The sequence below is a fragment of the Cricetulus griseus genome, chromosome 7 (genome assembly GCF_003668045.3).
Source record: "Cricetulus griseus strain 17A/GY chromosome 7, alternate assembly CriGri-PICRH-1.0, whole genome shotgun sequence".
NCBI classification, from domain to species: domain Eukaryota; kingdom Metazoa; phylum Chordata; class Mammalia; order Rodentia; family Cricetidae; genus Cricetulus; species Cricetulus griseus.
Genome location: NC_048600.1, coordinates 109,096,334 through 109,237,045, shown reverse-complemented (window position 1 = coordinate 109,237,045; position 140,712 = coordinate 109,096,334). Strand labels below are relative to the sequence as shown.

The following is a 140,712-nucleotide window of genomic DNA, read 5'->3' as shown; positions in this document are numbered from 1 at the left end:
TTATTTCTTTCACTTGTTGGGTGCATTTCCTAAAGGTCAGGCATGGGATCCCGCTCCAGGAGCGGTGCTTTTTTGCTTTTTTCAGTTCGGACTGCTGGGATACATGCAGACAGAACACTGTACGCATAATAAATAAATCTTCAAAAAAAAACCAAAACAAAAAGACTTAAAGAAAACTACTGATCGAGCCACATGGTTGCAAAGGGTAAGGGATTGGGAGCTGGAGCAGAACACCCAGTAGAAGAAAATGTCAGCAGACAATGGAAGAGGGGGAGAACTTCAGTTTTGACTAAGAATCACTTTAGTAATAGAATTTAAGAACAGAATTTGAAGCCAGGGGTGGTAGTACAAACTTACAATTTTACTTGGGTGGTATCAAAGGAAGATCAGGAGTTCAAGGTCAGTCTCATCTAAGCAGCAAATTCAATACTTCATTTGAGTGGCCAGTGGGTAAAGGTGCTACCTGCCAGATAGTGAGTTCAAGCCCCTCGACTTACATGGTGGAAGGAATGAGCTGGCTTTGGCAAAGCCCTTTCCTTTCCTTTTTTCCTCTTTTAATTTTTCACATTTTCTTAAAAATTATTTTTATTTCATGGGCATTGGTATTTTGCCTGCATTTTTATGTCTCTTGAGAGTCTCAGATCCCCTGGAGCGGGAGTTACAGACAGGTGTGAATTGCTATGTGGAAGCTGGGAATTGAAACCAGGCCTCTGGAAGAGCAGCCAGTGCTCTTAACTGCAGAGCCATCTCTCCAGCTCCTGGCAAGTTATTTTCTAAATTCAACAAGTGTACTGGGCCACACATGTGCCCACACACATATATACATAGATGAGACAGGGGGTGGGGGCAAGGTTTTTTAAAAACTTTTGAGGCCTAGAGAGATGGTCCAGCTGTTAAGAACATGCCTTGGGGTTTCTATTGCTGTGAAGAAACACCATGACCACAGCAACTCTTATAAAGAAAACATTTAGCCGGGCAGTGGTGGCACTCGCCTTTAATCCCAGCATTTGGGATGCAGAGGCAGGCAGAGCTCTGTGAGTTCAAGACCAGCCTGGTCTACAAGAGCTAGTTCCAGGACAGCCTCCAAAGCCACAGAGAAACCTTGTCTCGAAAAAAAAAAAATAAGAAAGAAAACATTTGATTGTGGTGTCTCACAGTTTCGGGGGTTCAGTCCATTGTCATTGTGGCAGGGACAGGGCAGTGTGCAGGCAGACATGGTGCTGGAGAAATAGCTGAGAGTGCTGCTTCTTGCAGGCAACAGGAAGTTGACTGAAAGTCACAATGAGAGGAGTTTGAGCAAGAAAGACCTCAAAGAGCACACCCACAGTGAAACACTTCCCTCAACAAGGCCACACCTCCTAGCAGTGCCACCCCCCTCTGGGGACCATTTTCTTTCAAACCGCCACAGAGTATTTGTATGCAACCCTGAAAAGCAGAGTTCAGATCCCAGCCACCCACATAACCAACCAGACAGTCTGCACTTGCCTGTGATTCCAACTCGGAAGGAGGCGGGGGGGGGGGGGGGGGGCGGATCACTGGGATTTTCTGGCTCCGGCCAATTAAACATAAGCCCAGGTTCAGAGAGAAAACCTGCCTCAAAGGGATAGATGGAGAGTGATAGAGTGAAAGGGGCCTCAGAGTCAGCACAGAACACACCCAGACACCAAATTCTCAGCACATGGATAGAGATTTATATTACAGTTTGGTTATACAGTCCAAACGAACCTATAAAGTTGACAGATGCTTTTTATGTGCTCTAACATAGAACAGAAAATCATCTTTAGCTGGCTTGTGCACACCACACATTCCATACTTGGGTTAATCCAGATATATATGTTGCCTTTAAAAGTTTGTGTGTTTTCAGAAAAAAAAAGGTCCAGACACCAATAGAGACATGTAGCCCAACTGATCCAGCCTCAAAATAACTCTGCTGCAGTTTTGTCAAAATTCTACAACCAGAACAACTTTCAAAGCTGCTACTGAGATAGTCCAGCCTCACAGACTACTCCAGCCAGGACTTCAGATAAGACCTGAAGTTTCCCATCACACAGAGAGACAAATGACACAGCTAGCTCTCCCAGGACTTGCCCATTATCTCAATTTTCTCAGGGTCCCCTAAAGATGCCTTCACTCTCAGACAACAGGAAACAGTCTAGAGAACACAACACTCAAACTCCCAAGAGGTGAGGTGGGTGGTTTTTGCTCATTTGTTGGGTTATGGATGTTTGTTATCATTTAGGGGTTGTTTGCAAGTTGTTAGAAAAAGATAGATAAAATAGAAAAAAGAAGCTAAACAAAGGATATTAAATTCAGGAATCTCTTTCTAAAGGGAAGATACAGTATAGAAATGGTAGAATAAAAGGGAAGATTATTGAATCTACTTTCAAACCAAAAAAAAAAAAAAAACTACTAGTCTCAAATATTTTACATTGTATTTTTGTATATTGATACAAATTTAAAGTAATTTTTGTTATGCTATGAATATGTTCCCATTCTTACTTAAGATATTTTTGTATATTAATACAAATTTAAGGTTATTTTTGTTATGATGCATATATGTTTCTTCCTTGTTTAAGGTATTGTACCTATGCATCACATTTAAAAAAATGTAAAGTTCTAGTCCTTGAAAGTTATTTAGGATAATTAGGAAATACAGATTAGTAGTTTGTAATTTATAGTAATCCAACTTGTATTCATGTTAAATATATTTTCAAGGTCAAACGTATATATTTTAAATAGATGGTCTTCAGACTCTTCAACAACCTACAGAATATCCCATTTAAAAACTTTAATAACATAGGCTTTTCATGACAGTGAGTGAGACACATCTGCTCCTGGCAGCACCAATTTACTTCAAAATAGAATGATGGGCATTGAAGAACCTCCATATGGAGTTTGTTTTCTATGTGTCAAAGCTAGCCACTGGGCAAGAAACTGCCCTTGCCTTGACTGTTGACAGTATGCTGTCCAAATTGGACAAGCAGGACAGAAAAGAAAGTTACTATCAAACTTTGCCAAGGCAAGGTAGGCCAGTCCTTCAAAACTCCTGCTTCACATTAAAGTCTGTCAGATATTTTGGGCTGGTAGGCAAAGACCGATGCTCCAGCATTGCAGAGGAACCTTGGGTGATTATCCAGGCATCCAGGTATTTCTGTCATTTCTATAGTTTTGGAAGTTGCTTGTTCTGCACTTCCTGTTTACTCAGGTAATATTGTATCTTTCTCAGGTCTCTGATGGGGTTGAAGACCAGACAGTTGTTACAGTTATAGTTTTTCTTGTTACCAAATTCAAAACAGAAACTTGTGGTGATTCCTCTGAAGGCTTTACAGCAGGCAGGGGAAAACAAAAAAAATCCACAAAGAGACAAGTATAAAACTCAACTCAGCCTGATTTTATTGTAACCAGTACTGGACCAGGACTTCTAGAGTTTGGCCCAGATCATTTTCCTTTAGTCAGATTTAAGCACAGCACAATTTTTTGAAAAAGGTATTCAGATAACAATTAACTCAGTCTCAAGTACACAACAATTTAAGAGAAGCTTACACTGAGGTTCCTTGCAAAGGACATCTGGCTTCTTTCACAAGAATGGGTACTGTTAACTCAGGGATTTAGAATCTAGGGAGTTTGATTCAGGTAAACATAATGCCTGTGGGAGGTGGGATTAGCCTGGCCCTAAGATAACACAGAAGTCACTTAGGCTGTTGTAAAGCATAAATGATCTCACTCCCAAGAATGGGTTTCATGGTCTAAAAGCCATGCTCATGATTTAGGGGGGAAAGTTCTTAGATAAGTAAAAATACAAATCCTGGGAGATAATGCAGAGCCTGTCTCATCAGACAGCAGAGGATCACCAGGTTGTGAAATGACATCATTCCTGACATTCCAGGGAGAGCAGTTACTCACCTCATTCCACGGAAGAGGTGAACTGTGTGTTTAACTTTCCCGGCTTCTCCAGAGCTTATCTGTGTACACAAGAGTTTTTGCTCTCTACAGCATCTTACATAAGAGATGTAAAGTTTGTAGGGTTGAGAGACATAAGAGCTTAAGTTGCCTATCAAGACAATTTTAGGTCTAAAAAGATATTTTTAGGATGGCAATACAAGTTATGATAGAAAATGGTTTAGGTATAAAGCTTTGGACTCAGTAAGCTAGGATAGATAATACAGTATCTTCTCTGAATAGGCCAAATACAAATGGACTGGACATTGTGAATGTAATTATTTCCTGATTGTTGTTCTTATTATATATAGTTTTACTATGTTAGAACTAAAACCTTGCCTTTTTATTTAGACAAAAGGGGAGAAATGCTGTGGGATATTTGTAAATTATGTGAAGATACATTGCTGTGATTGGTTTAATAAAGAGCTAACTGGTCAATAGCTAAGGAGGAAGTATAGGCAGGACTTCCGGGCAGAGAGAGGAAGCAGGAGGAGATAATGAAGGCGCAGGAGAGATGCCAACGAGGCATGCAGAAAGTTGGACACACAGAGTGAAAGAAAGGCAAAAATCCACATGGTAAAGCATACATAAACAGAAACAGGTTAATTTTAGCATACAAGAGCTGGTGGGACAAGCCTAAGCTATAGGCCAAGCTTTTATAATTAATATTAAATCTCTATGTCATTATTTGTGAACTAGCAGCCCAAAGAAAAATCTGTCTACAAAACAGATATATTTTAGATAGATAGGTGGTCTTCAAAGATTTCAGAGATCAACAGAATATGGCATTTAAGATGTTTTAATAACATAAGACTTTTCATGACAGTGAGACACATCTGCTCCTGGCAGCACCAATCTACTTCAGAGAAGATTATGGGCACCAAAGAACCTCCATATGGGGTTTGCTTTTATTGTGGCAAAACTAACCACTGGGCAAGAAACTGCCCTTGCCTCGACTGCTGACAGTATGATGTCCAAACCGGGCAAGCAGGGCATAAAGTGGAATGCTGAACTTTGCGAGGACGTTCTTCAAAATGTCCTGCTTCACAGGAAAGTCTGTGGGACATTCTGGGCCTGTATGCCAAAGGTGCTCCAGTGTTGCAGAGGAACCTTGGGTAACTGTCTGGGCAGCCAGCTGTCTCTGTCATTTCTACAGTTTTGGAAAGATATTTTTAGGTTAGTAATACGAGTTATGATAGAAAATGATTTACAGCCGGGCGTTGGTGGTGCACACCTTTAATCCCAACACTCGGGAGGCAGAGGCAGGCAGATCTCTGTGAGTTTGAGGCCAGCCTGGTCTCCAGAGTGAGTGCCAGGACAGGCTCCAAAGTACACAGAGAAACCCTGTCTCGAAAAACCAAAAAAAAAAAAAAAAAAAAAGAAGAAGAAGAAGAAAGAAAGAAAGAAAGAAAGTGATTTGCATACAAAACTTTGGACTCATCAAGATAGCATAGATATAGAGCACTCTCTCCAAAGTTGTTAATACAAATAGACTGGACATTGTAAATGTAATTCTTACCTAATAATTGTTCTTATTGTATATAGTTTATTGATGTTAGAGAAAGAGCCTTTTATTGTGCTAAAAGAGGGAGATGATGAAATAACTTATAACTTAAATACCCATTACTAGTCATCTATGTGTTGCCACATGACTCATGGCTTTAACCTCTCCTCCTGCATGTCTTGCGCCCTCTCATCTGGCTGGAGACTCTACTTTTCTTCTTCCCAGAGCTCCCTCTGTCCAGCAGTCCTTGCTATACCTCCTGCCTACCTATTGGCCATTTAGCTTTCTTTCTTTCTTTCTTTCTTTCTTTCTTTCTTTCTTTCTTTTGGAGCAAAGACTTTTTGAATTTTTTTAAGATTTATTTATTTAAGATTTATTTATTTATTATGTATACTGTGTTCTGTCTGCATGCTTTGCCTACAGAGCAGAAGAGGGCACCAGATCTCATTACAGATGGTTGTGAGCCATCATGTGGTTTCTGGGAATTGAACTCAGGACCTCTGGAAGAACAGTCACTGCTCTTAACCACTGAGCCATCTCTCCAGCCCCGGAGCAAAGACTTTTTAATGAATATATTTTACAAACACACTGAAGAATCATGTAATGCTGCCTGCCTGCATTGGATGCAATCCTGGGCCACAAGTGTGCATGTTCCTTTGCAACTGGACCTGTGACAGCAGAGCCTTTCATCTTGCCTTTATTGTTTACTATGACCCCTGCATTGTCTTCAAAATAGAGAAATACCCCATCTTTTCTTTGATACAACTTTCATTGTCGAAATACCACTGCTGGATGGACCTTTGTCCTTAGTTCGGGGTTGCCTTTCTTAACTGTGGCCATCACCATGTCGTCCACGCCAGCAGCAGGAAGTCTGTTCAGTCGTCCCTTGATGCCCTTCACAGAGATGATATACAAATTTTTGGCACCTGTATTGTCAGCACAGTTGATCACAGCTCCTACCAGAAGACCCAGGAAAATCCTGAATTTCGCTCCAGAGGACCCACCACGTCCTTGCTTAGAAGTCTTAGACAACTGGAAAGCTTTTTATTAAACCAATCATAGTGATGCATCTTTACATGGTGTAATGTGTAATCAAATATCTCACAACACTGTTTAACCTTGAAAAATACCTAACATGACTACAAGTTTGATTGTTGTAGGTGACTAACCTGTATTTCTTAATTATCCTAAATAGTTTGTAAAGTAGCTTTTAAGGACTAGAACTTTTCATTTTAAAATGAGTAGCATATTCATGCCCACCCAGGGACATTGTGTGGCTTTAGCCGGGCGTTGGTGGCGCTCACCTTTAGTCCCAGCACTCGGGAGGCAGAGGCAGGTGGATCTCTGTGAGTTCGAGACCAGCCTGGTCTACAAGAGCTAGTTCCAGGACAGCCTCCAAAGCCACAGAGAAACCCTGTCTCGAAAAACAAAAAACAAAAACAAACAAATAAAATGAGTAGCATAGGTATAATACCTTATTTAATTTTTTTTCCAAGACAGGGTTTCTCTGTGTATCTCTGGATGTCGTGGAACTCACTCTGTAGACCAGGAGGGCCTTGAACTCAGAGATCTGCCTGCCTTTGCCTCCGGAGTGCTGGGATTAAAGGCATGCGCCACCACTGCCCTGCCTATGGAGCCACTTTTTAAAAGATTTATTATGTATGCAGTGTCCTGTCTGCATGTATGCTGGCACCACAGAAGGGACACTAGATCTCATTACAGATGGTTGTAGTCACCACATGGTTGCTGGGAATTGAACTCATAACCTCTGGAAGAGCAGTCAGTGCTCCTAACCTCCGAGCCATCTCTCCAGTCCAGTACAATACCTTAAACAAGAGAAGAAACATATATACAGTATGTTGTAACAAAAATAACCTTAAATTTATATCAATATACAAAAGTTGATACCAGAGTAAAATATTTGAGAGTAGTAGTTGCTTTTTAGTTTAAAAGTAGATTCGATAATCTGCCCTTTAACCTATCATTCCTATACCCCCATTTTTTTTCTTTTTGTGCCTTATCCTCCTTTCTTCCCCCAACACTAGATAGGAGAGAAAGAAGAATAGAGGGAAAAAAATGAAAGAGATGCCTGAATCTAACTTCGTTTGTTTCATTTCCTCCCCGACCATGACCAATAACAACTTGCAACCAACCACCACAAATGACAACCAATATCCATAACTTCCCCCACATAATAGCCAAGATCCACCACCCCACCTCTCAGGAATGTGGACATCATATGTTTAAAATTGCTTCCTGTTGTCTGGTGGTGATGGCATCTTTAGAGGACCTTGAGAAAATTGGGATAGTGGGAGAGTACTGGGAGAATTAGCTGTATCGTTGTTGGTCCAGGCTCTGCGTGATGGGGAAGGGCAGAGCTTATCTAAAATCCTGCCAGAGTAGTTTGTGAGGCTGGGCCATCTTAACTAGCCACTTTGAAGTTTTCCTGGATGAAGATTTTTGAGGAAATGACAACGGAGGCATTCTGAGAGGCTGCTTATCTTGTCTTCATTAATGTCTGATCCTTTTTTCCTGAAAAGATGCAAGCTTTTAAAGCTAACATATATATCTGTATTAGCACAGTATGGAATGTGTGGTATGCACAAGTCAGCTAAAGATAATTTTCTGTTCTATGTTTGAGCAGGTAAAAGGCACTTCTAAGTCTGTCATGAGGACAGTCTCAGAGCTGTTCCCACATAGAGAGATCAGCATATACGTTACCTGTCTTGGTTTCTTTCATTTCTCTCTCTCTCTCTCTCTTTTTTTTGTTTTGTTTTTTGTTGTTGTTGTTGTTGTTGTTTTGTTTTGTTTTTCAAGACAAGCATTCTCTGTATAACAGTCCTGGCTGACACGGAACTCTGTCTGTAGGCACATCTCTGTGAGTTGTAGGCCAGCCAGAACCTGTCTCAAAAACAAACAGGGGCTGGAGAGATGGCTCAGTGGTTAAGAACATTGGCTGCTCTTCTAGAGGACCCAGGTTCAATTCCCAGCACCCACATGGCAGCTCACAGCTCTCTGTAACTCCAGTTCCCAGGGACCTGACTCCCTCACACATAATATTTATAAGCAAAATACCAATGCACATTAATAAACAAATAAATCTTTAAACAAACAAAATTTGAGGGCTGGGAAGATGGTTCAGCAATTAACAGTATTGGCTACTCTTCCAGGTTCAATTTCCAGCACCTCTGGAATTGGAATTACAGTTGTTTACTGTCTGCTAGTACAAACCCATGCACATAAGATAAAAATAAATATTATTGTGGCTGGAGAGATGGCTCTGTGGTTAAGAACACCAGCTGCTCTTATAGAGAGTAAGGTTCAATTCCCAGCACCAACATAGTAGCATGCAACCATCCCTAACTCCAATTCTAACTCCAATTCTAGGGGACCAGGGGAATCCTTTTTTTTTTTTTTTTTTTTTTGGTTTTTCAAGACAAGGTTTCTCTGTGTAGCCAGGTTAGCCTCAAACTCATAGATTTGCCTGCCTCTGCCTCCCAAGTGCTAGGATTAAAGGTATGTGCCACCACTGCCCAGCATATAAATAAATATTTTTTTTTCAAAAATAAATATTGCTTTTTAAATGTTTCTTAAATAACTGTTAATATTAAATACTGTTCTAGTTTGCTTTCTTTTCAATTTGTTTTTTTTATTGTATGTGTATTGGTGCTTTCCCTACAGGTGCATCTGTGTGAGGATGTCATATTATCTGGAACTAGAGATACAGACAGGTGTGAGCTGGTATGTGGGTGCTGGGAATTGAACTCCGGTCCTCCAGAAGAACAGCCAGGGCTCCTAACCACTGAGCCATCTCTCCAGTCCCTCTTGTCTGTTTTCTACAGCTATGATAAACAATATAACCAAAAGTAACTTGGAAGGAAAGGGCTTATTTCATCTTACAGTCTACAACCCATCATGAAGGGAAGCCAGGACTTGAAGCAGAGGCCATGTAGGAACACTGCTTACATTGCTTTTCCCCACTGTGGTAGTTTGAATATAATTGGCCCCATAATCTCATAGGGAGTGGCACTATTAGGAAATATGGCCTTGTGGAGGAAATCTGTCACTGTGTGGGAGGGCTTTGAGGTTTTCTATGCTCAGGATACTGCCCAGTGTTTCAGTGGACTGTAACGATAACTCTTTCCGCCAGCCACCCGAGCCCCGATGCCACGATAGGGCCCCCAAATAACACACAGAGTCTTATATTAATTACAATGCTTGTGGCCAAATGACAAGGATTTCTTATATGCTAGCACTGTCCTAAGTATCAACCATAACCATTTTTTTAAAGATTTTTATTTATTTATTATGTATACAACATTCTGCTTCCATGTCTATCTGCACACCAGAAGAGGGCACCAGATCTCATAAGGGATAGTTGTGAGCCACCATGTAGTTACTGGGAATTGAACTCAGGACCTTTGGAAGAGCAGTCAGTGCTCTTAACCTCTGAGCCATCTCTCCAGCCCCATAACCATTAATCTATATATTTTATAAAGACTTATCTTACCGAGGAAGCCGGTATCATGAGTCCTCTTTTGCTGGGATCACCTGACGACTCCTCTCTACTATATTTTCCAGAATCCTCCTTCTCTCCTAGTCCTGCCTAACTCACTTCCCTATTGGCCAACAGTGCTGTATTTATCAACCAATAAGACAAACATATACACAGAAAGACCTCCCCCATCAGTGGACTTCCTGTTGCTTGCAAGATGTAGGACTCTCAGCTACTCCTCCAGCACCACCGTGCCATTTTGCTCCCCACCATGATGACAATGGCCTGAACTTCCGAAACTGTAAGCTGCCTCAATTAAATGTTTTCCTTTAAAAGAGTTGTCAAGGTCATGGTATCTCTTCACAGCAACAGAAATGATAACTAAGACACCCCCAGTCTATTTGCTAATGTCTTACATATTCCAGGACCACCTGCTCAGGGATGCCACTGTCCACAGTGATCTCCGCCTCCCACATCAATCATCCATCAATCAAGATGTCCCCATAGGGGCTGGAGAGATGGCTCAGAGGTTAAGAGCACTGACTGCTCTTCCAGAGGTCCTGAGTTCAATTCCCAGCAACCACATGGTGGCTCACAACCATCCATTATGAGATCTGGTGCTCTCTTCTGGTGTGCAGATATACATGGAAGCAGAATGTTGTATACATAATGAATAAAATAAAATTTAAAAAAAAAGATGTCCCCATAGACTGGCCCATAGGCCAAACTGATAGAGGTGCTTCTTCAGCTGAAGGTCCCTCTTTCCAACTAATGCAAGCTTGTGTCATGTTGATAAAAAAACATACTCTAGCTGGACAGTGCTGGCGCAAGCTTTTAATCCTAGCACTAGTGAGGCAGAGGCAGGCGGATCTCTGTGAGTTTGAGGCCTGCCTAGTCTACAGAGTGAGTTCCAGGACAGCCAGAGCTATAGAGAGAAACCTGTTTCAAAAAAAGTAAAAATAAATAAATAAAGTTTAAAAAATCTTCTCTGGGCTGGAGAGATGACTCCATGGTTAACAGCACTGGCTGTTCCTCCAGAGGACCAGGTTCCATTCCCAGCTCCCACATGACAGCTCACAATTATCTTTGACTCCAGTTCCAAGGGATCCAATACCCTCATACAGACATACGTGAAGGCAAAAACACTACCACATTTAAAATAAAAGTAAAAACAAAAAACCATCCTCTCCTCTGATTTTTTTTTAAGATTTTATTTATTTATCATGTATACAGTCTTCTGCCTGCACACCAGCAGGGGGCACCAGATCTCATAATGGATGGTTGTGAGCCACCATGTGGTTGCCGGGAATTGAACTCAGGACCTCTGGAAGAGCAGTCAGTGCTCTTAACTGCTGAGCCATCTCTCCAGCCCCTCTCCTCTGATCTTTTAACCATATTTATTTTATTTTTATGTGTGTCTACACGTTTGCATGCTCTGTGTCCATGTATGTGTGTCTGTCTGTGTAGGCCAGAGGACAATCTATCCTTTTTCAGGGACTTTCCACCCTTTTTTTATTAGTTCAAATTAGGAACAAGCTTGTTTCACATGTCAATCCCTTCTCCCTCTCCCTCCCCACACCCACACCCCTCCTACCCACCCCACCTACCCCCACCCCATCCACCCTCCACTCCCCAGGCAGGGTAGGGCCCTCCACAGGGGCTCCATAAAGTCCACCACATCTTCCTGGGCTGGGCCTAGGCTCTTCCCCATGTGTCCAGGGCCAGAGTGCATCCCTTCACGTGGGATGGGCTCTCAAAATCCTTCTTACACCAGGGAAAAATACTAATCCACCACCAGGGGCCCCCTAGAGTGCAGAGGCCTCCTTATTGACACCCATGTTCAGGGGTCTGGATCAGTCCTGTACTGGCCTCCCAGACAGCATTCTGGGGTCGACGTGCTCCCCCTTGTTCAGGACAGCTGTTTCTGTGGGTTTCACCAGCCTGGTACCGACCCCTGACCCCTTCGATCTTCATTCCTCCCTCTCTGAAACTAAGTTCCAGAGTTCAGTTCAGTGTATATCTGTGGATGTCTGCCTCTGCTTCCATCAGCCGCTGGATGAAGGCTCTGAGGCTCGGGTACCTGCTGAGGCTAGGGCACCCGCTGCAGGACAGAGGGCAGGGTGTAGACAGGGGTGAGGTGTGTCCGGACTCCCACATTTTTGTTTTTAAAGATAAGGCCTGGAACTTGCCAAACAGTCTAGTCCTGCTGGCCAGAGAACTCCAGAGATCAGCCTTTCCCCCACACCCCTTGGGCAATCCCTAGCACTGGAATAACCAGCCAAGTTACCACTGGTTCTGAAAATCCAAGTAAGGCCTTCAAGCTTGCAAAGAAAGCACTCTCCTGACTGAACTCCCTCCCCAGGCCCTGCCATCTATCTGGTTTTTTGTTAGTTGCTTGGTGTTTTTCTGAACAGAGCCTCATTACATAGTCCTGGCTGGTCTCGAACTTGCTATGTAGGCCAGACTGGCCTCCAACTTGCAGTGACTTTTCCATCTCTGTTTCCTCAACTGTTTGGATTGAAGACTGGTACCAACATGCCCACTTTATTGTTTTGCATTTTTCATATTTTTTTTAAGTCTTACCTGGAGGATGGTGGCACACACCTGTATTTTTTTAAACGTTTTATTTATTTATTATGTATACAACATAATTTCAATTTTTATCACACTTACTTGTTTGTCATGTGTCTGGGGGTAAACTAGCTGCCAGCCATGGGGAGCAAGCCAGAAAGCAGACACAGCTTGTGGGGTCCATTCTCTCCTTCCACCGTGTGTCCTGGTGCTGGAACTTAGGTTGTAAGACATGGTGGCAAAACAATCTCACTAGCTCTATTTTTACTTTTTAACTATGTGTGCATAGGGGGTTGTGTGTGCGAGGGTGCATACACCTTCCAAAAGAAGGTATCAGATCCCCTAGAACTCTTACAAGCTATTGTAAGCAGCCCTACATGGATGCTAGGACCAAACTTCGGTCTTCCTATGCTCTTTTTTGTTGTTTTGTTGTTGTTGTTGTTGCTGTTGTTTTTTGAGACAGGGTTTCTCTGTGGCTTTGGAGACTGTCCTGGAACTAACAGTAGTAGACCAGGCTGGTCTGGAACTCACAGAGATCTGCCTGCCTGTGCCTCCCGAGTGCTGGGACTAAAGGCACCTCCAATGCTCTTAACCCCTGAGTTGTCCCTCTAGGCCTGGAATTCTTCTCAGCAGAATCACACCAGTAATCTTAGCCCTTGGAAGGCAGAGGCTGTAGGATCCACTGCAACTTCAATCCCAGATTGACCGGCATAGCAAGTTCCTAGCCAGGCAGGGTTACAAACCAAATTTTTGTCTCTATTGTTGTTTTTCAAGACAGAGTTTCTCTATGTAGCCTTTGCTGTCCTGGAACTTGATCTGTAGACCAGGCTGGCCTCAAACTCATAGAGGTCTGCCTGCGTCTGCCTTCCAGGATTAAAGGTATGTGCCACCAGTACCTGGCAAGAAAATATTCTTAAATTGGGCATGACGGTACCACTCTGAAATTACAAAACTTGGTAGTCGAAGGCCAGAGGATTAAGAATTTCCATCCAACGGGCAGTGATGGCACACACCTTTAATCCCAGCACTCGGGAGGCAGAGGCAGGTGGATCTCTGTGAATTTGAGGCCAGCATGGTCTACAAGAGCTAGTTCCAGGACAGCCTCCAAAGCTGCAGAGAAACCCTGTCTCGAAAAACCAAATTTAAAAAAAAAAAAAAAGAATTTCCATCTAACTGGCGTCATGTGTCCTCTGTATATATAGTTAAAAGACACCCCAGAGTTCATGAGACCCTGTCAAAAAAAAAAAAAAAAAAAAAGGAGGAAAAGAAAAACATCATGATTTTATTATTTCATTCATGTTCCTTAAAGGATTTCTTTTATTGTTTTAATTATGTATATGTTTGTGCATCTGCATAAGAATTTTTGTACCAGAGTGTGGGTGCCTGCAAAGGCCAGAGGCTTTGGATCTCCTACAGATGGAAAAGGAGTTACAGAGGGCTGTGAGCTACTTGACACCGATGCTGGGAACCAGACTCCAGTCCTCTGGAAGAGCAACACGTGTTCTTAACCACTGATCTGTCTCTCCAGCTCCCATTCCTACTTCTTTCATTATTTATTATATTTTATTTTTTGGTTTTTCAAGGCAGGTTTTTCTGTGTAGTCCTGCCTGTCCTGGAACTAGCACTATAGACCAGGCTGGCCTTGAACTCACAGACATCCACCTGCCTCTGTGTGTGCCACCAACTCCTGGCTCCTGTTTATTTTACAAATGGACTCATAGCTGGTTTATTCAGGGCTAAGATGGGTCAGAGGTAAAAGCAATTACCTTGAAAGATGGACAATGTGAGTTTAATCCCTGTAACAGAGGGTGGGAGGAGTGAACTGAAAGTTGTTCTCTGATTGCCACAATGCCAGTGTAACATACACAAGCCCAAATTTACAAATATAGTAGCAAAAAATAAAATTAGGGCTAGAGAGATGGTTCATCAATTAAGAGGGGGCTGTTCTCCAGAGGACTTGGGTCTGATTTCCAGCACCTACGTAGTGACTCACAAATATCTCTGACTCCAGTTTCAGGAAATCCAATGTCCTCTTTGGCCTCCAAGGGCAGCAGGCCCTTATGTACTACACATACACAGGTGCAGGCAGGCAAACCCCCTACACACCTTAAAAGTTTTTTTAAAAAAATATATGTAGTTTATTAAAGCATTTACTATCAGTGTGGCATTTACTTTTCATATTTAGTAAATTTTGTACAGGACAAGGTGGAGAGCGCCTTTAATCCCACTAATCAGGAGGCAGAGACTAGGGGAAATCTCTGTGACTTCAAGACCAGCCTTGTCTACACAGTGAGCTCCAGGACAACCATCTTTTTTCCCATCAGAGCCTTTTCGTGACATTATTTATTTAGTACAGGTTCCTAGAAGCAGTAGCACTGGGTCAAAGAGGACGCAGCATTTAAAGGTTCTCAATTACTCAAGGATTACTGGGTCAAAGAGGATGGCTCATTCATAGCCTTTCAAATAAAAATATTGCCAAACTGCTTTCCAGGAAGGTTTTCTAATTCATACCATCTGTGCAGGGACTGCACTCCTATTTCTCTGTTCCTACCCTTTATGCTGTGGCTCGTTTGTGTGGTTTTGTTAGCTGGATTTTGCCACCTAATCCAGACTGGCCTGAAGCTTGTGCGCTAGTGTTGTAGACTTGCTGCCTTCGCCCTCTGTGGTCTGGGATCGCAAGCAAGCACCACCCAACTTCTCTGCACGCTTCATTCTACCGAGTATTGCTTTCTTTCAGAACTCGCCTCCAATGTAACTTTCTGCCCCCACCTTGGTTTTTTGATCTAAACTTCAACCTCCTGACCTCCCTGTCTCCACCAGCCAAGTGCTAGGATTATAGGTTTGAAACTCCAAGCCTGTTTTTTTTTTTTTCCTAAAAAAAAAAAATTCAGTTTGTAAGTCCATGTCTACTGACCACTGACAGAGGCCCACAAGAGCAACTTGGAGCAACCTGAGCAACGCTCACTACTTGGAAAGTTTCCAACCTGCCTTAATTCTCAGGCAGAAACCGGGATTTTTTTTTTTTTTTTTTTTTTTCACTATGGTGGAATAAACTGCAAAGGCGTCGGCTCTCCCTGCGGAGAAGCAACGTCTCGCGGGATCTCGGTGGTCGTTGGGCCCTCGGACAGGACTACAAACCCCAACATGCAAGGCGCTCCAAGGTCCGGGCCGCCGAATGAAGGCACGGAGCCCATGTCACGTGTCCGCTTGCGTCAAGTGTCCGGTCCTCTCCCACGCCCTTTTCTTCCGCTCGCACCTTGGTCGCCATTTTGTGCTGAAGGTTGTAGAACCTCCAAGTCTCGTCGACTCTATGGTCGAGCAGTTGGGGTTCGACCAATCCTATCCCCGATCTCGGAAAAAGAACCCGCCTTTATCCGCAAAGAGGCGGGAATTGCCACGAAGCTCCTGTGGAGAGAGGGGGAGAAGCCGAAAAGGACCAATAAGAAAGTAGGAGTTGATGACGCCAACCAATGGGAACGCAGGAAGATGACGGCCAATGGGAGTGGAGGGACCTCGGGACACGTGGGTGGGGAGCCGAGCGCTGAGAGCAAGGGCTAAAGCTGGGAGGTGAGTCAGTCACCTTGAGCAGCGGGAGTGCCGAGGGCCGAGCAGGGGCTGCAGGGGAGTGGGAGCGCAGGTGACTTGGGGCCGGGAGACAGGGGTGCGTGAAGCTTCGAGCTGGGCCACATGGAGCAGCATTTGCCTCCAGGGATGGGGAAAGACTACGGGAGTCTTTAAGCTTTATCAATTAATGTTAATTACCAACGGTAATGAGCGATAAACGGCCGCTGGGGAGAGTTGGGGACAGCTTTGTAACATGGGCAGGATTCTGCACGACGGCTGCCAGTTTCTGCCTCCAGCCTTCCCGGGAGACTATTCCTTTTCGAAACATCGTCCTCTTGAGGCCTGGGCCGCCTCCTTTTATTTCCGATCTCAGTTGCAGTCCTTCTGCAGACCCGCTGCGCAGAAACTGGTTGACCCCGGAATTGGCACTGTCCTTCTGACCTCTAATGCCCTCCTTAGCTGGGGCACAGGCAAAGAGGGATGGGGAGAGCGAGCGGAGGTGGATGGGGACAACAGAAGGTTGCCACTATAAGCAAACAGTCAGGCTTTCATAGGAATTATGGGTTTTTTCCCCTCTCTTCTTGCAGATTGAAAAATGCAGACCACCAAGGCACTGCTCGTTACTCCAGTTCTGGTAAGCTGTGGTTCGGGGTTACTCTATTATTGTGCAGTGTGTGGTAAAGGTGCGATCTTGTTTAATGAATGGATTAAGGAGCTGGTGCCCCGTGATAGTGAGGGCTCTTTGGGGAGGCTGTGGGATGTGGTTGGCCTGTAAACCAAGCTGTCGTGGCTTTCTGAGGGTCCTCAGAGAGGCTAGAAATATGTAGTCCTGGCTTGGGTGTAGCCAGACAACCGGAAGACAGTTTTCCTAAACCTTGCCTGCATGTTCAGTTCATCTGGAAAGCTTAACACACTCAGTGCCCAGCCTGCACCTTAGACCAATTGCATCAGACTGTGATAATGGAGGTGGAACCCCAGGCAATTTTTTTAGAACTCCCCAGGTGATTGCAATGTCTGCCAAGTTTGAGAGTCATTGCACTAAATAATATGTCAAGAAATCCATTTCACCGGGGCCTCTCCTAAGATGGCTGTTCCCAGAGCCAAACCAGGCCTTCTGACTCACAGCATGAAGGGTATGTTGCTGTAAGTGCCTCTTCCTTTGGTGCCTTTTGTTTGTTATTGCAATACACTTCTTAGAGCTGATTGAATGTTTGAGCTTTGGTACCTAGTTTGGTTTGGGTTTTGTTCTGAGAATGAGCCCAGAGCCTTGTGAGTGTTCTCCAGCCTGGTACGTGATGTCAGATGGTGCTGGCTGCCACTACTGGCTACTACAGACTTCACTGTGTCTGGAGCAAACCTACCTGAGAGAAAGAAGAATAAATTAAGTGACCTGGAAATTCATTGGACAGGTTTTGACAGACTAGTCAATTAGGGTGGGGTTGTTTATTTTTTTTGTTTGATTTGGAGCAATATATGTTTCTGATTTTACAGATCCGCTCCTGTACCAGGGGTCTAATCAGGCCTTTGTCTGCCTCCCTCTTGAGTAGACCAGAGGCCCCATCTAAACAGGTAAGGAAGTAAGGCCTCTCAGGATCTCCCTAGGCAATGGTCCTTCCAGTTAACTAAATGGCTTTTAGGGGAATTAGAAAAGCTGTGAAGCTCTTGTAATTCCAAGACTCAAAATGACAGTCCTAGTGTGACTAGCCCTGCTTGAAAACGTCCTAGGGCTGACATTCTCCCTGCAAGCAGTGTGTTCTGCCCTTGTGGCTGTCACCAGCTGTTTCTTAGCTCAGGTGGGTGGGGTGAGTGGAGCCAGCCACCTGACAGATGCCTCTCTGTCTCCTTTCTCCCTCACTCCCTCCCTCCTTCCCTATCTTCTAGCCTTCCTGCAGCAGCTCCCCTCTCCAGGTGGCCAGACGGGAATTCCAGACCAGTGTTGTTTCCCGGGACATTGACACAGCTGCCAAGTTCATTGGTGCTGGGGCTGCCACAGTTGGTGTGGCTGGATCAGGGGCTGGCATTGGAACAGTATTTGGTAGCTTGATTATTGGTTATGCCAGGTAAGTTTGGGACTGCCCACTGTATATCTCAGTATAAGTTCCACCCCATTAGGGCAGGAAGGGATCCTTCAAGTTTATGTTATTTACCTCTTATTTCTCCCATGACCTGAGTCAGAGTTAAAGTATGTGTCCCATCCAACACATGTGAACTTGCCAAGTTGTTAGTTTCCTTTCCTATCCATGTCCCCAGGGAAGGTGTAGGTACCTATGTAGGCAGACCCTTTCGGAATAGTAGCACCCTCCCGTCCCTTCCCCTGTACCCTCACCCTTTCCTATCCCTGGCAGGAACCCGTCTCTCAAGCAACAGCTCTTCTCCTATGCCATTCTGGGCTTTGCCCTGTCTGAGGCCATGGGGCTCTTCTGTTTGATGGTCGCCTTCCTCATCCTCTTCGCCATGTGAGGCTCCATGGGGTCAGCCAGCCATCCCTGCTGCTTCGACTCCATGCCAGTCCTGGTGCTGGAGTGTGCTAAGCTTTACCATTAAACAACGTTTCTCTAAACCATATGCCTGTGCCTGTCTTTCTACCCTGGGGGCTGGAGGAGGCTCTGGTGGAATGGTGAGAAATGACACTTGGTGACAAGGAAGTGGGCAGTGTCTGGAAGGGTCCCAGTGTCTCAGAAGAGCTATGACATAGCCTGGGTAATGATGGTTGGTGCTTTGTCCCTTTCTGGTTTAGCATATTGACAGGTGGGTGCCATTTTGTTAGGTTTTGTTTCGTTTTTTTTTGGTGGGAGGAGATTTTGTTTTGTCAAGTCCTCAGGGCCTTGCTGTGTGGCTCTGGCTGGCCTGGAACATGCTACATAAACCATGATAGCTTTGAAATCATAGACATCCACCTGCTTCTACCTTTTAAGTGCTGGGACTAAAGGCATGTGCCACCTATTGTGTTTAACAGGTAACATTCTATTTATTTATTTTTGGGGTTTTTTTAAACATTTTTAAAAAAGATTTTATTTATTATGTATACAACATTCTGCTTCCATGTCTATCTGCACACCAGAAGAGGGCACCAGATCTCATTACAGATGGTTGTGAGCCACCATGTGGTTGCTGGGAATTGAACTCAGGACCTCTGGAAGAGCAGTCTGCGCTCTTAACCTTTGAGCCATCTCATCTCTCCAGCCCCCCCCTTTTTTTTTTTTTTTTTTTTTTTTTGGTTTTTCGAGACAGAAACCCTGTGTAGCTTTGGAGCCTATCCTGGCACTCGTTCTGGAGACCAGAGATCCACCAGCCTCTGCCTCCCGAGTGCTGGGATTAAAGGCATGCGCCACCAACGCCTGACTTTATTTTTGTTGTTTTTTTTGAGGTAGGGTTTCTTTGTATAACAGCCGTAGCTGTCCTGAAACTTGCTCTGGAGACCAGGCTGGCCTCAAATACACAAGAGATCAGCCTGCCTCTGCCTCCTGAGTGCTGGGATTGGTGCAGCACCACCACCCAGCATCAGGTATCTTTTTGTTGTTATTTTTGTGTTTTTGTTTTTTGAGACAGGGTTTCTCTGTGTAACTTTGGAACCTATCCTGGCACTTGCTCTGTAGACCAGGCTGACCTCAAACTCAGAGATCCTCCTGCCTCCTGAGTGCAGTGCTAGGATTAAAGGTATGCATCACCCCCAGCCTCAGGTAACATTTTTTTAAGGAGTTTCATTTATAACAAGCTCTGTACTAAGTGTTTAGTAGCAATTTTATGAATTGTAAGCATAGCCATTAAACCTGCTTTGTACACGAGGCACATATGCTTAGGAAAGCAAAATTGTCCAAAACACTGAGCAGGTAAGTGGAAACTGCCTAAACTTAAAAGTGCTAGTCATTCTTCTCCCCCTCCCCCAGTCCTCTTCATTTTGCCACACAATTTAAGGTAGCATAGAGAAATAATTTTTCAAGAGAAGGTGGAAGTGTTGCGCTGATGAGATAGCTCTGTGGGACAAGGGTTTTTCATTTTTTGAGACAGGGTTTCTCTGTGTAGCACTTGCTGTTCTGGAACTCACTCTGTAGACCAGGCTGGCCTCTGCCTTCCAAGTGCTGGAATTAAAGCGTGTACCACCACACCCATCCGAGTAAACGTTCTTGCTACAATGGCCTATTGACCTCAGTTGGATTCTGGGAATCCACAAAAGATCAAGGTTGGGGTCAGCCTCTTCAGTTGTGTCTAGTTCACTTGTGAGTTTCATTGTCATCATCAGTTAGTTTCTCTCCGTTAGCTTTTAAAATGGTCTTGAATAAACAGGAGAAACACAGTTTCCTCTTAAAAGAGTCTACAATCTTTAAGACTGAAGGTGGTGCACTCAGAGAGGCAAAGGCAGGTAGATGCCTGTGAGTTTGAGACCAACCTGGTCTATACAGCGAGTGCCAGGACAGCCTCCAGAGCCACAGAGAAACCCTGTCTCAGAACCGCCCCCCCCCAAAAAAAGACAGAAGGTGCTTTTGGAGGGAGTGAACTAATAAGCTGCTCAGACAGCTTTCAGTAGCATCTCTTTCTGTGCCTAGGCCTCCCCTCACCTTCAGTTGGCTAAAATGACACTGAAACCCCAGGTAAGATGATTAAACTGCTGCCACCCCCAGACACACAAACAAAAACATACATACAAACATGTTTGTGTGTGTGCATGTATATGAAAACTGGCATGAAAGTTTATGTGCCAGAAGCCAGAAAAGACTGTCAAATCCTCAAGAATTGGAGTTACAGGCAGATGTGGTAGCAGTGGAACCTGAACCCACATCTGTAAGAACAGTATGCACTCTTCCCCTCCACCCCCCCCTCCGAGAGACAGGGTTTGTTTGTGTAGCCCTGGCTAGCCTGAAACTAGCTTTGTAGACCAGACTGGCCTTGAACTCACAGAGATCCACCTGACTCTGACTCCCAAGCACTGGGATTAAAGGCATGCACCACTGCCCAGCAAGAAGAGTATGCACTCTTACCTATTAAGTTAGCTCTCCCATCTGGAACAAATCTCTAAAGAAACCAAGGAGAAAGCTCACAGAGGTGGGGAATCCTGCCTAAGGTAGCATAGCTGGCTAGTAAAACTCACTATGCTGACTCCTTGAGAGTTCAGTGACAAGCCCAAGGTCATGCAGCAAGCCAGCATTTCCAACACAAGTCCATTTGACATTTACTCCTGTGTTTCTCAGTGTTGTTGTATATGGGGCCAGGTAGTTCAATGGTTGTCTTGAGGGGTGTTTCTGTTCTGTCGAGTAGTAGGAGCATATATAACATAGCTATTAGATATTAGTAGCAACAGATTATCAAGCTGACAATCATTGACAAATTCCCTCTTAGTTGGTTTTCCTAAAATAATTCCCCAGGGTTGCTAACCAACCCTTGGTAAATCCCAAGATAGACTGGCAATCTCAGGCCAAAGACAAGGAAGAGGATTGAGGTTGACTTGGCAAAGTGTCTTCGAGGGAGCAATAGACTAACTGGTATTGCTGTTACAATAATGGAATACCATAACCCTTGGGGACATTATACTGGCACCCTTGCTGGGTCACTTGCTTTAGAGGTAATCAAGGAACACTCCCCAGAGAAAGTAGTTGCCTTTTTCTTTCTGTGGTGAAATACCAAGAACCTATTTTTCCTCAAGAGCCTGCTAATCTCATCCCGGGCTTTACAGAGCCTTGGAATTGGCTGAACTTAACAGATCAGCCAGACTGGCAGTGTAGTCTGGCAGAAGGACTCTTAAGGGGCACGATGCTTCCATATCCACCATAAGCTTAGTTTGTATTATTCCCTCCACTCCAAGGCTCTTTAGGGTCTGTGGCACAGGAGTTGGTGCATGCATGAGACCATTTTGCTTAGTGCAAAATATTTGTAAATGAAGAGATGTTTTGATCTTGGGTGTGGTTAGGAGAATAAACTGCTCTGAGAAGAGCATAGGAACCACTATCTTAAGAGCTGAACATGAGTCTGGCAATGTGGCTCACCGCTTGCCCAGCATGTTTGAAGCCCTGGATTCCATTCCCAATGAGGGGCAGAGAGATCAGAAATGCATGGACTTGGGAGGCAAATAGAAATTCAAATTTTAGCCCAGTCCTGCCTGATCCTAGGTAAGATGTTAATATCTCCCGAGTGAACTTCTTCATCCGTTATGGGAATGAGACTGACTTTTGGTGATTGTAACCAAAGGAGATATTATAGATAATATGTGTAAATGAGGTAATGTACAAAATATTGCATATGTGTACAGGTGTTCTCCTGCATGTATGTTTTACCATACCAGGTTTTAGATGCTTCCAGGGACCAGGGATTTAGGCATTCAACCAAGTGAGTTATACCCTACCTGCATCCACCTTATTTTTTGACAGAGTCTCACTGAATCTGGAGCTCAGATACTTTTAATTAACACATGTCTCTCTGTGGGTATGTGTGTGTGAGTGTAGGTGCCTGAGTTAGTCAGAAGTGTATCCTCTGGAGTTGGAGTTTCAAGCACTTGGGAGTTGTCCAGTGTGGGTGCTGGGAACCAAACATGGTTATGAACGGTTGAGTCATCATGCCAGCCCCTCAAACCCAGCTTTTACATGAGTGCTGGAGATTCTAACTCAGGTTCTTATGCTTGGGCAGCAAGCATTTTTCCCTCTGGAATGCTTTTTATTACATTATTAAACAGCTGTTGTTTTGCTGGGTGGTGGTAACACTCTCCTTTAACAGCAGTACTCGGTATGCAGAGGCAGGCGGACTCTGAGTTCAAGGCCAGCCTAGGCTACAGAGCAAGTTCCAGGATAGCCAGGGCTACACAGAGAATCCCTGTCTGAAAAAAAGAAAGAAAAACAGTGTTGTGAATGAGTGTGGTGCCTTATGCTAGGATTCCCGGTGCTCTCAGGAAGATGCAGGCAGAAGTATCAAGAAATTTAAGGCCAGTGTTTTCCTACATAGCTAGGTCCAAGCCAGCCTGCTTCAAACACCACCAACAAAACTGAATAGATTCATGTATGTGTGTGTAGTTGGAGAGGGGAAGAGTATTTTCTTTTTTTTTTTTTTAAGATTTTATTTATTTATTATGTATACAACATTCTGCTTCCATGTTTATCTGCACACCAGAAGAGGGCACCAGATCTCATAACGGGTGGTTGTGAGCCACCATGTGGTTGCTGGGAATTGAACTCAGGACCTCTGGAAGAGCAGTTGGTGCTCTTAACCTCTGAGCCATTTCTCCAGCCCGGGAAAAGTATTTCAATTATTAAAAGCTTTAAAATATCTCACCCAAGTTCTGACTTTTCCTTAGTTCAGGATTTATGATCTAGTAGGGAAATATTCATGAGGTCTTGGCATTTCACCAATACAAAAACCCGAGTGCTGTCGAGGAAGGAATGCCCAGACAGCGCTGGGACACACATCCTTGGAAGCAGGAGAGGAATCTTCATGGTGCATCTTTTTAGAAAGGTGATCTGAACACTTATCAACCCCTGTTGTCTGAGGATGACACTTACAAAGTGTTCAAACTGTATTGGCCCAGTGCAGAAGCCAGGGAGGAAGGGAGGTTTAGAGCTGGACATCTCTCCTCTGGGAAGCTGGCCCAACTGTCAGCCATCCCCAGAGGGCATACAAGTAGCTCCAGAAAGCATGCCGCTGCTCTCTGACCGAGTTGCCTGTGGAGAGTAGCCAGGTGTTGCCTTGAAAAAGTCAGTTGCCAGAGGTCTGGTTAATCTATGGGGCCTCCAGTGGTGGATCAGTAGTTATCCCTAATACACAAATGGACTTTGGGAGCCCATTCCACATAGAGGGTTACTCTCTCAGCCTAGACACACCGGGGTGGGCTTAGGCCCTGCTCCAAATGGTATGACAGACTTAGGATCCCTTGTGGAAGGCCTCATCCTCCCTGGGGAGCAGATAGGGGCCCGGTGGGGGGGCAGGGGAGGAGGGAAGGAAGAGGGAACTGGGATTGACATGTAAAAGAAGCTTGTTTCTAATTTAAATTTTTTAAATTTTTTTATTAGTTCAAATTAGGAACAGGCTTGCTTCACATGTCAATCCTTTGTCCCTCTCCCCTCTCCCCTTCCTCCCACCTACTCCCCACCCCCACCCATCCGCTCACCACTCCCCAGCAGGGTAAGGCCCTTGGCTGGGGCTCCCCAAAGTACACCACATCATCCTGGGCCAGGCCTAGGCCCTCTCTAATTTAAAATTTTTTAAAAAGGAAAAGAAAAGGTCAGTGGACACTGGAAGAAGTTTGCCAGCTTCCTTTGTGTTTCCTGTCTTCCTGTATCATCCCCACCTCCACCCTGTCAGTGCCTCCAGAGTCCCTCTGGTGGGTGGTGAGCTGTCCCTTCAAGCAGCTGCCACAGTCAGCAGTCCCTCCGGCCTTGACTTGCATGCTCTTTGCACAAGTTTGCCTCAGCACTTTAAAAACTTGAATACCTAAGGAAGAGGTGAAATGCTAAAGAGTGAGTTAATGGCCAGGGAAAGAGTCAGTGACTGCCTCCTTTCCATCCTGCTGACCTTTGTGCAGGAACCAAATGGCCCTAGAGCTACAACACAGGTGCCCCGGGCTTCCTGCTCTAGAGGAGGCCCTAGAGTAACCAAACCACTGAAATAAAGTAGCAAGTGCTATAATAAAGGCATGAATAACTAACCATAAGAACCAGAAGAGGGAGTAATTAAAACTAATACATACTAATAATAATATACCTGGAAATGTTACGGCTTGGCAGAGAAAGTGGAATTCCAACCCACTTTAATAATAAGAGTTTATTATTAGCCCTGGGCAGTCTTTGTGCCCATTCATTATGTTTTCTGCTTTTAGTATCTTCAGTAGTTGTCCCAGTTTTACTATGAGGAACAGAGGTTTGGGGAGGTTAAGTAACTAATATTTCTTCTGGTAGAGTAGAGGGCAAGAGTATTTTAAGCAGAAAAACATAATTTGTAGAAAGGCCTAAAAATGCTGGGCATGGTGACACACGCCTTCAATCCCAGTACCAGGGAGGCAGAGACAGGCGGATTGCTGTGAGTGCCAGGTGGCCAGAGCTGTATAGTGAGACCATCTCAAAAGGTGATGAGGTAGAAAGGAGACAAGTTAGGGAAGTGCCAATTATCCTTACAGTGCTTGTTACTTTTAAAACACGGGTGCAGCTGGGCATGGTGGTCACGTCTTTAGTCCCATCGCTCAGGAGGCAGAGGCAGGAGGATCTCTCAAGGCCAGACTGGTCTACAGAGTGAGTTCCAGGACAGACAGGGCTACACAGAGAAACCCTGTCTGGAAAAAACAAACAAAAACCCCAACTGGTGAAAACATCACTCTCATCCTCAGAAAAGCCTCGAGGGGTGGTATCTTCCACATTGTATAATGCAAAAACAAAACAAAAACAAAAAAAAAGAGTGATGGACCAATACTCGTGAGGCAGAGACAGGTACATTCCTGTTCTATATAGTCAGTTCCAGGGCTGCACAGTGAGACCCTGTCTCAAACAAAACACCCAGCCTGGCCTCAAAGACACATATGCCAAGGGTGACTTTAAATTCTTCCCCCAACAAGTGTTAGGATTGCAGGATTGTGATACCATGCCTGGCTCTAAAAATCAAATTTCTTAGTTGAGCGATGGTGGCACACGCCTTTAATTCCAGTGTTCAGGAGGTGAGTTTGAGGCCAGTCTGGTCTATAGAACTAGTTTAGGACAGCCAGGGCTGTTACACAGAGAAACCCTGTCTCAAAAAACAAAGACAAAGAAAAAAATCAAATCTTTTAAACTAGGCAAGCTTGTTGGCAGATGTCTGTATCCCAGCACTGGAGGCTGAGGCAATTGGATCCTTTCAGTTTCGAAGCCAACATGTGTTACAGGGTAAAACCCTGTCTCAAAAACCAAATCAAAGAACCTAATCTCTTACTTCTGAATCTAAGGCAATCTTCTTCTGGTTATTGCCATATTATTTCCAGCCCTTGAACTTGAAACTTGTTTATAATTTGTTATAACCCTAGCACTCAGCGGGCTGAAGATCAGTGGGAATTTGAGGCTAATCTTGCTAGCTAGCTAGATGGAGGGAGAGAACAGTAGTGTAGAAGTGAGAATACACTGTGGAAGCCCTCCGTTCTAAAGGCAGGTTTTGGGTCTCTGTAACTGGAATCAGGTTTGGCTCCCAGCACACACAGAGTTTCAGAACTGTCCACACCTCCAGTTACAGGAGCTCTAAAAATGCCTCCTTCTGACCTCCATGGGCACCAGGCACACACATTGTACACAGACATTCAGGCAAAACATTCATACATGTAAAATAAAATAATGTTTTAATAAAATGTTCTCATTAAAAAAATCAATCTTGGGGATGGAGAGATGGCTCAGAAGTTAAGAGCACAGACTGCTCTTCCAGAGGTCCTGAGTTCAACTCCCAGCAACCACATAGAAGCTCATAACTACCTATAATGAGATCCGGTGCCCTCTTCTGGCTTGCAGACATACATGCAGACAGAACACTGTATACATAATAAATAAATCAACCTTTAAAAAAAATCAGCTGGGCAGTGGTGGCTCACGCCTTTAATCCCAGCACTCGGAAGGCAGAGGCAGGCAGATCTCTGTAAATTCGAGATCAGCCTGGTCTACAAGAGCTAGTTCCAGGAAAACCTCCAAAGCCACAGGGAAACCTATCTCGAAAAGCAAACAAACAAACAAAAACAATCAAACCCAGTTTGGCTTCCCTTCTGTGATAAGAATGGGTATTAGGAGCCTTTAATCCCAGCACTCAGGAGGCAGAGGCTGGCGAATCTCAATGAGTTCAAGGCCAGCCTGGCCTACAAAGTGAGTTCCAGGACAGCCAGGACTATTACACAAAGAAACCCTATCTAGGGGAAAAAAATCAAATCCAAACAAAGATACATCAACAAAACATGGAACCTCTATAAAAATATTTTACTCATTAGTTTTATTTCATGTTAAGTTCCTAAGATAAGTTATACTAAGCCCTAAGCTGAATTCACAAATAACAAACAAGATAGAGCCCCAGGTAGTGTGTGGTTTTAGGGTGCAGAGGGCGGGGCAACTCATCCCAAAGGACCATAATTAGTAAAATGACAAGGTAAATGTCGTAAGTGTGGGAGTGACAATGGCACACAGTAGTCTGAACTTGTCTGGGGTCTTGCCCTTCCTCTCAGTGAGATCCGGTGTGTGACTGACCTTCTGTATACCTGTTGTCTTCCCACCTGTCAGAAAAGACTAATAACAGGCCTTACACCACAGGGCTGGTGAAAGGGATAAATAAGATAAAGCAGATTAAAAAGTGTGTGGCCTTAAGCACTCAATTAACAGCAGCTTCACAACATAATAAAATATTAGCTACTTCTTTCTTTCTTTCTTTCTTTCTGTTCTGTGTAGCTTTGGATCCTATCCTGGCACTCGCTCTGGAGACCAGGCTGGCCTCGAACTCACAGAGATCTGCCTGCCTCTGCTTCCCAGTGTGCACCATCATTGCCTGATTTGCAAGCCAGGCTTTTCAACTTTTGTTTTTTGTCTTTTGAGACAAGGTGTCACTTTGTAGCCAATTGACCTTATACTCCATTTGTGAAACTAACTATTCTGAAACTCACCACCCTTCTGTCTCCTCAGCTTCCCAAGTGCTGGAATTACATGCATGTGCCATCATAGGAACCAGGCTTCTGGGTTGGGGTGGCATGGGATGTTGGGGGAACCATAATCCAAAGTGAGGCTCTGGTTGTTCTAGAACAAGTATTCATAAGTGTACTGAAAAGAATATGAATATTTCACTGGGCATGGTATCTTATGCAAGTAATCTCAGCACTGGGGAGGCTGAGGTAAGCAGCTATGTATGGAGACCTTGTCTTAAAACAAAACACAAAAACCATACATTTTGCTGTAGAAGATTCAGTATGTTTGGTTTGTGTGTGGTTTTTTTTGTTGGTTTTTGAGGGGGGGGTTGCTTTTATTTGTTTGGTTTTTGGAGACAGGGTTTCTCAATATAACAGTCCTGGCTGTCTCTGAACTCAACAACCAGGTTGACCTAGAATTTACAGAGATCCTCCTGCCTCTGCCTCCCAGGGGGTTGGAATTAAAGGCGTGTATCACCACTGCTTGGCAGTATGTTTGTTATGAATGATGCCTCAGCCCAGTTGGAAGGGTTGTCTAAATTCTCAAACATGTGGTATCACTGGTTCTCAGGCAGTATTATGAGCATACATACACGCACTCTCATATTCGTGTCAGAAGGACAAGGTTTAAGGTCTTTTCCACTTAGTCATAGATTTTTTTTTGGGGGGGGGGACGGACGGACAGGGTTTCTTTGTGGCTTTTGGAGGCTGTCCTGGAACTAGCTCTTGCCGACCAGGCTGGTCTCGAACTCACAGAGATCCACTTGCCTCTGCCTCCTGAGTGCTGGAACTAAAGGCGTGCGCCACCACCGCCTGGCTGGAATTAATTTTCTTATTACAAATTTCAGTATAGTTCTAAGAAATCCAGAATTTCAAATCCTTAATTGTAGTATTAGCGGGGAGAAAGGGTACTGCTGAGCTTGGAACCAAGCTTGACTTTTGACTCCCGCTACCAAGCTGTCTACTTCCGTGTCATTATCTCCAGGGCAATGCCTAGCAACAGCTCCTGACCTTAAACAGTCCCTTCATAAATAAACATTGAATACACAGAAATGAGGTGGTGTTTCATTCGCAGGTTGTCATTCCGTTTTCCCTCTTGGTCCAGCTGCAGGCTGGGGGCAACAGTAGACCTTGGTGGGAGGGAACACGATGGGGCATGATCCATCACAGAGCCACGAGGACGTGAAGGGTCCTAAAGTGGTCAAGCTCCCCTCCCTTCGAGCGTCCTACAGGGAAGCTGGACCTCAGTCCTGCCCTAGGAGAGCATCCGATGGTCCCTCCCTTTGATAGAGAAGCTGCGGCTCTCTCCATCTTCCCTGAACTTTCTTCGCCCAGATCAACACTCGAACATGAAGCCACCCACGGGGGTGGGCTGCCAGAGCCCACCGAGCAGAGCACAACTAGCGCCAGCCAGGAACGACTAGTCCGCTAGCCCCCGCCCCCAGCCCTGGAGGACCGTGGGTGGACGCTCTGGCAGCCCGCCTCTCGCTGGTCTGGGAGGGGGTGGGCGGAGTCAGCGCTGCCCGGGTTGGGGAAGCGGAGGGTGGGGACACTCTGGCCCGGCTCTCGGTGGTGCGGGAGCAGCGGCCGCTCTGGTCGGCGGACGTGCTGCTGAGCAGTCCCGGAAGCGAAGCAGCGATGGCGGAGAGTCCGACTGAGGAGGCGGCGACGGCGACGGCGGGCGCCGGAGCGGCAGGCCCAGGGGCGAGCGGTGTTGCCGGTGTGGTCGGCGTTAGCGGGAGCGGCGGCGGGTTCGGGCCGCCTTTCCTGCCGGATGTGTGGGCGGGCGGCGGCGGCGGGCGGGCGGGGCCGGGGGGCGGGGAGCGGCCTGGCTCCGCTGCCAGGACTCCCGCCCTCGGCCGCTGCCCACGGGGCCGCACTGCTTAGCCATTGGGACCCCACGCTCAGCTCGGACTGGGACGGCGAGCGAACCGCACCTCAGTGTCTTCTTCGGATCAAGCGGTGAGCCGGGGTTTTTCCTCCCTCAGCCGGGCGCTCCAGGTCTCGACCTTCCCCGCCCCCCCTCCCTATTGGGGCTCACTCCCGCCTCACGTCTTCCAGGCCCAAACCCTGCCGGCCTCCACTAACGGGGCTTTAGTATCTGTCTCTCCTCCTCCTCCCTCTCTCTCCTCAGCACTCAGCTCAGCAAGCCCAAACCGATCTACGAGTGCCCTCGGGCCTACCCCGCCCCTTGGCGACCTCCGGTGAGCCCTGCGGCTAGGTTCCGGACGCCCCATCCCTACCCCTCCCGTTCGCCCGAAACCCGACCCTTTTGCTCTTCAGCAACACTGGGTCCCGCCCTTCGCGCCTCCCCTCTTATACCCCACCAGCCTACCTAGAGGCTGCCCTCAGGCCCCACCCATAGGTCCCCCCTCGTCTCCTCTGGAGCCCGGCTTGGAACACACTCTGCCTTCATTGCCCAGTTGCAGACTCAATCCAGCCTTCCTTTTTACCTTACCTTTCCTCAGATTCCCACCATATGGTCCCTTTCCCAGATCTAGTTAGCCTCTCGGACTTTCCAGATCTCCTCTTGAGCCCCCCCCCCTTTTTTTTTTGGTCCTCCCAAAGCTGTCCCACTCTCAATCCTGTTCCAGAAGCTTAGCGTTCCTCCCCTGCTAGCATCACTCTGGATTGTGATATCCTATTCAAGAACTTTTTTCCTGTACCCCCCCCCCCCGATTGTCTGGTTTACTTTGGTGAAGTAGATGTACTCTTCAAATATAGGAACAAAGGCCTAGGGCCTTTCTGTGCTTGTTTCTTGGGTGACTGATCTTAGATCATATCACTTCATAGATAAATGTGTTTTTGCAAAAGTGCTTACTTAGTATAGTACCTAGTGCATAGGAAAGTGTAACACTGTTGAGCTATTAATTCTGGAACCTGTTTCCATGATTGACCAGACTGACTCTCTTCATGCCTCTTATAGATATTATCCTGAACATTGCAAGTCCCTTCAGGTGTTTGCCACCTGCATATTTTTTCTGTGCCTGGCACAGAACAGCAACTTCACAGAGACTACCACCTCTAACTTTAACTCAGAGTCAGCTCTTAAGACCATTTGATTCTCCCAGTCCTTTTTTTTTTTTTTTTATTTTGGTTTTTCGAGACAGGTTTCTCTGTGGCTTTGGAGGCTGCCCTGGAACTAGCTCTTGTATGTAGAGCAGGCAGGTCTGGAACTCACAGAGATCGGCCTGCCTCTGCCTCCCTAGTGGTGGGATTAAAGGCGTACACCACCACCGCCCGGTTTCTCCCAGTCTTGATACACCTTTGAGTTTGGCTGGAACATATCTTTGCTCCACAATCCTACCATGTCCCTGGACTTCCTCATAATTGACTTTTTTTTGAGCCAGTTCTCAACTGATCCATTCTAGTTGATTAGATAATGATGTAGAAATTTCATCTATCGTTACCAAATGTCATCTTCCAGATAAGAAATTCTGATAATTTCAGAGGGTTCCCTTCTGCCCAACATGAAGAACTCTATCCTATTAGTTTCCTGTACACACAGGCCATGGTAGGCTTGGTCCTGCTGGCTTCAGGCAGTCTCCTTACCGGCAAAGGTCCACCCTGTGGCTTATGGAACAAGTTTTGTAGTAGACTTAATGATGCCTTCCCAATTACTTTTTAAAAAACCAATATTCTGTTGTAGTACCTGGAAATCTGGGAGATAGGTAGGAAGTTAATGAGTTTCCATGTGGAAAGAAGTCAATGGGACATGGCTTTTCCTGGGTGACATCTGATACCATTGGGAGGATGTTGGCTTATTTTTCTTCTCAGCAACACCCCCCCCCCAGGAAACAATGTCCCTTTGATAATAATTTGTTCTCTGCCTGCCTGACAAGTATTCAGATGAGATTTCTCAGCCAACAAGACAGTGCAAACATTTGTGGTACCAAGCACCACTTTCTCGAACCCCTGGGTTCATTGAGGTGGTAACAGCTGTCCTGCTCAAGGGTTTTTCCCTTTTCCTTCCTCACTCCTTCTACCTCCTTTTGCTGTTACACAGGGATATCATGTCCATTTATAAGGAGCCTCCTCCAGGAATGTTTGTTGTACCTGACACTGTTGACATGACTAAGGTATGTAACTTTATTGGAGGGGCAGGGGGATTATTTGGCAAATTAGACTCATAGAGTTGAAAGAGCCTAAAACATTATTTAGCTTTCCTCATATAGAGGAAGAAATCAAAACTCCAAGAAAGTAAGTGCTTTGCCCAAAGTTACACAGTGAGAAGTAGAGCAGAATCGTAAGTAGGTCTGTTGTTAGGGTACACACAGGTGTTGTTTGGCTTGGAAAATCCTCAGATTGACAAGATGTACCTTTTGTTCCAGCTTAGCTATTAACAGGCCACTCTTTCCCTCTCAGATCTCCACCCTAGTGATAAATTATGGTCACCCTATTCATTGTACCCCCAGATCTTCCATCTTAGCATCTTGAATTTTACTGTGGTACTTCCTGCAAGTCAGGTGAGGGAAGGCCATCTTGGTTGGAGTGTTTGTGGTGAAGGCTCCTATTCTTATTGGTTTGGAGTACCTCCCTCCCCCAGAAACCTGTTCTCTCATCCTCTGCACAGAAAGCTTCCTACATAATGATCATATTCCTCTAGCATATCATTGAATGTTCTCAGGAGTGAATTTGGACATAAGCTGATGTTGGGAAGAAATCAGATTTCCAAAATCTAGTGTTTCAAGCAAAAAATAATGAGTTCTGATTTCCTAAAGTAAAAACTCAGCTTCTGTATTGCTGACATATATGTGTGTGACATATATATATATATATATATATATATATATATATATGAAATTTTTGTTTTTAGAGTCAGGGTTTCACTGTGTTGTAACAGCCCTGGCTGGCCTCCAACTCACTTTAGGTTTTCTTTTTTCTTTCTTTCTTTTTTTTTTCCATTTATTATGTATACAGCGTTCTGCCTGTATGTATGCCTGCAGGCCTGGGGAAGGTACCAGATCTCATTATAGATGGTTGTGGGTTGTGAGCCACCATGTGGTTGCTGGGAATTGAACTCAAGACCTCTGGAAGAGCAGTCAGTGCTCTTAATCTCTGAGCCATCTCTCCAGCCCCCTAGGTTTTCTTTAAAAAAAAAAAAATTTTAAACGTGGTTGGAAATGTTTCCAGTCAAATGCTATAGTAATATGCTAATCTGAGGCCTTAGAATTGTACTGTTTCCAGAGTTTGCAGATTAGAATATAACCTGCTGTGTTACCAGGGCAAGGTAGGATTATAGATTGAAGCATGGGAATGCAAGGTCCTTTTACTGTTTAAATTCTGAGCACACTTAAGTCTTAGGACCCTTTGAAAAAGAGGTAGAGTGGCCAGGCGGTGGTGGTGCATGCCTTTAATCCCAACACTGGGGAGGCAGAGGCAAGCGGATCTCTGAGTTCGAGACCAGCCTGGTCTACAAGAGCTAGTTCCAAGACAGCCTCCAAAGCCACAGAGAAACCCTGTCTTGAACCCCCCCCCCAAAAAAAAAAGAAAGAAAAAGAGGTAGAATTAGGTGGGCGGTGGTGGCACATGCCTTTAATTTCAGCACTTGGGAGGGAGGCAGGGGCAGGTGAATCTCAGTTTGAGGCCAGCCTGGTCTACAAATCAAGTTCCAGGACAGTCAGGACCATCCCACAGAGAAACCCTGTCTCAAAAAATGGGGCATGGAGGTGGGGGGGGGTGGTTATATGATCGAGTCATTATAGTTTACAGAGGAAGAGAACTTTATGTTTTAAGGAATACTGATTTTTTTTTTTTTTTTAACAACAATGTTGAGTTTTGGGGGGATGGTCTGTTGGCTGTAAGTGGACTGGAATTTCCCATTTTTCTTGGTATCTTTGACACGGTAGTTTTGATCCTCTGGAGGAAGCAAGCAGACACCCTATGCATCCATTGTAGTCATCACTTCTGTACTGTTATTGGCACTGGTGCTGTAACCTCTAGTCCCTCTCTTCCCCTTCCTATCATACAAACATAGAGTGGAGTTGCATCATAAGCATGGTTAACCTTGGCAAATCCAAATATTTCAGTAAGAAAGTATGTATTAGTTTCTTAAACATAAGAAATTGCTGTTCTACATATTTAGGTTCCATTTGTCATATACCAATCAGGGCAGTCTGATGGGGGAAAAAAGCTTTTAAGGTAAAATTTTCTAGGGTCACTTTTCACCTTGGGCTTTAACTTTTGAATATAAGCTCCCAGTGTGGAGTATGATGCTGCTCCACTATAGTGGAATTTCCTTAAATTGAAGAGCTGCTTACGTGAGCGAGCCCAGGCAGTTCATTCTGTATGATGAGAAAGTGGAATATGAACACCAGACAATGCATGCTGATGGTCACTGCTTCTGGTGGGGGTAGTAGATGGAAGCCAGGAGGGGTTGTGGTGGGGTGTCACCTCACAATTTTGAGATGAGGTTTTATTTTGCAGATTCATGCATTGATCACAGGCCCATTTGACACTCCTTATGAAGGGGGTTTCTTCCTGTTCGTCTTTCGGTGTCCACCCGACTATCCCATCCACCCACCTCGGGTCAAACTGATGACAACGGGCAATAACACAGTGAGGTTTAACCCCAACTTCTACCGCAATGGGAAAGTCTGCTTGAGTATTCTAGGGTAAGAGGAGACTTCTAAGTGGCCAAGTTGGTTATTAACAAATAATCACTTTAGGGCAGCCATCGTTAAGTAGGGTTCCTTATCTGAACCCACAGCATAAAAGTGACTGACTATTCAGTTCTCGGGATGGTTCCTGACTGGTGTTATTCTAGATGGAAAGAAGTAAAATCAAATTATTACATGTAAGGAATGTCTTATAAGTGATTTACTTAAATGGTCCTTGAGCTGCCACAGCAGCAGATTTGGAGGCCCCATTCTAGAAGTGTGCCAGAAATTCTGGGGTGTATCAGTGGTCTGCTTTTAGGGGGTGTGCAGGTGATTGATTATGCTGTACACTCCAGTGAGAACTAACCCCTTCAGACATTAGGGCCTTACTTTTTCCCATAAGGTTCCAGGACTGTTGTAGTTGTGCAGTGGGTGTCTGGTAGGAGTCTCTTAATGGGTGTCTTTGGAGGCCGTGGTGGTAATGATGATTATGACAATTTAACAACTGAATAAAAAGGTCTGAGCTTGGAAATCATATCAGATATGAAACAGGTGTCAAGTATACTCACTGTGTGCTACTGGGATGTTACTTTATGGAGTTCTTGCTCATTCTGTATCAGTTGCCTTTGTGAGTGAAAAATTCAGAATGAAGAACGCCTTGTAGCATGTTTTTAGATTGTTCTTTTGTGGTCCAGAGTTCCTTGAGGTAGAGAATATGTATGGATCGAATGTTGAGAAAGTTCTCCAAACTGGTAATCCTGTTTCTTTCTTCCATTCAGCACATTTCTAGGTGTTTGTGTAAGAAAGGCAGCTGACTCCAATGCTACACAGAGAAACCCTGTCTCGAAAAACCAAAAAAGAAAGAAAGGCAGCTGAAACATACTAGAAATATGGTGCATATTTTCCTAGAGCTCTCACATCTAAGGATATGATACACTCTTGTTAGGTGTTAACCGGGAAGTCTAGTTGAAGGAGATTGCCCATAATAAGTCCTTCACCTTATCAGGCTATGAAGTGTGTCTGCTGGTGGGATTGGGTTTATGTGTGTGTCCCTTGGTGATGTGACAATTGAGTCTTGGGTTTGGTATGAAATTTGTTCTGCAAAGTGTATGTGTAGAAAGTAGGTTCTCCCTCAATAAGCTAATGTGAAGCCATTTTGGACACTTAACAGCTCATACAAGGAACAGGCAAAGAATGGTGGTTGAGTGAAAGTGGCAGAAGTGTGTTGCATGAAAAAGAAAGATCCATCCTGAAATAGAAACTTTACAGTTAAGAATCATGGAGTAGAAAAATTATTATATATTTTTAGTTAGCTACATTACCTTTGTTGGCCTAATTCCTTTTCTTCATTAGTAGAAAGAACCAACCCTTGGGCTGACTAACTGCCAAAAGAAATGGAATGAGCTGACCCTGTTGACTTGAATTCCCACAAATGAAAAGTAGGGGGTAGAAGGCAGAGTTTCTAGGGACCTGCTGTGTGAGAGCAGCCTCTGAAGTTACTATGCCACACCCCTGACTTGGCCATCATCAAGTGTAGAAGGGAAAGGGCAGTGGTCAGTTAAATAAGCTAGTCTTGGCTCAGGTTGTGTTCTGCTTTTATCTCTCATGGAATCTTGTTAATTAATTGAGCTAAAATCAATGTCTGCCAAGCATGATGGAGCAGATCTCTGTAAGGTCAAGGCTAGTGTACCTTGGGTACCTACAACTCTGGGTACCAAGTTGTAGGACGGTTAGTACATTAGAGAGACTCTTCCTCAAAAAAAAGAAGAAAAAAGGCACTGATGGCCAAGTAGCCCACTCTCTTTATTGCCTGCAATGGTTTAGTCAGGAGTGGTGTAGTTCATGCCTGTAATCTCTGGCATTCAGAATAGTAGCCAGGGCTATTCTAAGACCCAGTCTAAAAAACAAACAAACAAAAAAGTGTGTGGGTTATTTTCCCTGGTGTTCAGCTTGTTTTCCCTCTGATGTTTTCAGATATTGTCAGATTGCCCTTATTCTAGGAATGCACCATCTTCCTTTCTATCTTGGCAGAGTTGTATATCTTCAAAAGAGTTTACACTGCTTGGCTTGTTACAGAGCTGAGTCCCCAACCATGAACTTCAACATGTAGCCTCATAGACAACAGCTTAAGTCACCTTTGTGCCTCTGCTTTCCCTAACTCTGACACCACCAATAAATAAGCCTTTTGAAGTCACAGAGGTTAACATTCAGACAGCTTTTAAAGTTATTTTCCTTAACTTGGATCCTTGTTTTGGTAGGTTAATCTTCCTTGGCTACTGTTTCTTTAATAGCTCAGAGAAAGTCTTTTCAGAGTTGTCTTGCTTGCTCTCTGTTTTCTTCTGTTCTCAGTTGATATAAAGATGTAGACATTTGACTGTTCTGGTAAATGAGAGTGAGGCAGAGGCTGGGAATTTCTCAAGTATTAATAGTGAAAGAGAAACTTGCGGTGAGTCACTAATGATGGTGATGCTGCTGCTGTCAGTCTTCCCTTGATGTCTGCATCACCCTCTTCCTGTCCCTCCACTGTGTTTGCAGTACATGGACTGGCCCTGCCTGGAGCCCAGCCCAGAGCATCTCTTCTGTGCTTATCTCCATCCAGTCCCTGATGACTGAGAATCCCTACCACAACGAGCCAGGCTTTGAACAGGTAAGGACTGTTGGGCTATGTGCTGAGGCCTGCAATATCAGGGGTCGTAGAAAGGGAACTGACATGATTGCTCTTTTATTTGCAAGAATTATAATAACAGCTGAACATGGTGAAGCATACCTTTGATTCCAGTACTAGGGAGGCAGAGAAGCAGGTAAATCTCTGTGAGGTAAAGGTTAGCAAGGTCTATGTAATGATTTCTAGGCCAGGTAAGACTGCATAGTGAGCTAGGTGGTGGTGGTGCACACCTTTAGTCCCAGCACTCGGGAGGCAGAGGCAGATGAATCTCTGAATTTGAGGCCAACCAGGGCTATGAAGAGAAGGGGGGGGGCAGAAAGGAAGAAAAAAAAGAAAGAACGAACAGTTGATTACAATGACACCATTAAGTTTTCCGCTTGAGTTAACCTAGTGAGTGGTAGTAAATGTTGTCACTTGTAAATCAATTTTGAGCATGCTTTAGGAATTTTTAATTTTTTTAAAATTTTATGTATATGGGTGTTTTTTTCTGTGCACCACATAAGTGCCTGATATCCATAGAGCCAGAAGAGGGCATCAGGTCCCCTGGGACTGGAGTTACAGACATCAGCCACTATATCTGTTCTGGGAATCAAACGCTAGTTTTTTAGGAGAGTGGCAGGTACCCTTAACTGTTGAGCTGTCTCTACAGCTCCATGCCAGTGGGGTTTTTTGAGTGTATCTGCATTCTACAGCATAGCCTTAAGTGCTTCATAGGGACTACTGCCCTGCTAAGGTAGCTGTTGTCCAGCACCACCACTACCCATGGTACCAAGGATTGAATTTAGGAAACTCCACCATGAGCTAACCCTTCTTTGAATTTTTTGTTGTTGTTGATTTTTTTTTTTTTTTTTTTTTTTTTTTTTGAGACAGGGTTTCTTTTTATATATCTGGCTGTCCTGGAACTCACTCTGTAGACCTTGAACTCAGAGACCACCTGCCTCTGTCTCCTGAGTTTGGGAATCAAAGATATATGGCATCACACCCAGCATTTTTTTATTTTGAGACAGGGTTTCAGCAGTTGAATAGTCTGGTATTGAATTGCCTATATTCTAAGCAGACTTTGAACTTTTTTTTTTTTCGTAAGATTTGTTTTTGTTACTTGTCCTTGAGTGTGTGTTGTGTGGTGTGTACATGCACATATGCACATGGCATGGAAGCCAGAAGAGGGTGTTGGATCACCTGGAGCTGAAGTCGCAAGAGATTATAGATATATAATTGCCGGGATCCAAACTCTGGTCCTCTTAACCATTGAGTCATCTCTCCAGCCCTCAGACTCTGAAGTTTTGATCTCCTTGCTTCAGTATTTCCCAGTAGTGAGAATCACAGGTCTCTGTCTTTCTCTAGCTTTTTCTAGCTATTATAGTGTGCTATATTATTTGTGTAGTTAAAGGAGCTAGCCATTAGTAACGGCAAGAATATTCTAGTTCTAATTGCCAAAGAAAGGTCAGAGGAAATACACATTTGCCAAGGTTAATGCTGTATGCCAGGCTGTGATATTGCTATATATGTATATTGTTCAATGTTTATGCTATGAGGTAAATATTGTTCCAGTTTTCAAGTGAGGTAATAGAGGCTTTTGTTTTGTTTGTTTTTCAGATGGTCTCATGTAGTCCAGGGTTAACCTGTGTGTGTGTACACATGAGTGCATTATGCACATGTATGTTTGGGATAGAACCCTAGGGCCAAGTGCTTTATAACTTATTTACATATGTCTAGCTCCCAACTTTTGACTTTTTTGTTTAAAAAGTTAAAGTTTCTTCCTTTGATAAATTTATAGTAGTTAGTGTTGGTAGAACCCTACAGATACGGAAAGGAATTAACCAGGAAGCTCCAGAATTGTTCCCCACTTAATCCTAATGTAATAAGCCTTTTATTGAGACTCAGGATAAATCTGATGGATCTAGTTTAACTGATAGTCATTTGACCTATAATAGAATAGGTGTTTTTATATATAGGGAGGTCAAGGGTCCAAGACTTAGTTGTTTGTTTTGGACCTGTGGTGGGTAAGGTGTTTTTGGACTGTATGTGTGTATTTGGGTCATATATTCTGTACTAACCCTGAGGATCTTTGTACTGATTTTTCTCTTTGGCTAAATGGCTCTGGCATCTTTCAAATTACAGGAAAGACATCCAGGAGACAGCAAAAACTATAATGAATGTATCCGGCACGAGACCATCAGAGTTGCAGTGTGTGACATGATGGAGGGAAAGTGCCCCTGCCCTGAACCCCTGCGGTATGTGCTCAGAGGATCCGCTAAGGCTAGCCTGTAACCACTGACCCTCTTGCCTCTGCCTCCTTAGTTCTACCGTTACAGATTTACACCATTGTGCCAGTCTGCTTCATGCTTTTAAAAAACAAATGACTGCAGTTATCCAACAAGTTGTTAAGAGGATTGGTTGTGTTGTTTTTTGTTTGTTTATTTATTTATTTTAGTTTTGTTTGTTTGGTTTTGTTTTGTTTGGATTTTTTGAGACAGGGTTTCTCTGTGTAGCAGTTTCTTTGTGTAGCTTTGTAAACCAGGCTGGCCTTGAACTCACAGAAATCTGCCTGCCTCTGCCTCCCAAGTGCTGGGATTAAAGGTATGTGCCAATATCACACAGCAGTTTTCTAGTTCTTTAAGAATATGAAGTATGAAAAGAAAAAGAAAAAAAGAATATGAAGTATGAGCCGGGCAGTGGTGGCCCACGTCTTTAATCCCAGCACTCGAGAGGCAGAGGCAGAGGCAGGCAGATCTCTGAGTTCGAGACCAGCCTGGTCTACAAGAGCTAGTTCCAGGACAGGTTCCAAAGCCACAGAGAAACCCTGTCTCGGAAGAAAAAAAAAAGAAAGTTACAAAAAAATTCTAAGATTAGGAAGTGAGTGGGGGACCTGTGCCTCATCTTTCTGACTTGTCTGTTCAATTCCCAGGGGAGTGATGGAGAAGTCCTTCCTGGAATATTATGACTTTTATGAGGTGGCCTGCAAAGATCGCCTACATCTTCAAGGCCAGACTATGCAGGTAATACGGTCTATTGTTGCTAATTCTAGAAGCCCTACACAGAACATGAAAAATCTCCCTCTTACACAGGTTACATCCACATCTCATAAAATGTCACAACTTAAGAATCCTTTGTCGGGGGCTGGAGAGATGGCTCAGCAGTTAAGAGCACTGACTTTTCTTCCAGAGGTCCTGAGTTCAATTCCCAGCAACCACATGGTGGCTCACAACCACCTTGAATGAGATCTGGTGCCCTCTGCTGGCATGCAGGCAGAAGACTGTATATATAATAAATAAATAAAATCTTTAAAAAAAAAAAAAAAATCCTTTGTCATTTGAAGAGCTGAAGCCAGAAAAAAGACTGACTTGTTTAAGAGCCTCTGTGGAGATGGTTCCTAGTTACGGTATAGTCATAGTCAAGTTGGAGCAATCTGTTCTGGAGCATATGTTACAACTCCTTCCTTTCTAGTCTAGTACTTTAACCCTTCCAAGAACATCCAGACTGCTCAGAATCTCAAAAGATGATAGAGTCACTGTTGGAATTCTGTCCCTGTGACCCTCAGGGCTCACAGGGAAAGGTAGCTTAGGGTAGCCATAGGTGTGTAGTGCTGATTCTTACTCTGATGGTGGTAACTGCTTGTACTGGGGAAATGTGTTGTGGCTTCCTATAAGAATAGGCTGTGATGGGGCCAATAACATGGCTCAGTGGATAGTGCAACTGGCACATAAACTTGGTGACCTGAATTTAATTTGAGGAACCTATGTAAAGGTGGAAAGAGAACTGATTACACAAGGTTGTCTCTTGTCCTCTGACCTCAGTATGTATGCCATGGCATACACACACATCCTGCATACAGTAATAGTAAATTTTTAAAGCATGGACTAGCCATGGTGATGCATTTCTTCAATTGTGGTACTTGAGAGGCTTGGGCAGGAGAAAATGCTGTGAATTAGAGACCAGCCTAGACTACATAGTAAGACCCTGATGCAGGGATGTTTTTCGTTTTTGTTTTTGTTTTTTTAATGCAGATTAAGGAGAAGCCTTTTATTTATTTTGAGACAAGGTCTCATGTTGCCTAGGCTGTCTAGAACCCTAAGTAGACCAGGCTTGCCTAGAACTGACAGATCTACCTTCCTCTGCTTCCCAAGTGCTGGGATTAAGACATGTACTACCACATCCAGTTTAAGAGGAGCTTGTTTTCACTAGGGAGGCAGAGGCATATGGATCTCTAAGTTTGAGGCCATTCTGGGCTACACAGAGAGTTCCAGGACATCCAGGGCTGTTACACAGAGAAATCCTGTCTCTAAAACCCTCCAAGGTGGGCAGGAGACCTGTTTTAGCAAAGAGTGTGTTACTGACCAAGTTATAGTAGACTCATCTGCTTGATTAGAAGATGAGAGTCTTGCTGATGCTCTTGCTTAGAAATGGGATTACTTGACTGGATGTGGCAGTACATGCCTGCAATCTCAGTTACTGGAGAGATGGTGGCAGGCTACCTGGGTAACTTAATAGGACCCTTTTTTTAAATAAAGAACTGAGGATTTTAGCTTAGTGGTAAAATTGCCTGGCACTAAAAAGACCCTGGGTTCAAACTTTGTAACCCCCAAAAGAAAGAAAAACAGGATTAGGATGAATTAGACAGTTGACTAAACTCTCATGTCTTTCTCCAGCTTTTCTTGAGCTATTTCTATTTATGTAACACTCTCATAGCAGGTGTTTGTTTCTTGGTAGCTTCTGTATCCCCTTACCTGCCTTGCTTGAGGAGAAAGGATAAGACAGGCTAAGGATAAACTTGTTTCCCCAAAGTACTTTTTAGGGGACATTAGAGGAAGCCTGCCTAAGTCTCTTCTCCATGAGAAAATGTCACTGGTACCTGGTAGCAATTACTAGTGTTCAGGTTGTGAAGGAAGATAGTGTTGAGTGAGGGGCACGATGGGAGGAGCAGTTTCTGGGGAGATGAGGGTCAGGGAGACGTTGCCAAGGATGAAGGAATATTGAACTGATAGTCCCAGAGTAAAAGTAGAATCCAGCCTTGAGGACTATAATCCTCATGAATGAAAAGGGTGGGCCATTGTTACAGTGACTATGACTGGTACCACTGACACCTGCTCCCAAGACTAATGTTTGGGTACTAATACAAGTTGATTGAGGATGTAGTTCATTGGTAGTACACATGCATAGAATGCATGGGACTTAGAGAGAATGAATCTGTATAACCACAACAGAAAAAAGTTAGAGGGGTTTTTATGAGGAGTGTGCAGAGGAGGGAGTAATGTGAGTTGCATAGTTTTTTGTGTATGCAACTGCCACTGCTGTGCAAAGGAAGGTCCCATTTTCTTGAACCCCAGCCATGTGATTTGCCACCATTAAATTCTTCCTGTATAGCTTTTCTTTTCTTTTTTTTTTTTTTCTTTCTTTTTCTTTTCTTTTCTGAGACAGGGTTTCTCCATGTAATAACTCTGCTGTTCTAGAACTTACTTTGTAGACCAGGCTGACCTTGAACTCACAGAGATCGCCCTCCCAAGTACTGGGATTAAAGGTGTGCACCACCATGTCCAGCTTCCTTTTTTTCCCCCCACAGTACCATATGTCCCTGAAGGCCAGAAGATGGCACCAGATCTCATTACAGGTGGTTGTGAGCTACCATGTAGTGACCTGAATTCAGGACCTCTGGAAGAGCAATCAAGTGCTTTTAACCTCTGAGCCATCTCTCCAGTCTCTACCCCCCCACCCCCCTTTTTTTTTTAATGATGGGGTTTAACTGGGTAACCCTGGCTGGCTGGAACTCAACTCACTCCTGTATTTTACTTTCAAAAACTATAGTTATTTTTGGTACTTTGAAGACAGTTACATCTACAAAATATTTAGTGATCTTTGGGTGTGGTGGCACATGTCTTTAATCCCAGCATTAAGAAGGCAGAAACAGATCCATCTCTGAATTCAAGGCCAATGTAGTTTACAAAGTGAGCTCCAGGATGCCAGCCAGCCAAAGCTACACAGTGAGACCCTGTCTCAGAGGAAAAAAAAATAAAATAAAGCTTAGTGATCTTTGATCTAGAGGACACAGACTGAGAGACCAAGGCTAGGTGACCCTGGAGCATTCCCCAGAAACTTGGATAGGAATGGAGGTCTCTGGGGAAAGAGGGCAGGGGCTAATCAGGAAGTCAGTACCAAGTTTAGAGCTACTTGTGACCTTAGAAAAGAAAGTGTCTTCTATGAGGACAGAAGATGGAGATTATTTTCTTGAGTTTTCAGAGGTTAAATGAAAACACAGGCTCTCAGGGCTGGAGAGATGATTCAGTAGTTAAAAGTACTGACTGCCTATCCCAGGGACCAGGGTTTGATCCCCAGTACCCACATAGCAGCTCACAACTGTCTGTAACTCTAGTTCCAGAGGATCCAAAGCCATCTTCTGGCCTCCATGGGCACCTGCACATATGTGCTGCACAGACATACATTGAGGCAATGTACTGGTACACATAAATTAAAAATAAATAAAATCTCAAAAAAATTAAAAAGAAAACACAGACCCACTATAGTCTCCCTTGATACTTCATGGAGTTCCCCCATATCCTCTTCTGCGTAGTGGCTTGCTTTTAGAGTGCTAACATGTTTTAGTGTGATCCGAATTTATTTGGGGCAGTAATACACTTTCACTTGGACCACCTGTGGGGCACTGTGCCATCCTGTGGCCCAGTAGGTGAGCTTGCATTTCAAAGCTGCACTCTAGCCTGAGCCATAGATGTGAATATTCCATTCCCCTTGTCTCCTTTTCCCCACAGGACCCTTTTGGAGAGAAGCGGGGCCACTTTGACTACCAGTCCCTCTTGATGCGTCTGGGACTGATTCGGCAGAAAGTGCTGGAGAGGCTCCATAATGAGAATGCTGAAATGGACTCTGATAGCAGCTCATCTGGGACAGAAACAGACCTGCATGGGAGCCTGAGGGTCTAGACCCTGCTCCCTTGCCCCTTCCCCAACTCTGTTGAGAGTCCCAGCAGAGCCCCTCCCCTCACCCCAGGGACGGAGAGGCACTGTGCATCTCCCTTCAAAAGTGTCGGCATCCCGGCATCCCGCAAGATGACAAGAAGCAAGCAAACTCAATCCCAGGGTGTGGGAGTGGGGCTGTTTCCAATCTGACCTCCTTGGTGCTGGAGCACCTGGGGCTATAGTCAATCCTGGATCAGGGCCAGGGTACTTTTGTGAGAGTACCTGGAGTGCTGGCCTCTGGCAAAGCTAAACAACCAACACACCTCTCTGCAGGGCCAGCTAATTAGGGATAGGAGAAGACAGAAAATGAGAATCCAAGAGGGAGCATGCCCAAGTGGTTTATAGGGATAACTGGGAGTTTGGGTGGGGGTGCTGTCTGTGACACTTAAGCAGTCTGGTTGGTTATCTGTTTGTCTTCAGTCTTGAAGCAGGGCTTCCCAACACCCTTTTCTTCCCTTCCCCTATTATTTCCCATGGGCCAGCATAACTTTGTTTTTCCTAATTTATATAGTCACTGTTCTAGGCAGACCAAAGAGAAGGAACAGTGGTGGAGTCTGGGCTGCTGTCAGTAAGCTTTACCTAGCACCTGAGCACCTTTCTCCCTTGCTCCATTTCCTCAGCATTCTAGGTTACAGGTAGAAAGTAAGTCCCACTGGGACTGAGCCCAGGTCTCTGTGAAGCCTGCACAGGCATCAGAGGAAAGCTGCTTACTGTGTTCCCACAATCACTGATTTGAAAGGTTCCCAGCACAGGCAGCTGCAGCGTGTATGGGACTTGAGCCACTACATAAAATAGTCTCTTACAGATTTTCCTGAATACTAGTCAATGAGGGTGTTTTTCTTGGGGTAGAGCACGGGGAGACTGATGGTAGTCCCTATTTTGTTTAGCTGTTCTTTTGTATTTTCATCCCAGTCTGTAGTTCTGTCCTCCTTCAGCCCCACCTACATCCCCTGGGGCTTTGTGAACATGGAGAGCCTTTGGCGAGAGGGGATTGTGGCTGGGACTCTGGAAACTCCTCCTTTTACCTTTCCCCTTTTTGTCAGTGGCTCTGTTTTTTGAATTTAACTACAGTGATCCTTCAGCTGGTTGAATCAGAAAAATATGTTTTCAGTGGCTCGAGGTCAGAGGAATCCATCCCAGTTTGATACAGTTCACACTTTTCAGGTTTGCTGTTCTGACTCCTAGTAGGTGGGTGGTGATCCGTGTGATGCAGGCCTTCTGGTCAGTGTCCAGCCCTGAGGAATGGAGAGAACTACCTGCCCTGCCCGCTGCTATAAAGGTCTCTGCCTTGTGGATCATGGGACTCCTTGGAGAGACGGGGAGAAGATAGGGCACAGAGAGGGACCTCTTGGGAGGGCAGAAAGCAGAGAACTGGACAAAGACAGCTCACTTGGGGAACAGAAGTTCGTTTAGGCTACCTGGAGGCTGGGTCAGATGTGGAGACTTGGAAAAGGACCCTGCTTCCAATTCCCCTCTTCCATTCCCAGATCTAGTCCAGGGCCGAGAAGAATGCCTTTGGTCTGTGGGTCCAGTGTTGTCTGTCATCCATTTAAGTGTTCCCACTTTCAAGTGACAATCTTCTCCTTGGCCCTGCCATGGGGCAGAGTGTGTCTGGCATAGCAGCCTGACTTTTATGCCCTAATCTTAAGTTGAGGAAATATATGCACAGGAGTCAAAGAGATGTCTTTATATCTGACTGTACATAAATGAAGTTTTCTTTTTTTTTCCTTTTTTTGGTGCAATAAAGTTTGTTTTGGCAGAAGGAGGAAGCGCCTGTGGGTATGGGAGGGTTTGTATAAAAACATGGAACTGGTGTCCACTATACCACACCTGGGCCAAGAAATATATATAGGACCAAAGTCCTTGGTTTCTAGATGCTGAGAACTGGGATGTTTGTGGAAAGAAGACTATTTGTGGCAAGTTTTATATTTGAAAATGGAGGGGCTCTTTGTATGCTGTGCCTAAGCAGTCAATGAAAGGAACAACTAGGGCTGGCGAGATGGTTCAAAGGTTAAGAGAGTACTGACTGCTCTTCCAGAGGTCCTGAGTTCAATTCCCAGCAACCACATGGTGGCTCACAGCCATCTGTAATGAGATCTGGTGCCCTCTTCTGGTGTGCAGGTAAACATGGAAGCAGAATGTTGTATGACTCCGTATTGGTAATTTCCCACAATACATAATAAAGTCTTTAAGAAAAAAAAAAGGAACAAAGGATTCAAAGGTAGCTTTCAAGAGTGAATGAGCATGTCCTATGAGGACAGATGGAAGTAGAGAGGGCCCAGGCTATGTCTGCTGAAAGATGTCTGAGAAGCCACTATTTCAGTGTTCAGGTACTGATACTTTATGAATACTGGGCTATAAACGAGCCTCCTCCCCATTGCCACCTCATTCACGCTTGCTGTGGGAGAATCTTGCTGAGGCAAGGCTTTTCTTCTTGGTCATGTGTACTGCTATCCTGTGCCATGAGAGCAGTGATAGGGGAAAGTGAGCCCTGGGCCTAGTAGCCAGGCTTTAGCTCTGGCAATGCATGTGCTGATGACCTGGCATTCAACTCCTCCACGAATCAGATACTTGCTTAACTGAAGAGTGCTTAAGGGGTGAATAGGCAGTGCATATGGGAGCATAAATGTAGGAACTCAGTAATTCCCCACCTTGAGTCTACAGGACCTGGTCAGCAGCTAGTGAGGAATTTGAACAAAATGCAGTATTAAATGTTCCCTATGTAGGGCACTACTGGCTTTCCTCTACCCAACAACAGACTTCGGTTTCCTTCACACAGCTGAGTCTGAAACTAGGTCCTCTACAGAAGACACTGAAGATAAGTTAGTCATGGTGACGTATTGTGAGAGCCTAGTTCTGCTGGGATGGAAAGGAATGAGGAAGAGATGTGCATTAGTGGAGTGGTAATTTGTCTCAATGCTATATTAAGGCTAGCCACGAGACACTGCACCTTAGCTCAGCGCTGTGAATTTGTTGGTGTTCTATGCAAGTCATTTTATACGCTTGCCTCTATCTGTTACTCAGGTTATCCTTACTGCATAAATGCGGCTTCCTCTAAAACATGAAATGTGAAGGCACTTTTAAAAATAAATACTGGGGGGAAAACTTGGAAGTAACTTGTTTTTTATAAACAAAATTGTCCAGGTTTGTTCACAGGCAGGTCCCCTTTGGCCTACTGCTATGTACCCCTCCACACTTTATCAAGGGAAGGCCTCTCTGGCCTCCTCTGCTGAGATCTCCTGGGAGTAGAGATCTGTGAAGAGAGCTGGCAGCCAGTAGTGGGCTTCCCCTGGAGCCTGGAGGTCCAGCCAGGCTAGTCCTTCCTTTAGCAGGTGTTCCTGGAGGGAAGAAGAGGACTGGCTTGAGAAAGGGATTATAGGTGCGTTTGGGGAGCTAAGCAGCCCCCGCACTTGCTTTAGTTTCTCAACTTTTCAGGCAACCTACATGTACCTTCATTTGTTCACACATCCAAATGGGACTGTTTGGCTTTGGCCAAGGTGTAAAAAATGGCATCAAGTATTTTAACTTGTCCAGCTGCAGAAAAGTAAAACTGCAGTATAATGGGAGATAGTGAAGAGTACAGGACTCCAGCAGTCCATCTTACATGGTATCAGAGTCAATGCTTCTGGCTCTCCAGGTCCCAGAGCCAAGTAGAGATAGGAAAGTGATCTGGATGGCTTGGAGATAATTTGCAGGGAGCAAATGGGAAAGACCATCCTTAAACTACAATCGACTGGGTTTCTAAGAAAGCTGTCTGTCAAGGGTTGTCAGACACACGTTTTTTTTTTTTGTTTTTTTTTTTTTAAGATTTATTATATATACAATGTTCTGTCTGCATGTATGTCTACAGGCCAGAAGAGGGCACCAGATCTTAAGATGGTTGTGAGCCACCATGTGGTTACTGGGAATTGAATTTAGGACCTCTGGAAGGGCAGCCAGTGCTCTTAATCTCTAAGCCATCTCTCCAGCTCCTACACATATGTTTTATGTTCTCCGATTTTACGGACAAAAGTGCAAAGAATTACTGGTGCTAAGGAAAAGGTTCTAAGAGTATTCCTTCATTCTACTCTCTTCTAGCCTAGGTGTTTCACTAGTACAAATCTGTATATATAAAATTATCTACCATATAATATATTTTGTAATTATCTTCAGTGGTTACCAATTCCTTTCCCTGTTATTTCCAGTACAAACTGTAACTGTCATGACTGACCAAAGTTCCAGGTGTCATGTCTAGGAAAGCTAGTAGGTATCACTGGTCCCTTGGTACAAGTGTGCACATGAAGGCAAAAGGCCAGCTTTAGGAAGTTCTGCCTTCTCAGTACTACCGGCAGAGATGCTGGACTTCCTGCTAGTGCTAACTAAAGTAGCAGGCTTCAAGGTAAGAGGGAACAAACCAAGGCTGACTCCTCTGACCCTGGGGCCATCTCCTGTCACATACCAACACTTGCCGAGCTCGCTCCGTCTCCCACTTAAGACTGGCTTTGATTTCACTGACAGTCACGTACCCATTTTTCTGAAGGAGGAACAGGAACTGAATCAATTAGAGTGTTCATTCCCTGGAACCTAGCACCTGCCTAGAAGCAGGACATAACAGAGGGAGGTGACTTCCAGGAGACAGGATGGAGAAAGATTGGTGAATTTGATCTTAAAAACAGGTCCAAGTTGGGATCCCCCAGAGAGGGCCTTACCCTCCCTGGGGAGCAGAGGGTGAATGCTGTGGGGGGCTGATGGGGGGTGGGAGGGAGGGAGGGAGAGGAAGAGGCTTGTTTCTCATTTGAACTAATAAAATAATTTAAAAAAAAAAAAGGGGGGGTCCAAGACACTAAGATAACAAGTTACACCAGAAGATTCAGAATGATTAACCAAAAAGGAACACGAATAATCGTGAACTTAATCTAAATATTTAAATACAAAGCCGATGCACCAACTCACCCTACCACCCTCCACCACTGAAAGCCCCTTGCTCCTTCTGTTTTACACATCTTCCCTGTATCATGAAGATGAGGATGATGGGGATGTTCATGTTTCAGGCAGGCTGATGAACTGGGATAGGGAGATTGGCAAATTTTTAAACTTGTGAGGAATCAGAGGGTCTGTCTGCCCCATGAAATTTAGTTCCCTGCATGTCTGTCTACCTGACTAAACTCAAGGGCAGGGCCTGTACCAGCCTCTCAGTCCTGCAACCTAAATGGGTGCTTTGTACTGTAGTTGCTCAATAAATGTCTGCTGAATGGGCACAGGCATGAGACAGTCTGTAAAAGGCTTGAGCAATGTACAGGTGGGAATTGCCTAACTCCAGCCTCAGCACTCTAAGGCACACCCTACCTCTGCCAGCTGCAACACAACGGTGTGATCCATATTGAGCTCAGCTGGAACAGACTGAATGAGATAGGTGCCGCCCACAGGGATGATGCCAAAGCCAGTGCCCAGTGCTTTCAGCTTCTTGATGGCTCTGATCAGGTCGTCTCTGGAGTGAAAAAGAGCAGTTTCAGGACCCTTGGCAGATCAAGCCTGACACTCAGATCTGTAAGTAAAACGGCGACTGAAGATCCAACAGGCTGTATGTTAACTACAGCAAACGAAAATGCTTGCCCACGAAGGGGCAGCAGCTGATTACTGCCACATTTGCATGAAAAAAGGAAATCCATAGAATATGTGCTGACCACACACAGCCAGCACACACAAGGAGGTTCATGCCCCTTGCCAAAGAAAGTACATCAGGGGCTTGAATGCCCTTCTGGTGCCCTAGAGGAGCAGACTCAAATCTCTGAATACACTAGCTCACCTTCTCTTCTGAAAAAACTGATACACAAAGAGCATGGCTGGCAGCCTTATGCCACTGTTTTCTTTTTCCATATTCCTGGTCTTCAGTGTGTTACTTGAGGTTGGTATCTTTAGCAACATCTAAAACAAGCATTTATTTATTTTCCCTCAACTGGACTGACTCACACTTAGGTCAACTAGGTCCCATTTATGCCCCATCCCCTGACCCTCACCTTGGTCCCCAGCCTTTTTAGGTGCCTGCTCTCGTCTCTGACACTAAATAATCTCAAACCATTAAAAAAAAATTAACATAGCCGGGTGGTGGCGCATGCCTTTAATCCCAGCACTTGGAAGGCAGAGGCAGGCAGATCTCTGAGTTCAAGGCCAACCTGGTCCACTGAGCAACTTCCAGGACAGCTAGGGCCACACAAAGAAACCCTTTCTTAGAACAGTTTACCATATACCAGACATGGTAGCACAAACCTTTAATCTTGATACTACTAAGGCAGCAGCAGGTAGAGTTCTGTGAGTTTGAGACTAGCGTGGTCTCCATAATGTGTTCCAGGCTACATAATGAGACCCTGCCTCAAAAAAAAGAAAAGTTTTACAGGGCTAGGTATGTAGTTTAAGTGACAGAGTCCTTGCCTAGATAAGGACCTGGGTTTGATCCACAATACCATCAAAAGGAGAAAAAAGGAACGTATTTTTATCATATAGAAGATTAAGATTAAGGGCTGGAGAGATGGCTCAGAGGTTAAGAGCACCGACTGCTCTTCCAGAGGTCCTGAGTTCAATTCCCAGTAACCACATGGTTGCTCACAACTATCCCTTATGAGATCTGGTGCCCTCTTCTGGTGTGCAGATATACATGGAAGCAGAATGATGTATACATAATAAATAAAATCTTAAAAAAAAAAGAAGATTAAGACTAAGAATGGTTCTAAAGCTAGCCTTAACACTAGAGAACTAAAGATGCTGTATGATTTTTGTTTTGTTTTTCAAGACAGGGTTTTTCTGTGAAACAGTCCTAGCTGTCCTAGAACTCACTCTGTAGACCAGACTGGCCTCGAACTCACAAGACCCACCTGCCTCTGCCTCCTGAGTGCTGGGATTAAAGGCATGGATGTGCTACCACTGCCCGGTTCTGTACGATTTTTAAAGTGTTATTTCTTGTTGGGACCCAGCCCCCATGGGGTCTCTAAGAGTTATTTTCCAGCAGAACCACAGGTACCTCCTGTTTTTCTGACTTCACCCCACTAGGATCAATATCCTGTTGTGAACCCTTTGACCTGGGGTTTTTGTAAGTTTGTATATACGGCTGCTCCACAACAGAGGTGAGAGACATTCTCTCAGAAAGTGGACCAGGAATCTTGTCCTTCATCCAAATCTCCAGGCTTTGGTCTGATACTTGGACTTAGTGGTGGCCAAGGGCAGCCGCACTTTAACCAAGTGCTGTGCATGCTTGTAATCCCAATATTCAGGAAGTGACGGGGCTGGAGAGATGCTCAGCGGTTAAGAGCACTGGTCACTCAGATGACCCAGGTTTGAGTCCCAGCACCCACATGGCCACTGTCAACCATCTCTAACTCCAATTCCAGAGGATCTGAAACCATCTTACAGCCTCCACTGTACACACAGCACTGTACACACATAGTATACAGACACACATGCATGCAAAAAGCCCCATAAACATAAAATTTAAAGAAAAAAAAGGTGTAGGTGAGTAGGAGTTCAAGGCTACTCTGGGCTCCACAGTGAGGTTCCAGGCCAGCCTGGGCTACACAGAGATCCTTTCTTCAAAAAACTCCTTAATACTCCAAGGGGTCAGAAGCAGGACCTACTGGCTGACGTCCTGAGCAAACTTGCCCCTTCCTTTCAACACCTGCTGATGGAGTTCCTCCAGAGTTATCAGACCTGTTGGAGAGCATGGAAAGAAAATGAAAACATTACCCAGATGGCTAAAACCACTTGAAATAAGTGGGAAGCCTCTCCAGTCAACTACAAGGAACAAATGTCACTCTAGTTCCTCAATCTCTCCTAAAGTAACAGGTCAGACCATAAAAAGTGAGGCCTGAGACCTACTGTTTCAGTAGGGGAGGCCTAGGAAAATCTGAAAACGCAGGCAGCATATGAGCATGGTGGCTTACTCTGGAATTCCCTGCACACAGAAGACTAAGGCAGATCATGAGTTACCAGCCAGACCTTGTCTCAAAACAACAACAAAAAGATGGCACTACCAGATGGTCAATTTGATTGTTGTTTGGTCTGAGACAGGGTCTCTGCCAGGTAGCCCAGATAGGCCTCCAACTCACAGTGACTGTGAATTTTATTTTTTTTTCAGGACATGGTGTCTCTCTATATATAGCCCTGGTTCGACTGGAATTCACAAAAACTTCTCTGCCTTTGCCTCCTGAATGCTTGGGCTAATGGGGGTGCTATACCACACCTGGCTTTATTTGGTTTTATTGAGATGGGGAAACTATGTAACCCAGGTGGCCTTACCTTACTATATAGTTCAGGCTGGCCTCTAATTGGTGACTATTCCTGAGATTTTTGTAATGAAATTACAGGTGTGTCCCCTACTAAGCAGCAAGGTTTGTTTTGTTGTTTTTTTAAGTTTTTTTTTTAATTATTTACTATTACTGTGTATGTCTGTATTGTATGGGTTATAATATGTGGTCGTGCCAATGATGCGCATATTAAGAAAATAACTCTGTGGAGTCAGTTTTCTCCTTCCACCTTTATGTGGGATGCAGGGATTGAATTCATGTGACAGACTTGTACAACAAACACTCTCACATGCTGAGTCATCTCACTGGCCCCAGACGACCAATTTTAAGGTCATAAATTCAGTAACTCAAAGGCTTAGCAGGCATCACCAGCTAAGAGATTGTATATACTTCAGATACATACTTTAGAGAGGTGAGTCAGGACTACAGGTCTACAGTCACAATGAGAACATCATTAGCTTGGACCACGGTACTCTAGAGTACAAGGACAGTCTCCTATCTCTGTATTAACTGTATAACCTTGGCTGTGGAGACCAGCCAGAGATTCAATTACATGAAACAACTACGATATGTCTCAAGACCTTGCAGGCCTGCAGGCTATAGTGTTTTGGGGGGGGTAATCAGAAAACTCCAGACCCCAGTCCACAAGGCCAACCATCCTTACCTCCATTCCGATGTTTCAGGGCGAGGCACACTTCAATAATCTGGACACCCAGCTCATAATAGAAGTCCCCAACGCCCAGCATCTCAGACCAAAACCCTTTTCCAGCTAAAGACAGAAAAATGAAAGCTGTATTACTCATTTTCATCCCTTCATTTAACACAGCATCTATCCTGTGGGAAGTCTTCCTACCTAATCCTAAGTCCTGCCTTGTTTACTACTGAAGAGCTTCTGAGCAGGCACATCTTTGCAGAGTGACACCTGCAATCCCAGTGTTCTGAAGAGGGACCAGAAGGTTCAAAGCCATTCTCAGCTATATAGCAAGTTTGAGGCCACCCCAGGCTACACAAGCTCCTGCTTCAAAGTAGGGGTGGGAGGGTAGCAGAATAACTCAGTTGGTAAAGTGAGGACTTGAGTGTGATCCTAGAGCCCATGTTTAAAAAAAAAAAAAAAAGGCAGGTGGGACTGGAGAGATGGCTCAGGGGTTAAGAGCACTGGCTGCTCTTCCAGAGGTCCTGAGTTCAATTCCCAGCAACCACATGGCAGATCACAACCATCTGTAATGAGATCTGGTGCCTTCTTCTGGTCTGCAGCCATAAATACAGGCAAAAACACTGTATACATAATAAATCTTAAAAAAAAAAAAAAAGCCAGGCGTGTATAATGTGCTTGTGGCCCCAGGGCTAAGCAGACAAGCGTATTCCTGAGACTCACTTGCTAGCAAGCCTAGCTACCATGTGATTTCCAGGCCCTGAGAAACAACACCCAAAGTTGTCTTTTGACTGGCAACACACACACACACACACACACACACACACACACACACACACACACACACACACAGTCTAGAGAGACACCCAGAAGCTCCACCACTTACAATAGGACCATGTCCTAACACACAACACACTCCCTCACTGTGAACTGAAAATACATTAGAGGGAAATATAGCAGCATGCACCTGTAATCCAGCATTTGGGATATATAGCCAGAATGAAGCCCAAGTCTACACGACATGCTGAGTTCAAGGCCAGCATAGGCTACATACAAAAATTCTCAAAAAAAAAAAAAAAAAGGGGGGGGTTGGGAGGTGCACACCACTGGAGATGCCTTAACAATTAAGAGCATTTGCTGCTCTTCCAGAGGACCCAAGTGCAGTTCTCAGTACTCACCTCACAACCTCCTGTAACCTCAGATGAGGGAATCCACCAACCTAACCCATTCTGGATTCTGAAGGCATACACATGCGTGGCATAAATTTAAACAGAAATACACATATATACACATGAAATAAAAATAATAAAACAAAAACATTAAGGGTGGGAAGAAGCATCCTGAGTCATTTTGCACTTGTACTTCAAACTACCAATGGTAGTTAAAATTTTGTGTAGGAGAGACTACTTTCTCCTTCATATAGCTCTTTATTGACTGACAACATGAGCCTCCATTGCTGTCATTAAAACTGTTCTATTGGGAATGAAACCCTGTCTCAAAAACAAACAAACAGCCGGGCGGTGGTGGTGCATGCCTTTAGCCTTTAATCCCAACACTCGGGAGGCAGAGGCAGGCAGATCTCTGAGACAAGCCTTGTCTATAAGAGCTAGTTCCAGGACAGCCTCCAAAACCACAGAGAAACCCTGTCTCCAACCCCCCCCCCAAAACAAACAAACAAAAAGCTGTTCTCTTGGGATCTGACTCCCACTCCTGACCTCTGTGAGCACCAGGCATTTACACTGTGCACACACATACATTCAGGCAAATCAATCACACACATAAAATAAATAGATAAATATTTTCGGGCGTTGGCAGCGCACGCCTTTAATCCCAGCACTTGGGAGACAGAGGCAGGCGGATCTCTGTTGAGTTGAGGCCAATCTGGTCTACAGAGTGAGTTCCAGGACAGCCTCCAAAGCCACACAGAGAAACCCTGTCTCGAAAAAACAAAAACAAAAAAACAAAACAAAACAAAAAAAGTAAAAATAAATCTTTAAAACACTTTTCTTTTTCTATTAAGAGGAAAGTTAGGAAAAAATAAAAGGCATACCACAAATTGTCCAAGGAGAGTTGACACCTACAGACCACAGGCTGCACTCTGGGCTTTCCACTTTCCATAACAGAAGGGCTCACACTACCCTCTACAGAAGGGCCGCCTAAACACATATCCTCCTTTTCTTGCAGGCCTATCTAGAGATGCCCCACAGAAGTGATGACAGTGGGTGAGCTTCTCTCCCTTAAGGGTCTTACAAGACAATGGGTCCCACAGACAATCCCTTACAGGCCAGAGGATCCACCCCAATAGTAGCACACATGTCTTGGAACTGGACACGGAACTCAGGGTTCTTCCGGATCTCTTGCTTGTGCTTGCTGGCAAATTCTTCTAGGTTGGTCTTAAACATGTCCAACTGTTTTGACATCTGTTATGAAAGACAAGGGGGAAGGTCAGAGCAAAACAAGTGTAATCAAGGCTAAAGATAGGTCCTCAGCTCAGTGGTAGAGAAAAGTCTAAAATAACCAGTCTCTGGCTGGTTGAGATGGCTCAGCGGGTAAAGGCACTTGCTATCAAGCAAGACAACCCGAATTTAATCCCTGGACTACACACAGTGGAAGGAGAGAACCAATCGTAAATTGTTCTCTGACCTTCTCACATGTATTGTGACAGGAGCCCATATACTTCACACAGATAAATGTTAACAACCAAAAAAAGAACCAGTTTCCTTTAGATCCATCATTACCCTGTGTATTGTGTACTTTCTCTTTTCATTTTCTCTTTTTTTTTTTTTTTTTTTTTTGAGACAGGGTCTCTGGAGCCCAGTTGGGCTTGAGTTCATTGTAAGTGGAAGATGACCTTGAACTCCTGATTCTCCTGCCACTCTTAGCAGGTCCTGAGATTATGGGCATATGCAGTGATGCTCTGTTCTGTGCTATCTCCCCTACTGATGCCTCTGCACACTTGTGTTGCAGTAGAAGGGAGATGATGTGGTCTCCTCCATTCTAAAGTCTGTATTTGTTTTCATGTGTTCCCATCCTGATAATCAACATGCATGTTTGGTGTGCTTTTTCTCTTCTTCCTGGAGAAATTCATTCAACTGAAGATTCATCTAACACTCTATTTTGTCTTAAAAATGAAAGAATAGGATGTTCCTACAAACAGAAATGTTTAGCCACTAGAGGAAAGGCTGGATAGGAAGAATGAAGACTAAAAATTGGGATTGTATTGGTTATTGAACCTTTAAATCTTGTACCAACGAGAGCCAACTCTAGATAAAGAATTGGTAAGGTGAAGCATGCTGCAGTCCAGAGCCAAGTATAAACCCTTGGAGATTTTATGATCTTTTGTTTTATCTGCATCAGCCTTTTTTTTCCTGATAAATAGCTTTTAGGCCACTAAGAATCACTCTTGACCAATAGCTCTCTCATTTTCCACATAAGATTACCAGAAATCTCTATATTCCCCCTCCTCGTCTAATTCTTTTTTTGGGGGGAGGGGGATTGAGACAGGGTTTCTCTGTATTGTTTTGGAGCCTGTTCTGGAACTCGCTCAGTAGACCAGGCTCGAACTCACAGAGATCCACCTGTCTCTGCCTCTGCTGGGATTAAAGGCATTCGCCACCAAGGCCTGGCTCCTGGCTCTAATTCTTTTAATAACTGTTCACAGTTAATGCTTATGTGCCATCTTCCCTAGAAACAAGAGCTTTTGTTTATTTTTTTTTCCTTTTTTTGGTTTTTTTTTTTTTTTTTTTTTTTGGTTTTTGGAGACAGGGTTTCTCTGTGTAGCTTTGGAGCCTATCTTCGAACTCGCTCTGTAGACCAGGCTGGCCTTGAACTCACAGAGATCCGCCTGCCTCTGTCTCCTGAGTTGTGGGATTAAAGGTGTGAACCACTACTGCCCAGCCTTATTCATTTATCTTTTACAATTTATCTTATATGTGCATGTCTGAGTGTATGTATGTGTACCACATGTGTGCAGGTGCCTGAGGGGGTAATAAGGGTTTGGATGCCCTGGAACTGGAATTATAGGTACTTGTGAGCTGTTATGTGGGTTCTGGAAATCAAACCTGGGTCCTCTGCAAGAGCAGTAAGTACTCTTAACTGCTGAACTGTCTCCAGCCCCGAAACAAGAAAGTCTTAAAAGCACAATCCAGCTGGGGAATTCAGGCAAGCACTTGGGAAGTTGAAGTCGGAGGATCTCAAGTTCAAGGCAAGGCCAGACTGGGGTACACAAAGAGGTCATGACTTAAAAAAAAAAAAAAAAAAAAAAGCTTCCACAAGGTGCATACCTTTAATTCCACCACTTGGGAGGCAGAGGCAGGTGGATATCTATTAAATTTGAGACCAGCTTAGTCTACAGATTGAGTTCTGGGACAGCAAAGGACTAAGCAGAGAAACCTCTCTTGAAATCCCTCCCCCCCAAGTTGCCAGGTGGTATTTAATTCCAGCACTGTCTCAAAAAACAAAAAACATAACAACAACAACAAAAAAACCCCACAACAACAAAAAACCCAAGTTGGGCCTTGGTGGCACACTCCTTTAATCCCAGCATTTGAGAGGCAGAGGCAGGTGAATCTATGTGAGTTTGAGGCCAGCCTCCTCTACAGAGAGAGTTCCAGGTCAGCCAGGGCTATACAAAGAAACCCTATCTCAACCCCCCCCCCCAAAAAAAAGCACTACTTGCTGCTCCGGAAAAGGAGCAGAGCTTGGTTCTTAATGCTCACACTGGGTGGTTCACAACTACCTACAACTCTAGCTCCAGGGGAACCGGACACGCTTCTGACGGGGGTTTTCCTATGAAGCTGTGGCTGCCCTAGAACTCACTGTGTAGTATGGGATTAAAGGTGAGCGCCATCACCACCCAGCAGGATCTGACCCTCTTCAGGCTTCTTCTACAGGCACCTGCATGTGTGCATGCAAGCATGCTCACACATAAACATAATAAATCTTTTAAAAAATTTAAAGACACCCTGTGTCTGTTTTTCCTCAGATCAAGAGCCATTTGGATGAACCAGCCCCTCCTCCTCTTCACCAGCCACAATACCCAAATGCAGAGTCCCTACACCAAAGGGTAATGTTAGAGAAGGAACCCGCACCCTGTCACATCCTCCCTCCTGGTGTATGCCCAGTTGTTACTGTCACAGTCATATCATTATTGTGAGACATTTAAAAGCTGTGGGTTGAGGGACAGCTCAGTGATAGCAAACATACTCAGTATATGCCAGGCTCTGGGTTTGATACAAAGAACCAACCCCCAGTACCTCCCCAAATAAAACCAAACCAATAAAGTATGGTGGTATACTCCAATAATACCAGCTGTGGGGAGATAGAGGCAGGTGGGTATCTGATTGCAAGGCCAGCCTGGTCAACACAGCTAGTTCCATACCAGTGATACACAGTGAGACCCTAACTCTAAAAAAAATTAAAAAGAGTCAGGTACAGTGGCATGTGACTTTAATCCCAGCACTTGAGAGACAGAGGCAGAAGGACCTCCATGAATTTCAGGCCATATTGAGTTCTAGGACTGCCAGGACCACATAGAGACCCTGTCTAAAAAAAAAAAAAAAAAAAATTTCAAAAAAGGCACCTGCTCAACAGACTGTTTAACCTTGAACAACAACACCATTCTTATTAATCATTGTGACTAAAGATTATCATTTTAAATATTTAACATTAATGAGTCAAAAACTTTTTGTCTTAACTTCTTTAGACATGCACACGGAACCAACTTGCTTATGTTTTCCTAATGTCATGCTATTCCAACTGCAACGCTATTTGCAAATAAGTATTAGTATTCTTAGGGAGAAGTTATCATTCTAATTTTTAAAGAAAATGCGGTTAACTTTTTGTTGTTGTGCTGAGAATGGCACTCAAGTATTTGTGCATGTTAGGTAAACACTCTACCTCTGGGCTACATCTCCACCCCCTGACTACTTTTTTTTTGTTTAAATTTAGGTTGACATGGAATTGTAATGAGGATTGAACGTGAACGTGTATTTAAAGAAAACAGGAGTCGAGGAGTGGTGGGTGCCATATGATACTTGGACAGAAAGGTGAGACCCCCATCTTAAAAAATAAAATAACAAAAAGACAATAATCAAGTAAAATAAAAAGGGGGCGGGGACAAGAGGGGAATCTCAAGTCTAATCGCTCAAAAATCCTTGCTATTATTAGTAAATCTCCCTAAAACGAGATCTGGATTTGCCTGGCACCCTATTTTTAGTTCAGTCTAAACAATCTACACTATCAAAGGTATGTCATGTTGTCCAGCGTTGTTCGACCTCCCTTCCTGCCTGGAGCCTTACGGTCACTCACCTGGGCCAGCTGGTCCTCAGCCAAGACAGTCCCTCGTTCCTTATACTTGGCCTGTCAGACAAAAAGACCGGCATGAGTTGAGACAGTGAGCGCCAAGGCTCCCATTCTGCTGCCACAGCTTTAGCATGTAGGGGTAAGGATCTGTCTTAAATAATGGTTTAATCGGCGGTTCCTGACACTCCAGTGCACTCATTCCCGGGCTCCAGAGAAGCCCGTCTTCTACACATTGTTAGGAGGCGATTTAGGGGAAGAGAACCGCGCTCCGGCAGAATTCGGTGTCTCGTGGGCAGAGTAGGCTGCGGCCCGGCTTCCTTCCGCTCACCTCGGCGAGCTTCTTCTTGGCGATGGCGCCAGCTCCCACCCCGCGCCGGTGCATCCCCACCCCGGGCCCCCGGGCCGCCCCGCAGCCCGGACCCCAGCTCTCCGCGTCCCAGCTTCTGCTGCCGGCTCCCAACGCGGAAGCCCAGTGCCATGCGTCATCTGCGCGCGCCGGAAGTCGCACCTACACTTCCTGCTCCGAGGCTGAGTGTTTTGCGGCGGGGGGCGGGGGAGGAAGAGCAGCCTCGCCTTAAGTTGAGGGCCGCGTTCCCCGAAGCCCAGACGACGTCGAAGGCGCGAACTCCGGCCTCCGTTGTGTTTCTCTTTGCATCCCACGAAGGTGGGTGCCTGGTGTTATGGGACTCCAGCGCCTGGAGAGCAACAGATGCTTCAGGGACATCACCAAGTGCTGTGTTGGCCGTGGAAGGTGCCTTTTTTTTTTCCAGACAAGGCCTCACTATATATCCTTGGCTGGACTGGAACTCACGATATAAGCCAAGCTGGCTTCAAATTTACAGAGGTCTCCTGCCTCGACCTCCGAATGTTGGTATTAAATACATATGCCCCCGCGCCCAGTTGAGGCAAAAGCCAATAAAAAAGCAATCTTAGAAGCAGCAGCAGCACTCTGATAGTTTTGTGCCACGCACTGCACAACTTGCTTTGTTTTACATTTTCTCAACCCTCAAATTCGTGAGTTGGTATTGTATTTCACAAGAGACTCGTGAATCTGCGTTAAATTACTTAACTGCATAGAACAGGACTTAGCAATGAGTCAGGCAGTCTGACTCACATTCAAGTTCTTAGCTGTACGTTCTTTTTGGTGTTTTTTGTTTGTCTCTTGAGTGAGTCTCTACATACCCCTTACTGTCCTGAAACTCACTGTGTAGAACAGGCGGCACAGAGATCTTGTTGCCTCTGCCTCCTGGGCACTGAGATTAAAGGTGTGTGCCACCATTTATAGCCCTTAGCTGTAACTCAGAATCTCTACAAATGAATCCAACAAGTAAGCTTCATTATGTAAGAAAGGGTTCTGTCCTTGTGGCAGACAGACTTACTGCATAGTTTTCTGCCTCACACAGGCAGTGTCATGCACACTTAACGTGCTATGTTACAGATCTGGTGATGAGGCTTTAGGTGAAGTCACTGTGGTTAAAACTATCTTTACAGGTAGTCTTTTACAATGGCTGGCTCGTAGAAAGGACATTATACAAAGAGAGAAAAAAGTATATAACTTTTTGACTCTTTGTCGTTCCCCTCAGATATCCACGACCCCACAAATGTAAATCCAAACTTTTCCCTAAGGTATTAAATTCTTTTTTATTATTATTATTGTCTGTGGGTTAGTGTGTGGGCATACATGCCATGGTGCTTGTGAGGAAGTCAGAGAACAATTTTGTGAAGTCTGTTTTCTCTTTCCATAGTAAGTTCTATCATGAAGAATCAGTAAAACATAGCCGATGTAAAAAGTAATTTCTAGGATCTGGAGAGATGGCTCTTTGGTTAAGAGCAAATAGTAATTTTTGTTTTGTTGTTTTTTCCAGACAGGGTTTCTTTGTGTAGCCTTGGATGTCCTGGAACTGGCTTCTCCATACACCAGGCTGGCCTTGAACTCACAGACATTCGCCTGCCTCTGCTTCCAGGGTGCTGGGAATAAAGGTGTGCACTGAGCATGTGTTACCTTTTGCAGAGGACCTGGGTTTGATTCCCATCATACCCATGGTGTCTCATAACCATTAATAACCCCAGTTCTGGGGGATGTGGTGCACACCATGTATGCATGTAAATGTTTCATAAAGTAAAATAAATAAACCTTTTTTCCAAGTAATTTCTAAACCAAGCTTGGTGGCTCATACCTTAAATGCCAGCACCCAGGAGGCAGAGGCAGGCAGATTTCTGAGAGTTCAAGACCAGTTTGGTCTACATAATGAGGACAGCCAGAGCTACACAGAGAAACCCTATCTCAAATAAACAAACAAAATTGTAATTTCTAGCTGGTGAGATAAGCACAACTGTAATCCAAGGTCTTGGGAGACAAGAGAATCAGGAGTTCAAGGCCAGCCTGACTACATAGCAAGTAAGAGGCCAGCATGAGACCTTGTCTCAAAACAGAACAAAACCATTAGGGAAGATGAGATGACCAAGCCTGAAGACCTGGATTCAATTTCTAGGACCTACACGATGAAAGGAAAGAATTGACTTCTCCAAGTTGTCCTCTGACTTCTTCATGGATGCCACCCCATACCCACACAAACACGAACTGTGGTGTGCTTAAGTGTTCACATACAGAAAGAAATAAATGAAAAAATAATTTTAAGTGCCAGTCATGGTGGCTCATGCCTTTAATTCTAATACTCCAGAGGCAGGCAGTTCTCTAAGTTGGAGTCCAGCCTGAGCTACATAGTGAATTTCTATTTTTTTTTTCAAGACAGGGTTTATCTGTAGGTTTTGGAAACTGTCCTGGAACTTTCTTTGAAGACCATGCTGGTCTGGAACTCACAGAGATCCACCTGCCTCTGCCTCCTGACTGTTGGGAGTAAAGATGTGTGCCACCACCACCCACTTTAAAACCTACTTTTAATAAATCCTAACTACTTCATTAAATATAATAATAGTAAGAGGACCCAGAATCAAAAGGTACTTGCCTTGATGTCAATCCTGATGACCAGAATTGGAATCCTGGAACCCACATGGTATGAGGAGAGAACCAACTCTGGAAAGCTATTCTCTGTCCTCCACAAGAGCTCCAGTGCACACACATGCATGCAGACACACATGCACACAGGCATGCACTTACACAATAAATAGATGTAAACGCTACTTAATAAAGATGAAGGTATAGCTCAGCGTCAGGTACTGTGTGGGTGGGTGCTGGGTTCTAGACCCTAGTGTCACAAAGGGAGAGGGGAGAATGACTAAAATAAACCTCTGAGCAAAGACTGTCCCGAAATTGCATGCTACAAACTTCAGAAGCTGCAGAAGTTTAGAAGGGAAGAAATAATATCACCAACAATGCATGAAAACTTAGAAGTCAGCCAGACTTGGTGGCCCACCCCTTTAATCCCAGCACTTAGGAAGCAGAGGCAGGCAGATCTCTGAGATCAAGGATAGCTTGGTCTACAGGGCAAGTTCCAGGACAGCAAAGGCTATGGAAAGAAACCCTGTCATGGAAAATAAAAAGTAAATAATAATAATTTAAAAAATCTAAAAAAATTTTAAATGTTTTTAAATTTTATGTGTATGTATGTTTTGCCTTTGTGTATGTATACCGTATGTGGGCAGTGCTCTCAGATGCCAGAAAAAGGCATCAGATCTCTTGGGACTGGAATTGCAGACAGTTGTGAATTGTCTTGTGGATGCTGAGAATGGAACCCCAGGTCCTTTGAAAGAACAGCCAGTGTTCCTCATTACCACTGAGCCATCCCTCCAACCACCCCACAAAATGATTATATTCAAATTATATTTGTAAAGTACATATTTGTGTGTGTGTGTGTGTGTGTAGCCCTGGATGTTCTGGAACTAGCTCTGTAGAAAAGGCTGGACTTGAACTCACAGAGATCCACCTGCCTCTGCTTCCTGAGTGCTAGGTTTAAAGGTATACACCACTACTCCAAACTAAATTTCTTTAGTCCAACTGTGTAGCCCATGCTGGCCTGGAACTCCACTATGTAAGCCAGGCTGGCTTTCAAACTTAAAGAGATCCACCTGCTTCTGGCTCCAGAATGCTAGGTTTAAAGATGTGGCCTACCACATCCAACATTTTATTTAGATACAAGGTCTCACTACAGTTCAGGTTGCCTCAAACTTTCAGCAGTCTTCCTGCCTCATCTTCCCCAGTGCTGTATTTCAGTGCTGAGCCATCCCTTTGAGGCCCGAGTCCTGACTGCTCCTCAGCTCTTATGTGTACTCCCCATTGCTCATCTTCTGATTTACTGACTTGATTTTTTTAAATTGATGTGTATGAGCTGGGCAGTGGTGGCACACGCCTTTAATTCCAGTACTTGGGAGGCAGAGGCAGGTGGATTTCTGTGAGTTCAAGACCAGCCTGGTCTACAAGAGCTAGTTCCAGGACAGCTTCCAAAGCCACAGGGAAACCCTGTCTCGAAAAACCAATAAATAAATAAATTGATGTGTATGTATGTGTGTCTGTGTGGGGATATGCACAGGTGAGTGTGCATGCCCTCTGAGGCCAGAAGAGTATGTTGGATCACCTGGAGCGAGAGTTAACAGGCCATTGTGAGCCACTGGATGGGGGCTTTGGGAACCAAAGTCCAGTCCTCTCATTCTTACCTCTGAGCTGTGTCTCCAGCTTACTTACTCACTGTTTTGTCCACCTGGTCTCAGCTGTTTCCTCACCACATCACACCTAGAAAGGACTTTTCTGTCTTTCTTCACATGACTCAGCACACTGGGACTAGTAATGTGTTTGTGTGTGGAAAGATGAAGGTTTGCTGGCTGTGGTCTTCGCACACCAGGTCCAGCTACTTTGAAGACCTATGTAGAAGACCTGGAGAGCCTTCCTTTTGTGTTTGTTTGCTTTGGAGACTAAGACAGTCTTATGTAGGCAAGTCTGTCCTTGAGTTCCTTATCCTCCTGCCTTCCCTCTTCAACACTGGTTTTACAAGCTTGTAATATCATGCTCAGCTAGCATGAAGGTCTGCTATTTGTCTGTTGCTTCGTGGTTATGCAGTGATTCTGTCAGAAGCCCTCCTGTCTTATGTTGAATTTTCCATATGCTGGTAGGTGTGCAGAGGAATAACTGGTGTCCCTTTTCCCTGGGAGGCACGGACACACCCAGGATATGCACAACCACAACCTGTCAGTGCTCAGTTCACATTGGAATGAGTTTTCACAGTAGACACCAGGATTTACTTCAGCTCAAGACTTTATTGGTTTGGTTCTTGCAGAGACTTTGGACGAGGGTGGAAGCAGGACCTGGCAAGCAAAGGGTAGAGTCCAATCCTGCTCTGGACTAGGTCCGTCACTGAGACCTGGAAGAAGGGAGACAAGGAAGGGAGGGTGGTTACCAACTGAGTCAGCTCAGCAAATTTATCCTGGCGCCCAGGCATAGATAAACCACTCCTACCTGCAAATAGACTTTTTGTTTGTTTTTGGTTTTTCTGGACTGGGTTTCTCTGTGTTTCAGCTCTAGCTATCCTAGTACTAGTTTTGTAGAGCAGGCTGACCTCAAACTCAGAGTTCCACCCACCACTTCCTCCTGAGTGCTGGGATTAAAGGTGTACACTGACTAGTTTCAAATGACCTTTTTAAAGGTCATTTGATTTATCAGTAGTCAAAATCATTCACAAAGTACAGAGACAGTTCCTCACCTTCCTACAGAGGCTTCTCATCTCCACTGGCTTGATCACATTGTATGTTTGTGGTGTGTGTGTGTGTGTGTGTATGTATGTATGTATGTATGTATGTATGTATTTGTGTACATCTTCGTGTGTGTCCATGTGTGCAGACTAGAGATTGCTGTCCATCTTAATTTTGGGGGGGGGGGCTTTTCGAGACAGGATTTCTCTGTGTAGCTTTGGAGCCTATCCTGACACTCGCTCTGGAGACCAGGCTGGCCTGAACTCACAGAGATCCGCCTGCCTCTGCCTCCCGAGTGCTGGGATTAAAGGCATGAGCCACCAACTCTCAGCCCACCTTGATTTTTTAAAAAGGTTTATTTCCTTTTATTTTATGTTTTTGGGTGTTTTGCCTATGTGTATATGTGTACACAATGTGGATACAGTGCCTGTGGAGACCCGAAGAGAAGGCTCTGGAATTAGAGTTAATCGGTGGCTATTAACTATCATGTAGGTGCTGGAACAGAACACAGTTTCTCTGGAAGAACAGCAAGTGCTTAACCACTGAGCATTCTCTCCAGCCTCTATCTACCTTATTTTTATTTTTTTAAAGACCTGGGGTTTCACTATTTTCTCTGGATGTCATGAAACTCGCTATGTAAATCAGATTGGCCTCAAACTCACGGAGATCTGCCTGCCTCTGCCTCCCAGTGCTGGAATTAAAGGCATATGCTGCCACTACCCAGCTCCCAAGTTATTTTTTAAGGAAGGATCTCTCACTGAACCTGGAGCTCACTGATCAGCTAGACTGGTTGGCAATCCACAGTGATGTACCTGTATCCATCTCAACACTGGGATTAAAGGCATGCTGTGGTCCTGGCTTTCTCATAAGTGAGGGAATTGAACTCAAGTCCTCAGGTTTGCTCAAAAGCACTTTACCCATTGAGCTATCTCTCCAGTCTCAGATTTCCTCCCTCCATCCCTCTCCAGCTCCTATTATTAAAGTCTGGGCGTGTTCTGGTTTCTGTGTGTTGGACTGAGGTCCTCTGTCACCATTGGGGTTCATGTATTTAGGCCCTCACTCTGGAATAGAACCTAGCAGATGGCCACTGGGATGAACAGTGATTATGGAGCAGGGAAATGTGGAGCATCAAATATGGGTCCCTAGGAAGGTGCCACTGCCCTAAGGCCATGAGGGAAAGCTGAGAACAGAATGGGCAGTGGGTGAGAAGACAGAGGACAGGAGAACAGCACCTGAGCTGGAGGAAGCTGAGAAGGGAATCTTGGAAGAACAGGTAGCAGCATATACTGCTCAGCTCTTATTATTTCTCTGACGTGGCCCTCCCTCTTTGCTTCATCCCCTTGCTTTGTCTTATTATATTCATTTATTGTGTGTGCACATGTGTGCATGCTGCAGAGGGCTAAGAACAACCTGCAGGAGTCAGTTCTCTCCTTTCACCATGCTGGTCCCAGGGATCGAACTCACTAGGTTTCATAAAGGTTTTTACCATTGAGCCACACTCCCCATTTTTGGATGGGGTGCTAGCACAGAACTCCCTTGAACTCACGGAGATCCACCTGCCTCTGCCTGCTAAGTTTTAAGATTACAGGTGTGTGACTTTACACTCCTAACTCACTTGTTTGTCTTATTTAAACCTAGCCACAATCCCATAAGCTTTTTTCTTCAGTATGAAGGAGAGAACCCAGGTCTTTATACCTGCTAGGCAAGTGTTCTGCCAACCTTCCATGGAAAGATTTATGTGTCCTTGACTTTTTTTCTTTGGTCCTTTGGTTGGTTTGGTTTGGTTTTGAGACAGTCTATAGCTCAGGCTTGCCTCAAATACAGTCAGTAACCGAGAGTGAGCTTGAACTTCTGGTCCTCCTGCCTCTATTTCTTGAGTACTGGGATTATATAAGCAAGTGTCACCATGGTACTTTTGTAGTTTTTCTTTCTCATCATGGATCTCTTTCTGTAGAGCAGATTGGCCTCAAACTCAGACTTCCTCCCGCCAATACCACCCAAGTGCTGGAATCAAAGGTGTAGGCCACCATGCCTGGCTATGGTTTTCTTTTTTTGTTTTTTTGTTTTTGTTTTGTTTTGTTTTTTGGGGGGTTTTGTTTGTTTGTTTGTTTGTTTTTGGTTTTTTTTTGTTTTTGTTTTTTTTTTGCTTTTTCGAGACAGGGTTTCTCTGTGTAGCTTTAGAGCCTATCCTGGCACTCACTCTGGAGACTAGGCTGGCCTCGAACTCACAAAGATCTGCCTGCCTCTGCCTCCCGAGTGCTGGGATTAAAGGTGTGTGCCACCAACACCCAGCCTTTATTTTTGTTCTAGTTTGTTATATTAGTTTAAATTTGGGGAGTAGGTTATCACTATGTAGACCTGGCTGTCTTGGAACTCACCAGTATAAACCAGACTCAAGCTACTAGACAATCTTCCTGAGATCCTTCTGCCAAGTGCTAGGTGACAGCCCTCTCTCTCTCTCTCTCTCTCTCTCTCACACACACACACACACACACACACACACACACACACACACAGAGCCATTATAGATCTGAAAGTGTTAGTTCTTTGCTAGTGTGTATTGGGACAAAGATCTGAATGAAGACTATAGGCAGACCCCTATAATCCCAGTACTGAGAAGACAGGAGGATCATGAGTTTGACACCAACCTAGGCAACCCAGGGTGCTCTGAACCAACCTGGACTAAGCAAACAAACAAACAAACAGGACTGGGGATATGGCTCAGTGGTAGAGCATTTGCTTAACAATTGCCCTGGGTTCAATTCCCAACAAGACATACATGGGCACACAGACAGTGAGCTACTAACACACACAAATCTGAATATATATGTCACCTGGAAGTCTAAACTTCTAACTAACAACCTTACAACACCCCCGTAGCCCTCGTGCTCCCCACCTGAGCCAGGAGAGCTCTATTTGGTCCACCATCCAGGCCAGCAGCTCTCGAATAAGCAAATCCCTTAGCACATCTTCATCACTGGGGTTCTTGGGCAAGGAGCTGCAAAGAAGACAGATTGCAGGGGCCTGGGTGTTTTGTTTTCAGACAGTCTCACTCTATAGCCCTGGCTGGCCCAGAACTTGCTATGTAAACCAAATTGGGCTGAGTACTGGGATTAAAGCATATGCCAAAAGCTAGGGAGCCAGCACAGCTAGCTGCCTCTGGGATATCTCCACTCTCTGATCCCTAGCCTCTTTTGTGCTGGGCCCTACCTAGTTCTGCCTACCCAGGGAACACGGGGTCCTCAATCCAGGCAAAACAAACCAGTTTTGCAGGGATGCAGCTCATCCACTCACCTCTAAAGTTATCTGATAATGCATCCATTTCCATCCAGTGACCCCATAGACAATGTCCCTGAGCCTCACATTCATCACTTCTTCACAGACCAGGTGGCTGATGTCAGGACTCTGGCTTTGGGAGAATGCCCTGTCCTCTCAAACAGCCTTCCTGAGATTTGGCAAGGAGAAGCCAACTCTGAGGTCCCTCGTTCCCTACTCTCCCTGATACAGTGAATCCATGTATACATTCAGTTACAGGCCTTAGAAAGCCCTCAGGGGATCCGCCAGGACTTCGCTCACTGGAACCCTCTCTTTGAGCTCTTAGAGAAGGGGGTGCTTGTCGTGGGATCCCTGCCCTCCTCTGCAGTCTGAGAGAGGGAGCTGTTGTGGAATATTACTTAAACTATATAAAAGTGTGTTACATTTGTTTATGCTGTATTTGTTTAATTATGTAAACGTGTGCTGCTGTTTGACCTTGCCTACCTAAGGCACCTGATTGCTCTAATAAAAAACTAAATAGCCAATAGCTAGGCAGTAGAGGTATAGACGGCACTGGCAGGCAGAGAATAAGTAAGAGGATCTCAGGAAGATTGTCTAGTAGCTTGAGTCTGGTTTATACTGGTGAGTTCCAAGACAGCCAGGTCTACGTAGTGATAACCTACTCCCCAAATTTAAACTAATATAACAAACTAGAACAAAAATAAAGGCTGGGCGTTGGTGGCATATGCCTTTAATCCCAGCACTAGGGAGGCAGAGGCCAGCCTGGTCTCCAGAGTGAGTACCAGGATAGGCTCCAAAGCTGCACAGAGAAACCTTGTCTCAAAAAACAAAAAACAAAAAAAAGGTAAAAAAGCCCCAAGCTACAAGGTAGATGCACAGAAACAGGTAAGCCTAAGAGAAGGCCGAATATTCATAACTAATATTAAGTCTCCACGTCAAGATTTGGGAGCTGGCTGGTGGCTGAAGGAAAGACTGCTATTCAGTGAAGCCAGTGAGCTGGAGGCTGTTTCCCCTCTGTCCTCATGACAGACTCACCTCTGCTGTCCCTCTGTCTCCTCATTTCTCTGAGATTGTCCTGCCAGCTCCACAGCCCGGGCCTCTCTCTGGGTGATGTTGTGTTTCCAGCTGGCGAGATGAAGACGATTTGGGAGTGAGTTGGTTGGAGAGAAAGGGACACTGGGACCTTGAACACCTCACCAGTAGGAGCAACAGTGCCTCTTTCTCCACATCCTAGCACCCCCCACCCCCAACACTGTTTGTATTCAGTTGCCACCAGCACCAACTGCTCTTCAGAATCCACCAGGCTGACAAAACAGTGGCAGAACAAGATTTGGCATTGGTTGTAGGAGGCACAATAGTGGTTTAATCCCAGAGTCCAAAGTAGCCACCAGTAAACAGGCAACCCATTTCCTGCTGCCTTCATCCCCAGACTTCTGGGGTCCCTCTTGGGGCTTCCATATTTTCTCTGGCTCCTTCCCTTAGAGATAAAGGATGGGAGAACACCTCATCCTGCACCAGACTGCTCTATTGCCCAGTCAGAGTCTCAGAGCCCTGGGTGTGGCCAGTTCCTCATCCTTACTTGCTGAAAGATGTCAGTGGAGCTGTGCACCTCACAGGTGCTGTGAGCATCGCAGAGTTTGGTATGGGAAAGGAGGGGTGCAGGGAATTACTTACTCATTCTTCTTCCCCTTCTGGGCCAACAGCCAGTTCACAAAATCTTGTTGGCGGATCTTGTCCAACGCAATGCTGTAATCGCTAATGAAAGTCCCCTCTGCATACCTCGGGCCTCGAGGCCGGGGGCTACCAAATCTAGCATGGGACCTGAGAGGTGAGAGATAGAAACCAGGACAGCAGTGAAGGGACAAAGGTTAGGAAACCATATAGCTTTGATTAAGTCCTTTGGTTCATAGTCAATAACGAAATGAAAGAGCTGGTCGTGAGAGTGCTTGCCTGTCATCCCAGTACTTGGAAGGCAGAGGCAGGAGGATCACTACAAGTTCCACTCAGTGGTGGCTTACACCTTTAATCCTCGCACTCAAACTCACAGGTGGATCTCTGTGAGTTTGAGGCCAGCCTGGTCTACAGAGTGAATTCTAGGACAGCCAAGGCTACACAGAGAAACCTTGTCTCAAACAAAACAAAAAAAAGGTAAAAAAGCCCCAAGCTACAAGGTAGATGCACAGAAACAGGTAAGCCTAAGAGAAGGCCGAATATTCATAACTAATATTAAGTCTCCACGTCAAGATTTGGGAGCTGGCTGGTGGCTGAAGGAAAGACTGCTATTCAGTGAAGCCAGTGAGCTGGAGGCTGTTTCCCCTCTGTCCTCATGACAGACTCACCTCTGCTGTCCCTCTGTCTCCTCATTTCTCTGAGATTGTCCTGCCAGCTCCACAGCCCGGGCCTCTCTCTGGGTGATGTTGTGTTTCCAGCTGGCGAGATGAAGACGATTTGGGAGTGAGTTGGTTGGAGAGAAAGGGACACTGGGACCTTGAACACCTCACCAGTAGGAGCAACAGTGCCTCTTTCTCCACATCCTAGCACCCCCCACCCCCAACACTGTTTGTATTCAGTTGCCACCAGCACCAACTGCTCTTCAGAATCCACCAGGCTGACAAAACAGTGGCAGAACAAGATTTGGCGTTGGTTGTAGGAGGCACAATAGTGGTTTAATCCCAGAGTCCAAAGTAGCCACCAGTAAACAGGCAACCCATTTCCTGCTGCCTTCATCCCCAGACTTCTGGGGTCCCTCTTGGGGCTTCCATATTTTCTCTGGCTCCTTCCCTTAGAGATAAAGGATGGGAGAACACCTCATCCTGCACCAGACTGCTCTATTGCCCAGTCAGAGTCTCAGAGCCCTGGGTGTGGCCAGTTCCTCATCCTTACTTGCTGAAAGATGTCAGTGGAGCTGTGCACCTCACAGGTGCTGTGAGCATCGCAGAGTTTGGTATGGGAAAGGAGGGGTGCAGGGAACTACTTACTCATTCTTCTTCCCCTTCTGGGCCAACAGCCAGTTCACAAAATCTTGTTGGCGGATCTTGTCCAACGCAATGCTGTAATCGCTAATGAAAGTCCCCTCTGCATACCTCGGGCCTCGAGGCCGGGGGCTACCAAATCTAGCATGGGACCTGAGAGGTGAGAGATAGAAACCAGGACAGCAGTGAAGGGACAAAGGTTAGGAAACCATATAGCTTTGATTAAGTCCTTTGGTTCATAGTCAATAACGAAATGAAAGAGCTGGTCGTGAGAGTGCTTGCCTGTCATCCCAGTACTTGGAAGGCAGAGGCAGGAGGATCACTACAAGTTCCACTCAGTGGTGGCTTACACCTTTAATCCTCGCACTCAAACTCACAGGTGGATCTCTGTGAGTTTGAGGCCAGCCTGGACTACTAAGCAAGTTCCAGAAGAGCTTCCAAAGCTACAGAGAAACCCAATCTGGAAAAAGAAAACAACAACAAAAAGACCATCTCGCCAGGCGGTAGTGGCGCACGCCTTTAATCCCAGCACTCGGGAGGCAGAGGCAGGCTGATCTCTGTCTACAAGAGCTAGTTCCAGGACAGCCTCCAAAGCCACAGGGAAACCCTGTCTGGGGGAAGTGGGGACAAAAAAAAAAGGCACACACACACAGAGAAACCCTGCCTCAAAAAAACAAAAAAAGGGGACTGGAGTGATGGCTCAGTGCTTGGTTAAGAGCACCAACTGATCTACCCAGAAAACCCAGGTTCAATTCCCAGCACCCACATGGCAGCCCACAACTGTCTGTAACTCCAGGATTTGACACTCTCACACAGACCATACATGCAGGCAAAACAGGAATGCAAATGCACATAAAAATAAAGATAAATTATTAAATAATAATAACAGTGAACTCAGGGGCTGTTGAGCCTTTTTGACAAATAAAGAGGTTTCCTATTGAGCCTGTCAACCAGAGTTCAACCCCATGACCTACAGGATAGAGAGAACCAACTCCCAAAGGCTCAGTGTCAGTAATCTCAGTGTTCAGGAGCTGGAGGCAAGGGGATCCCAAATTCTGTTGTTTATATTTTATTATTATTATGGGATGTTTCCATGACAGAGCACATGTGCAGGCCAGTGGGTGCCTCTGTGGAGTTATTTCTCTCCTCCCACATTTTTGTGCCCTCTGCAGATTGAACTCAGGTTGTCGGGCTTGCATCGCTGGGCAAGTGACTTTACCCTCTTAGCCATCTCACTGGCCCCAGATGCCAAAGTTTTAAACTGCCCTGGGCTACATATTTAGATCCTGTGTCAATATAGCAACACCAACAATAACAGTATTTGGTGACATCACAGAGAGTACTTACTTTGACTCAAGCACTGCATGAGAGCTTTGGTTTATATTTTTTTTCGGTACTGGGAATTGAACCCAGTGCCTTGTATACATTAGGCAAGTGTCTTACCACTGCACTACATCCCCAGTCTGTACAAACTTTTTAGTACACAAAATTATCCCATCACAGCCCTATCAGACAGGTACTATTTGTATCTCATCTCCTTTTTCTTTTTCTTTTTCTTTTTTTTTAAAGATTTTATTTATCTATTATGTCTTCCACCTGCATGCTAGCAGAGGGCACCAGGTCTCTTTCAAGATGGTTGTGAGCCACCATATGGTTGCTGGGAACTGAACTCAGGACCTCTGGAAGAAGAGTCAGTGCTCTTAACCGCTGAGCCATCTCTCCAGCCCCCCCCTCCTTTTCTTAAATTTATTTTTATTTTATGTACATTAGTGTTTTGCCTGCATGCATGTCTGTGTGAAGGTGTTGGATCCACTGGAACTACAGTTAGACTGTGAGCTGCCTTGTGGGTACTGGGACTTGAACCCTGGTCCTTTGGAAGAGAAACCAGTGTTCTTAACCACTGAGCCATCTCCCCAGCCCTCCTCCTCTCTCTCTCTCTCTCTCTCTCTCTCTCTCTCTCTCTCTCTCTCTTTCTCTCTCTCTCCTCTCTCTCTCTCTCTCCTCTCTCTCTCTCTCTCTCTCTTTGGTTCTGGGATCAAATCCAGGACCTTGCACATGCCAGGTAAGTGTTTCACCACGCTTAGCCTGGTGGTGGTGGTGATGGTGATGGTGCATGCCTTTAATCCCAACACTTGGGAAACAGGGATCTGAGTTCAAGGTCTACAGAATGAGTTCCAGGATAGCCAGGGCTACACAGAGAAACTCTGTTTTGAACAACCACCACCACCAGTTTGCCTGCCTTCTGTGTCCCTATTTTGTGAATGAGGAAAACAGGGTCCCACACAGTATAAATGACAGATTCAGGATTCACTAATTAATTTGGAGCCAGGTTTCTGGGAGGGGGCACTGTTTGTCTTTCAGTTCTAGGGATGGAATCTATAAGTCTCATGCATGCCAGGCAAGTTCTGTACCACCGAGGAGTGTTTCCCGGCCCCAACCCTCTGGGATTGTTGTTGTTGCTGCTTTAGGTTTGTTAAGGTTCTGGGAAGCAAGATCTCTTGTATCCCAGGCTGGCCTCAAGCTCACTGTGTAGCTCAAGTTCACCATGAACTCCTGATCTTCCTGAGCCCTCTCACTAGTCCGGGGATGTAGGCAGCATGACACACGACACTGGCTTCCTGAGTTTCTGTTCTTTTTTTTTTTTTTTTTGAGACAGGGTCTCACTTTGTAGCCCTGGCTGGCCTGGAACTCACTGCCTGCCTCTGTTGTTTTGTTTTGCTTTTTGGCTTTTTGAGCCAGCTTTTCTCTGTGTGGCCCTGGTTGTCTTGGAACTAGATCTGTAGACCAGGCTGGCCTCTAACTCAGAGCTATCTGCCTTCCTGTGCCTCCTAAGTGCAGAGATTAAGGGCATATGACACTACTGCCTGGCCTGAGTCATTGTTCTAAACAAACACAAGGTCTGCTCTCCTGGTAGGTATTTCTGACAACTTTTGCTCACATTTCATGTGTGCCAACTTTGTGTGGTACATGGATTGCCCTTTCATCTGACAAAATCCAGTACTATTTGACAAGCCTCTGCCTCGGTCCCCAAACACACCATCAGAGCTCTGGCTCTGCCTCTCTGACTCTCATCATCTCCTCTGCCTCCGCCTCCTCCTTCTCCTCCTCCTCCTCCTCCTCCTCCTCCTCCTCCTCCTCCCTCCTCCTCCTTCTCCTCCTCCTCCTCTTCTCCCCCCTCCTCTCCCTCCTCCAGACTCTGGTCTTGTTATGTAGCCCAGGCTAGCCTCATACTTTTCAGTTTTCCTTGTCTCTTGCCTGCCAAGTGCTGAAGTTAAAGTTATAGGAGTGAACTGCCACACTCAATATTATCCCATCACAGGTCTGGTCCACTGTACTCAGTAACATGTTTGTTTGCTTGTTCCAAGACAGGGTTTCTTTGTGTAGCTTTGTAAACCAGAATGGCCTCGAACTCACAGAGATCTACCTGCCTCTGCCTGGGGTTAAAGGCATGCGCCACCACCGCCTGGCACTCTGTAACATGTTTATATGGTTCTTTTCTGTGTCTGCCGTGGTCCATGTACTCACTGAAGGCAGGAGCCATCAGTGAACCTTGGTTCACATGTATTCTGACCGTGTCTAGTGCACAGGAAGCGCTTATGAGATCTGAGTGAATGTGTGCATGCATCAATGATGGTTAGTTTTTGTAAGGGAGACCCTACACTGCAGACTCTCTGCCACCAAAAAGTCCTTCCACAGACCTAGCTAACCCCAGTCTTTCTCATTTCAACGGGAACTCGCAATAAATAAGCCGACATGCTCAGGCTGCAGACTGGCTCTCCTCTTTAACTCCCCTCCTCTCAGCCTGGAGTCCCTTTCTCACAATCCCTATCCCAAACCAGCTTATATTCCAGCCCCCTCCACCTTCCACTCCTACCTGAATTGAGCCTCTTCTTTTTCTCCCAGCCCGACCGCCAGGAAGAGGAGCACTAGCAGCAGAGAGCAGATCTTCATAGCCACCATCTTCCTAGGTTGAGTGCCTGAGCTGAAAGGAAAAAGGGCCAGTACTGCACTGAGGGGACATCCAGGAGGCCATTTGATGCTGGGACTTGGGCAAGTTCTGAGAGCTGGGGTGGGGCAGGAGCAAGTTAGGGTTACAGGAAGGGACTGGAAGGGGCATGGAGCCTTGACCCAGAGCTGATCTTGCTGTGTGGTTTCGGAGTGGGGTGGGGTGGAAGGTCTGGGAAGAAATCAGCAAAGGCCTAGGTGGTGGGAACTCCCTTTCTGGCTCATTACCAGACATCACAGGGACAGGATTTGGCAAGATTATCCCCTTAAAGCCCCGACAAAGTTCACAGCAGCCCACCTTCCCGCTTCCAACTAAGCTGTTACTCAGCCATCAAATCCCTTCTCTAGATGAAACCACACAGAGAACCATCCTACACACACACACACACACACACACACACACACACACACACACACACACACACTTGGGCTTAACTATCGCAACTTGGAAGTTCTTCCTAAAGTTTCTTCTGAACCCAATCCAGTCTTCTGGAGAGACGGCAGGCAGCAAGAAACCTTCCTCCTCTTTCAGTCTTCTGGAGAGACAGCAGGCAGCAAGAAACCTTCCTCCAGATCCCTGAAGGCCAGAGCTAGCCCAAGGCTTGGAGACCTGGTCTCCCTGGGAATCCCTTTGAACTATCTTCTGGATTCCCGTACAGATAAGGAGACAGAGTAAGGGGCCAGGAGACACACTTCCTCCCAGGCTATTCCATTGCTATCCCGGCCTCTTTCTTACCCCACTGCTCTTCTAGCTCTTCCAGGAGGGCAGGATAGGGTCCCTTCCTTCTCCCGTTGGCTCTCAGGACCTTGCTTCAAGACCCATCTTAGCTTCTTTATATGCAGGTGCTGCAGAGCCGCTGATTAGCCTGAGAGCCTCTTATCTCAGGTACTCAAGCCCACTGCTCCTGCCCAGTGAAGTCTATTGCACACCTAATGACGGTTCCCTGTCCACCTGGGCTGTGCTAATGGGTGATTAACATTTGGGTATCTCCAGCCCTTGTGGGCAAGGTCATTTGAACACCCCATTTTCCTTCCCCTCTTTTCTGGGCATTGGGCCCACTTTTCTCTGCCCTACTTCCTGTTGGGTGCTGCGGATAGAAAGGGTTACCTGGGTGAAGGGTAACTGAGGTGGCACTCTCTGATGGAGGGGGCATCCCCACAAAGCCGTAGGTGACTTCTGGGGGAAGAGAAGGGACAGTGGTGGTCTGAATCCCAGATATGGATATTAATTGATGGTGGTGGCAGTGCAGAGATGAGGCTACCTGGGGGTGGGTGTCTTCAGAATCCCTAGTGATTCTGATGAACTTGGAGTTTACAGTCACATGGTTTCCTACTTGGGCAGTATGACATGGCACAATTATATGTTGAAGGCTCCAGAAAGATCTAACACCCTCCACAAAGATATATTTTCTAGACATGTAGCCCAAGTTGGTCTCATTTGATATGTAGCTGACGTTGTCCTTGAACCTCTGATCTTCTTCCCTCTGCCTCTAAGTACTGAGATTGTGCAGTGCTATGGAATGAACTCAGGGTTTCCTACATGCCAGGTAAGCATGCTCCCAGCTTCTACAACCCTAGCGTCCCGTAAAGAGTTATGAGGCCATCATGGTGGAGTATGCCTGTACCTGGGAGGCCGAGGAAAAAGGGTTGTGAGTGTTTGGGGCCAGTCTGGACTATATAATAAAACCATTTCATCTGGGCAGTGGTGGCACACACCTTTAATTCCAGCACTGGGGAGGCAGAGGCAGGCAGATCTCTGTGAGTCCAAGACCAGCCTATTTCACAATATGAGTTCCAAAACAGAGCTGTTACACAGAGAAACCCTGTCTCAAAAAAACCAAACAAACAAACATAAAATAAATAAATTAAATAAAAAAATGAAGCCATTTTGGAAAATAAAAAAAGGGCTGGGTAGTGGTAGTGCAAGCCATTAATCCCAGCTAAGTTGGAGGCCAGCCTGGTCCACAGAGCAAGTTCCAGGACAGCCAGAGCTATATAGAGAGTGGTCCACTCCACACACATACAGGCAAAACACCCAAACATATAAAATAAAATAATCTTAAAAAACAAACAAGTATGGGCTGAAGAGATGGCTCAGGGGTTAAGAGCACCGACTGATCTTCCAGAGGTCCTGAGTTCAATTCCCAGCAACCACATGGTTGCTCACGACCATCCGTTATGAGATCTGGTGCCCTCTTCTGGTGTGCAGATATATATGGAAGCAGAAAGTTGTATACATAATAAATAAACAAACAAGCAAGCAAGCAAACAAACAAAAAACCCCAAATGAGCCAGGCAATGGTGGCCCATGCCTTTAATCCCAGCACTCAGGAAGCAGAGGCAGGTGGATCTCTGTGAGTTTGAGGCCACCCTGGTTTACAGAGCGAATTTCAGGTCATCCAGGACTGCACAAAGAGACCCTCTCTCAAAAAATAAAATAAAACCTGAGCCCCTCCTCAAATACCAAAGCCCCTCAAGCTGTTGCATCCTGTATTTTCATGGGGCCCTCTGAGGTCACTTCATCATCCTGAGCTCTGATACAGGGCTTTCTGTCCCTCATCAATCTGAAGGCTCCATGACAATGGAACCACATCCTCTTAGCACAGTGAAGTTTCTTGGGGTCCAGGACTGTCTCCCCCTCAGTCCAAAAACCCTGAAAAGTTGTCTTTGCCTTCCCACAAGTACTTAGAAACTGGCTTTGGCCACAGGGTTCAGACTCCATTTTGACAGTCCCAGAAGGCATGTTTCTTGGTCTCTTCCTTCTTCACTCATCCTGGTTCTTGGAACCCTTAACCTAGTAAGCTCATGTCCTGGCTATAGCTCCAGGGCCTAATCGAGGTCATTTTGTTACTCTGGTGGCCTCAGTGGAAGATCCAGTGTGGAGTTAAGTGCTGCTGTGGGATGAGAGGTCGCTGGACTGGAAAGACTGCTCCTTTCTGCCTCCTGGAAACCTAGCCTGCCTACTCAACCATCACTTGTCATCTAGACAGTCTTCTTCCCTGGAAGCAAGCTTTGCATTGCATCTCCCAGCTACCAATAGGCTGAGATTAGATGTCAGAGCAGATTTAGCTTGCAGAGAGTAGGCAGGGGCTGTTTGAGATCTTGCACCCTGCTGAGCAACACAGCTAATGGGCTTGTGGGGGTTTGCATCAAAGCCTGTCTGGAAGTGGAGGGTATTGGAAAAAGTAGACACCATTCTCTGGGCCCTAGAGTCTGGCGCCAAAGCAAAGTGGTAAGTTCCCAAGACTGTGAGAGCCACAGGGTCCTCATCAATGTGTCCTGAGATGGTGCCTTCACTCCCTTTCTGCCAGCCTCTGCAGTGTCTCCCAGTTGCTCCTTGACTTATTGTTAATGCTACTTTTTTGTTTGAGTCAGGGTCTCCTATGTAGTCTTGACTAGTCTGGAACTCAGTAGACGAGGTTGGCCTCAAACTTGTGGTAATTCTCCTGCCTCAACCTTCCTAGTGCTGACAATACAAGGGTGTGCCGCCATATCCAGTTTGTTGGTTTGAGACAGGATCTCAGATAGCCCAGTCTGGCCTCTAACTAACTATTAACTAACTAACTAACTAACTAACTAACTGTATGGCCGAGAATGGTTTTGGCTTCTGATTCTCTTGCTGCAATTTCCCAAGGGTTAGGATTACAGGTATGCACTACCATACCCAGTTTTGTTTTGTTTTGTTGCTGTCTTTTTGTTCTGTTTGCTTTTTTGAGAAAGCGCCTTACTCTGTAGTCTAGGCTGTCTTAAAACCCACCTCTAGCCCACGGAAATCCTCTAGCCTCAGCCTCCTCCATGCTTAATTACAGGAACCAACCACTACGTCTAGCTTGGTTTGGTTTGGGGGAGATGGTCTTGGTTTGTAGTTCAGATAGCTTCAAATATGTAGTCCTCCTGCCTCAGTCTCCAAAGTGCTGGGATCGCAGGCAGGTGACATCATGAAAAGTTTCCCCTTGATCATGAGGTGGTCCTTGTGCCCTGAAACGGGCAAATCAAAAGTGATGTGTCCTGGGCTCTGGGAAGGGCAAGTGGTGGCTTGGAGACTAGCAGTTTCTCCTCTTCCCAGGACCAACAAAAAGCAAAGAGGTGAGGGCGGGTGGAGACCAGAGAAAAGCCAGACATCCCAGGGATAACCACAGATCCCCAAAGGGTGCCTTAGGAGGCAGCAAAGTGGAGAGCCTGATCCTGGGAAATTTCTGGAGATTGGAAAGAACTGATAGAATCTTTTTCCCCTTTAATTTCGGTGCTGGGGACCAGACCCAGGACTTTGCAAATGCTAGGCTCGCACTACATGTAGCAGCCTCAGCACAGGCCTGCAGGACTTGATTCAAATTAGTTCAATAAATCTAAACCAAGTGGCAGCCCAGCAGGCCAGACCACACCAAAAGGAGCAGCACCCTGGTGCTCAGTCTTGTGTGGTTTCAGATGGGAGGAGGGGGCTGAAGAGGGAGCAGAGTCCCCTTCTGCCTATTTCACTACAGAAAAGTTCAAGATGTAAGGGGTCAAAGGGCACAGGCAATATGAGCAAAGACACCTCAACTAGCCTCAAACTTAGACAGGTGGAGGGAATGTGTAGGATAGGAGATGTGAGGGAACCCTGAAAATCAGCGATTCAAAGATGAGGTAGAAGCCCAGTGCTGGTTGCGTATGCCTTTAGTCCCAGCACTCAGGAGGCAGAGGCAGGTGGATCTCGTGAGACCAGCCTGGTCTACAAGAACTAGTTCCAGGACAGCCACCAAAGCCACAGAGAAACCCTGTCTCAAAAAACCAAAAGGAAAAAAAAAAAAAAAAAAGATGAGGTAGACAGGAGCTGGTGTTGTGGGTCTTGCAGTTGGAAGTCTAAGGCAGGAGGATTCCAAGTTTGAGGCTAGCCTAGCCTGGGCTACAGTGTGAAACACTGTCTCTCTCCCTTACACACTCGCACATACACACAGGAGAGAGAGAGAGAGAGAGAGAGAGAGAGAGAGATGAGCAAGGAGAAGTGGCAGGCTCTCACTTCTTGGCCCCTCCTGGGTTCTGCCTTGGAACAACAGCGAGTTATCTCTCAGGGTGTTTGCTGGCTCTTCCAGCCCCAACCGGTGACTCACCACCACCTCCCCCCACAGACACTGCAGACATTCCAGGTCCCGCTTGCCTCAGTGGCAGGCTGACTCACAGCAGGCCTTCGGTGCCATGGACTCTGCTTTTGAAGTTCTCTTATCTCCAAACTCCCTGGCTGACTCAGAAAGCCGAATCCCTCTCTCCTCCACCTCCTGCAGAGCAGGGGACCTGAGGTGACACAAGCCTGCTGATGCATCATCTGGTTACCCCGATTCCCAGAAGGACCTAAAAGTTACCACTGGCGCAGTCACTAACATGCTTCCCCAGTCCCCTGTACAACTCATTTGATGAAAAAAGTTCCTTACCAGAGGGTTTTTCAAAAAAGAGTAGACTAACTACAGCCTTCTCTGGCCGCTCAGTGCAAGGAGTCAGCTTAAATACTCCATCTCAGGGGCTGGGGATGTAGAGCAGTTGACAGCTGCTTGTCAAGTGTAAATGAAGCCCTGAATTTGATCTTTTTTTTTGTTTTCAAGACAGGGTTTCTCTCTGTAGCCCTGGCTGTCCTGCAACTTGCTATGTAGACCGGGCTGGTCTTGAACTCAGAGATTCATTTGCCTCTGCTTCCCTAGTGCTGGGCAGGACAGCACACAGTGCTCCTCGATTGGAGACCTTCGTAGCCCGGGAGTTCTTGCTTGCTTGCTTTTCCTTAATAAATCTGTTTATTCTGCTCACTCCTTATCGGAGTGATCTTGTTGTTCTTGGTCATGAGACAATGAACTCAGAAGCCACTGGGCTCAGGTAGCTTTGCTGGCAAATGATTGTCAGAGAACCTTCCTCTTTGAGCTCACTTAGAGCCAAGAAAGATTCCATTATTCTCAAAAACGAAAAACAAAAAACACCTACCTCAGACTCACAGCAGCGTGGTTACTTACTCAATATTGAGCCTATCGGCATTCCAGCATAGATGGGAAGCAGGTACACTTTGCTGAGGGGCTATTGGCAATTCATGGCTGCTGGGGTATGCAGAGTCATAGGTAAACTGCTCATGACCCAGTAAATAATCTTCCACCCATGCACACCCAGGCAACCCTAATTAAACTTAGTGGGTTTTGATACACACACACTATTAGTTTATTTTTATTTTCTATTTTTTGAGACAATGTCTCACTTTGCAATCCTGACAGGCCAGGAACTTGCTATGTAAACTAGACTGGAACTCACAGAGATCTGCCTGCCTCTGCCTCCAGAGTGCTGGGATCAAAGGTGTGTACCACCACACCTAGCTGAATTTATTATTTGTTGGGGGCACGGGGCATGCATGCTCTAAGGACAACTTTTGGAAATGACTTCTCCTTCCATTGTGTGGGTCCTGGTGTTTGAACTCAGGCCATAGGACTGGAGGCAAGCACCTTTACCCTCCTAGCTGCCTTGCCTGCTCCCAGTAGGTTGCTGCTGTTGTTATTGTTTTTCTTTGTTGTTATTTTGCTTTTGTTTTTTTTTTTTTCGAGACAGGGTTTCTTTGTGTAGTCCTAGCTGTCCTGCAGCTAGCTCTTGTAGACCAGGCTGGCCTCCAACTCACAGAGATCTGCCTGCCTCTGCCTCCCCAGTACTGGGATTATGCCCCAAGCTTGCTTTTGTTTGTTTGTTTGTTTGCTTTTTGGTTTTTGGTTTTTTTCGAGAAAGGGTTTCTCTGTATTGTTTTGGAGGCTGTTCTGGAACTTGCTCGGTAGACAAGGCTGAGCTTGAACTCACAGAGATCCACCTGCCTCTGCCTCCCAAGTGCTGGGATTAAAGGCATGCCACCAACTCCCAGCTTGTTTTTTATTTAAAAAATTGGACAATCTTGCCAGACGTTGGTGGTGCATGCCTTTAATCCCAGCACTTGGGAGGCAGAGGCAGGCGGATGTCTGTGAGTTCGAGGCCAGCCGGGTCTCCAGAGCGAGTGCCAGGATAGGCTCCAAAGCTACAGAGAAACCCTGCCTCGAAAAACCAAAAACCAAACAAACAAACAAACAAAAAACCCAAAAATATGACAGGTCTGGAGAGATGGCCCAGAGGTTAACAACACTGGCTGCTCTTCCAAAGGTCGTGAGTTCAATTCCCAACAACCACATGATTGACGGCTCACCACCATCTGTAATGAGATCTGGTGCCCTCTTCTGGTGTGCAGGCAGAATACTATGTACATAATAAATAAATAGATTTTTTTTTTTTTTTTTTTTTTTTTTTTTTTTTTTTGGTTTTTCGAGACAGGGTTTCTCTGTGGCTTTGGAGGTTGTCCTGGAACTAGCTCTTGTAGATCAGGCTGGTCTTGAACTCACAGAGATCAGTTTGCCTCTGCCTCCCAAGTGCTGGGACTAAAGGTGTGCGCCACCACTGCCCAGCTAAATAGATCTTTTTTAAAAGGATTAAAATACTAAGGGGGAAATACTGGGTTCTCAATGGAAGGGCTGAAACAATGGCTCAGAGGTTAAAAGTGCATACTGTAGCCTGGCATGGTGGTGCACACCTTTACTCTTTAATTCCAAGCATATGTGAGGCAGATGCTGGAGGGTCTCTGCGATTCAGTTTGTTCTCCATAGCCAATTCCAGGCTAATCAGGGTTTCATGGTGAGACCCTATCTAAAATAGAAGAGCATAAATAAAAATAATATAAAAACAAACATTTAGAAAAGCTTCAAGGTAGTGGGAGGGGAAGAGAGAGGAGGGCAGGGTGTGAGTGTGACCAATACATGTATGAAATTGTCAAAAGAATAAATTAAAAGTCATTTTTAAGCCGGGCATTGGTGGCGCACGCCTTTAATCCCAGCACTCGGGAAGCAGAGGCAGGCAGATCTCTGTGAGTTTGAGGCCAGCCTGGCCTCCCCAGCCAGTACCAGGATAGGCTACACAGAGAAACCCTGTCTCAAAAAACCAAAACCAAAAAAAAAAAAAAAAAAAAAAAAAAAAAAGTGTGCAGCTGGCAAGATGGCTCAGTGGGTTGAAGCGCTTGCTGTGTAAGCCTGACAACCTGACTTTCTTCCTCAGATCCCACCTGAAGGTGGAAACAGATGCCACACAGTTGTCTTCTGAGGTTTATAAGCAATTGTGACATGCTGTACCCACACTCACAAAATTCATGCATGCACACAGTAGCATTTGAAAAAATGGAAACAAGGGCTGGAGAGATGGCTCAAAAGTTTAAGAGCACTTGTTGTTCTTGCATTTTGGCAGAGGACCCAGGTTCAGTTCCCAGAACCCACATAGCAGCTCATAATTGTCTGTAACTCTAGTTCCAGGGTAGCCCTCTTTTGACCTCCAAGGGCAACAGGCATGTGTGTGGATACATACATACATGTAGGCAAAACACTCATAGCATGAAATAGCATTTTTTTGTTTTGTTTTGTTTTTTGTTTTTCGAGACAGGGTTTCTCTGTGTAGCTTTGGAGCCTATTCTGGTACTCGTTCTGGAGACAAGGCTGGCCTCGAACTCACAGAGATCCGCCTGCCTAAGCCTTCCGAGTGTTGGGATTAAAGGCGTGTGCCACCACCACCCTGCTTGAAATAGCATTTTTAATAGAAACAATCATACAGTCCACTTCATAGTTATTTGCCATATTTTGGAAAGTTCTTTGCAAAGTCTCTTCCCGGGAAAATGGTAGGAAAGGAGGACTGGTTCTAGCTTATGTTTTTTATAATTTATTTTTTATTTTTTTGGTTTTAAAAAACCCAACTCCAGAGAGACCAGACTCTAGGAGGGAAGAAAGGCAGGCAAGGCTGCATAGGCAAATTCTGCTCCCCTCCCCTTTCTTTTCAGAATGTGTTTTTCTACACAGCCCTGGGTGTCCTGGAACTCACTATGTATATCAGGTTGGCTTCCAACTCAGAGATCTGCCTACTTTTGCCTCCTGAGTGCTGGGATTAAAGGCAAGGGCCACCACACCAGGCTTGTATAGACAAATTTCAGTGTATTTCTTTTGGTGGAATTTTGCAATTTGTCTAGAGCAGATGTTCTGTGTAGCCACAGAAGCCTTTGTTATTACTTGATCAATGGAATTTTTTGATAGGTAACATTTTTCAAACCACTGAGCTCTTGGAGATATAACAGAGGGTCTGTGTGGTGAAAATAATAGAAACCACTCACTGAGAGAGAGGAAGCAGAATGGATGATACCCTGTGGTTTCTAGTGTGTCAGAGAACATGATCCCACAGCAAGAAACTCCAGGACTGATGGAGACTCTCTGGCTTTGCCTCCAGAGGATTTCAGGGTATCTAATGAAAAGGCTCAGGATTTGAGAGGAGTGATTGCCTTTAGGATCTAGGATGTAGGGGCCAGGTGTTTGTTCTGAGTGCTTGTTCCTCCAGTGTTTGTAGTGAGAGCCCCGAGTCCCAGCAAGCACCCTCTCATTTTACTATGATGACATGCATAATTAATCAGACCTTTAGCTAAAGTCAGGCGGCCGCATCCCGGCTTGATCTGGAAAAGTTGCAGTTAACCCTCAGCTTTGGGTGCTAATGGAAGGAATTCTGGTGGCATCAAATCTTGGGACAGCAAACGATCCTAAACTACTATTCCTGATTTGGGTTATAAGCATATTCTTGGGTGGCTTATTTTAATAAAATCACTGGACTTTTTTTTTTTTTTTCAAGACAGGGGTTGTCTGTGTAGCTTTGGAGCCTGTCCTGGAACTTGTTCTATAGACCAGGCTGGCCTCAAACTCACAGAAATCTGCCTGCCTCTGCCTCCAGAATGCTGGGATTAAAGGTGTGTGCCATCACTGCCTGGCCACATTGGATATTTTAATAGTTTGCTGTAAAAATTCTATCTGGATTGTCTGGATGCCTTGAAAAACTGAGAAGGGAGGGAAAGGGACAGAGAGAGTAAGTTAGTGAGAAATATACCTGAAGAGAATTCTCAGAGTTCCTATTTCAGGGTTTCAGCCCCCCTCCCATTGCTGTAGTTTCTTATCAGACTTCTTATTCAGCCCCCAACCTCCCAGTGCAGGGTCTCGTATTGCCCCAGTTGGCTTCAAACTCACCATTAGATAGCTGGGGATGTGAATGAACTCCTGAGCATCCTGTCTCCATCTCCCAAGTGCTGGGATCACGCACTGGGCTCTAGTATGAACTGTCTATAATTAATAAAGATAATATATAAATCAGACCTAATTTCCCAAACAATAGTAAAGATGCCATTCAAAGTCAGATCTAGAACAGCTGCAATACTTTTGAAGAAGTGCCCTGTCTGTCCTTCTGCGATCAGCCCTGAGAACTTTGCAGGAATCAAGCACACTCTGCAATTTCATATCCAGCGTTCTCTTTCTTTTCTTTGCCTCACTTCTTCCGGATGTATAGCTAAACAATTTACTGCTTAGTTTTATGCATTCTTGAACTTACAGAATTAGAAGCATAATGTGTGTAATTCCTCCCTCTTAGAGCTTTGGATCATTGTGAGGGTCAGCAGAGCTGGTGCATGCCACTTCTTTCATTGTTACTGCTCATGACTACCCCATGGCATGGTTATGGCGGGCTTTAGGAGTTTCTCGTTTTGTTATGACAAATACTGCACTAAATATTATTTTATTGAAACTTTCTATTACATTTATTTATTGTGTGTGGCTGTTTAAACTTATAGAAATCGGCACTGTCTTTATACCACATGGATCCTGGGGATTGAATTCAGGTTCTTGTCTTTACCTCACAAGCATCTTTACCTCTGAGCCATCCACTGACCGTGATAACATTGTGCATGTCTACAGGGACCAATCTGCACACCATGCTCTGCTTTTTTTTTTTTTTTTTTTTTGGTTTTTCGAGACAGGGTTTCTCTGTGGCTTTGGAGGCTGTCCTGGAACTAGCTCTTGTAGACCAGAAGGTCTCGAACTCACAGAGATCTGCCTGCCTCTGCCTCCCTAGTGCTGGGATTAAAGGCGTGCGCCACCAACGCCCAGCCATGCTCTGCTTTTTAAAGGTCTTAATTTCCTTTCCTTCCTTCCATCTTTTTTTTTTTGTTTGTTTGTTTTTGTTTTTTGAGACAAGGTTTCTCTGTGTAGCTTTGGAGCCTATCCTGGCACTCGCTCTGGAGACCAGGCTGGCCTCGAACTCACAGAGATCCGCCTGCCTCTGCCTCCTGAGTGCTGGGATTAAAGGCATGTGCCACCAACGCCCGGCCCTTCCTTCCATCTTTTCACTATATAGCACTGGCTGTCCAGACATGTTGGCAGGCTGGCCTGGAACTCACAGGGATCTGTTTGTCTCTGCTTCTGCATCCTGAGTGCTGGGATTAAAGGAGTGCACACACTACTTTGTTAAAGGGTGTTGTTTATTGTGGTAAAATTATTTTCTGCCGGGCGGTGGTGGCGCACGCCTTTAATCCCAGCACTCAGGAGGCAGAGGCAGGTGGATCTCTGTGAGTTCAAGACCAGCCTGGTCTAAAAGAGCTAGTTCCAGGGGAGCCTCCAAAGTTACAGAGAAACCAGAAACGGTCTCGAAAAACCAAAAAAAAAAAAAAAAAAATTATTTTCCTTCCCAATTATTCAACAGGTTAAAAACTTCTTGCATGCAGCCATATGATATGTGGGACACTTGATTTGTGTGTGTGTGTGTGTGTGTGTGTGTGTGTGTGTGTGTGTGTGTGTGTTTAAAGACAGGTTCTCTCTAAATAGTCCTGGTTGTCCTGGGACTCACTATGTAGACCAGGCTGGCCTCCAATTTACAGAGCTCTGCCTGCCTCTGTGCCTTGAGGATTAAGTTGCACTATTTCACTATATTCTTCCTAGTAATGAATCTTAGAATTCTTTTTAAAATCCAATCCTAATTTTAATTTAGATCACTGTAAAAATTATTTTTTGGCCTTCTCTTCGTATTGGTGGCAGTACTCCTAGCTATAACATTCAGTTACCAGCCATGTGACTTGAGTAAGAGGGAAATCCCAGAGGGCTTGGGGAATCACCAAGAAGAAAAGCTGTAAGTGACAGTTTTGAATGACATAACTAAATAAGCCATCTTTATACGGTTAATGGGATATGAGAGCCACTCCCAGACAGAAGATGCTAAGATGGCTCTTAGCAGAAAGCTTTAAGTCCGAGTCCTTCTTTAGGATTGCTATACTGGCTGTTTGGCCCCAGGGGAATCCAGCACCAGGCTTGTGGCAAGCAGCTGATGTGGTTGCCTGTCCACCTGAAACGCTCAGTGGAAAAGGATTCTCAGGCTGTTTGACTCAACCCAGGAAACAGGTTCAACAGTTGACACTCAGCACAGGACTGCCATGAGCACAGAGCTCAGGCATGACAAGCTCAGAGGTGCCCGCCCATGGTTGCTATTCTTTGTGTAGACCAATTAGTCTTTTCAGTGTGATTGTGCTGTCTTATTTACTTTTAAAAAAAGTCAAAATAAAAAAGGCAAATGGTCCAAAGCAGGATTTTATCTAATCCCACTGTCCATCTCGTCTCAGTCATTGATTCACTGTAGTTTTGGTGGACATCTGTCAGTATCATGATAAACTCCCTGGATGAACCACAGTCTTTGTTCTCAAAGGTTTCATATGTAACTAATAACAAAATTAATCCTAAGCAACACAAGACAAGGAAAACCCATACAAAAATGTCAAAGTATCCAGTGATGGTTCTCCAGTGAATGCTGGAATTCTGGGTTCTGTCACTCTGGAGTTTGCCTAAAAAGAAAAAAGCAAAAGCAAAAGGCACCTTTCCCGTTTTGGTGTGAACAATAATTCAAGCATCTGCATCCTCTCTGGTACCAGAGATAGCGGTTTGAATGCTAACAAGTGGGAGAGGAAAGGGAAGGGGAAGAACCAGAAGTGTGGATGAGCACAGTGATTAAAAGGAGGGAAGACAGGAGTTGAGGGGCAGCAGCACAATAAACCGGGAAAGAGAAAAAACAAAGAAAAGAGAAAAAGTGAAAAGAGGGTAAAGGTAAAGGGGGAGGGGGAGAGAATTGACAGTGTCGGGAGCAGGAAGAAAAATGGAGGAACAAAAGGAGAGGGGGAGGAAGAGACAGGGGAGGGGAGGGGGAGGGGCAGGGAGGAAGAGGAAGGGAAAGGGGTAGGATCAGGAGCCTCATTTGAAAGCAATTTAGAAATAACTCCAGTGTGTGTCTCCACTTTATAAACACACTGCAGAAATGAGAGGGTAAGAAATAAATTATTCAATATCTTATCACAAAAAACGCTGGACAAATCTTTTCATGTTATGTTCAGGAGTAGAAATTCTAGTTGTCATAGTAAGACTTTTTTTTTATTATTATTTTAAATTTAGAGTGTTTCTGGGAGAGGAAGATGAACCAAAAATTTTTCTAAATCAATGGCTGAAAACCAGGAATCATATCCTGGTTTAGTCAACCTATCAGTGTGAAAACAAAACACTTAGGCTAGATCCCTTCTATTTGTAAAACAGGCTTATACATGGCAACAGAGTGAAGTATTTCTTAATAATTTTTTTTTTTCTCCCCGGGGTGTGTGTGTGTGTGTGTGTGTGTGTGTGTGTGTGTGTGTGATGAAATACTAGTGAAATGATCCGTGTGCTAATTTTTTAAATTAAAAACTAAAAACTAACTGCAACATTTTTCCTTAAGAACTTTGTAATATTTGATGCAGCTCCTGGGGGAAATCCTTACAAGTAGCAGTAGGAAAAATCAATTAATCTTAAGAATAAAACCTGTAAAAAGCAAACGAAAATAATTTACTTTTTAGTTAAAAAAATATTGTCTTAAAAATGCTTAGATGCTGGTAGCTAAGCTTGAACTAACTTCATCTGGCTTGGCATCCTAAGGCATTCATTTTTTAATCAAAATACTTCAAATACTTAGACATAACTCTGATTTCAAGTACAAAATGACCTCATTACTACCTCCACATTAAATAATATTTAGGTATAGATTCCCTCCTTTCAGAAATTGTTTTTATTTGGAAAAATAATATTTGTCTCTTCTGGAGCTGTGCAGTTTCCTACAAACGAGAGGGGGACCTATTTTGCATTTTGTGCTACAGGAGACAAAACTGTTCATTATCTTTGACCAAATGACATTGGGGTAAAACAGAAAATGCTAAAATAGCAAGACATTAAGGATGTTTTAGACTATTGTACCTCTACCAAAGAAGCAGAGAAGAGAAGTCTTAGCAAATGAATTTGGAAACATGCAATAAAAAAAAAAGTTACCAAAGAATTCACTTCTTTGCTTGAAGGTTTCCACACTAATTCTGAGGCAAAAAAACTGAGTTTTTTTTTGTTACACACAGACTCAGTAAAACAAATAATTGTTCTTAAAGTTCTCTTTCCCCTCCTTGAGTCCTCCTAGCTCTACAATCAAAAAAATTTCTTTAAGGGTGTGAAACAATTTTGAGTGAGTGATGATTTAAATGAGGAAAATGTCCTTTTTTTTTGTGGTCCTCTTCTATTTCATGAGATACCCTACACAATTATCCTTATTTATTAGACAGGAGAAAATGCTGCCTGTCCTTTTAAAAACTGGGACTAATTTTACACTTTCACAAAGTTTATAGGCATTTAAAAAGAACCACACTTCAAACTGCAGGAAAAAAGAAAACACCCCAAGGCAGTAACAACAAGCAAACAACAACAAAAATAAACAAAATAAAACCCAGAACAAAAAACCCTCAAAACTTTCAGAAACTTTGAAGTCAGAGTTGTCAGGAAGTGTTTCACTTTCTTTTTTTTTTTTTTTTTTTTTTTTTTTTTTGCATTGTGTAGCAACCATAATTATATCAAAATTAGGTATGATTCATTAGAAAACACAAAATAAGTAATTCTATTTAAATGTATATTTCTCTAACAGCTTTCTACCTTTTTTTGCTTCTTTTTTTTTTTTTTTTTGGTGTTTCTTCTCTTTTATAGAACATACAAAAATTTTAAAGATAGAAATCATGGGTAAATGTTAGATTTAAACTACAATATGTATAGTGGGGATTTATCCAAGGGAGTTAGTACAAAAGCAGAAAGAATTCTATGTACAAAAATTATATTCTGCACTATTTTCCCCTCCTGAACTATTTACAAAAGTTTAAACGTAGTGCAACATAGTTTTCAAACAACAAATTATTTGTACCTATTAGTCTGAATAAAATAGTTATGAAAACTTTGAGGCAGTATAACAAGTGCCATGGTATAGCAGTCAGTGAAAACAAAGACACAAAAACATAAAAAGAAAACTATTACAAACTGAAAAATGTTGGCAAGAAACACTTGAAAATAAGTTGAATTTTGTGTGACGATAAAATCATTGGAATTATTTTTGGACTGCTTTTCTAATTTTCAACTTTGTAAAAAGTGGTTTTATTCTTTTACATTTTTTTTCTCTGCATGTTCATATTGAAGGAAAATAGACAGAATTTTCTCTTTAAAATGGAATCCAGTTTCAGTGTTTTGAAGTTAGGGGGGGAGCTGACCAAAGGAGGAAAGAAATGGAAGAGGAGGAGGGGGAGGGAAGAGGAGACAAAAAGCAAGAAGCATAACTATAATTGTGAGTATTATTACTACATAATAAATGCAATTGCTAAAGAGACATTTCTCCTTCACACACATTTTTAATTCATATACAAACAATTTTACTGTGAAGATTCTTTTCTAAAAGCAGGGGAAAAAAACGCTTGTCTTTAATATCAAAATAAAGCAGAACACTAGTCAAGGGGGCTGAAAGGTCCTCCATCCCCTTTTATACCCACCTAGGAATGTGAGTCATAATAAGACACAACCCTTTAGCAGGTTCATTTTAGTGCTGGGCACATTAATAACCTAAGGATAAAGCCTCAGTCACCAACCATGTAGTTCCCCCAACCCCAAACTAAAATAGCCAGGTCACTGAGGCAAAACTCTTGTGGGGGCTAAAGACTGCATCTCACCCCAGCTGCCTCTACTCCTGGCTCTTTAAAAACTTTTGTAGCCTGACTGTAAACACAGAAGCCCTGTCTTGTGGGGGAAGGGGTAGGGAGGAGAGAGGATTAGAATATAGTGTGAAACAGCTAACTTTCAAAAAGAACCAGTGTGAATAGAAGTAATTGGTACTTTGTTAATGAAATAATTTTAAAAAGATTTTTAAAATAGACTGTGGAAGTAGGCTATTCTGAATTTCTGTATTTTTTCCTTCTACTGTCATTTAAACATTTAAATTATTTCTTAAATGGAAAAAAGAGTCAACTTAAAAGTGAACTGAATTAAATTACTATTTTTAATAGTTTTGTTTCTCTTGAACTCTAGGATAGTAAAAGATGGGCTGCACTTTGTGGGAGATTAGAAGTCTGGGTAGAGCTTTTTTTTTTTTTTTTTTTTTTTTTTTTTTTGAGGGTTAAATTGCTTTTGTTTTAGGAGAAAGCCAGCACTGGTTAGATTACCCAGGGAGATTATCTAAGAAGTGTTTTTATCAACCGCCTAAGATGTAAAGTGAAGCAAACAGTTTTTGGGAAGTGGGATGTCCTCCCTAGGTACTTTCTTGTCTCCCAATATAACAAAAGATTTGGAGACAGAGTTACTATTTATGAAGACCCAAAGACTACTACAGCTTCTGAAACCATCTTTTAGCCCTTTTCAAAAATCCACACGCATCACTAAGAAAAGTCCCCAGGCAACAGATCCACACATTCTAGCCAAGAGAAACCCTCCCCACTGGACTTTTAATTTTCATTAATCTGCAGGTTCTTCCTTCTTTTTTTTTTTTCATTCAAAAATGTTTGCTCTAAGTGCCTACTATGGGCAGGCACTGTTTCCAGCTCATTGGCTTAGTTTGTTAAAAATTACGCTGTGATCAGAGCTGACAAAACACGAAGTTAGTGGGGGCTGGGGGGGATGTCGGGGAGGGCGTGTGGGGACAGAGACTCACTCAGCTGTCTCCCGCCTTCGTGGACAGAAAAACATTTTTTTCCCCTAGTAAGCAGCAACAAACTGCTAGTGATATTAAATTCCTGTTGCTTCATGGGAAGAAAAATGTCACAAAAACAAAAAATCCGACAAACACGTGGCTGGCTAGAACAAAACGCCGATTTCAGAGAGTGGATTGTGAGGTGGTGGAGGAGACTCAGAAACCGAGTTGGCAGCCCTCCCCCGCCCCATTTCTTCCCGGCGCGCCGGGAAAACGAGGAGGGGGACAAAGGTGCTGGGTGTTGTGTTTTAACTCCCGACTTTCCAAACGGTAGGAAATCATCCGGCAGACGGGCGGTGAGCCGAAGTCGGAGTTGGCTTAGGACTCTGCAAACGAAAAAAAATAACAATAAAAAAAAATTCAAGCCGTTCACATCGGTGCAGTCAACACGTGTTACGGGGCCGGCCCGGGCCGCAGGCGACTGAGACAATGGGGTCGGGACGGGGGAAGGGGAGGGTGACCCTCTTCTTCACCTGCCCTGGCCGCACGCGTGCCCCAGACAGCCCTCCTCCCTGCCGCGGGCTCGCGCGGCACAGGGACATCTCTTTCTCGGGGGGTCCCCAGGCTGCGCTCTGCGACACCCACTGGCGTGGCCCCAGCCTCCGCCGCTGGAAACTCGGTTGTCCCCGCGTCGAGCCGGGGGATCCCGGGATGGCGCGTGCGATGCACCCCGCGCTCCGCTGCGCGTCCGGGACTCCGGCGCGCGGTCCCCTCCCCCCGCCGCGCAGACCCGGTGCGACCGCCCACGTGTCGCCCCCTGCCCAGTCCGGTCTTTCCCTCAGACTCCCGGAGCCGGAGGATCCGGAACGCGTCGGTCCCGGCCAAGGGAAGGGACCTGGGCGGATCCACTTCCCCCTCCCCACGGGAGGGGGAGAGAGAGCCGCAGCCCCCTCCCCCGCCTCTCGCTTCCTCGAGCGCCGAGCGGAAATTGCCCCCTCCCCGCTCGGGCTGACCTGGGGACGTGGGCGGGGCCTCGCGGTCCCCCCCCCCCCGGCGGCCTTCCAAAATCCAGCACCCCAAACTAAGTTCTGAGATCCAAGCCCGGCGCGGGGACCGCCGCTCTCGACATCTCGGGTGGAGCGGAAGCAGGCGACGCCACCTGTCCGCTCCTCCTTGCGCGGGGAGCCCGGGGGCCCTGGGGTCTCCACCGCGTCACCCCCTTCTGAAACCAACCCCCCTAGGTTCGCCGGCTCTCGGTGGAGCGAGCACCCCGCATCATCCTCTCCCACCCCGCTGGTCCTTCGGGAGTGACCTCAGCCGGGTCGCCGGCTCCCCCCCAGGAACGCTGGAGAGCTGTCATCCAGCAGCTGGACTGGGTGCGAGCCAGCTCTGCTCCGGCGGGGATCCCGAAACACCATTTGCCGCGGGTCCCTCGTTCCCAGGAGCTGTCCCGCGCGACCAGGGTCCCCCGGATCTGGACCCGGGAGGCCAGGGAAGTCTCCTGGGGGTGTGGAGGGGAAGACAGTGACGCCCTGCTTAGAAACGTAGAGGGAAGGCGTCTTCCCCCCTAACTAGCCGGTTCTTGCGATCCCCTCCTGAAGACCCCGGAGTCCTCGGCTTCTCTTTGTCTGTCTCGGCCGTCCCCCGCCTGTCAGTCGCTAGCAGTTTACCAGGGTGGGGTGGGCAACCCAGTCTCCACACAACGAATAAAAAAATGACCGAACGTTTCACTCCAAAGGACTGGGGAGATTTGGGTCGCCACCGCCCTCCCCCAGGGCAGGTCGCGGTGGCAAGAGGGGTGGGTGGGGGCGGGGCGCCGCCTCAGGGGCCAGGTTCTTGCAAAGGGGGAGGGGGCGAGGGGAGCTTCGGGGACTCCGTCTCCACCTTCCTGGCTAACCCCTGGGGTGCGCCGGGTGCCCCCCAAGACCGGAGACTGTTGGGTTGGTCCCGGTTGGACGGCCCAGGGGCCCGGTGGCGTCGGGGGTCTTTCCTTGCAGGGTGGGTGGGGGCTGTCACCACGTGGCTTCGCCTTTTTTTTTTTCCGCTCCATTTTTTTTTTTTTCCAAGTCGATTTTATTTAGAGGCGGCGCCAGGGCGGCCGCGGAGAAACGTGACACACCAGCCCGCTCGCAGGGGTTTCGGACCGAAGGGAAGGAGCTGCGCCGCGTCGTCCGCCTCCCTGCGCTCCGCGGGCACTTCTCCCGGGCCACCCCGAACTCTCCCGTGACCTCCGCGCGCCCTCAGGTCGCCCACCCGCCCGGAGCTCCGGACAACTTGAGGGGTGGGGCGCGTAGAAAGTTTGCAGCTCCCGCCGCCCGCCTCCGCGCCTCTCGGCCTAGGAGGCTCTCCGCTCGCCAGCCCGCCCGCCCGCCCGTTCGGCCTTGCCCGGGACCACGTCCTGCCCCGCCACCGCCACCATGAACAAGCTTTACATCGGCAACCTCAACGAGAGCGTGACCCCCGCAGACTTGGAGAAAGTGTTTGCGGAGCACAAGATCTCCTACAGCGGCCAGTTCTTGGTCAAATCCGGCTACGCCTTCGTGGACTGCCCCGACGAACACTGGGCGATGAAGGCCATCGAAACTTTCTCGGGTAAGAGCGCGGCCACCTCCCCGGGGGAAAAAAAAAAACAAAACCACACAACGAAATCCCAGAACAACGGAGACCCGCAGCTCCTCTTTTCTTGCCCGCCAACTCTTCCCGGGCCCGCGGGGCTCGGCCTCGGTAGCCTGCCTCGACCTACCTCCCTCGACGCCCCCTCCCCACGCGGGAATGGTCGGGGTTCCCTTCTCCCTTCCCCCAGCCCGGGACACGCGAGGCTCCTCGCCCCCCTCCCCACCGACGGGGCGGGAGCCCCCGTCGGCAACTGGTGGGGGTGGGGGTCTCCCGGGCCCCGGGTCTAGGCGTGGTCTCCCCGGTGCCCGCACCCCTCCGCTGGGAGGCCCCCCCTGCTGGAGCACCCCCACGCCCATGCTCTCCCTCCTAGGCCTTCCCAGGAGGGGTGCTCCTGCACCTCGGGTCTTCCCGCTCTCTTCCTGGGCACTCGCCCTGAGACAGGACGTGGGAGGAAGGGGCTCCCGCCTCCCGCCCAAGGCCTGGGGCTTGAGCCATTTTGATTTGAAAGTGGGGCGTGAGCCGGGTGGCGCGGCGGCGGCGCCGGGTCGCCATGCTGCTTCCCGAGACGCCGAGGCTGGGCCGAGAGGCGCGCGGTGGCCGCGAGGGACCCTCCCCACCCGGCCGCGCCGCGCCGCGCCCCCCGGGGCCCTCGGCTAGCCCTCCGGCCCCGACAGGTGACGCCTAGTCGCCTGAGCTCTTCTCCGAGGCTCGGCAGGAAAATAAAGTTTAATGCTCTACTCCCACCCCACTCGGAGAAACGGGGTGATCCTTTCCCCGGGCTCCTTCCTACTTCTGGGAGCCGCAGAAGCCGCGCGCTCACCACACAAACGCTCTCACACCTTTCCTAAATCTGGCTCTCGGAGCAGTCCCTGCAACTAGCCCACGTGATTAGTGGAAATTAAACGAAAATTTGAGAAAAACGAATTTACGGGTTCTACCATGCCTGGAGCAAGGTAGAACACCCCCCCGCCAAGGCTTAGGCAGCTTAGTGCCTAGATTCCTAAGACGCCCCTCAAACTCTTGAATTTAGCTAATGTTCCTTATCCTCCCTTCCTCCCCATCCCCCACTCTTGTTCCCTCATTCATTTTTTTTTTTTTTAAATCTTCAGGGAAAGTAGAGCTACAAGGAAAACGCCTAGAGATTGAACACTCGGTCCCCAAAAAACAAAGGTAGGAAAAGAACTCATTTGGGGGAACTGAGGAATATTAAGGGGGTCCAATCCATAGCGTCGTCTCCAGTGGAACAAACCCATTACTGGCCTTCCCAACTCCGGATGTTGGGGGCTGGGAAATAAGATTGGCCAAGATCTTGTAATGGGTGTTTTAGAGCTTTAAAAAAAAAAAAAACAACAACAACAACTTGGGATTGGGGTGGGCCAAAAGATGTTACTTTCAGAAACTAAAGAGAAAAAAATCAATTGGGGGAAGCCCTGTGGAGTTAGTTCAAAGTGAGGGACCATTTTTGTAGGGAAGCGTAGATATACAGAGTTCAAACTCATAGCGGGGGTGATTTCTTTAACTTCCCGCCAGGCTTCTTCTTTTTTTTTTTCTGTTTCTCTCATCCACATAATAATTTGAAAATGGATTTAGGGGAATCCCTTTCTCATTGGGGGTGAAATAATGAGCAATCCACCCCTATTAGAATCTGCTTATGCCGTATTAATTTCTGTTATAGGCATGGCTTTTGTTGCCCCCCTCACAGACCCTCATCCCCAGCCCCTCGCATCTTATATTGCCCCTTCAACTGGATTTTCAAAGAATATCCTTTGGCTGTACTATCCCTTTCCAGCCCCCCCACCCCCACTCCTTCAGCCCATTGTTACAAGGGACCATCTGGGGTGAGAGCTTTGTGCTCAGGCTGTGAGCTGGGGCTCTTTGGAGGGTCTAGAACTCCAGGGATGAATGGGTGTGTGTGTGTGTTCTCATCTGAGTTCTTTTTTCCCTGTATTCCATCTTTTCCATCAAAATGGGGTATCTCCATCTTGCTCCCCTAAAATTCAGGGTGCTTTGAATTCTGAAGTCTTCGGTTGAACTCTGACTGTGTAGCATAAGGGCAGTGTTTCTCACATCAGACTTTTTGAACATGTTGACAGTGCAGTTTTCTTTCCTGTCTTTAGCTGGAAGCAGTCCTCAGTACATTTTTGGTCCCCTCAACCCCTCTTTCAACTGGAAACTTCCTGAATTTCTGAACAGTTTTTGGCCTTTCCTAAGGTGGAAATGTGTGTGGGTGCTGTGCTTTTGGTGTGTGTGTGTGTGGGGGGGGTACTTTTAAAGAATCTAAAGTTTAGCTGGAGATAAACTGTTCTGTGGTTTGCCTTCAGATTTTAAAGTAACTGAATGATTGCCTCTATAGATGATCAATATTGTGTCTGTTTCTAGAGTATGTGATTTGTTGTCAGATGCTTGAGAAATTGGAAAGGTGATTAGAATTAGGAGCAAAGAGGCACTAAAATGAAAAGGAAAGAAAAGTCTTACTTTGAAAAAATTTGGGAGAGAATAACATAATTGAGGTCTATTTGAAGATTATGAATATTTAAATTCAAAACTCTTGATGGGGAATCTAATAACTGGAATTCTGAAATATGTGATCTTTCCCCTTCTGCTCTTGAGAATGGTTTAAAATTTAAAGCCGGAAGAAGGGATAAGAAAGAAATAGCAAAATGTGGTGAAATGGAACTCAAAACATTTATATTTTAATTTTCATGGTGCCCTGTATTTGTGGATCTTTCTCTTCAAGCCATCTGCTTGCTTTTATGGCATTTCTATCTAGGCTCTCTGTTCCCTCCAAAATGCATTACTAAGAGCTCTTTTGAGTTGGAATAGAAAGGAGGTCTGGGAGAAGACGATTCTTAAAATTTTCACTTTTCATGTCCATATTAAATTCGATCTTTTGTGTGTTCTCTCCTTTACTGAAATAGTTTTTGAACCAGGAATTGAATCAGTTGTCTTTTTTTCTCCCCTTCCTGGGTAGTGGTGTGAGAAGAGACTATTTCTACCATGCACCAATTTTTGAAGTCTTGGGGTTTAAAAAAAAAGTTTGTTTTCATTAAGTCAGTTTTGTGTTCCTTGAGTTTGTGTTTGAACATAACTCCTTCAGTTGAGTTTGTTACTGGCATTTTCAATCTCTTGAAACACAGAAGAGAATTTAGTCAGGACTAAATTCTAAGTAACTAAATTCTAACCTGTAAAGGTGGATTTTTTTCTGTATGTATTGTGTTTTTAGTGTTTAAAATTGGACTCTTGATAAACTCAGTTGCAAATGAATTATGATTTTAAAGAATTACAGTTGTCCTTTTGAATATATTTGATAAATATGATTTGTACTTTTAAATACTCAGTCCTAGCATCATACTTAAGCTGAGAACAGCAAATTTGAATTTTAAATATGAGAGACATTAAATTTCACTTACCTTCCACATCTCTTAGCCAGTGCTGGGAATTCGGTTGGTAATTTTGGTCTTTGAGAATTTACATCCATTCACTGGATATATATTGGTACAAAGGAGAAGGACCCAAAACATTAAAAACAGTGGTGCAGCATTTGTGTTTAGATGTGTTTTCTTCTAAGAGAAATCGATGCATGGAAGGAGGGAAATGATTTTTGCTTTTCCCAGAGAATGAAACTTTCATGCACCTACCCTTGAGACCTTTTCTTGGAGAGTATATCTTAAACCTTGCATATTTACAGGCAACTGGTGTCAAAAATAAAATGTTGCTGTTAACAGCATATGAAATATGTGATTCCAAGTTTGATTTCTTTAGGCAGGTTGATTGATAGTAGCTCTTTCCTTTAAATTGATTTAAAATGAAGTGGGTTAATACTTTCTACTAAATTTCTAATGATTAAAATGAAAACTAGGTCTCTTTTCCCGGAGTGAAGAATTCTAAAAGAGAGTGTTCCAGTTTGATTCTACTTTATAAGTTTAATCTTCTGGACTCAGCACCTTAAAATCTGTGAAGGGTTGTTTTGTACAGAATAGGAAATATTTTCAACTTATTTAAAATGAACTGTAGAAACCTTGAATAATCGGGTCACTAAATCTTTTCAAAACATGTTAGAGCCACCTTCAGAAATAAGTCTGCATTTAATCAGAAAGCAAATAGCACAGTTTGGAGTTAGGGGCTGAAACATAAGGAAGAAAGTTGAAAGACAGCAGCCTGGGCTTTTAAAGCACTCCTGTGTAATTCCAGTGTGGTGGCACACACCTTTAGTTGGGAGGCAGAGGCAGGCGGATCTCTGAGTTCAAAACTAGCTTCAAGGATAGCCATGGCTATACAGAGAAACCCTGTCTTGGGAAAACAAGACAAAACAGCAAAAAAAAAAAAAAAAATTGTAACAGAAACAATTTATAACTTTCATAGTAAAAAGGATGTTAGCCTGCTTGTTTTTAAGTGAAAAAATGGTTCTGTTTGTTTTCTTTAGGATTTGTAGGAAACAAATTCATTCCCTCCATTTTAGTTTCCACTTAGAAATGTATTTTACAAATGTAGATACCATCGTTTCTTAATCTGGGTGTTCCTTGAAAGCATTGTGAATTTCTTAACCATGACACAAATTAGATAGAATTTTACTCTGCTGGTTTCTCAGAAGGAGAATGTTTTATAAAAGAAGGGAAGATTGGGAGTCCCATTACTGAATTCAGAGTGACTTTATTCCAGTTGTCTAGGTTTTGATGCCATGGGTTTTGATGGTCTTACAATATCTTTCAGAATTACCCATTTGAATCTTAATTCACATGTGTGGCTACTTTTATGACTTTGAGGTTTTTGGTGTTTTGTTTGTTTGTTTTGTGCTTTAATGAGTAACAGTTAGTGAAAAACACTTAAATATTTTATTAAAACCCTACATTTGGGCCAGGCCATGGTGGTGCACGCCTTTGATCCCAACACTCAGGAGGCACAGGCAGGCCTATCTCTGTGAGCTAGTTCCAGGACAGCCTCCAAGCCATAGAGAAACCCTGTCTCGAAAAACCAAAACCAAACCAAAACAAAACAAAAATTCATTTGGGACTAGAGATAATGGCTCAGCAGCCCAGAGTACTGACTTCTCTTCCAGAGGACCATGGTTCCATTCCCAGCATATATGTGGCAGCTAGTAACTGTAGGTAACTCCAAGATCTGACAGCCTCACACAGAGATAAATGCAAGCAAAACACCAATGCACATAAAAAAAAGATATTTAAAAGAGGGCTGACTGGAGAGATGAAACCCCATGTTGGCTCACAATCATCTATAATGAGATCTGGTGCCTTCTTCTGGAGTGCAAGCATACATACAGGTAGAACACTGTATACATAATAAATAAATCTTGTGTTTGTTTGTTTGTTTTTCGAGACAGGGTTTCTCTGTGGCTTAGGAGGCTGTCCTGGAACTAGCTCTTGTAGACCAGGCTAGTCTCGAACTCACAGAGATCCACCTGCCCCCCTCCCCCCCCCCCCCCCCCCCCGCTGGGATTAAAAGCGTGTGCCACCACCGCTCAGCACATAATAAATAAATCTTAAAAACAACCAGGCTGGCCTTGAACTCACAGATATCCGCCTGCCTCTGCCTCCCGAGTGCTGGGGTTAAAGGCGTGTGCCACCAATGTCTGGTGGTGGTCCACACTTTTAATCCCAGTACTCCCAGCAGAGGAAGGTGGCTTTCTGTGGGTTAAGGTCAGCTTGGTCTAGAGTTAAGACATCCAGGGCTGTTAAACAGAAACACCATCTTAAAAAACCAAACAAAAAAAACCAAAACAACAAAAACCTAAATCTTACATTTGAACTAGGGGTGGTAGTGGTACACATCCTTAATCCCAACACTTAGGAGGCAGAGGCAGGCGGATCTCTGTGAGTTTGAGGCCAGCCTGGTCTACAGAGTTAGTTTTAGGACAGCCATGTATAGACTATCAAAACAAACAAAAGTTTTCACATTTGGTTTGGTTACAGTGAAAAAGAGACTAGCAGTTGTTTGTGTTTCGAGACTGGGTCTCTTTGTGTATTCCAGGTTGGCACAGAACTCACTGTGTAGCTCAGGCTGGCCTTAGCCTGATGGTAATCCTCCTGCATCACGGATTTTTTGTGGTGTTGAGTACAGGTGTGATTACAGCCGCTAGACCTGGCTGGCTATTTGAAAAAACAAAAAACAAAAACTTTTTGGTGTATACCTCAGTTTTTGTGTAGAAAGTGGCAGGGAGAGTGTCATAAGAAAAAAATGAACCTAGACTGAGGAAGTGACATTTTCCCATCTGTTCAAATTTAAATTGTCTTGTCTATCCCTATCTCTTAAAAGATTTTAAAATGGGGCTGTTTTTTTAGAAAGCGCAACTGTGATTTGACAAGAGTGTTAAGGAGAAAATGGAGAGACTGAGATTGGGCCTTGGATTTCCCACCTCACTTTTAAAGACTCCTCTGTCACTAGTGTTAGGAAGACAGATGCAGCCAGCAGGAAGGAGGCCACACCACTTTTGCCCTCTTGAGTTTTTGGACTTCCCCTTTTCAAAAAGAGAGGGTGCGGTGGGAAAGGAGAGAGATGCTCGGCAGAGGTTCTTCCTGGATACCCCTATCTGACCTTCTACCATGACCGTCGCAGCTCCTGAACCCAATGTGCTGAGCTGCATACCCTGGATCAGGATTTATTATCTGGTACCTAGATCCCAACTCTCACAGCCTCTGCTGTTTCCTAGGTGGAGGGCTCTGTGGGGCCCAGCCAGCTCCCCCTGGCAGACCTTCCCATCCTAAAGGGGGCTGTGTGAAGTGACGGGGCAGGGCCCCGCAAAGCAAACACAGTGGCCCTGCAATTACCCCCACCCAGATACCACGGCCGGCTGGCCTCTCAGGGAATAGAATTCCATGTGGGATAGAAGTAATGTCATCTTTACAAACTGGTCTGTTTGTGTGTCCTGAAGGCCAACTGAAACAGTTAATAGGGAGTAATAATAATGAGAGGGCCTGTGTGTGTGTGTGTGTGGTGTGTGTGTGTGTGTGTGTGTGTGTGTGTGTGTGTGTGTGTGTGTGTGTAAAGATAGGGATGGGGAAATGGCTCAGCTCAGTTAGAGGCTAGGCTCACAACCAAAAATAAACGTTTAAGCTGGTCACACAACTGACCCCTAGGGAGGCTTTGGCTGGGGTCTCACTCCCTGTCAGCAGGAAACTCGTGCTCCCATCCATTCCCACTGCTCTTCTTAAACATCTCTGCAAAACAGAAGCAAAGGTCTCCTAAACAAAACCAAAAAGCCCAACATGCACTTAAGGTAGGTGCCCATTTGGTTATTGACCATTGATTTGGCTAGAAATGGTCCTAAGATAAAACAGAACAGATCTCCAGCAGGATGGTGTTCAGTCCAAATTCTGCCTATGTCCATTTGGATGGCCCTTGAGGCTTTTGACGATGTCTGCTTCAAAGATGCAAAATGGTTCTTTTAGTTCTAATATTTATTGCACAGTCAGCCTCATAAGACCTTTTTTCTTTTTTTTAAACCTTTGTAGCACAGTAAGTTTGGAACTAATATGACAGGAACAAGCTTTCTTTCAAAACACAAGCCACTGAAATCAAATGTGTGCTGATAATGGATAAATCATGAGATTTTCCAAAGTAGGTCTGGATCTCATAATTTTAATGTAGTTAGAGAAAAATCTGATTGCAGCACACTGACCAAACATCAGAAATGCAGTCCTGGTGCAGAGACTGATCACCAGGGCAGAGCTGGCCATTAGGCAACTGTTTTAGACGAAGTAGCAACTGAACAGCTGGATGGCTAAAAAGAACTGATTGGATTATCTAGATATTTCCAAGCCCCTGGGGCAGTTTTATAAACTGATATTTTGGAAGGCACAGAAGAAACAGTGATATGGGCTGGTTGGGAGTTTATGTTGAGTTTGGGTAAGCCCACTTGGAAATTCTCTTGAGGCAAGCGCCAAAGTGTTTTCTCTGTAATGTTTGTTCTGTTCTGTGCATTCTAGTTTATATATCTTTAACAAAAGAGGTAATTTTCCAAATATTTTCACTTGGAATTAGTTTCAGGTTAGTCTGAAATGGAAATGTTTAGTATGAGCAAAATCTGAGTGGATAGTTTGGACTGAGTTGGGGTCCCCCCCAGGGTTTCTCTGTGTATAGCCTTGGCTCTTCTGGCACTCTGTAGACCAGAATGGCCTCAGACTCAGAGATCCGCCTGCCTCTGCCTCCTGACTGCTGGGATTAAAGGTGTGGGCTACCACTGCTTGGCTTATTTGCTTCTTTTATAGCTAGGGTGGGTTAAATATTTTATTTATTTATTTATTTATTTATTTATTTATTGGGTTTTTTTTTTCAAGACAGGGTTTCTCTGTAGCTTTGGAACCTATCCTGGTACTCTGGAGACCAGGCTGGCCTTGAACTCACAGAGATCTGCCCGCCTCTGCCTCCCGAGTGCTGGGATTAAAGGCGTGCACCACCAACACCTGGCTTATTTTGGTTTTTTCAAGACAGGGTTTCTCTGTATTGCTTTGGAGGTTGTTTTGGAACTCACTCTGTAGACCAGGTTGGCCCCGCAAATATTTATTTATCTATTTATTTTATGTGTGTAATTGATTTGCCTGCATGTATGTGTGAGCACCATGTAAATGCTTGGTGCTCACAGAGGTCAGAAGAGGGAGTCAGATTCCCTGGAACTGGAGATATAGATGATTGGCAGACACCATATGGGTGCTGGGAATTGAACTCAGGTCCTGTGGAAGATCAGACAGTGCTTTTATCCACAAAATCATCTCTCTAGGACCCAGACAACCTTGTTAAGAAGTTGCATTCCTGTGTCTGAATGAGCAACTTGGGCACCAACATATCCTCTTGGCCTCCTCTTGAGTACACACATGCACAAATCCGGTATGAAAAGCCCCAAAAGAAATCTTTTAAAAAGTTGGTCATGATGGTATACACCTTTAATACCAGCATTCTGGACGCAGAGGCAGGAGGGTCTCTGTCTCCTTGAGTAGTTCAAGGCCAACCTGATCTACATAGTTCCAGGAAAGCCAGGGTTCTGTAAAGATACCTTGTTTCAAAACAAAAACAAGATAGCTGATCTTATTTATTTATTTGGTTTATTTGTAGCTTTGGAGCCTTTCCTGGGACTCCCTCTGTAGACCAGGCTAACCTCAAACTCATAGTGTTGGGATTAAAGGTGTGAGCCATCAGGGCAGTATCACATTTTTTTTGTTTTGGGGACAACATCTCTCTGTGGAGCCCTGGCTGCCTGGAAGTCCCTCCCTTATGTGGGCCAAGGTGACCTAGAACTCTCACAGATCCTCTGCCTCCTGAGTGCTGGGATCAAAGGTGTGGCATTATTCAAAACTCTTAATCAGAGGGGAGGAAGAATTCCATGGTGACCCAGCCCAGGTCTCCTATGTACCTTCGCTAAATGGTCTGAAGGAAAGATCTTCCTCACGGGAGAGCCAGTGTTTAAAGCAGAGGCTCTCAGGTTCTTTGACTGTAAATTGTGCAAAGAATAGTATGTAGCAGCCAATACTTACTCTACAGCATTACCACTTTGCTCTAGGCATGGGCTTGGCTGTCACTTGACCTGGCAGGTCTTTGTCTTCTTTCCAGGCTTCACAGTTCTGTTCCATAGAGCTGTGGTTGCTCCAGAATTGGAATGAAGCATGTGTATTCGTGTTTGAAAACATGTCTATGAATAGTTTTGTCTTAGGACTGTGTATGGCAACCTGGAGTGTTTATCTAAGACATAAGATTAGGTTTTCAGTGTGCTTCCATATGCTTGGTGAATTTGGCACATTGTTTTTCATTATTTTATTGTTTTGGTTTGCTGTTGAGACAGGGTCTTTCTGTGTGACCCAGTCTGGACTGGAGCTTACTATATTCCTTGGTATGTGTTGTGCTGGTGGCATACTGTGGGTTTGGTGTAGGGTCCCTTAAAGGCTTAGCTATAGGCAACCTTCTAGAGCTCCCACATTACCAACTCTCATAGGTTGGAGGGATGCAGCTGGGCAAGTGCTAGATTTCTTGGTTTAAATGAGAAACAGGTCATTTATTACATTTCTTTTGATGCCTAGGTACCTCTCAGTAATTTCACTGTCAAAAGTGTGTATAGGGGAGGGAGCCACTTGTAGCCACAGATGGTAAGAATAGGGCAGCGAATTTTGGCAGGGAGGAGTGGCTCTTACCCTGTTGGCAGATAATAGGGATGTTGGTTTTTATATTCTTTTATTAAGCTCATAAAACGAGCATTTAGAAATTGGGGATCCCTGAATGACCTGGAAGTGACTGAATCTAGTTCCTCCTTCCTTTGCCTTTCCTCTCCCTGGTTTCCTGGTCTGGAGAATCCTGCAAAATCCACCCTGAACTCATTTTCATGTTCACTTTCTGCCTTCAGTCCTCCTTGTTCCCAATGGACATACCATAATCATGCCTTGGGTTCACATGTCCACAGCCCCAGGTGTGAAACTCTCTTACTGGCTATGGGCAAGGCTTTCATTTCAATCTGTGGTTTCTGGCCCTTTAACAGGGTTGTGGTTTAGTCAGTTACTATGAAGAGTTTTACAATTTGTTGATGATACATACAGAGTGGTGTGTGTCACATTTGGGATGGCTTTGGGCTCATCAACTTCCCATTGCACCCTCCAAGGAGAAGGAGAAAGTGAGGTGGAGATAGGAACTGAGACAGGACTGTTGGAGGAAGGAAACCTAGAGCTGTCAGTTCAGTTAGAAGCATTTATTCCGCCTCTCTCAAGGACTCAGTCCCTGGGGTGGAGGAGCCCAACTGTAACAGAGCCCAGCGTTAAAGGGAAACGATGTTATTAGAGCTTGGTTTTCTGGAGCCCATGTTTCCTGAGCAAGGACTGACAGTACTAGGCTGTCAATTTGAATGTGGTGGTGATAGGAGCAGGGTTTTGTTTGTTTAGTGGGGACTCCTACCCCTGTATTTCAGTGGTTTTTCTTGGGGGGGGGAGGTGTGGAACCCCAGCCTTGATGAATGCCTGGCACATACTCTACCAATGAGAACACCCCTAGCCTGGGGTTAACTCTTTTTAAAATATTATTTCTTTTTATGTGTATGGGTAGTTTTTCTTTGAAAATATTTATTTTTTAATCATGTGTCTGGGGATATGCAGGTGTTTAAGGAGGCCAGAGGCGGCAGATTCCTTGAAGCTGGAGTTACAGGTGATTGTGAGACTCTTGACTTGGGTGCTGGGAATGGAACTCAGGTCCTGGAGGAGTAGTACATGCTCTTAACCACTTAGCCTTCTCTCCACCCTCGAGCATGGGTGTCTTGCCTGCCTGTGTGTTATGGGGACATTCATTACCCTCGGAGGCCAGAAGAAGGTCCCCTACTGAAGGTGCTGGGAATCCAACCCTAGATGAGCAGCCAGTGCTCTCAACCACCCAACCACACCACCTCCCAATACTCTCGAGTGTTTTCCTCTTCGTAAAGTTATTCCATGTAAAAACAGCCAGCATACACCTGTGATTCCAGTGCTGGGGGGCAGAGGCAGGGGAATCACTGTAAGTTTGAGGCCATCCCTTCTACACACTCAGTTATGGGCCAGTCATGACTGCACAGTGAGAATGCCTCAAAAAGGAAGGATGGAGAGATTTTTACTCAAAGTGAGCTCCGTGTGGAGGTGGGGTTGATCTTCAGGAACCCCAGGCCTGTCTGAGCTGATCAGGCTCCACCTCTGACCCTTGTTTTTTGCCGGCCACCTTGAATGAGTAGCTTCCTTGCCTTCCTAGCTAAGAGAGGAATGCTACCTATCTAGTTCCAAAGCTCCTTTGCTTTCTTTTTTTTCAAGAGGAAAAAAAATTCCACACTGTCAGCAGCAATTGCCTGGGGGTGTGAGGTTCTGTTTGCCAATCAGCCACTGGCTATTAAAAATTAAAATATATAACATAAGTGTGAGAAAATATTTGGCGACCCCGTACTGACTTCTGTGATAGTTTGCATATTGTTGCAGGAATTGGTGCTTCTAGTCATGTATACACTCACTTACTCTTATCCGTTGAATCTGATATTTATGAATCTGCTATTTATTGCGTGTCACTTCCTTTGCTAGATACCTGAAGCAAAACAAGGAACAAGTGAACAGCCACTCTTAGGTTTTTTTCTGAAAACTTAGGTGTCTCCTGTTCCCTGTCCTCCTTTTTCTTTGTGATGAAGTGGTCTTCCATGGTTGCCGACCACTTTCCTGAATTGTTTTTATTTATTGGATTTTTATAGCAGCGCAGGAGCTCTGCAGCCAGGGTGGGAAAGGCGAGCAAAGGACTGTTGAGAAACAGAGAGGGAGAGAGAGGGAGGGAGGGAAGGGGCCTCCTCAAAGAGCGAGGTACAGGACAAAGTTCCTTCTGCTTTTAACAAGGGGAGGAATGCCACCTATCTGGCCTCTGGCGTTTTCCCTTTAGATCCAGGAAAGCCGTGGGACTGGCTGGGGATTATGCACTCAGATAGTGGGGTACATTAACTCATAACTCAAGATCTTGAACACAAGAGGCCGGTGGCAGCTAAACTGGATTTTGGAGTACAGGCAAGAAAAAATAAAGAAGTAGATTAAGGAGGGTTGGTGGACTGGCAGGGAGTTGGCACTGGGTGGGGGAGAGGTAAGTTAGGTAGACCTGTTACTGCTCTCAGTGAGCCTCTTGGAGCATTATGTGGGAGGATCAAGGGTCAAAAATTGTCCTCCTACAATTGGAGGGGGCTTACGTTGAATATCTAACTTAGTTCCACGCTGTTCTCTTAGAACTACAAAGGAGTCCCATGTGGGGGTTCACACCTGTAATTCTAGCACTTGGAAGCCTGGATGGAAGACTGATTGCCCTGAATTATAAGTCAGCCTGGGTTACTGTTGACAACCTATTCCCACAAACAAAAGAACTACAAAGGTGTTCTTGCCACCACATGCGACTGAAAAAAAACCAAAGCTCCAGCAGTGCCTGTTTTTAAAGTCAGCCATTTGTGTCTAAAGCTGAGCTGTCCGTCGCACACTGGCTGCATCTTTTCTCAAGCTTTACTGGGGTAGCATGAGTTTTGCAAAGAAAAACACACCCGACAAGCATTTGTCCCTGCTTTGAGCCTGATTCCTTCCCAGGCTGAAGGAAACAAAGATGGTGGGTCCCAGCCATCTTCCCGTGTGTGGGCAAGTAAGTTAGAAAAGGAATCTGCAGTGGGATCTAGGGTCATTGTTTATTTCTGGGCCTCCAGTCTCCTCACCTGGATTCTCCTCTAGAAACTTGATAAATCTAGGTGAAGATGTGCAGATGTTCAACCACATTGGTGGACTGCTTCCGCGGTTAGTGTGTGTGTAGGCGTGGGGGGTGGTGTGGGGATGAGGAGAGTGGGAGCAGAGAATAAGATGCCTTTTCCTACTTCCCCTCCCTGCAGATAGGGACGAATATCCACTGAATCATAATTCTTACCTGGTACGTGTTGGCTTCTAGGGAGCAAGAACCCAATTAGCCTGTTTTTCTGGGTAGCAGGAACAAGCCTTATGCTGTCACTGGCCATTCATTGCCTCTTTGGGCTAGTCAATCTCTGAGCCTCTTACCCCTGGAAATGAAAATAACAGTGTTCTCAGTCTCAGGCTGCTGGTTGAGAAGCCCACGTCAGCCTCATGTTCCAGGTTCATAGATTTTGTGTGTAGAGACAAACTCAGAAGTACTATGCAAAGCTGCATATTTGAAAGATAATTGATAACACCCCAAAGGGATTGGTAAGTTCGTGTCAACCCCTAAGAGCCTATTTTATTATGCGAACAACGATGACTTTTCAATTATAACTTTGCCGTCGAGCCTAGGACTCCCCATGGCCCGGAGAGCCCCAAAGTTCTGTGCCCCATTTCTGCCTTGTCTGTGGAAGGCCTCCCCGGCTTGGTTCTGCCGCCTTGCGCTGCCCGGACCATGTCCCTTAGGATTTGTCGCCTCCAGGGCCATTTTCTCCTCTCCAGCCTCAGCGGTCCCACCCCAGCCTCTTCCCGGCTCCCTGCCCCCTACCCAGTTTCCCTTAAATGTTTGCAGGCCCGTTCTCAGGCGGGAAGGCCCCTCCCCCACAGGACCACCTCAGTCACGGCCCTGACCACGGGGAGGTCGGGTCTGGATTTACTAAAGAACCCCGGAGGGGGAGCCTGCCCCACGCCGGCTGCCTGGCTCGCCGATGGGGTCGGGTTTCGGCCGGTGGCTCTGCAGAGAGGGAGAGAGAGAGACAAAGGGCAAAGTCCCGGTCCCCACCCCCACCCACAGCCCCCGGCGCGGCCCCTCCCCCCGGGCCCTGCGCGGGCGACCGAGGGCCGCCGGGGGCCCGCAGCTCAGGACGGGCTGCGCGTCCTCGGGTGCCCAGGGCGCTTTGCTGCGAACATTCTAGACTGTGGTAGAGGGATTGGGGCGCATCCTTGTCTCCTCCTCCCTCTGCAGAGTGTAGCAGCCCACCCAGGGGTTGGGGTGGGAGAGCGCGCTCAGCTTCCCCTGGGTGAGGTGAGGGGCTGGGGGAAGGGGCGCCCCATGGGGCGCAGGCCGGGCCTCTCAGCTGCTCGGGCCTTCTCAATTGCGCGGCCTGCAGGACTCCCCTCCTCCCCCCAGCTGCTGCCACCCTCCCCCACCTCAGCTGCCGCCGCCCTTCCCAGGCACTGCCCTGACTGCTCGGCTTTCCAACCCTCCTTGGTAAAAGGCTGTGGCCAAGGCCTAGGTCCTCAGGGCTTTTGAAGACCCGCTTTTCTTCCTGGTCAGGGTGGCCCAGAGCCATTTTGGAAAGCGCTGGTGGTCCTGACTCTTAATAATCCCTCAATTTGGGGGAAAGGGCCCTTCGGAGGGGCCTTCCACGCACTCCCTCACCCCAATCCAAGCAGAACTCAGGATGGGCAGGAATGGCCGAGGACACTCCCTCTGAGAACTTTGACAGCACCTAGCATGCACTTCTCAAACTTGCCCACCACCACCAACAGGTTATTTGTTGACAATTGGAGAGGATACACCAGAGTCCTTTTCTACTGGTAAGATAAATTACTTTTTTTTAACCCTAAGGATTTTCAGCATTATGCTAATCCTTTTTCACTGGACAAGGTTGTGAGTTGCCTGATTTCTTTTTAGGTTGGCCTGGCTTCTTTGCTTGCTTCTGAGAACTTCACCTCAAAATCTTTGTGTTGAGATAGGTTCTCCATTTGCCTCACACCCTGGGGAGAGACTCCTCTTTCCAAGGTTTCCCCATATTGCCCGCTGCTGCTTCTCCTCCTAGCCGGCCCTCTCGGGCTTCCCAGTACTAGACCTTTTGGCTGAAGAAATGATACAGATATGCTAAGACAACATATCCTATTGAGGGGTGGGGGTCTCTCAGAACTTACTAACCTTCCCCGCCATCCTGAAGAGGGTGACGACAGTGCTATTGAGGGACTGTCTCTGTAACCACACAGGAGATTCATGTGGGTAAACTCCTTTCCGTGTGTGCTTTATTTTATAAACTTTGAAGATCTCATCCTTAACGTCTCACCTACCCCCAGGTTCTTGCCTCCTTTCCCCCCACTGTTCAGCTCCACTTGGCCAGACCCCTGCAGTTAAAAAGTGAAAAAGTGAGATTCTACTCAAAGCCCAGGGTGTGGGGGTGGGGGAAGCAGCAATTGGCTCAGGCTGACCTGGAATTGGCCTGGAAAGAGATCAGCTATCCCAGAACTTCTGTTTTTGGCTTTCTCTGGGGCTGCCCAGATGAGTAAGGAGTGGGGATTTAAATTAAAAAAAAATCCATAACAATAACAAAAAACCCACCGTATGCTTCTTGTCAACCCATTTATTCCCGAATGAAAGAGTTACTTCGATGCTGAGGTGTGTCGTCCTGTGTTGTGACCCCCCCCCCTTTGCACCTTGACTTTTTTTTGCCTGCTCTAGGTCTAGCTGGTATTTCGGCAGGGAGAACTGTGGATGACTAGCCTTTCCCACTCTGTAACAGATCTCTGACAGCCATCCAGCCGTATTATAGTGTAGTTAGCTGTTCTGCAAATTAAATCTGGTGCCCAAATTAGAGCCGCATGCAGTAAAAGCCAGTTGGCAAGCATTTAGCCATACAGAATATGGGCATTTTTCCTGCGCTTACCGCCAGACTCTAATGACTTCTGCTGTGCTAACAGCAGAGCAGCACCGTTTTGGTGAAATCAGCCTGTAGAACTGGGTTCTAGTCCTACCCCCAAGTTGGCTAGTTCTGTCCCTGTCTGAACCTTGAAATGAGGGGGACCGCTCTGAAACCTGAATCTGATTGTCCTTTGCCAGAATTTCTTGGTAATAAGAGGGTGTGCAAGTAGCATGACCTATAAGAAGTTGAGTGATCCCCTCAACCCCCAATTTGGCTCGGGTAACACCTTTCCAGAGGAGAGGAAATCAGGCTTAGGTCTAGATAAGGAGCCTCTTGTGGAGTGCTTTTCCTCTCATGACCCTGTGAGATTAGTTTAGGAACCAGGGTGGGGACACATGGGACAGTGTGCGAGTGGCATACCTTTAAAGCTGAAAGGCTTTTGCTGCCAAGCTTGAAGACCTGAATTTGAACCCCAGGACCCACATCCTAAGGAGAGAACCAAACCTATTTGCACATGTTGCCCGACCTCCGTATACATGTGTGGCATGTGAACCTCCTGCATCTCATACTCACACACAACAAATGAAAATTTAAAAAATTTTTAAAAGGCAGCGTGCACATGGCTACATTCTATTGTGCCTTCTTGCTGTGCGTGGGTCTGTCTCTGTCTCTGTCTCTCTCTCTCTCTCTCTCTCTGTGTGTGTGTGGTTGTGTGTGTGTGTGTGGTTGTGTGTGTGTGTGTGTGTGTCTCGTGGATACATACACACTCTCTGTCTCTCTCTTTCTCCCGGTGTTGGTGATGGCATCTGCCTTGTCTGTAGACCTCTCTGGTTTTTTTCAGCCTGAGTCCTAACCTGTAGCTAGCTACTCAGTAGAGTGCCCGCCGGCTGCCTGGCTCTGTCTGGCTGCCCTGCCTCTGGATCATCCTGGCATGAAGCCCTGGGCATGGAGCCAGTTCCTCCTCCCTTCCCGGCACCGCCCCTTTTCTCAGCTACTGCCCTGCCTGGAGCGTGCCAAGCCGGCCCCCTTCAGAAGTTTTCTGGACTCCCCCCCTCCTCCAACCCCTGTTTTGATAGCCACCTCTCTGTTTTGTATGTGGTTAAGAAGTGTGGGAAGGAATTACTGATAGCTTTGTAGTGATCTGGAAGACCAAGGCCATCTTGGAAGAGCCAGTGATGAGCACTGTTTCTCATCTGGAAAGGGTCCAGCTTTGGCTCCTGGGTCAGTCATTTAGGGTCCTTTTGATGGAATAAAAAAAAATCAAACAAATAAAAACCCAGCAGAATTATCTGCACTCCCTAGCCAGCCTTATCTGTGCACACTCGGAAGTTTTGAATTAGTCTCCACATTAAAGAAAGGTTAGGTGAGTGGGTCGGATGGTGGCACTTGCCTATAATTCTGTAATCCCAGGACTGTGGAGGCTGAAATAAGAATTTGGAAGTTCAGGCTGGCCAAGGCTCCATCATGAGACCCCATCTGGAGTACTGTGTAATTAATATTAAGAATCACATTTGTGGGGGCTGGAGAGATGGCTCAGAGGTTAAGATCACTGACTGCTCTTCCAGAGGTCCTGAGTTCAATTCCCAGCAGCCACATGGTGGCTCAGAACCATCCATTATGAGATCTGGGGCCCTCTTCTGGTGTGCAGATATACATGGAAGCACAATATTGTATACATAATAAATAAATAAAATCTTTGAAAAAAAATGCATACCCATGTCAAGTGGTGCACGACTGACTGACCCTCCAGGGGATTCAACACACAATTAAAAATAAGGATATTTTAGCCGGGCGGTGGTGATAATCCCAGCAGAGGCAGGCAGGCAGATCTCTATGCGTTTGAGACCAGCCAGAGCTAGTTCCAGGACAGCCTCCAAAGCCACAGAGAAACCCTGTCTTGGGGAGAAAAAAGATTTAAAAAAATTAATAGCAAAATTTTACTCCTTTGAAGTAAAGGAGTCAGTTCTTCAGTTGCATTTGGTCATGTTACTAGAGGCCTCAGTTAGTGGCTTCCCCAGCACATCGGAGCCACCAAAATAACCTCTGGAATTAGAAGGCTCTAGCCGTTGGAATCTTTCTAGAAATGTGGAGGAAAGTTGGGGAAGCCAGTGTGTGGGGTGTGTGTGAGTAGTTCTCACCTTCCTTGTTGGGTGTCAAGACCAGCTGGCCCATGGGAGTTCCTGAAGTGTCCCACCTTTTATTGGTTGGATTACAGATGCTTCTGAGCCCAATAGGCAACTTTCTGTTGATGAGTTAGAATTCAGTATCTATGTTGAACTGGAGCTTGGTGTGTCTACAGATTTGAGAATCCTCCTGGTTTGCTTTGGGTGGGGGCAGGGTCTTGCTATGTAGAGCAATTGGGATTAAATGCTTGGCTGTGTTGTGGGGTTTTTGTTTTGTTTTTGCTTTTCCTTTTTTCTTCAGACAGGGTTTCTCTGTAGCTTTGGAACCTGGCCTTGAATTTGATCCACCTGTCTCTGCCTCCTGAGTGCTGGGATTAAAGGCGAGTGCCACACCACCCAGAGGGGCTGTTTATTTTATGTATATGTTATTGTATGTTTTACCTGCACTTGAATGCCCAATGCCCACAAGCCACTGCTCGTAACAACTGAACCTTCTTTTCCAGCCTCATGGCTGCTGTTTTGCTGTACTCCAGTTACAACAGCAAACCCATCACTAGTCTGGCATTTATTTTCATGGTAGATGAAATGCCTTGGTAGAACCCAAGGCATTAGCACACTAGGCAGGTATCCTAGGGAACTACAGCTATAGTTCTCTGACTGTATTTTCTCATTGCCAGGGGTAGCTTTCTCTCACTTTGAGAGAGAAACTACAAGCTTCACTGAAAGCTTGGACTTCATTTAAATAAGTTTGTGTGGATGTGTGTTAGGGTCTTACCTTAGGTTTCTTGGATGGATGAATTCAAAATTTTTATTAACCCCCTGAAGTCTTGAAACTGCACAATTTTTTTTGTTGTTGTGTGTGTAGTGCGCCCCCCCCCCCCCACAGGGTTTCTCTGTGGATTTGGAGGCTGTCCTGGAACTAGCTCTTATAGATCAGGCTGGTCTCGAACTCACAGAGATCCACCTGCCTCTGCTTCCTGAGTTCTGGGATTAAAGGCGTGCACCACCAACGCCTGGCTTCTGGAGTGTTTTTACCTTTTCTTAAATTCCAGAAAAAAGAAAAGCTGATAACCAGTTACTCAGATCATTAATGTACGATGAATCCCTTATTTAAGAAAGTTGCCTGTAGGTAGACAGGCCGACCCCATTTGTAGACAGATACTTGAGATGAACCATCCTACTGCTTTCCCCCAGATGCGAGAAGTGGTCCCCAGAGAGTTGAAGGTTGACATGAGGCCACAGGTGGGAGGCAGAGCTTGGCCTTGGGTTGGGGTGGATGTGAAGATCCTGGTTTGTTTGTTTGTTTATTTATTTATTTATTGGGTTTTGAGACAGGGTTTCTCTGAATTGTTTTGGAAGCTGTTCTAGAACTCTGTAGACCAGGCTGTCCTCGAACTCACAGAGATCCGCCTGCCTCTGCCTCCCAAGTGCTGGGATTAAAGGTATGTGCCACCAATGCCCTGTTTCATCTCGTTTTTCAAGGAGATAGAAGTTCAGGCTTGATTTAAGACTGGGGCCTCTGCAGATTGGGATTCCAAAGAACTCACATGAAAAAATTAGGGGGTGGGATGGGACTGGGATTATAGCTCAGGAGTAGATAGTGCTTGCCTAGAGTCCATAAATCCCTGGGTTCGAGGCCAGCCTGGTCTACAGAGTGAATTCCAGGACGTCCAGGGCTATACAGAGAAACCCTGCCTCAAAACCAGAAAGCAAAAACAAAACAAACAAAAAACCCCACACAAACAAAATGGAAATCAACAGGGTTTTGGTTCAACTCCTGGCTTTGGCTTTAGTGGTTATAAAACAAGCACAAGACATTCATTAAGCCTCTTAATCTCAGGGCCCTGAGATTTTGTCAGACAAAACCACCAATAGCCTGAGCAATGGGAGGACTATGAGATGGATCTGAAAGGCACTCTTAAGTCTCGACACACCCCCAGCCCCAGCCCAGTGTGTATACTGTGATGGATGTCCTGGTGCATTCTTCTGTCTTTCTGCTCTCTCAATCTCCCTGACCTTTGTCCACACCCCAGGAGGAGGGGTGGTCCTCACATTCCCAGGTTGGCTTGGCAGCTGTCTAGAGGTGAGTTTTCCCAGTATACCATATGTCTGTTGAGCTGCCCTCCAGGGCTGGATCTCTGACTCTGTCAGCAGACAGAGGACATGAGAAAGCTACAGGCTGTTGGCACTTAGGAAGCATTTTTGGCTGATGTAACCGTTGCCTTTAATGGCCATTGCTTGCAGTTCATACACTTCAACAGGTTTAGCTGCTAGAGGACTGGGGTAGCTAATGAGTTTCTCCTAGTTCCCTCTCCTTGCTAGTGTAGTGATATATTATTTATGATTTATTAAAGCTTGACTGAGGATTCATAAAAGCAAAGTCAGCCTCAAACTATAGAAATCAGGCAGTGGAAATACACACTTTTAATCCAAGCAGCCAGAAGCTAGGAGGTCATGGTATGGCCACCTTTAATCCTGTGACTCAGGATTAAGAGGTAGACTGTTCTCTGTGATTCCAAGGCCACCGAGTTTTACACAAGAGTGGAGCGGTCTAAAAGAGAATTATAGCTCACACCTTTAATCCTAGCACTAGAGGGGTTACAGTCTGAGGCTTGGGATCAGCCCATTTATTCTGGGGTAGAGGTAAGAAGCTAGTGGCCAGCTGCTTTATTTTTCTGATATTCATGTAACATGCTAGAGTGGGCCTTGGCCCTCTAGACACTAAGAAAGTGCTCAGGTGTGGTGCCCTTTTACCTGTGGGACCTAAATACCGTTCATCCTAGTCCTGAGTAGGGCAGGGTCATCTGTCAAGGCAAGCAGTGGAGTGGAGGACTTGAGTTTGGTGAGGGTCATAGGCAGTGATTGTTTTATAAGATCTTTTTCTCATTATTGTGAACGAATTTAAATACTGCAATGGTTGTTACCTTTCTCTCACCAAGTGGTGCTTGTCCACCCTACCTTCTGATCTCCTCTCAGATGCTAACAAGGGCTTTATTGGCATTAATTTCCTCCAGGAGAAGCCAATATGGAGTGAAATAGGGGTTTGTTGTGCTCACTGTCCATCAGGAGCAACTAAGAAGTGGTTCTCAACCTTCCTAACGGTGTGACCCTTTGATATACTTCCTGGTGTGGTGGCCCCCAACCATAAGTGTGATTTTGCAATTGTTATTAGCACGACGCTCTAACCAACTGAGCTAGCCAGCTAGTGGTGATTTTGCTATTGTTATGAATCATAATGTATCTGTGTTTTCTGGTAGTCTTAGGTGATTCCCTGTGAAAAAGGGTAGTTTGACCCACAGGTTGAGAAAAGCTGAGAGCCTAAGCCATCAAGAAAGACATCAACCTAAACCAGCGGACTCTGGGCCTCCCTTATGTGGGATGAGTGAGTTATCCAAGGGGGTTGTAAGCAAGGGAATTCAGGTTACAGGTCTCAGCATTGCCCTATGCAGTTTGGGCCTTGAAAGGAACTAGATAGCACCACACTCTGGAAAACCACGCTTAGAAGACAAAGGTCCTTGGCTACCTCAGGTTTCCAGACCATCCCCTTGTGTTTTAATCAGGATTGGGGGCTTTGCTGAAAAGGAAGCCTAGAAGAAGCCTAGAGTGGGTTCCCAGGGTGGTGCGTGTGCCCTCGAGGGGTGAGAAGGCTGCTGGGATGTCTTTCTTTCATTGGTTGGGTGGCCCTGCCCTCCTCCCTCCCCCTCTCTCCTGGAACATTCCAGACATTCCAGCCGATCTGCCTGCCATTGCTTTCTGGATATGGATTAACATCCTTGCAGAGATTTGATTTCTCTGCTACCACCCTTCTCTTCTGCCTTTCCTGAATAGAGTCCTGAAACATATTGAAGAGGGAAGTTTTGGCCTTTGATCTTGGATTGCACTAATGAACTGTTTCCAAACTAGGCTCCTGTACTAGGGTAGCTTTTATGCCTAATTGCTGGGACTCCAAGGCAGGCGGCCTTCATCTTCTGCCCTCTATCCAAAAGGATTTTCTGGAAGGAGGTGTCCTGGGCTGGACTATTCCTGCTTTTAAACCAAGGCAGCATTCATTTCTTTCCCCAGATCCTACACCAAGTGGGAAGTAGAGAGTGTTAGTGTGTCTTTTTGGTCAGCAGTTGTTTTGTGAGAGTCTTATAAAGGAGGTCCACAGCTTCTTTTTGGCTAATCCTTGGACCTGAAGGGATGAGGTTAAGTACTCAGAAATGGGCTTGATGGCTGTGTGTGTGTGTCCCCTTGAATTTATGATCCTCTGCCAGTACCTTGGGTGTTGGGATTACAGGTATTTGATACTATGCTTACCTTTTTATGCAGTGCTGGAACTTGGACTAGGCTTTGTGCCTGCCAGGCAAGTATGCCCACTAAGTTACATCTGTTTGTCTTTCTTCCCTCCCTCTTTTTATTTATTTATTTATTTATTTATTTATTTTTAAAGAGTTTTTTTTTAATGTGTGTCTTACCTACATTTCTTTCTTCTTCTTCTTCTTCTTTTTTTTTTTAAGATTTTATTTATTATGCATACAGCATTCTGCTTCCATGGCGCACACCAGAAGAGGGCACCAGATCTCATAAGGGATGGTTGTGAGCCACCATGTGGTTGCTGGGAAGTGACTCTGGAAGAGCAGTCAGTGTTCTTAACCTCTGAGCCATCTCTCCAGCCCCTTCCCTCCCTCTTTTGCCCTTACTCTAATGCACCACCACTGCCCAGCTCCTTTACTTAGCTATTTCATCCCAGAGTTTCCTCACTAGCTCATGGATAAAGACTTGCCATTTTCAGAAGACCTTTGTATTTTATTCCCTGAGACACTAAACTCTGCCTTGGTAAAGAGACTGGCCTGGGACAGCCAAGGCCAACACATCCACAGTTTGGACACAGCATTCCTTTTGTGTCTCCTCACTAGCCAGCAGCTGGGTTACAGCTCATCTGAGGCCTGAGATCAAGTGACTTAAGCAAATCTTTATTTTAATTTATGTTATATGCATAAGTGTTTTGCCTGGGTGCATGTGCAGTGACTCTGGAGGCCAAAAGAGGGTATCTGATCCCCTCCAGTTATAGGGATTGTGACCCATCCATCATGTGTGTGCTGGCAATTAAACCCTGGTCCTCTAGAAGAGCAGCTAGTACTCTTAGCTGCTGAGCCATCTATCCAACCTTCTAAACCTTGACTTTGAACTAAGAGTTTGTTCAGGATCAAAGATATACAGAGATCTAAATGACAATCGACTAACACATCAAGTCAATTTAAATGTCTTAAACTCAGGGATTAAGGTATTGATTTGGGTGGTGAGCAGTTGCTCTGGGAGTCAGCCCTGAACCTTAAAGTGATCCTCAAGGGAAAATTTTTTCTTTTTGAGCTGTTTGAAAGCTGGGATGAGTAAGTATGGTATAGTCACCAGGGAGGGAGAAGGTGCTCCTTGTGCCGGGCTTGGTGTTAATCACTCTGGAGAGCCTTCACCACTCACAGACACATCTATTGTTACAGTTTAAGGACTTACTCCAAGTCTTTACAAATATTATCGACTGCCACCTCCCACCTGTGAATGGGTATTATCCCTTTCTACAAAAGGGGAGACTGCGCCTCAAGTTAAATAATCTTATAAAGATCAGTGCTAATGAGTGGTTTAGATCCCTAACTGTGCCAAGGGCTTAACCACTGTACTATTATCTTAGGTAATTGTAATAATATATTTTCCCCAATGCGGTGTGAGCACCTGGTCCAGACATTCCACCTCTTTTGTTCATTGGTGTGCCCCAACCTCAGCAGCCAAGCAGAGCTTGAAGTATGTGCCAGTTAAAGAGGTGTTGAATGACTGTCTTACTTGGCATTTAGATTTATTTATTTTATTAGGTATGTGTGGGTATGTACCTGTGAGTCAGGTCCCTGAGGTAGAGAGGCGTTAGATCCTCTGAAGCTGGAGCTCCAAGCAGTTGTGACCTGCCTCGTGGGTCCTGTAAGAGCTCTACGTACCATTTCTCTAGCTCCCCTGGATTTGTTGTAGTGCTGGACAGAGGAGTATGTGAGAAAGCTAAGTTATAGCAAATTTTAAGAAGTTTGTGATCTTTTGCTGCCATTATGCTGAGAACATCTGGTTCTGCATTCCTCTCTGGCCCTGTTGGTTGTTGGGCTGTTGGTTGTTGGGTCAGTGAGGCCCCTTCCGATTTGCAGTCTATATTCTTACTGGGTTGTTATTTTTTGTCCCAAGATGTTTCACCATGTACTCTGGCTGTCCTGAAACTTACTATGGAGACCAGGCTGGCCTCGATCTCAGATCTGCCTCCCTAGTGCTGAGAATAAAGGTGTGAGCTACCACCCCTGGGCTTTCCTTGCTATTTTAAGGGCTGAGGATCTGGTGTGTGCCAGTCCATGAATGAGTTCAGTTCCCGGGACTGGGGAGGAAGCCACCATTCTACAATTTTGGTGAGATAACAAGCTAGGACAAGGATGCGAAACAGCTATGTCATGGGAGCTAAACCTTCTGGAATTTTCTCTACCTTATTTTTTTCCTTTTATTTCAGGAGTCGGAAAATTCAGATTCGGAATATTCCACCCCAGCTGCGATGGGAAGTAAGTGGGGAAATGCACAGTGGGGTGAGAGCAGAAACAGCTCAGGGAGGGGAGGGGCTCTGTCCTTCTGAGTTGGTAGACATGACTAGAGAGTTCTCCCCCTGGGTGTCTCATTTGCACTCATACCCTGGGGCAAGAGGCATTAAGGAGGTAGGGAGAATGCTTTCTGATGACAGAAGTCTGAGTCTGCTTCAGATTTCCTTAGCACAGAGCCAGGGACATTCTTGCAAACCCTTGATGTTGCCTTCAGCATTAGGAATCTAAGGAGATGGAACTGAAGTGCTCAAAATGTCTAGTTCTTCGTGGTGTCCCAGAGCTTTGGGTCAGGGGATGTCCAGGCTCTGGGATACTCAACCCTTTCCTACTTCTCCAGGTGCTGGATAGCCTGCTGGCCCAGTATGGTACAGTGGAGAACTGTGAGCAAGGTAAGACATATGCAAAGAGGTGGATGCCTTCAGTATCAAGCTGTTCTGTGACCATAGACCACTGTGAAGATCCAGTGTGGAGTAGCAGGAAATGTGCTAGATAACTGGCCCCAGCATGTGCCCTACTGTGTGAAACCGTGAAACTGGGTTGTTGTGTGGTAGGCAGTCTTGGAAGCCTCTCATTTTTCCTTTTTCAGTTTTTCAAGACAGAGTCTCACTGTGTAATGCTGGCTGGCCTGAGCTCAGATCTGTTAACCTCTGCCTCTTGGGTTTTTGGGATTAAGACGTGGGCCAACACACTTTACTTCATTACCCTTTTTCGATGAGTTCCAGGCTCGGCTCACAGGAATCACAGTATTTCAGTAGAACTTTTAAGAATAGAATTTGTACTCTTGAGAGGCAGAAGCAGGAAGATCTTTGAGTTTGAGGCGTGCGGGGGTGGGAAGGGGTGTTGGAGACATGGCTCTCCAGAGGTCCTAAGTTCAATTCTCAGCTACCACTTAGTGGCTCACAACCATCTATGAGATTTGGTGTACATGCAGGCAGAACACTACTAAATAAATAAATAAATAAATCTTTAAAGTAAATCCAGAGTGTAACCTGATCTACAGAGAGAGTTCCAGGACAGCTAGGCTATACAAAGAAACCCTGTCTAGGAAAGACAATAACAACAACTGAATCAAAGCAACAAAAGAAAAGGACAGGGGAGGCAGGAGGAGAGTGTGGGGAGATGGATGATTCAATGATAAAGAGCACTGGTTATAGAGGCAAGCGGATCTCTGTGAGTTCGAGGCCAGCCTGGTCTTCAGAGCAAATGCTAGGATAGGCTCCAAAGCTACACAGAGAAACCCTGTCTCGAAAAACAAAAAAACAAAAAAACAAAAAAAGGAGCTCTGGAGAGATAGCTCAGAGTTTAAGAGCACTGACAGCTCTTCCAGAGGTCCTGAGTTCAAATCCCAGCAACCACATAGTGGCTCACAACCATCTTTAATGAAATCTGGTGCCTTCTTCTAGCATGCAGGAGAACACTGTATACATAATAAAATCTTAAAAAAAAAAAAAAAAAAAAAAAAAAAAAGCACTGGCTACAGAGGCAGGCGGATCTCTGTGAGTTCGAGGCCAGCCTGGTCTCCAGAGTGTGTGCCAGGATAGGCTCCAAAGCTACACAGAGAAACCCTGTCTTAAAAAACAGAGAAGGGGGGGGGGTGTGCTGGCAGAACGTCCATGCACATAAATTAAAAATAATTGAAAAGTTGTTTTAAAAATCCACCAAACAGTAAGGCAGTGGTGGCACACACCTTAATCCCAGCATTTGGGAGGCAGAGGCAGGCCGATCTCTTGAGTTTCCACAGCCAGGGCTACCCAGAGAAACCCTGGAACAACCATCCCCCATTCCAAATCCCCCAAACAGGGTTTTATTTATTAATAGTTTGTGTAGGCAAAATCTTTTGACAAGTATGCCCACAGAGAGAAGAGTAATAGGAATTCCAAGCCATACAAAATTATCTGTGATTTTGAGGATCCTCTATTTCTAGGAGGATAAACTCTTTTGCATAGAAAAAGGGCTTGGGGTGATTTGCCTGGACGTAGGGTCATCTTTTTTTTTTTTTTTTTTTTTTTTTTTTTTTTTAAGCCAACACTTTAAAGAGCATTACATGTTCATGGGTGTGGTGTGATGCATAGGGGTCCTGCTTTAAATAAGCATATTAGCCTCCTCGCTTTGTCATTTCTTTTTGGTGAGAAGATTCAATCTTGTACTCTCTGAAATACATGGCTGTCATACCACTCAGAAAGAAGCATCCTGAACTCTCAGTGTCCTGTCTGTCACTTAGCATCCACCAATCAGCCTCTCCCCAGACTTCCTTCCCTGCCAGTCTTCCCGCCTCTGTTCTCAGTTCAGTGAGAATACCTTTCCCTCCCGCTTCTGTTCCTTTCTCCTTTTCCTCTTTTCCCCATTTCCTCTCCTTTCCCCTCCTTTTCTCCACCCCTCTTCCCCTCTCCCTTCTATTCTCTCCACCTGCCTTCACATTCCTGAGAGCGTGTGGGCACTTGTCCTTAACCTGACTTATTTAGTTTAACTTAGTAATTTCTGGTTCTATCTAGTCATAGATGAGGGGATTTCAATTTATTTATTTTTGACTCAATGGTGTGTTGTGTGTGTTAGGGTCAGGGAAGTGCACGCATGAGTGCCTCCTGTTGGCCACTTTAGATGCATTGCATTTCTGCCTGTGAATGGTGAGTGCAGCAGCCACTTTTGGAAATCTTTAAGAAACATTGATGACTCTGTCTGAGGTTTAAATATTCATTTCTAAATTCTTTGTAGAGGAGGCAAGCTGTGTGTGTTGACATATGATTACAGACCTCCTGCCCAGCAGTGGAGTTCTGTCTTTGCTTTAACCTTCTAACTTACCTTTCATCTCAAATGCCAGAACACAGCGTAATTCGCTCATAGCTGTTGCCCAGTCCTGATTTTAGCGGGACTCATGACAGACCAGGGGGGCCACACTGAGCACCACCTTCTGCCACCCCTAAGAAACAGGCTCAGCCAGGTTGACACCTGAATCTTTCCCTGGAACCCACATGATGGATGGAGAGAGCTGACTCCCTAAAGTTTTCCTCTGACCATCACACATCTAAACACATGCCCATGCATGCACCAGAAATAATTTAAAGTAGTTTAAAATGAAATTAAAAAGATTCCACAGATGTTGCTAAAGGCTCTCACCAGCCCAGGATGGCCTCAGACCAGGGCCTCAGGCCTGCACCACCACACTCAGTTTCATTTTAGGCAGGGCCTTGCAGTGTGGTCCTGGCTGGCCTTACAATTAGCCCAGGCTGACCAGAAGATCATGGCCATCCTTATTCTCGGTTTGCTGGGATAACTAGTGTGTTCTGCTGCACCCAACTTTAATTGTTAGTTACTGGTTTATTTGAGAAAGGGTCTCCCTTTGTAGCTTATTATTTTACAGTGTAGCAAAGGCTGGTCTTGAACCATGATCCTATTCCTGCCTTTGGGCCTTCTGAGTCCCAGAATTGGAGGTGTGCACAACTACCCTCAGCCTCAAATGTCACTTTCTTTTTAAATTTTTAAAAAATTTTTTTTACTTGTTTTAGTTTTTCTGAGACAGGGTTGCACTATGTATGTAGCCTTGACTGACTTAGAGCTTGCAATGTAAACCAGGCTGGCCTTGAATTAATTCATAGATATGCCTGCCTCTGCCTCCTGGAGTCAGTAGGGTATGAGCCCCTTAATTTTTAGAAATCTTTTTTACATTTATTGAGCTTGTGTGTGTGCACACACATTTGTCATTCCCACCTTGTAAAAGTCAGATGACAACTTGGGAGTTGGTTTTGGTTTTCTTTTTGGTTTTTCGAGACAGGGTTTCTCTGTGTAGGGGAGTTGGTTTTCACGTGGGGCTCTGAGATATGACTCAGGTTCTCAGCCTTGCCAGCAAGTTCCCGTTTTCCACTGAGCCATCTCACCTTGTTTTTTATTTTTATTTATTTTTAACTTTCTGTGTATGGCTGTTTGACTCTATCTGTGTTTCTGTACCATGTGTATTCAGTGCTGGAAGAGACCAGATCCAATTTCCTGGAAGTAGAATTACAGAAGGTTGTGAGCCACCATGTAGGTCCTGGGATGGAACTGGCTCCTGGGGAGGGCAGCTAGTGCTCTTAGCCACTGAGCCGTCTCTGAGGTATTTCTTTATCAGTACAGTTTTGAGTTCCTGATCTTTCTGCTTTCCCCTCCCAACTGTTGAGACTACAGGTGTACACCATAATGCTTGGCCTGGTGTTGCCCCCACCCCCAAACCCTTGGATGGGATTCATTCTTAGGACCCATAACTATGGTGGCCCAGTGTGTCCTATGTCCATTCTCAAGATACTTAGAATACTGGAGCCTGGAATTCCTTCTCTCAAAATGTGTCTTTGTGGATATCCTAGCTTAGAGAATGGATTTAGGTAGTCCCAAGTCTCTCCAGCTATTCAGGGAAGGAGACGCAGACCATTTTCTTGACTGTTAATCTGTAAGTGGCTAATCTCACCCAGTGGGTGTTGCTTTTTTGCTAATTGGACTTTCCCAGGAAAGTTTGCCTCCAGATTGGGAATGTGTTTGGCGGGTTGGTGCACCATCACCACATCTGGAGCAGGGGAAGGCTTCGATAGCCTGGCTTCCACTGTCTCTGGTGAAAGGGGTCTTCTGTGAGGGGTGTTTTCACTTGTGCTTTGAGAACCTTATTCCAAGCTTGGGGTAGTCCACTATTCAGCCTCTTGACTTACAAACAGCTTGGGTTTGTGGTCAGAGCTCTAACTTGGGTGACCCCTTGTCTCTACAGTGAACACAGAAAGTGAGACCGCAGTGGTCAACGTCACCTACTCCAACAGGGAGCAGACCAGGCAGTGAGTACCTCAGAGTGGGCCGTGTTCTACTGGAGGGGTGTGTGGGGGGACACACCCCTGTGTGTGGGTCCAGGCAGGCTGGAGTCTTCACTGGCTTCTGATAATGGTTTAGCTAATCCACAGAAGGTCTTTTCAGGGGTTTGTGTTTGCTTCATGTTTTGTTTCACAAATGAGAAATTTCTTAGTAAAAATGAACTGGAGGGAGGGGGGCTACTGATTAGGAGAGAAAGAAGATTGTCTCTAGGTACCCAGGACTGCAGTGTCCTCTATGTGTCGATGGTGCCATCTCTTGGTTATGTGGGGGAACTGTCTCATTCAAAAAAGAAAAAGGGAAGGTGGATGAAAACTGTTTCTATTTTGAGACCTTAGTGACCTCCAGTTCACTTACAAAGCCAGTGCTACCCCAGACGCCTGATTTTCCTACCCCCTATTTCCTGAATGTTGGGATCATAGGTATGACTTGCTGCTCCTGAATCAAGTGATGCAGGATGGTTAGGAGCCCAGCTGATGTCCCCACCCATGGGTCCCTGCCACCACCACCACCACCACAAGTCCCAGCTCTTTAGTTAGCCCTTAAGTTTAGCATTTACAGTTCTTACTGTGGAGTGGACAGACCACATATTGTGTACATTGGTTATTTATAGCTCTACCTGGCTGCCATAGGCTTTTGCCACATATTTGTTTTTTCCTTCAACATTTTCCAATGGTCTTAAAAGCATGAGGCCTTACTGAATCAATTACTTTTCCTTTAGTGTCTTCTTGTAGATTGGATAGTTCCCTAGAGATGGTTATCTCCCCATCATCACTGTGTTCCCAGCTGTAACCCAGTAGGTGCTTTGTGGAAGGAGGCACGAGGCACTGGATGTGATTGACAGTTGCAGTGACCACTGGACTTCTCTCTGTCCCCAGAGCCATTATGAAGCTAAATGGCCATCAACTGGAGAACCATGCTCTGAAGGTCTCATACATACCTGATGAGCAGATAGCTCAGGGTCCTGAGAATGGGCGCCGTGGAGGCTTTGGCTCTCGGGGCCAGCCTCGGCAAGGATCACCCGTGGCAGCAGGGGCCCCAGCCAAGCAGCAGCAAGTAGACATCCCCCTCAGGCTCCTGGTGCCCACGCAGTATGTAGGTGCTATCATTGGCAAGGAGGGTGCCACCATCCGCAACATCACAAAACAGACCCAGTCCAAGTGAGTACTGGGAAAGGGGGGCTGGGCATAGGGAACAGATGGGGGCCTGGGGAGAGAGGCTCCTGGAAAAAAGATGGTATGGGTATTGGCACTTTTCTCCTGGGAATTGTTGATTTGGCATGGGTGGTCGCTATTGCCAGTGTTATTTAGCTTTTTGTGGCAGTTGGGCAAGCCAGGAAACAGAATGGGTCTCTGTCCATATACTGTCACCTACAGGAAGAACTCCCTAATTCCCCATAACAAGTTGCCCAGGAAACCAGTCCTATTGAGAGTCCCTCACTCCTCAGGGACTTTATGATAAGTGGCCACTGAATAGTGGTCACAGCCTGGCTAATGTCCTGGCCCTTTGGCATAACTTATAATTAGGTCCCTCTCACACTGTAGTGTGAGAGGGAGAGGCTCAGGTTGTGTCCTTACTCATAGAACATTACTTATTTACTTGTGGTTGGGACAGTGTGACTTCCTGATACAAGGACTCTAGAAGAGGAAAACAGCTGTGAGGTGGACTGCATTGTCCTCTCCAGCCACCTCCTGGCAGAGGTTGTTAGGGCAGCACCTGGCCATGGTTCCCTGGCTCCTTTACTTTCCTGCTTCTATACTTGACAGGCCCATTTCCAAGGAAAGTGGATCCCATGCCTTTGGTTAACAAGAGGTGGGGAAGTCGGTGTTATTGGAGACAACTAACCAGCCTTATCCTTGTGGTCCTCAGGATAGACGTGCATAGGAAGGAGAATGCAGGAGCTGCCGAGAAGGCCATCAGCGTGCATTCAACACCCGAAGGCTGCTCCTCAGCTTGCAAGATGATCTTGGAGATAATGCACAAGGAGGCAAAGGACACCAAAACGTAAGATCTAGCTGCACTTCAGTGACTGCTGCCACTCCACCCAATCCCCCCTCCCCCCTTCTGTGCTATGAGTCAAGCCAGGCAGATTCTTGGCTACTGAGCTACACCCCAGCCTCTACTCAATTATTAATAACAACGATACAGAGATTTGGAAAGTCACAAACTGCACAGAAAACATAGAAGCTGAGACATAAGATCTTTCCCTTGTATAATTTTATGTACTCCGTGTTTCTATTTGTGTCCATATGTGTGGATATGTGTCCGTTTGAGTCTCCGTAGATGGAGTATGTTTAGGCAAGTGTGCATGTGTGTCAGCACAGGTGGTCAGGCTGAATGCTGTCAGTACATCTGTCAGTAAATATAAAGCCACTGCAGAGAGAGAAGCAACACAGGCCTTGAAATGTAGCACAGTAGCATGAAGTAGATGCCTACATACATGAGGATCTGAGTATGGGCCTCACTAATGCAAAAAAGTATAGGTGATTTATTTACAACACTTTCTGGGTTGGTGCTCTTTGGTGTGAATGGGGGTGTTTGAGGCTGGATCTCACTGTAGCCCAAGATAACCTTGAACTCCTGTAATCCCAGCCTTCATGAGTCCTGGCTTCAGTTTCTCTCTCTCTCTCTCTCTCTCTTTCTCTCTCTCTCTCTCTCTCTCTCTCTCTCTCTCTCATTCTCGCTCTCTCTTTCTCTCTTGTTCTCTCTTTTCTTCATGTGCATATATGTTTTGCCTGCATGTATGTCTTTTTTCTCTTTTTGAGGTAAAGTTTTTCTGTGTAGCCCTGGAATTCACTCTGTAGACTATGCTGGTCTCAGATTCAGATGATATACCTGCTTTTGTCACCTAAGCGCCCCATCAAGAGACATCCACCACTACCACCCCACTCAGTTGCTATTTTCTTGATCCAGCTTTATCGGGGTTCACTTAGTACAATAATGCTGTTAATAGACATGTTTGCCTAGAGTAGCTGGGACTGTAGGCACATGCTACCATATCTGGCTTCATTGTGTTGTTTCCCTTTTGTGTTCCCTCAACCCCCTTCATCTTGGGTGGACCCTGGGCCTCATGCATGCTGGGCAAAGAGCTCAGCTAAACTACCAAGCTAAACCCTCAAACTCTATTGCACCTGCCTTTTGTGTGTGTGGTGGGTGGTTTTTTGAGTGTACAGTTTGGGTTTCATTTATATAGGGCAGTATCTGCTGAAACCATGAGAATAATGCTTTGACTCCTAAAATTACATCCCACCTTCTACAGTCCATTCTCACCCACCATTTCTCTGTTGTATGCCACTGGTCTGGGTTTTGTAATCTTCTGACACTTGATTTGTCCTGGGTTTGTTGTGGATGACCTCATGGTTGAGTCTTTGTTGGCATTATTGACCAGGCTGTCCCCCATTTCCTCCTTAGGGCTGACGAGGTTCCCCTGAAGATCCTGGCCCATAATAACTTTGTGGGGCGACTCATTGGCAAGGAAGGGAGGAACTTGAAGAAGGTTGAGCAGGATACAGAGACGAAGATCACCATCTCATCGTAAGGCTTTCCCTAGTTCCCTTTACAGGAGTGGTGAGCACAGGGTTGGGGTACCATGCATTTCATCACTGAGCCTTAGTACCTGCCTCTGCTGGGTACTGGTTCTGCTGGCATAAGACCAATCAGAGAAGTGATGAGATCATTTTCTACATCTCCATAAGGGCTGGAGCACCTTCCTCTTGGCACATTCTACCTCTGTGCATCTCTTGGAAAGCCTGTGGCTAGGTTGTGGGCTTTTTACGTAAGTCTGTCACTCTGAGAGGTGTGCAGGCCTGGGTGCACTGGGCTGTCTCTGATCAGTGAAAGGTACGGGTTAGCTATTTGTAAGCACCCTGCCTCTCCATTCATTTCCTTAGAGACTGGCCTGTTTGTAGGGTAATTCTTCTGCAAAACAGCACAAGCAAAAGACCCCCTGCAACACAGCCATCCTGCATGTGTGGCGACCGCACCTTCACAATAAGTCTGTTTCCTCCTTGGCTGTCATGTGCTCTTTACCCTGGTTACCTGAGGCTGCAGATAAGTTAGACAGCCTTTAGAAATGCTGGCCCTTTAATTTTAGAAATTTTAGAAATGCTGGTCTTTTGACATTGTACCTAGCTGGGGCCTGGTCCCAGTCCTGCACTGCCCACTACTTGACATTGCCCTGTTTTCCTGCCAGGCTCCAGGATCTCACCCTCTATAACCCTGAGAGGACCATCACTGTGAAGGGGGCCATTGAGAATTGCTGCAGGGCTGAGCAAGAGATCATGAAGAAAGTTCGAGAGGCCTACGAGAATGATGTAGCTGCCATGAGCGTGAGTGAGAAGTGGCACCCTTCTGTGTTTGTTGCTGGGAGTTGAATGTAGGCCCTGGAGATGGCAAAGTCTTCTATCCCTGAACTCTGTCCTAGTCCCTCTTCCACACCTAGCAAGGGCAGCAGCAGACAGGGTGACCAGCATGACCTTGGAGTATGTATGTGTGGACACCATGTACATCCCAGGTTCCCACCAAGGCCAGAGAGGGCATCAGAGTCACTGGAACTAGAGTTACGGATGGTCATGTGCCACCATGTGGGTGCTTGGAATTGAACCTGGTTCCTTTGGAAGAGCCCTTAACCAGCTTTCTAGCCCCTCAGTTTGCTTTTAGACTTAATTTTTGGTTTGTTGGTAGTGGTCGTGCTGGGATCAAATCCAGGGGCTTGCACATTGTAGGTAAACACTCTGCTGCTGGAAATGGGTAAACTGTATTACTCAACAGGGCTGGTCATCTGGCTCCTAATGTAGGGTTGGGGGCATAATCTTGGGTTTCGTGGATTACTGTATTTTAGCCAATCTGATCTAGATGATGTGATACTCCTCCAGGAAAACTTGTATTGGGGTAGACAGAAAGGCCATAATTTAACTTCTTCTGAGATAAGACTTCAGTGTGTAGGCTAGAACCGAATTCAGTTCTCACTCCTTGGCCTCCAAGTGCCAGGAGGCTACCATACCCAACTCAGGATTTATATTTATTTATTTTTGTGTGTGTGCATATGTGTATGCAGAGGGCAGGGGGACATCAGATGTCCTGCAGTCCTGTTTCTGTCCCCCAAACCCATTGTGCTTAGGCACATGTGTGATCATTTCCATGGGTGCTGGTATTCACACTCAGGCCCTCAGTGCTCTTACCCACTGAACCATCATCCCTCTCCCTACCATCTGATTTTGCTTTTTTGTTTTTGTGTGTGTGTGTGTGTGTGGTTTTTGTTTGTTTGTTTGTTTTTGTTATTTTTTTTTTTTTTCAAGACAGGGTTTCTCTGGCTTTGGAGCCTCTCCTGGCACTCGAGCTGTAACCAGGCTGGTTTCGAAATCAGAGATCCACCTGCCTCTGCCGCCCGAGTGTTGGGATTAAAGGCGTGGGCCACCAATGCCCTGCAGATTTTGCTGGTTTGTTTGAGACAGTGTTTCAGTGTGTAGCCTGGCTAGGCTGGTTTGGAACTTGATAAATAGAGCTAGCCTCTAACTCACAGAGATTAATCAATACTGGAATTTTATTCTCACCATGCCCAACCCCATTTTGATCTTCTAAAGGCAGTTGGGGATGGGATACCTAGCAGAAAGTTTCAGCACTACTGGGGCCCCAGGAATCAAAGGGAAAGTTGTCTCAGCTTCTCACAGAGGGGCATTACATTCTCAGGTTATGGGCCTCTTTTGCTTCCATCAGTGTGATAGAAATAACTAGAGAACCTGCTTAAACATACAGTTTAGTCCAATGAGGAGATCTCCACGGCTCAAGGGAAACCACAACACCAGGCAGATTTTGTACAAAAGCAAATAACTTCTTTGAGGAGCTGGGAGTCCTGCCTCCTCCTGTAGGTTAGCCAGAGCCACATCCTATGGCCCAGCAGCCCCCTCAGCAGGTTGACCCCATACCCTAGGCCACCCCCCTGGAGCCTGTGGGCGCGCTGACCTGAGTCTCTCCTCTCTCCTCCAGCTGCAGTCTCACCTCATCCCTGGTCTCAACCTGGCTGCTGTGGGTCTCTTCCCGGCGTCATCCAGTGCTGTCCCTCCGCCGCCCAGCAGCGTCACTGGGGCTGCTCCCTACAGCTCCTTCATGGTAAGTGGACGGTCTTCTGACTGGGGACCCATGGGAGTCAGAGCTTAGTGCATTGGCAAGATGGTGAGAGAGGCCTGCAGCTAGAGGCCAGCTGCACGAAAGCAGCCCAGCCCGGAAGCACCTGTGGCGTGGGAGCAGCTTCCCACTGATTGTGCTTCCCTTTAGCGGGATGAGAGCTCAAGAGTCCGTGGTAGCCTTCCATGACCTGATGTGTAAGGCAGCAGGATAGAGGGGCTCCTGGGTTCTGCCTCGCCCTACTCCCTGGCCCTTTGGTAAGGAGTCCCTTGTCCTGGCAGCAGGCTCCTGAGCAGGAGATGGTACAGGTGTTCATCCCTGCCCAGGCTGTGGGCGCCATCATCGGCAAGAAGGGGCAACACATCAAACAGCTCTCACGGTTCGCCAGCGCCTCCATCAAGGTGAGTTCTTCCAGGTCTAGTTCTTCACACTTTGGGGAATGAAAGCCCAGTCGCCTGTGGGTGTCTTCACTACTTCTAACTACGTTTCTAGGCTATATGAGAAGCAGTATAAGACAGCAGGCTGAGATGTTATGAAAATAGAATGGACCCAGCCCTGTTCTAAACCAATACCCCCACCACCTGCTGGACTCACTTTGCACGTGTGGGATGTAGGAAGCAGGCAGGGCCTAGGAGTGAGCACTATGTCTGTGCTGGTTCTTACCTCCCTGCATCCAGAATCCAGGAAACCAGTGCTGTTGTCAACTCTATGGGTCCAGGTTGATGGGTTTCATTCTATGGCATTTAAAGCTTTGTGATTCCCTCCCTGACCCCAAGAGAGGTGAAACCTCTACCTTCTCTATGTAGTCACCTCATAAGTCCCTGCCTCTTGGCAGCACCCTGCTAAGAAAGGACCCTCTCTCTGATGGGATGGTGGTGGGGAGCAGTCCTGCTGAGGAGATGTCACAGAGGCAGGTCCCTCATCACAGGTCTGTGTGCATACAGGAACTTGGATTTGAGGCTCTTTGTTCTTCTTCCCTTTCTCAGAATGGACAGAGGAAGGGAATTAGGGGATGGAGATGCCTTCATCTTCCTCTGGAAGCAGCCCCCTCTGACTAACTGTGTACTTTATAGATTGCACCACCGGAAACGCCTGACTCCAAAGTTCGAATGGTTATCATTACTGGACCCCCAGAGGCACAGTTCAAGGTCTGTTCCATATTGCATTTTCACAATGGATACAGGGAGCGGAGGTTGGGAACTTAACACATTCGGGGAAAAGGCTGGGGCGGCTTCTGTTTGCTGTCAGATTTCTGTCACGTCTTCCAGGCTCTACAGATACACAGCTGCGAAGCTGCTTTCAAAGTGCTGCTAAGCTTAATTTCTGTTCATGTCCACTTCCTCCCTCACTTCCTCATGGTCCACACAGGAATGTGAGAAGGAAGGGAATCTGAGGTGTTGGCATTTGATGCCGGCTCCTCTTTATGTCTACATCGCTTCACTTGATCTCTGTGAGGCTGGAGACTGGGTACCGGGTAGCTGTCTAGGCACCCAAGGAGCATCAGTTGCCTCCATTCATGGTTGTCATGCTAGTTATTGCCACATCCTGGAACCTATAAGTAGTACATCCTTTGAAGTGTATATTCATTTCTCTCTTTCAGGAGGGAGGTGGGAAGAGATTAAGGCAGGGTCTCAGTTTGTAACTCTAACTGGCCCAGAACCAGGTCTGCAGACCAGGTTGCCTATGCACTTGTGATTCTCTTGCCTCTGTAATCCTCGGATACTTATTTACTCATGGGTCATAATCTGAGGGTCTCAAGCATTACAGATAATCAGAGAACCGTTGAAGGTCACCCACTAGGGCTTTGCAACCACTTGCCTTAGCTGGCTGGTCCTCCTAGGTAGAGGAGCTAGGGGACTAAAGGCCTTACACTTAGATACACGGCTGCTTTTTATTTTTATTTTGGTTTTTTGAGACAGGGTTTCTCTGTAGCTTTGGAGGCTGTCCTGGAACTAGCTCTTGTAGACCAGGCTGGTCTCAAACTCAGAGATCTGCCTGCCTCTGTCTCCCGAGTGCTGGGATTAAAGGTGTGAGCCACCACCGCCCAACATACATGGCTGCTTTTAACCCTGACTTCTTCTCCCTAGGCTCAGGGAAGAATCTATGGCAAACTAAAAGAAGAGAATTTCTTTGGTCCTAAGGAGGAAGTAAAGCTGGAGACCCACATACGGGTGCCAGCTTCAGCAGCTGGCCGGGTCATTGGCAAAGGTGGCAAAACGGTGAGCTCCCAGGGCTGGAAGCTCCAGGCCTTGTTTTCTGAGACCCACCCTTTGTCTGGCTTTGTTCCTTTTACCTTCATTTGTCCACTGAATATTTCCCTGGCCCAGTGCCATTCAACTTCCTCTCCCCACTTGTGGTCCTGCAGTGGGTTTTCTTTTCTGGTGCTGTGTTTTAAACCCAGGACCTCACGCACTAAACAAAGCATCCTACCACTGAGTTGCCCTCCTCCCCCTATGCATTTCATTGCTGGCGCTCTGAGCTTCTCTCTGGCTGTCCCACCCGCTAGGTCAATGAGCTGCAGAACTTGACTGCTGCTGAGGTGGTGGTGCCAAGAGACCAGACTCCGGATGAGAATGACCAAGTCATTGTTAAGATCATCGGGCATTTCTATGCCAGCCAGGTATGCAGCATGCTCTCCTACCTTCAGAGGACTCAGGAGCCAGGAACAGAGAAAGGAGGGCTGGGATATGAACCGATCTGGTAAAACAGCCAGTGCTCTTAACTGCTGAGCCATATTTTCAGCCCCAATGGAAGAAAATGGAAGAATGAATGTGAGGAACTGTCCCATCACTGTTTGGTACCCTGTATCTGGACGTCTTTCTCCCACTGTTTCACTGCATAGTAGTTTAAAGTGAGACAGGGTTTCTCTGTGTAGCCCTGTCTTTCCTGGAACGTACTCAGTAGACTAGGCTGGTCTTGAACCTCACATCTGCCTACCTTTGCCTCCTGGGTACTGGGATTTAAAGGTGCGCACCACCACTGCCTAAAGTGGTTCCTGCTAATGTATGATTGGCACATCCTGAAATGTACTTATATGTAGGAGCTGCAGTTCCATTTCAGCTTCGGTAGCAGGTCAGAGTGTTAATTCCTCCTCCCCCAACACACACACCTCCCTCCCTGACTTAGGTCTCTCTTTCTCCATTCAGTAGAGGCTGTTGTTGGTATGCGAAGTGTCTTTCCTTGGAGGTCCTCATCCTCCTCATCCTTGCCTGTTCCCAATACAGATGGCGCAGCGGAAGATCCGAGACATCCTGGCTCAGGTTAAGCAACAGCACCAGAAGGGACAGAGCAACCAGGCCCAGGCACGGAGGAAGTGACAGCTCCTTCCTGTCCTATTGGCTCCAGATCAGCAGGCAGAACGCAGAACTGGAGGGCAGAGGGCCAGTGTGCTCTTCCCAGCAGGCCTGAGAATGAGTGGGAATCGGGCTTTTGGGTCTGGCTGGAGATCAGGTTTGCCCACTGTCTTGAGAAAAATGTCTCAGTGAGGAACCCTGATCTCTCGCCCCCAATTCATTCAGCCAGGTGGGCACCATGGCGCACCCCTTGGAATGTCACCATTGCAGTTATAGCTTGGGTTGCTTTTAAACGTGGATTGCTTTGAGGAAGTTCTCCAGCCTCATCAGAAAGATGGGTCAGATCCCAGTGGGGAAGAGAAATAAAATTTCCTTCAGGTTTTATAAACCTCAAAGGATAGTTTGTTTCTTGACCCCAGAATCTTTCTAACCTGACTTCTTGGTTATTGATAAATTCCTCCCATTCTTAATGCCTTGACCAATACCTTACCACTTCCTGTATTCATTTACAGTTTTAGCCTTGTGACTATGAGGGGTGGGGGGTGGCTAGGCCACAGCTTTGTTTACAATATTAACTCTATGGAGAACACCTGTCATCAGTGCTTTAATCCTGATCCTTCCTCAACCTACCAATGGGAACAGCAAGATAGAAAGGAGAGAGATAATAAAAAATATATACTAATCCACGTTTAAAAGGAGCCCTCGGCTGAGGATTGAGCCCAATGGTCAGAGTCCTTGCCTGGCATGTTCAAGGCCCTGGGTTCCATCCTTGGCATCACAAAAAGGAAAAAACAGCTTGCCCTCATGGGTGAGCTATTGCAGATCACCATCTAGAAAAATTGGCACAACAGAAATTTCTCTTGGTCAGCTGGGACTTCCCCACCAAGACTCCCTAATACATTTATGCCCATCTAACTCTGGGTTCTTTGGTGCCCTGGTACACGTGGGTGGTACCTCATGCTCAACAGGGTGAGGGCTGACCAGTGTCCCTGATTCCTATCATTCTCAGGCGGATTTTATATTTTTTTAAAGTCTATTTTAATGATTGGATATATGAGCTCTGGGAAAGGGGGTGTAAACTCCCTTTGATAATGTCTCAGTTCCATGGAGGAGTTGAGTGGCCCAAAGGTGCTCTCACTCCAACCCATGTGCTCTTATAAGGGCTGAGGCAGGCATCGTGTTGTATTCCCTGCCACGGCACTGTTTCCTTGTGGTGGTGGGACCTAACAACCCAACCCTGGGCTCCTGATAAAGCTTCGAGTTTCATCATCTGGCAAACGTAGTGAACTGGAGAACATTGCTTCTGTTTTTACTGTAGAGGAGTATTTAACTGACTGCCTATGCCTCCATGAATTGCCATTATAAAAGGCATGCCTGGAAACTTCAGAATACCAGCAGCATTATGCACAAAGGGGTGAACACACTTAATTTATTAATTTGACAGGTTCAATAAGATCCTGCTGGAAGTTTAGCCCTTATGGAGGACAGTGGCCATCAAGTTAAGTGAGGCTAGGCCTCCCCTCCTAATAGTGTACTGATTGATTGTAATTCATTTAGCCAGGTGATGCACTTTAGCTACCCTGGACAATACTATCTAGTGTGCTGGGAAGAAAGGAACGCCTCTCTCTGCATGTGGGAAAGCCCATGCACAGAGTTCCCCTCTTCCTGACATTGCAAGGACAACAGTGACAAAGCAACCATGATGTGTGGGCGGAGTCAGGCAGTGCTGTGCGAAGTGAACTACCTCAAGGTGTGATGTTACCTCAGCAATGATTTCCTTTTGTTCCCTAAACCCCGGTTTTTAATTTTTGTTTTTTTTCTTTTTGATTTTTTTCTTTGCGGCTTGCTGATATTTTATATAAAAAAGAAGAGCAAAAGAGAAGCTGATAGTCTTGAATATTTTATTTTTTTAATGAAAAGAAAAATGAGAAAGTTATGTTTCATAATTTCTTACAACATGAGCCAGTAACTCTTTAGGAGCTCTGTGGAGAACGGGCCCTGTGGGGAAAGTGGGGGCTGGACCCAGGGGAGGAGTGGATAACCCAGAGGGGCCCAGGTCCAGGACCTTGCTGGGTTCTGATCTCTGACCTTGAAGTATTAAGATCTAGCAGAGCTTGGACCCTTGGGGACCCAACAGCAGTGTCCCACTAACCAGATGGCCTGTGGGCACCCCTCCCTCTCCTCCTGTGGTGAAACCGTGCCTTAGCTGGAGTTTCCCACCAGTGGTGCTGTTGTTTAAGATAATTGCCTCTGTTTTATCGAGGAGAGAAATAATAACTAAAAAAATAGAACCTTTTAAGAAAACCTGTATTTCTTTAAAAAACATATGGGAGCCAAGATTCCGTTAATGGGAGAAAAAAACAGGGCTGCCCTCTCGCCCTTTGCGAGGCCCCCTGGTTGTTGTTTCATTTCCATCCCCCTTGCTATTCTTAGTCTGTATCGTTCATAGACCGCAGGGCAAGCAGGTGGTCAGTGACTGCCCTCCCCATCTCCCTGTCTTCTTAGGTTGATTTGGTTGATACCAAAAGTGGACTTGTTAGGTAGGAAATTGGTGATTTAGGGTGGTGAGGTAGCCAAGAGGGAAGGGGAAATGGTGAACATGATTGGGGACAGGGTCTTGCTTTGGTGTGATCTGAACATGGCCCCTGTGACAGCCCCTCATAGCCTCCAGACCATCTAATCCAAAGAGAGAAGCAAGAAAGTCTTTAGGGATGGTAACAGGCCTGTCCCAGACACAAAAAGGGTCTCCCGACTTCCCATCTGGCTCTACATGCTTTGTCCCCAAACAAAGCTGGCAATGTTCAGACATCGGCCATTTAGTGATTTAAAGTGGATTTCTTGCAGCAAGCATGCTTTGATACCTGGTTCAAGTGATCATGGGGGGAGGGGGGATCCCACAGTACCTGAAATGAAGTTGTTGGAGTGTTGCATTCCTTGGGGGCCTGCTCCCTTCACACCTTAAGCCCGAGTCCTTTGGCTGATTGAGTTCCCAGAAGAGATCAGGAAGTGTGGCAAGGGACCTAAAAACTTACATGGATCAGGCAAGGTTCCACTTGTGGGTGAACTTGCCCAGCAGGAAGATTGTGAAAGTTGGCTTACTAAAAAGAATAGTGATCAGGGGTCAGAGGTCAGCAGGAAGGAAGAGCCTGGCCTGTCTTGGCTTGTTCTGTGACCTGAAGCCCAGTTCTTAGGGCTGCTCCTTACCCTGCCTGTCACCTCTTTTCCCTCATCCTAGGTAAGATAGAAACTACTACAAAAAGCACTTGGGAGATTTGGATGGTATTGAGAAAAGCAACTTTAAAAAAAATGCTTCCATGCCCTAAGGTGTATGTATATAGAGAGGTGTATGTGTGTGTGCTACACGTGTATTTTTATGGAAGGACCATCTCTTTAGGATCTATTTTTTTCCAGTCATTTGAAACACATAAAAAGCCAAATGGTTTGATCCACTGACCTACTTTAACCCTGCGCTTGCCACTCACGCTACGGGGGCTTTAACACCCTTTGGGGTCTGGGTGCCTTTTGCAATTCCAGTTGTGGACTCATTTGTTGAGGGGGTCTAGGCAGGAGAGAACCATAGCTGAGGATAGGGAAGTTGTGTGGTCTTTGACTCTTTTCTGGTCCTTTCTGTTTTTCATTAATTCTCCCTAAACTCTCCAGTCTTGGGGAAAGCTCATGCCTCACTGTTGGCCGAAGAGACCCCATGTAAAAACCCAGAGGACACTGAAGCAGGATGCTCTAGTTGGTTCTGAGTGTCCGTTTTCCTTTGTGCCAAAGACAGACAGAGGCTGAGAGGCTGTTTCTGAGACATTAGCAGTGGCCGGCCATCTTTGTGTATCTCCTAGGCCTGTCTGTAAGGGGGAGGGGCCTGGAGACAGTGGAAACTAAAGACAAGGGCCCACTCCTCTTAAGCTCCTGAGGGATTTGGGAGTGGTGCTAGCCAAGGGCTAGGGAGTGGGAAAAGGTGTCCACTGGCTCCCTGTTGCACTTTGGGGAAGGAGGGAGTATTCAGGCTCCTTGTGGGACTGTTCTCCTCCCCTGTCCCCACTGCAGAGATGGCACCAGAGTTCCCTTCAGGCCTGGCAGACTGGTAGTGAGGAGGGGCCTCAGTTAGCTCTTAAGGGTGCCTTCCCCTCCTCCCTTCCCAGACACCCTCTGCCAAACTGGGAACTGTCAGTGCTACTAACTACCTCAGCCCCAGAGGGCGCCAAGCCTAACTGAGCCTCAGGAGGAGCTGGTGCCTATAGGTACCTCTTCTCCCCCTCACTTGGGGCGAGGTCTCCTTTCCCTAAGTGTTGTGGGGGAGATCCTAGTGGCTTTGCCATTCAAACCACACAACTGTTTTTGCTGTTTGTTGAGAACCAATAGAAGGAAAACAGCTCTGCCTGACTGGACATTGCAGGAAGATAGACAAGAACTCCTCATCGTTGCCAGGGGATGTAAAAGCCATTTTTCCTTCCAGATACTCGATGGTTTAGGTTCAGAATGTTCTCTTGTATTCAGACATAGAGTAAGTAATACCAGCCGAAAACGCCCCTGTTTCTTTCCTTTGGATACCTCTCAGTGAGCGTACAGGATATGGGAGAGGCCACATCCCGAGGGTTCTAGGGGATGGGCCAAAGCCTCAGCCTTTCGCAGTCTGATGGCACCATTACTGATGACCTCAAGTGGTTCAATCTGGACTGACAGAAGAAGAGCATTTGTTTTTCTTACATAGCAGGAGGCTCCTGGAGCACCGTGTTTTTTGTAATCACAGATGATGAATGCTACGAGTATAAATGAATGATCTACCTCAGTCCTTACAATAAGATTGGAAATAAGGGCAGGGACTCATGCATGAGGGTATGAATCCCAGCCTGAAGAGTTGAGGCTTATGACACACAAGGTTTGTCTTGGGGACCGGGCAGGCCTGCCAGGATCCCCACTCACATCGGTCGGGTTGGCAGGGATCGTCATCTCATCCCCTCCCCCCTTTTCTGCTTTCCTCACCCATGCTTCACCCCTTTCCCTCCAGCTGGTCCGTCTGGCCAGCTTTAGCTTGGATGGACCAGCTGATGAGGAAAGGCATGGGCTCTTCCCTTAGAGCTGGCTAGAGGTGATTCTGGGGCTGACCTGGAGTCCCTTATTCAGCTCCTACTTTCAAAGTCCTAGAACCAGGGTCTCTCTTCAACGGGGTTTCTTGAAGATCCTCTACCTCCACTGAGCCCCCCTTCTCTGTGGGGGGCAGTTGGCTCTGGGAGGAGAAGAGATGGAGCAGGATCCTTTGCCCTGGGACCAGCCTGGTCTATTAGGCTCGCCCAGGCCATCTTTGTAGTTGGGGAACTCCACTGGGTGACCTAGCCCCTCCCCACCCTCTGAAGGACCTAGAAGCCCCATTTCACTTTTGTTTTTTATCTACCTCTTAGCAAAACAATATAGAGAAATTAGGTAGTGGCAACTCAACTTGCTTAGGTTAGGGGGGGAAAAGGTTTCTTTTTCCAAAGGAAAAAATATTACCTTAAAAATTACTTTCCAAAAAATATTAAAAAATTAAAAACCAAAAAAAATTTCTTTGAAAGGAGGGAGACAATTTCCAGTAACCAATGGTTTGATTTCCTAAACAGTTTTTCCCCCCATACATAATTTTCACTTTTTGGCAATCTTCTTCACTTAAGACAATGATAGTTACGAACAGTTACAGCTTTCTCAGTGTGCTCCTTGGCCTGTCACATCCCCACTCCATGGCTGCCAGTGAGACTCACCTGTGCTTCCTGTCACTACTCCCTCAACCAGGTGACTTCAAGACCACAAGAAGGAACACTGGGTTGGGGCGATTCAGTCCTGACTCTTGTTTCTTCTTGGCAGGTGGTTGGGGACCACTGGTAACATTATAGTTTTATGTGAACCACTGCTAATAAGTGCATTTGAGAGGAATTTAATCGCATCATGAATTAGCATAATGAATAAACATCACCATTTGGAGTCTCCCTTCAGAATCTTATTCTGGTTCCCAAAACCAGAGTAAAGTCAAAAGAGCCCACTCCCCTAAGACAAAATGGATTGATAACACAGTCCTAAGACAGCTTCCAGTGAGGAATTAAGTTTTCTGAGTGGAAATCTGGGAGGGCTTGGAGGGCAGCTGCTTGTGACTGTTATGCTCTGTAATCATGACAACTTTGAAATTGTAGAATGCTGCCAGCTGTCACAACCCTGAATTTGATTGTGCCCTCCTCCCATCCTTATCTGTCTTCGAAGCTGGGGGAGGTGGGCACCTGGCTCGGACTTGGCAAGTTTGTTCTTTGAATGGATGAACACCTGGGGTCCTTCCCGGTGAGTGATGTTTCAGCCACAAAGCAATTTCATTCCACTGTTTCCGTCTCAAAATAAAAGGAAACTTGTATTGAAAACCGAGTGTGTTTGTTTCTGGCAAGGGTTCTTGGAGTCTGGGAGGGCTCAGACTGGCATTCCAGGTGTGTGGATAACATCACACCTGGCCAGGGCTCAGCTTCTGATGGCTTAGTTCTGGATAGGAGCAAATCTCCCCATCAGCCACTTCCCTTTTGTTTCAAACCTAGCTTGCGTTGCTTCCTGAAAGGTGTTTTTTATTTCATTCTCTCTTGCTGTACCATTGTAATTTGCCACTAAGTCTTTGATTCCTTCCCTCTGTTCTTACTATAGTGGCCTTGTTTGGCAACCCCAACAGAAATGTTGCCATTCATAGAGTATAGCTCCAAATCTGTTTTGTTTTCTATGGCTTGGGCTAGTTTCTGGGCATATCCATTATCTACCCCATCAGTTCAGTGGTTTCTAGCCCATTCACCCATGACAGGACCTGGAGAAGGGCAGTCAGTGACATGGATTTGCCCTTGAAGCTGAGTTAAGCATTTTCTGGGCCCCGCCTTTAAGGTCTGCTGATTTGTTTCACACTGGAGCTTCCCGACCCATCCATGGACAGACCTGCAGAGAGCATTGTCCATTGAAGGTTACATGAATACAGCCCATTTTTCTGCCTCTTTTGAGATACAGAGTCCCACTGAGCAGTCCCAGAACCTGCTGTGTAGACCAGGCTGACTTGAATTTGGTTGTTACTGCCTCTGCCTCTCAAGTGCTGTGGTTACAGTTGTGCCCCACTACACCTGGCCCTATTGTCCATTCTTCAATTTAAGTCCTAAACTTACAAAGTGAACAGTGGTACTCCCAGTTCTGGAAGACAGATACTGGCAAGAAGGGATTAACACTGGTTCTCAATCTGTGGGTTGAGATCCCTTGAGAGGGTCTAAGAGCTATACTTTCA

At 45.8% G+C, this 140,712-nt stretch overlaps 6 protein-coding genes and 1 pseudogene across 10 annotated transcripts; 3 read left to right on the top strand and 4 right to left on the bottom strand.

Annotated features, from left to right (window-relative positions):
- Positions 1-5,634: 5,634 nt before the first annotated feature.
- On the bottom strand, positions 5,635-15,777 carry LOC100760400 (annotated as a pseudogene).
- Positions 15,778-15,983: 206 nt separating this feature from the next.
- On the top strand, positions 15,984-18,638 carry Atp5mc1 (ATP synthase membrane subunit c locus 1). Of its 2 annotated transcripts, none has more exons than XM_027424235.2 (5): positions 15,984-16,076; positions 16,661-16,707; positions 17,565-17,642; positions 17,955-18,133; positions 18,419-18,638. In XM_027424235.2, the coding sequence occupies exons 2-5, from the start codon at positions 16,669-16,671 to the stop codon at positions 18,531-18,533; spliced, it is 411 nt and encodes a 136-aa protein (XP_027280036.1). In that variant the 5' UTR covers positions 15,984-16,076; positions 16,661-16,668; the 3' UTR covers positions 18,534-18,638. The 2 variants fall into 2 exon arrangements, with proteins under 2 accessions (XP_027280036.1, XP_027280035.1); XM_027424234.2 differs by having other exon boundaries at positions 16,022-16,146.
- A 10,657-nt stretch (positions 18,639-29,295) lies between these two features.
- On the top strand, positions 29,296-45,654 carry Ube2z (ubiquitin conjugating enzyme E2 Z). The gene is given in 8 exon segments (XM_027424236.1): positions 29,296-29,441; positions 29,443-29,619; positions 31,664-31,736; positions 34,084-34,271; positions 36,792-36,903; positions 39,043-39,155; positions 39,830-39,920; positions 43,683-45,654. Coding segments are annotated over 8 exon segments (1,071 nt in total). The 3' UTR covers positions 43,854-45,654.
- A 1,337-nt stretch (positions 45,655-46,991) lies between these two features.
- On the bottom strand, positions 46,992-59,587 carry Snf8 (SNF8 subunit of ESCRT-II). Of its 2 annotated transcripts, XM_027424237.2 has the most exons (8): positions 59,446-59,582; positions 59,124-59,174; positions 55,096-55,234; positions 52,827-52,931; positions 51,494-51,566; positions 49,215-49,356; positions 48,328-48,402; positions 46,992-47,227 (listed from the first exon to the last, which is right to left on the bottom strand). In XM_027424237.2, exons 1-8 carry the CDS (start codon positions 59,497-59,499, stop codon positions 47,090-47,092), a joined length of 777 nt encoding a protein of 258 aa, XP_027280038.1. In that variant the 5' UTR covers positions 59,500-59,582; the 3' UTR covers positions 46,992-47,089. The 2 variants fall into 2 exon arrangements, with proteins under 2 accessions (XP_027280038.1, XP_027280039.1); XM_027424238.2 differs by lacking the exon at positions 48,328-48,402 and having other exon boundaries at positions 59,446-59,587.
- A 104-nt stretch (positions 59,588-59,691) lies between these two features.
- Positions 59,692-69,856, bottom strand: Gip (gastric inhibitory polypeptide; the record flags this gene model as incomplete). The annotated part of the gene is made up of 4 exons (XM_027424095.2): positions 59,692-59,812; positions 67,654-67,755; positions 69,069-69,158; positions 69,708-69,856. Coding segments are annotated over 4 exons (462 nt in total), but the record flags the coding sequence as incomplete, so codon positions are not given.
- Positions 69,857-70,368: 512 nt separating this feature from the next.
- Gip (gastric inhibitory polypeptide) lies at positions 70,369-74,977 on the bottom strand. Its single transcript, XM_027424087.2, has 3 exons — positions 74,880-74,977; positions 71,012-71,158; positions 70,369-70,462 (listed from the first exon to the last, which is right to left on the bottom strand). Exons 1-3 carry the CDS (start codon positions 74,963-74,965, stop codon positions 70,369-70,371), a joined length of 327 nt encoding a protein of 108 aa, XP_027279888.1. The 5' UTR covers positions 74,966-74,977.
- Positions 74,978-94,272: 19,295 nt separating this feature from the next.
- Igf2bp1 (insulin like growth factor 2 mRNA binding protein 1) lies at positions 94,273-133,463 on the top strand. Of its 3 annotated transcripts, none has more exons than XM_027424090.2 (15): positions 94,273-94,447; positions 95,581-95,641; positions 119,118-119,166; positions 119,540-119,591; positions 123,929-123,992; positions 124,902-125,183; positions 125,893-126,027; positions 127,435-127,557; positions 128,216-128,351; positions 130,009-130,131; positions 130,431-130,547; positions 131,220-131,294; positions 132,234-132,365; positions 132,653-132,766; positions 133,371-133,463. In XM_027424090.2, the coding sequence occupies exons 1-15, from the start codon at positions 94,273-94,275 to the stop codon at positions 133,461-133,463; spliced, it is 1,731 nt and encodes a 576-aa protein (XP_027279891.1). The 3 variants fall into 3 exon arrangements, with proteins under 3 accessions (XP_027279891.1, XP_027279890.1, XP_027279892.1); XM_027424089.2 differs by having other exon boundaries at positions 130,428-130,547; XM_027424091.2 differs by lacking the exons at positions 124,902-125,183; positions 125,893-126,027 and having other exon boundaries at positions 130,428-130,547.
- Positions 133,464-140,712: the final 7,249 nt, after the last annotated feature.

What these genes read in the sequence shown, in the direction of transcription:
- Snf8 (XM_027424237.2), bottom strand. Translation starts at nt 59,499, where the DNA reads ATGCACCGGCGCGGGGTGGGAGCTGGCGCCATCGCCAAGAAGAAGCTC. An exon ending in TGGGGTGGATCCTCTGGCCT is followed by an intron (nt 52,932 to 55,095) that starts GTAAGGGATTGT and finishes TTCTGTCTTTAG; the next exon opens with CTGGAAAAGGGTTTTGGTCT. An exon ending in AGCGAGCTCGGCAAGTGTTG is followed by an intron (nt 47,228 to 48,327) that starts GTATGTGACAGG and finishes TCTTCCCTCCAG; the next exon opens with GAACACCTGCTAAAGGAAGG.
- Igf2bp1 (XM_027424089.2), top strand. Translation starts at nt 94,273, where the DNA reads ATGAACAAGCTTTACATCGGCAACCTCAACGAGAGCGTGACCCCCGCA. An exon ending in GGCCATCGAAACTTTCTCGG is followed by an intron (nt 94,448 to 95,580) that starts GTAAGAGCGCGG and finishes TTAAATCTTCAG; the next exon opens with GGAAAGTAGAGCTACAAGGA. An exon ending in CTCCCTACAGCTCCTTCATG is followed by an intron (nt 130,132 to 130,427) that starts GTAAGTGGACGG and finishes TTGTCCTGGCAG; the next exon opens with CAGGCTCCTGAGCAGGAGAT.
- Gip (XM_027424087.2), bottom strand. Translation starts at nt 74,965, where the DNA reads ATGGTGGCTATGAAGATCTGCTCTCTGCTGCTAGTGCTCCTCTTCCTG. An exon ending in AAAGAAGAGGCTCAATTCAG is followed by an intron (nt 71,159 to 74,879) that starts GTAGGAGTGGAA and finishes CTCACCTCTCAG; the next exon opens with GTCCCATGCTAGATTTGGTA. An exon ending in CAGAAGGGGAAGAAGAATGA is followed by an intron (nt 70,463 to 71,011) that starts GTAAGTAGTTCC and finishes TCATCTCGCCAG; the next exon opens with CTGGAAACACAACATCACCC.
- Atp5mc1 (XM_027424235.2), top strand. Translation starts at nt 16,669, where the DNA reads ATGCAGACCACCAAGGCACTGCTCGTTACTCCAGTTCTG. An exon ending in TGCTCGTTACTCCAGTTCTG is followed by an intron (nt 16,708 to 17,564) that starts GTAAGCTGTGGT and finishes CTGATTTTACAG; the next exon opens with ATCCGCTCCTGTACCAGGGG. An exon ending in TTGATTATTGGTTATGCCAG is followed by an intron (nt 18,134 to 18,418) that starts GTAAGTTTGGGA and finishes TATCCCTGGCAG; the next exon opens with GAACCCGTCTCTCAAGCAAC.